At 34.7% G+C, this 144,179-nt stretch overlaps 9 protein-coding genes and 3 pseudogenes across 16 annotated transcripts; 5 read left to right on the plus strand and 7 right to left on the minus strand.

The window, feature by feature from the left end:
* The first annotated feature begins 276 nt into the window (after positions 1-276).
* Positions 277-30,350, plus strand: LOC148543851 (uncharacterized; annotated as a pseudogene). Its single transcript, XR_015899568.1, has 8 exons — positions 277-378; positions 546-828; positions 1,745-1,777; positions 3,794-4,096; positions 23,070-23,200; positions 28,374-28,425; positions 28,534-28,645; positions 29,360-30,350. The product of XR_015899568.1 is annotated as an uncharacterized LOC148543851 (transcript).
* A 3,949-nt stretch (positions 30,351-34,299) lies between these two features.
* LOC107616558 (uncharacterized) lies at positions 34,300-37,316 on the plus strand. Of its 4 annotated transcripts, none has more exons than XM_088500124.1 (11): positions 34,300-34,370; positions 34,887-34,962; positions 35,078-35,123; positions 35,247-35,312; positions 35,397-35,880; positions 35,968-36,054; positions 36,179-36,307; positions 36,398-36,532; positions 36,668-36,780; positions 36,851-36,944; positions 37,030-37,316. In XM_088500124.1, the coding sequence occupies exons 5-7, from the start codon at positions 35,719-35,721 to the stop codon at positions 36,254-36,256; spliced, it is 327 nt and encodes a 108-aa protein (XP_088356250.1). In that variant the 5' UTR covers positions 34,300-34,370; positions 34,887-34,962; positions 35,078-35,123; positions 35,247-35,312; positions 35,397-35,718; the 3' UTR covers positions 36,257-36,307; positions 36,398-36,532; positions 36,668-36,780; positions 36,851-36,944; positions 37,030-37,316. The 4 variants fall into 4 exon arrangements, with proteins under 4 accessions (XP_088356250.1, XP_088356251.1, XP_088356252.1 ...); XM_088500125.1 differs by having other exon boundaries at positions 34,300-34,358; XM_088500126.1 differs by lacking the exon at positions 35,078-35,123.
* A 4,896-nt stretch (positions 37,317-42,212) lies between these two features.
* On the plus strand, positions 42,213-43,101 carry LOC110267192 (uncharacterized). The gene is made up of 3 exons (XM_088498233.1): positions 42,213-42,297; positions 42,474-42,832; positions 42,944-43,101. Coding segments are annotated over exons 1-3 (441 nt in total). The 5' UTR covers positions 42,213-42,216; the 3' UTR covers positions 42,945-43,101.
* Positions 43,102-46,401: 3,300 nt separating this feature from the next.
* LOC107616894 (xyloglucan endotransglucosylase/hydrolase protein 2-like) lies at positions 46,402-52,908 on the minus strand. Its single transcript, XM_016318783.3, has 4 exons — positions 52,676-52,908; positions 48,990-49,090; positions 48,587-48,780; positions 46,402-46,996 (listed from the first exon to the last, which is right to left on the minus strand). Exons 1-4 carry the CDS (start codon positions 52,848-52,850, stop codon positions 46,606-46,608), a joined length of 861 nt encoding a protein of 286 aa, XP_016174269.1. The 5' UTR covers positions 52,851-52,908; the 3' UTR covers positions 46,402-46,605.
* A 9,657-nt stretch (positions 52,909-62,565) lies between these two features.
* Positions 62,566-64,242, minus strand: LOC148543852 (uncharacterized). Its single transcript, XM_088498736.1, has one exon. It carries the CDS (start codon positions 64,240-64,242, stop codon positions 62,566-62,568), a length of 1,677 nt encoding a protein of 558 aa, XP_088354862.1.
* A 12,329-nt stretch (positions 64,243-76,571) lies between these two features.
* LOC107615131 (xyloglucan endotransglucosylase/hydrolase protein 2-like) lies at positions 76,572-79,026 on the minus strand. Its single transcript, XM_016317239.2, has 4 exons — positions 78,846-79,026; positions 78,103-78,200; positions 77,574-77,773; positions 76,572-77,055 (listed from the first exon to the last, which is right to left on the minus strand). The coding sequence occupies exons 1-4, from the start codon at positions 79,024-79,026 to the stop codon at positions 76,665-76,667; spliced, it is 870 nt and encodes a 289-aa protein (XP_016172725.1). The 3' UTR covers positions 76,572-76,664.
* A 3,161-nt stretch (positions 79,027-82,187) lies between these two features.
* Positions 82,188-84,827, minus strand: LOC148543853 (uncharacterized). The gene is made up of 2 exons (XM_088498737.1): positions 83,886-84,827; positions 82,188-83,720 (listed from the first exon to the last, which is right to left on the minus strand). The coding sequence occupies exons 1-2, from the start codon at positions 84,825-84,827 to the stop codon at positions 82,188-82,190; spliced, it is 2,475 nt and encodes an 824-aa protein (XP_088354863.1).
* A 13,883-nt stretch (positions 84,828-98,710) lies between these two features.
* LOC107619218 (uncharacterized) lies at positions 98,711-102,850 on the plus strand. 4 transcript variants are annotated; one of them, XM_016321462.3, is made up of 6 exons: positions 98,711-98,883; positions 99,513-99,701; positions 99,787-99,921; positions 100,274-100,393; positions 100,700-100,804; positions 102,498-102,850. In XM_016321462.3, the coding sequence occupies exons 2-6, from the start codon at positions 99,552-99,554 to the stop codon at positions 102,660-102,662; spliced, it is 675 nt and encodes a 224-aa protein (XP_016176948.1). In that variant the 5' UTR covers positions 98,711-98,883; positions 99,513-99,551; the 3' UTR covers positions 102,663-102,850. The 4 variants fall into 4 exon arrangements, with proteins under 4 accessions (XP_016176948.1, XP_016176949.1, XP_088353947.1 ...); XM_016321463.3 differs by having other exon boundaries at positions 98,731-98,892; XM_088497821.1 differs by having other exon boundaries at positions 98,731-98,892; positions 99,513-99,593.
* A 6,434-nt stretch (positions 102,851-109,284) lies between these two features.
* Positions 109,285-116,884, minus strand: LOC107616749 (acid phosphatase 1). The gene is made up of 4 exons (XM_016318680.3): positions 116,789-116,884; positions 114,538-114,960; positions 110,155-110,367; positions 109,285-109,581 (listed from the first exon to the last, which is right to left on the minus strand). Exons 2-4 carry the CDS (start codon positions 114,933-114,935, stop codon positions 109,404-109,406), a joined length of 789 nt encoding a protein of 262 aa, XP_016174166.1. The 5' UTR covers positions 114,936-114,960; positions 116,789-116,884; the 3' UTR covers positions 109,285-109,403.
* An 8,164-nt stretch (positions 116,885-125,048) lies between these two features.
* LOC107615129 (ethylene-responsive transcription factor ERF112-like) lies at positions 125,049-126,033 on the minus strand (annotated as a pseudogene).
* Positions 126,034-129,495: 3,462 nt separating this feature from the next.
* Positions 129,496-131,137, plus strand: LOC110266758 (uncharacterized). The gene is made up of 3 exons (XM_088498738.1): positions 129,496-129,519; positions 130,362-130,665; positions 131,121-131,137. Exons 1-3 carry the CDS (start codon positions 129,496-129,498, stop codon positions 131,135-131,137), a joined length of 345 nt encoding a protein of 114 aa, XP_088354864.1.
* A 12,160-nt stretch (positions 131,138-143,297) lies between these two features.
* Positions 143,298-144,179, minus strand: part of LOC107606526 (ubiquitin fusion degradation protein 1 C pseudogene) — a 1,275-nt pseudogene continuing 393 nt past the window's right edge.

Consider the following 144,179-nt stretch of genomic DNA (forward strand, 5'->3'; position numbering starts at 1 on the left):
TCATGTGTGTTTTCAGGTAGTTCCTCATCAAGAACAGAATCTAGACAAGGCACACGGAGAAGTCGTCATTGGTCCTAAGAATCTTAACTGGATCACGGCCCCGACTCATTCATTCTAGGTGATGCAGTGGATAAATAGGTATAATCACGTTCTGAGCTTTCCGTGCCTTCACAGGGTACCTTGGATACTTACAAGGACTGGTATCGGGCAAAATTTGGGGACCGTTTGAATTTGTCTAGCCTTGTTGTTTAAGAGAATGATGAGGGTAATTAGGATATGGATGTTGACAATCAAGAGCAGGAGCCACAGTCACCTCCACCATCCCCTCCACTTCCGAATCCACTTTCACAGGAACAACCTATGTCCTCAAGCCAATATGTATGTATCTCAAACACAGTTTATCCAATCGTACCCAATACATCAGTAGCATTGGGGTATGCCACAGTTTGATCCAGGAGGAGGTTCTTTTAGCCAGTTGCTTGGATTCATGGCTGCAGATGCAGGACAATCACAATATGCTCAGCAGCCTGATTACTTTATGGCAGGTGGATATTCATTGGATGCAAGGCATTCGTGTCGCACTTCGTCCGGTGCTTTTTGAGGGTTTGTATCTGTTGACTCTAGTAGGAATGACGGTAGTCGTGGGGATGCTTAATAGTCAAAATTCTAATCGTGTTTCAATGGGTCTTATTGAAGAAAACGATAACACACCTGAACAAGAGACTGATGGGTATCTAGTGGATGAATCGGACGATAAGAACGAGGATGAGGACGACGATGAGGAGGATGAGATAGAGGATTTCGACGAGGATGAAGATAGGAGAGCTCGTTTTATTCAATAAAGTCATACCTTTTATTCATGTATAATACGTGGAGAGCTCGTTTCCTTTAGTGTTTTTGTTCTATTAAGCCCGACGTTGATGATAGGTTAGAATGTTCATTTTGTTTTTAGAAATTGGCTAATTGGATTTGTCTTTTAATTTGGTGCATAGATTAGGTTGCGGAAGCTTTTTCATGATGGAAATAGTTGGCAATAATTGATCATCCAAACAACTGTGATTTCTTTGATTAAAGGTGAGAACTTTTATTTTTAAATATTTCATATCTTGTTTGAAAAATGTGTTATTTAGTTATTATGTATTTTGTTTCTTTGAATAGCATGTGGTTTATCTTAGTATTAATGTCGATCTAATTGAATGATATTTCAGACTTTGATACCTACTACTAGATTTACATGTTAGTTTTAGTTTATTGACAAAATGATTTTGACGTTGTTTTGGTTATTTATTTAGTTGATCGTTGCTGGTTCTTTTATAACTTAACAATTGTATTATGGCTACTTATTTATACTTATTGCAGATTAATTATCTACATTTTTTTGTTAATGTGGATTTGAGTTGTGTTCCTTTTGTCGTCTGTCTTTGGGCTCTTCTGTCTCTATGGTAGCGTTTGTTTGCAGAGATTAGAACTGAGACTGAAAGATAGAGACTCAGTATTATGTTTGTTGAGCTAGAGACTGTTACTTAAATTTTTGTCTCTGTCTTCAAAATTTCAGTATTTCAATACTTCCAAAAAGTAGGGACACTAGAGACAGAAAAATTTAAAGACGGGAACAGAAATTTTAATTATAATTTGTACCTAAATTACCCCATTCTAATTTTATAATTTCAAAATTACCCTTATGTAAACCAGGGCTTCTTGATCAACCCTAGTGATTGATCTTCTCATTCTTCTTCAAAAACAGCCACCGTGTCGCCACTGGCCTCGCCACCGCTAGGTAAGTGATTTGCCGCTTGCGAGTTCATCTTCGTAGCCTCCATCTTCTCATCTCCTCCTTTTCTCCTTCACAAGAAAATCGAAGAACGAAGCTGCCGCCTCTCTCCGATTGCTGTCCACCTCAACCATCAATTCCTCGTTCGAACTGCTCTGAACCAGGTTAGTTTTATACAAATGTTGTTTAATTTACTGATTCCTTTCATCTTTTCCGTCGTGCCCTAATCTTTGGATTTGTTCGTTACCTAGCATTGGGACTTTTCTCTTCTTGTGATAATCAATTTGATCTGTGGATTTAACCATTATTTTTGTAATGCTTAAATCAAATTTGTTTGTATTTGAAAGGTGTATTTGTACTCAGAACCTCTTTGCTTGGTTTGTAATTATTTTTGTTAATGGTGTGAAGTAGTAGCATTGAAGTTAAAGAAATTCTTTGCCCTGTTGTGAATTTGTTCGTGACCTAACATAATCCATTTATTTCAGCTTTATACTTAATGAGTTTATGATGTTTACTTCCTTTTATGTGTCACTAATTGGATCATTACTCAATTCATTAGCCTAACTACATCTATTTATTGATTTCATTCTGGATTATACTTTTTTTTCCAATTTTTTCATGTCTGCGACTACTATTGTTCCATGTCTACACAAAGCTCTCATTAGCCTAACTCAATTGGAAGAGTAATGTATGATTGAATATGTAGTACAAACTTGCAAGCAAACTGTTATTAGTTACCTTGGTTTATTCTATTACACTGCACTTGTGAAAATTTTCATGCATAAAGCTGATTCGTTTCTAGACCTTATTAAGGCTTCTCATAGTTTGCGAATCATAGTCTGATAAAGCAATTGCTGCTTTTTTATGTAAAAATGGCTAACTAAATTCATGTATATATATTTTTATAAAACATAAGTTGTACTTGATAGAGTGCTTAATCAGGTTTAAAGAAGAGGGGAAATCAGTATTTTGAATTTTATTGGGAATCAGTACATATCCTAGACATAAGATTTGCAGTGTTTATTTTGAATGTGTAACTCTGGATACAGTCACCTAAAAATAGGAAAATGTTCTTTTACAACAAGCTTATTTTTAAAGCAAGGGGAAAAATGTATATTTACTATTTCTTTAAAATCTTTTATGCGAGTGTTTACTACTAAGACGTAAAGATAAAATGTTATTTGCTAATCTAGAAGTGTGTATAAGGTAGTAAATTGTAATTCTCCCCAAGTAGGAATATGTACTAGTTAATATATGCTTTAATCATGCAAGTGTGGACACATGTATACTTGAGAACAGAATTTGCTATGAAGGCAGAGTAAGAAGAAGGATTTTGCATCTAGCAATGCAAGTTTGGTATTTTACCTTTTAACAATTAACATATAAACCAAGATTCCCAATTCATGAGTAATATTTGCTATATGGCAATTGAAGTTTCTAATCATATAAACAGTAGGAGAATCATAGTCTCACAAAATTTGAATATATTCTTAACAAATAAACTAGTTTTTTCATTATTTGGAAAAGAGTGTATATTAATCCTCTTTCATATATGTACGAATTTTACATTGAAATGATTAATCTATCTCTTTTTCTCTTAAAATAGTGGAAACAAATTTATCATTTTAAACAGTAAGATTATTTTATGACATGATTAGGAATTTAAAATATATGAAAATGCTAGAAAATGAAATGGGATATAGTAATTTGCGCACAGGATCAAATGCTTTAAAGTGGGAAAAGGAATTAAACGAAGATACTAAAACCCCATTGCAAATAGAGTTAAAGAACCCAAATTGTTTATGTGCTTCATGTTCTTCTCAATTTAAACCCAAATTGTTTATGTACTTCTCATCTCCTCTTTTTTCTCCTTCTTTTTTGCCTTTTGGTAGAGTTTGATGTGCTTAAAGTATCTGAAAAAGTCACTTTCAGTATATGAAACGAGAGAGGAAAACCGATATTATCATATAAGTATTTGGTACCCTTTTAATTACACTAACAAGAAATGGTGATGTTTATAAGATGGAGGGCCAGCAGTGCAAGGACAAGCCTCACATTCTGAAGCTGGTGCAAGTGGAGGAAGCACAAAGCGATATAGGAGGAAGAGAAAGCAAGCTGATGTTTTAGAGAGGATGGCTGATCATATCCAGCAATCTTCCGCTAACCAAAGGAAGAATGCCCAACTACGTGCTGATGCCATTGTTGGTGTGAACGAGAAGTTTAAGGTCGGTGAGAAACTTACACAGCTTGGGTTCGATGATGAAGAGGTGGTGAAGGCAATTTTGAAGTTTGCTGAGAGTCCGAATGTGTATGCACACTTCTGGGGTTTGTCAGATTCACAGAAAATTATCCTTGTGCGTTCCATTATCTGAAGTTGACTGTTGATCGACACTTGTTATATAGATTTGGCTTAAGGTATTAAGTTTTTCACTATAGGGATAGCTTATTTTGAGATGGTTATATTTTACATGATTTAACGTACAAACTTATATTTGGTATACATTTGGCTGTATATTTTGGTATTGTCTTTATCTTGGTCTGTATTGAATAGGTTTTGTTGGCTTAGTACAATATTTTTAGTAGTGTGGTATTGCCTTTATTTTGGTCTGTATCGAGTAAGTTTTGTTGGCTTAGTACAATATTTTTGGTATCCTAACTCCCATGGTCTGTATTTTTGGTGTCATAACTCCCATGGCCATCTAACTAACTTCTCAGAAATGATTTAACTAAACTAGATTAACTATTTCAGCTATCACAACTAACTTTTGCAGAATCTTCAGCAACAGGTCTTTAATTCATTCTAACTTTAGGTCTCCTAATATGGAGAAAACACTTGGTCTTATTACGATCTATAACCCAATTAATTGAACATAGTACTGAGTAAGAAAGGGAAAGCAAAACAGTTAAATGCCAAAGCATGAATAGTAGATAAATTGAGAATACCTTCAAATTTTAAAAGAATATATACTAAGTTACAATTGAGAAGAATGACACATACCCAACCCATTTATGCTTAAATCTCTTTTCATCCCTTTCGAGTAAATGACTTAAACTAAGTGACTCATGTTGCAATATTATCACAACATAAAACAACTTTCTTCAGCAATAAATTGCATCATACATGCGAATTTGACTAAAAATAAGTGTATACACATACTGAAACATGTACTCATTTTATATTTAAAAAAAATTTACACAATGTGTCGCTTGCCTATTCAATTCAAAGGTCACACTACAACTTAAATTGCTGAGTTATCACATCTTTACATTCGAACATTTTACAATTACAATAGTTGCACAATAATTTACATGGAAAAACATTTGAAAAGGGTGACTTGATCTAGTAATACCATTCAATCTGATTTGATACAAAGGTGAGGCCATCAGTACCCTCATCTTCAGCAACAGAGTATCAAACGTGGATGTCACCAATTTTTCCCTCTTCAAGGAACAATGTGGATGTTCAAAGATAATACACATATATGGGATATACAACTGTTTGAGCACAATATTACTAACACTACAAAATGGATCAGAAACTAGGCTTTATATGAAGTGTCTTCAAGCAATGGCTTCCTTTGCTCTCTTCTTATTGAAGATTGATCATCAGCAGGTTCGTTGAAAAGATCAATGCTTCTCAAAAAGATCCATTAGCATTAATTACCATTAACCATAGTCAAGCAAATACTTAGAACATTCTTCAAGGAATTAGTAGTAGTATGCATGATGATGTCAATGGATATATTATTATCCGGTGGCATTAGGAGGTTGGTGTGGTAACAATAACCAAAACAACTTGCACCTTTGATCTCTATAGCGATAACATGCACATCAAGTTTAGGAGAACAAATTTAACACCTCAGGTCAAGTAACAAAGAGTAACTGCAACTTGGTAACTTCTTTTTTTTTTAATGATTTATGGTTCCCTAAATAGAAATGAGGGATTCACAAATCAAAAATAAGGGATTCACAAATCAGAAAATCAGGGATTCAAAAATGCTATACGAAATTATCAATTTTGAACTTCATAAAATTAACAAGTAAATAAGATAAATTGACAAAAGATACCATATCCGCTAAGAGAGAAAGAACGGAGATCAGAAAAACAGCTCCAAAACGGTGGCAACGGTGGCAACGCAAACCACAGGCACGCAAACGGCAGCAAAGTCACAAACTTTGGAGAGCAACTAGTGCCACGAACGTGAACTGATGGAGATGCGCCGTCGTCGTTCGGACCCTTGGAGGTGCTACCGGCGGTGGAAGATTCCTTCACCGGAAAGGAAAGGAGAAAGGGTAGAGGAGAGGATAAAGGAGGTTAGGGTTGCTTGCTGACAAAAAAATGAAATTAGATTTGGGGGTTAGGGCCCTTAATTAAAATAAAGGGCATTTTTGTAATTTTAAAATTTTAGTCTCTATTTTTATTTTAAACCAAACAGGATACTGAGAGATAAATCAGTCTTGTACAATTTTACACCAAACACAATACTAAATTGAATTTCTGTCTCTGTCTCTTGGTATCTGTCTCTCTGTCTCTGTCTCTTGGTCTTTGTCGGCAAACAAACGCTACCTATCTTATTCATTTTTTTCTGTCACCTTTGTCCTCTTTTTACCTCTCTCTTATTTGCCCGTCTCAGTCCTCCCTTTTTGATTTTTTTTTTAAATATCTGAACCAGAAAAATCGACACACTCTTACCTTCTACATTAGATAGAAGTTTTTTAGAATTTTTTTCTGTGTTAGTGACTCATTCACGGGTACAAATTCGGTATGCGGGACACGTTTGTAGCACCGAAACGTCAAAAACTTATTTGGCTCACCAGTTGAAATGAAAATAATAGTTTAGTTAGTTTAGCAAAATATTTTTTTTGTGGCGTTCTATAGTTATATGTCGTGTTATCATCTTAGGCACAGAGTCGTGATTCGATATGTAAGATGGCAACTGCATGGCAACCCTCGTACACGAGACTTGTAATTCTCACCATTTCTAGAAAATTCAATTTGAAATTTAAAAACCAGTTAAGGAGATAGACTTAACCAGTTAAGGAGATAGACTTAAAATTTTAAATTTATGGATAGGAATCTAACAACTGTTCTTTTGAATTTAAAATACCTCAGTTACACCTACTACTAGAAGTATATAAATAAAGGTACACCGATAGGTAGAAGATTGCCCATCTCAAACACTAATCTTTCTCCTTCTTTTTCTACAAAAATATTCTGTGTTCAAACACAAGAGTCAATCTCATAATCAATAAAGAGGAATTAAAAAAAAGTAGGGAATTATGTTTTGTTACTTGTATGCTTGGCATGCGTTATGATCTATTTTATTATTTATCATCTATATTGCTGCTATATAATGCTCTTATACTTTTATCATGATTATGTGTTTTATGGTATTATTCCCCTTTTTTCTTTTTCTTACACGTTTGTATTCATGGGCGGAGCTTAGTTAAGACAAAGAGGGGTCACTTTTGGTAAAAAAATTAGTAATATTTTTTCAAAAAATAAAAAATTAGTTCAACTGTCTCAAATACTTTGCTATGACTTAAAATACCAAAGTTCAATCTTCATCTTTTATTTTTATTGCACAATAATTTTTAGTTTTAAATATTCAAAACATGTCAGATTTGGACTTAACTAAGTGTATTCGTATTTCGCAGTTCTTATCTATTCAATAAGCAACACTTTCTCTACCTTTGAGTTCAAATATAAAATATTAGGTATTTTTTATTTATGTAATTTAGTATTATTTTACATTTTATATTTTACATTTTACTGTTTATCTAATTTAATTTTTTATATCATAAAAAATATTAGAATATTCAATAAGTATTGATATTATTGTATTTGTATAAATTGATTAAAAAAATTCAATAAATATTATAAATTTTAATATTTATCATTCTAACTTTTTTTTACATATTTTACAGGATATATATTCAAATTTTTATATAAAATAATCATGAAAAATCAAAAAATTGATGCATTTTTTAAGAGGAAGGCTAATATTTAAGAAGGAGAACATATAACTTTTACAATATCAACACCTGTAGATAGTTTTTCTATTTTAATAAATCACGAAAAAAGTGAGATACAACCTCCAAAAGTTCAAAGAGTTGCATCTGATGAGTTTGACCTTAATTCTTTGGAACAAGACTCTGGAAAACGGCTTTAAATTTGGCAATATCACCCAAATAAGAGAGATGGGGTTAGACGAGCTTATCTTAAACGGAGTCCATATCAAAAGCATCTTGACAATTATCTTCTATCTGGCTCCCCCCAAAATTTTGTTTCAAGCTCCGCCACTGTTTGTATTATGTTTATCATCCAAGTTTCTCCCATACGCAAATCCATCATTATTTAAGACTTTTTGATCAATAGCGCATGCATATTTTTGTAGTTTCATGATGAATGCTATTTCTATAATTGTTATTATTACCCTACAAGTCATTTAAATCAAGAATACATACCTTTCTATAAACTTTGTTCGATTATTAATATGCTTTATTTTTATTATGTGCATTAAAAATATGATACTATATAATTTTTTTAACTTGTGTCATTATATTATTAATATCTCCTTAATTAGAGAGTACATGTTTATCTTGTGCCATATAATTATAGTATCATTATCATTAATATTGTATCATTATTTCACATGCCCCTATATATATATATATATCTTCTTGCATGATTTTCTTCTTGTGTATACCTAAACAACCATATTTGTAAATTGAGTTTGGTAAAGGAAGGTGATATCCAAAAACAAGATATCGATATAATCCTTCCGTAAAGAAATGTGATCACCAAAATATTTGGAATAAAAACTTTCGGTAAAGGAAGGAGACTCTCATCTTTTATACCAGTTTGAGCTCAATACCTTCCATAAAAGTTAAAAGTTAAGAAAGAAAAAGTATAAAGGAAAAGTTTGTTTGTATTATTAATTCCAAAGTTGCATCCAGCTTAAGTTGTAATTATGTTGAGTGTCCATAAGCTATTATTCCTCTGTTTGGCTTATCTATATTGATTATGTTATTATTTTCTTTTATATATGCATACCATGCTATATTTTTAAAATTCTATAAGTGGGCTAAGGATAGATATAGAAGTGTCACCTAGCACTCTAATCGAGATTTTTTAAGTTCTCATCCATTTTCTTTTCCATACTATTTTTAGAAGAGCATGACACAGCGCACGCATAGAGACGACGCAGCTCCCACGAGGGTGACTTCCAAATATGATCCTAAAAAAGATGCGTGGATAGTTACGATCGCTACTACCGTGCTCCAAACTATCTACTTAGGTCGAGACTTCGTAGGAAAAGGCCTCTAACTGTCTGTTATAACTTTTTTATATGCGAACACTTCAGCACCCAAGAAACGGCCACCAAGGTGGTCTACTTCAAGTTAGATTCTAAGACAGAGGAATAAGATTCCAGCAGCTATAGCATAGAAGAGGATTTAGAGAAAAAAATTGACCTTTCGCAAAAGTCCAAAGGTGGAGTACGTGCCCTGTTTCCTTACTAAAACACCCCGTCAGATCTTAGTTCACCACACATCAGAACCAGATCTTCACCTTGCGAAAGTGTTAGAAGGATCCCAACAAAAAGATAGGATATAATGCAAGGATGAGAATTTCTTCGACGAAATTAGTTAGGATGCGTCGGATTTTTCGTCATACTTATTTTTAGACATTTCTATTTTGATTAGAGACTGTACTCATGGGAATCTTTTTTTTTTTTATTTGTTCGAACTTGCTTATGTGTTTAATTCCGTCCTTTAGTCGCTTATTGAAAATGAAAGATTTATGATGGGCATAATATGTGTTTGATCATTGATTCAAATATAGTGCATGTGGTCGTAGTGATCGTAGTGATGGATTGGGACCTTTTAGATTTATTAGAATTGGGACAAAAGACATTTAAATTGTGTTGTTATAACCAGCTCTTCTATGCCCTTTATTTTATTTTAATGGAAAATACTTAAAAATTGAAGGATGTTAATAACAATCAAGGAATTTTTGGAGAAAAAAAAGGAAGAGAAAAATGGAAAAAGAAAAAAATATTCAAATAATTTATTTGTTTTTGTCTGTGTATTTATTTTAAATTAAATCGGTTATTGGGACATATTTAGTTTTGTATATTTTATATCAAATATAATACAATGATTTAATTTGGTCACTGTCTCTTTGATGTTTGTCTCTGGTCCAAATACAATTTTAGTTATTAGGTGTTATATATCCTCAATTAACTCATTTAACCTATTTCTATATCAACATCTAACTTATATTTATTCAATACTCTTTTTTTTCCCAAATCCTATTAAATGCTATTATTTTGCAAAGATATTCCATAAATATAAAAATTTAGTTATAAAATCAGTCAATACATATTTATATATGATGCTTCAAATAATTTATCCTATATATTAATTAGTACTAAAAATTATCAAATATTTCATAATAGATTAATAAAATTTGTCATAATAGAAATTTTTTTTATAAATATTAAAATATGTATTTCTATACGAAAATTATTTTTCTGTGTTTGTGTAATAGAATTCACTACTCTACTTTATATTGCTATGAAACAATTATTGTTTTAATGATTTTTAAGTCTATTAATTAAAAAAAAGATTTTAAAGTTTTCTATTTTTTTTTCAAATTTTGAATTTTGAGTAAAAAATTACACACGTAATAAAACATAGGATATTTATATTCCAGCTACAAATACGCTACATTAAGCCATTTTTTGGGTGCTTAATTTTTTTATTAGTTATATTTACATATTTTCAAAATTTAATTGAACAAGTTACATGATCCCACAAAAATAGAAAACGATCCAAGAGATGTGTAGTTGAGACACTAGTACTAATACATAATGTTTCTTACTCTTACTATGATAGTGTTTTATAGTATAAGGAAGAATTTTAACTGTTCTTGGAATATTATTATTTGAGCGATTTTAATTGTTGATCTCAATCCATTTAATATATTAAAATTGAGTTTTTTCTCTAATTAATAAAAGTGAGATGTCAATTTTTCATAAACTCTTTTTTCCTCTCAAATGAAAGTACTATTCTCTCTTTTAAATTTATTTAAAAAAAATATTTTTATTATAATTATATTATAATTATATTACAATTAGCATTTAATGAATAATGCATGATTATATTAATTTAGAAAATTATTTTTATTATAATTAAATAAAATTAATATTTAATGCATTATCAACTAATGAAAGTGAGGTTTTAATTTTTTATGAATTATTTTTTCTCCAAAATGAAAGTACTATTATCTCTTCTAAATTTATTTTAGAAATATTTTTATTATAATTATTATATTATAATTAGCATTTAATGAATAATGCATAATTATACTAATTTAGAAAAATATATTTATTAAGTATTGTTTTGATCCTTAAGGTTTAAGGTCAAAATCGAATTCGTCCCTGATGTTTATTTTGGATTTAAAATCGTCTTCAACATTTCATTTGGTATTAAAATCGTTCTTTTTAATAAAATTTTTAATTTTATTACTAAATTATCCCTAATAAAAAAATTATAAAATTAAAAAAAAAAGGAAAGAATGCGGGGGAGAGAAAGGAAGAGGAGGAAGGGGGAAGGAAAAGGAGGAAGGGAAGATGAGGAAAAAGAAGAAGAGGGGGAAGGGGATGCCACCGGTGCCGTGTCGGGAATCAGAACTAGAGGGAGAGAGAACTCACGAGAGAATTGCTATTTTGCGTTTTGCTGTATTACTGTTTTATGTGTTTTTTTTTTTACATGTATTCGAGTGATATGACCACTGTAAGTTAATTATTTATCCTTTTTCTAGTCCATAGTATCTTGCAATTGCATCTATTTGTAGAATGCGGAGTAGCTGACAATAACAAAGTTTCAAATCAGAATAATATAATAGTGTCTTGTAATGTGAACAATAATTCTGACTCTAAGATGGTCACAATCAAATTTTATGCACAAAACACATGTAATGTGGCCCTGTAATGTATCATTTATACTCTGTTCTGAATTTCTAATTTTTGAATAATCATTGATAAGTTGTGTTGTTAAAATTATTGATAAAAATGGTTTTGTTATGTTATTGTTGTTGTTTTTTAATTTCTGAATCTACTATTTTTTAATTTTTGTTGATAGATTTATTGATTTTAGGGTTTAGGGTGATTATTTGTTACTGTTTTTTAACTTTTGTTACTGTTAAACAAATTGCTTAAACTGAATTGTGTGCTTCGAGATCCTTTAAATCCTGGATTTCTTTTTGAATTAAAGGTTTTGACATTGAAAAATTGTCCCTTTTTAAGAACTATTTTTTACAATGGGACTATTCAATATATCTCAGAAATTGAAATTTCATAATTGCTTTAAATTAAAAGAACTTATTCCAGTCACAAAGACCGATGAGGATGTTCTTCCAAAATGAGGTACTACTGCTAGCTAACTTGTCAAGACTCAGATTTGTAACTATAAACATGACATTGAGATGGTCTTCTCTAGAGCAAATAAATATAGGGCAGTGCTACGGTGATGAAAGGAAGAATTTTCTTTTCATGCTGAAATAACGTGGAGTAGATGGGTATTGGACGCGTGTAAAGATGTTTCCCAAGAAACAACAATTCTGAACGAAGCAGAGAGACAATAGGCTTTCAGTTGTAAAAGTGAATAAATAAATTAGGTAGTAAATTATGTTAATTAATGTGGTTAAATGTTTGGGCCATTTTGATTTGAAGCCCAATATTTTTTTTGAAGCCGTGTTATTCCATCAAGAAGAATAGAGTGGGATGCTGTATTCCTCTGTGGGCTTAGTCCCAACAATAATAATAATAATAATATGTGAAAGAAGTATTATAACAGGGTTTTTGCCATGCGGTCTTTATGCTTACTCGGATCGGTTGGTTGACTAGTTTTCCGTTAACCGGATTGAACCGCTCGGTCCAATTCGATTTTCAGCACCATTATCTTATACATCTGGCTACAAAACTACAAAACAAAAATAATAACCGGTTTAAAGTTAACTTTAAAATACATTTTTTTTATAATATTTTGAGAATATCAGACTGCATATTAAATAAAATGGTTGAAGCATAAAATATATTTTGTTATATTTAGGCTGGGATACATATTTTTAATTTCTTTTTATAATGAAATAACTATCATTGTTAAATTTTAATAATTTCTTAATTAGTTTACATCGGTTTCACTATTAAATAGTATAAGTATTTGTTGGAAAATACCACTACTGCGGGTAATGTAATGTAATTATCCACACCGAACAAAATGAGACTATATAACTTCTTACGATGGGTGACCGGAGAATAGTGGGCTCGACTCCTTCTTCATGGGCCAATCGTCTGAACGAGAAAGACCCTTACTAAGTTTGGAGAATATTGCAACTTAGAGATACTTGAGTGGTGTCAGTGTATTCATAGTGGTGATTCAATAAACACCTTTGGAGAAGCTCCACCTTTTAAGGAGGATAACCGTCCCTTTATCTAAGGAAAGTTGAGATATGACTCCTGGAAGTGGGTTGGGAGATTTTAGGGGCAGCTATTTATTTGAATAAGTCTTATTTGCCAGCTAACCTTCGTCTCCAACTTCCTTAGGGTGGACTTTGTGTCGGGTCCAATTTCTTGGAGGGAGGTCGATTACGTGGGGAGCCCAACTTATGGATTCGGAATTTTTTATCCTACTTGGACCTGCGCATAGGTGTCGGGTCAGGATACGAACATAATTATTGTGAAATCAAAATATAATTGTCTTAACAACGACATAATTGATCACTACAAGTAAATACAAATTAGACAGAATGAAACCGTATATTAGAATTGAAGGTTACAAAAAGGTAATTCTTTCACAACACGTCTGACCGAATTAACTGCCGTAACTTCTTTGCACAAAAAATTGTCTGCTCCGTCCAGAAGACCGCCAACAGGTATTTTTCGGATAAGCTCTCTTAGCCGGCCAACCTTCTCAACCTTCAAGTAATTCGTCGGTCGTTCTTGTACTTCGTACACGGAGGTCAGCTGCCCCTTCGACGTGGATTAACAGAACACACTTCTCTGAACCCATCAGCTACTTCCCATGATGGTAGCTTCAGTAGGTCCGCTTAAAGTGTGCCTGTTCGTCCTTCTGCCTCCCATCCTATTCGGACTTCCCTTCTGTAGTTCGTTCAGCCTCTACTCGTCGCTCCAGTACAATCTCTAGCTGCACCAACCATCCCTGCTGTCTGTGCTCAGTTTGACGGCGTCAAGCACGGTGAGGAGCATCAAGCACCATATGCAGTCTCAAGCATAAGTAGGCCGCAAAGGAGAACGGCGGACGTGCGGAGTATATCAATACGCGTCTACTAGATGATGCCGCCAGCTCAGTTTATCACCTGCTGAAATATAAGGGCTACAACACGGTACAAACGGCCTTTGCAAAATATGATCACAAATCACTTGCCAGGTGTGTCTTGTGTTGAGCGTTACATTTTGCTTAATCAAATGCATATCCTAGGGGATTTTTTTTTTAAATGAAAAAAGGGTATTATTTTTCCCAACATGATTTCTGAACTTTAATTCCTTAAATACGATTTTCTTTTTTCCTGGCATTTAAGCAAGTTTGCCGAACTCCCGACAAACTCTATAAAAATTGGCAACTTCGCCTATTCTCCGGCAAACTCTATAAATTTTATATAGTTCCCCTAACCCCGCGGCAAACTCTGCTTTAAGTTTTTTCAATTCCGCTTTTTAATCCATTATCACCATCTCCAGATAATATATAAATATATAAACAGTATATAAGAATACACAAAAATACACGGACAACAACCATAACTTCTTCAAGGATTTTTTAATTATAAATTAAAAAAATATTAACTCATACTTAACAATGGCAACTATTGTTATCGTCTCTAAAAATAGGTAGATACTTTTTTTATCTTTTCTACTTGGTTTAATAAACATCTACTTATATTTTAATTGAAATAATTCTTTCTTTAAATCAAAGTTATCATTTTCTAATTTTTTAAATCCTTAAATCTTATCAACTTTCAAATTATCAAATTTACACTGACTCTGAACAACATTCTAAATTCTAATCATAATTTTCCTGACTAAGTTTTTTTTGTTACATATTTTCTTTTCATTTTTTTTTGGAATTGGCTTATATATTTTCCTTCCTAAATTAACCAATTACTAGCAACTACCATTGTATTTTAGTTTTTTACTTTTATAATTATCAATCATTTTGACCAAAATTTTTCTTTTCTATCCAACTCACAAAAAATTTTACTCATAATTTTAACTACCGAAAAATCGAACCATAAAGCCCATCCCACATCATAACAAAATCCATTTGCTTGGCCTACACCAAAAAACCCAACATCATAATCATCATCATTAGGGATGAATAACTCTAACCACATAAATTCCCTTCTCTAACACGGACTGCATATCCTCTGACTCTACACAGCCTATGTCTCCATTGCTTGGTGGGACGGGATAGCATGTAATATGCTTATATTGTTAGTGATGTGTATTTGGTTATTAAAAAAATATTTACTTTATTAAATTAGTGAATATTAACGTTAAATTGAAAATATTGACTATAAATTAAATTACTTAAAAATAAATACCGTAAAAAAAATTGATTTTGTGATTTAAAAATAAATTAAATTAGATCTTGTTTACTTAAATGAGTGACAATGTTACTATTTGGTTAACTGAAATAAATCATTGTTAACAGATTAATATTTTGAAGAATAAATTATTTAATTTATTTGAATATAATGTTACCACTGATTATTAAACAATAATTTATCAAGTAAGTCGTTTTTTCCCTCTAGAATTTATGAGCTAAGTTTTTTTTTCTTTTTTTCGGCACACAGCTAAGTTATTTATTTTATATAAGAGTATAAGTTAATTTGGATCATTTCCATACAATATCAGCCCAATTCATGTATTTAGCAAAAAAAGCTCAACTTCATAAAAAATTACCAACCCAACTCTTTTCAAAATTAGGTAAATAATTAAGCACTTAATTTAAACAAGCTTTTTCATCTAATTACCTCATAATACTGGACAAATTCCTGTGTGCTATTACTGCCACTCAGTCCCTGTCTCCTTCTATCATATCAACACGAGCACGCATCCTTCATAAGAAGTATCCACCTCATTTCCATACATGTTGAAAAATTTGATGTTCAGCATGGTAGCATTGGCCATAAATATATACAGGTGCCACTTGTTGAAATCTTTACCATTTTGCAAGGATAAAAAAAAAACTTAAGATCCATTAGGGGTGAACAAAGATGGTGGAATGAGTTGAAGTGGAGACACAAAACTCAATACCAAGATATATTTCTACCCTCAAATGAGCTTACATTTTAGCCATATTTCTTCATGGTTTGCATTAATATTTTATGAAGAAATAAAAAGCGAGTTGTGCGTGTGCCTGTTATATTAGGATGTTTATTTGTAATTTATTTATTATTTTATTTTAAAATATTTTTTTTGTTGAATCACAGTTGGACCAATTTAATCAATGAACCAATAAATCAGTAATTAAAACGGTTCAATGATCGGTCCGATTCTCAGAGCCTTGGATTTTTATATAAACGCAACTATATCCTACCCGTAAGTTGAAAATATCCCAACCCTAACTTTATCATTCTTAACCCGCGGGTATCTAACCCTATCCACAGGTACCCGACTCTACCTGCAATTAGGGGTGTGCAAAAAAACTGGTTTCATTGAACTGAATTGAAACTGAACTGAAACTGTTTTAAATAAACCAGTTTTTTTAAATAAAAAACTGAACTGAAACCATAGTTTTTATGAAAACCAGTTTATTAAAAACCAGTTTTTATGGTTCAGTTTAGTTTTAAACCAAATTAAAATTGATTTTATTTAAACTCTAAAATTAATTTTTACATACTCTTTCTCTCTCTCCCTTCACTTTCTCTCTCCCCTTCCTCTCTCTCTCTCCTCTTTCTCCCCCCTCTCTCCCTTCTCTCTCTCTTTTCCATTTCTTCCTTCTCTCCTCTCTCTCTCTCTCTCTCCGTCTCTCTTCCTTTCTCTCTCCTCTCTCTCTCTCCTCTCCCTCCTCTCTCCCCCTCCCATCTCTCTTCGTCTCTCTCTTGCTCCCCCATCTCTCTCCCTCTCTCTCTCCTTTCCGTCTCTCTCTCTCTCTCTCTCTCTCTCTCTCTCTCTCTCTCCCTCTCCTTTTCCGTCTCTCTTCCTCTCTCTCTCTCCTCCTCTTTCTCCCTCTCCTCTCTCTTCCCCTTTCTTTCTCTCTCTCCTCTCCCTCCTCTTTCTCCCCCTCCCATCTCTCTCTCTCTCTCTCTCTCTCTCTCTCTCCTCTCCCTTCTCTCTTCTCTCTCTCCCCCTCCTTTTTCACGCTCTCCCCTTCTCTCTCTCTCTCTCTCCCTCTTTCTTCCTCTCTCTCTCTCCTTATTCTCTTTCTTCCCCTCCTCTCTCTCTTTTTCCTCTCGCTCTCTCCCCCTCTCTTTCCTTTTTCTCCCCTCTCCCTCGCTCCACTCTTTTTCCCCTTTTCTCTCTCTCTCTCTCTCTCTCTCTCTCCGTCCCTTCCCCCTTCTTTCTCTCTCTCTCTCTCTCTCTCTCTCTCTCTCTCTCCTCTCCTTCCTCTCTCTCTCTCTCCCTCCCTTCTCTCTTTCTCTTTCTCTTTCTCTTTCTCTATCTCTCCTTTTTCCCTTTTCTCTCTTTCTCTCTCCCCCTTCCCTTCTTTCTCTCTCCTCTTCTCTCTCTTTCTTCTCCCTCCTCTCTCTCTCTCTCTCTCCTCTTTCTTCCCTTCTTTTCTCTCTTTTCTCTTTCTCTTTCAACCTTCTCTCACTCTATATCCCTCTTCTCTCTCCCCCCCTCTTTTCTATAAAATAAGAGAGAGAATGAGGGAGAGAAAAAAAGAGAAAAAATAGGAGAGGAGAGATAGGAAAAAGAGAGAGAGAGGAGGAGGAGAGAGAGAGAAAGAGAGAGAAGGGAGGGGGAAAAAGAGCGCAAGAGAGAGAGGGAGAGAAAGTGAGAGAGACAGAGAGAAAGAGAGAGGGAGAGAGGGAGGGGAGGGGAAGAGGAAAGGAGAGAAAGTGAGAGAGAAAGAGAGAGGTAGAGAGAGAGAGGAGGGGAAGAGGGAAGGAGAAAGAGGGAGAGAGAGATAGAGAGGAGGAGGGATAGGGGAGAGAGAATGAGAGAAAGGGATAAAGGGAGAAAAGGGAGAGAGAAAGAAAGGGGAGGAGGAGAAAGAGGGGCAGGGGAGAGAGAGAGAGAGAGAGGATGGGAAGAGAGAGGAAGATAAGAAGAGAGGGGGGAGAGAAAGAAAAGGAAAGGGGGAGAAAGAGGCATACAAAGAGAGGGGAAGGGGAGAAAGAGGGAGAGAGAGAGAGAGAGAGAGAGAGAGAGAGAGAGAGAGAAGAGGAAGAGTGAGAGGGGAAGGAGAGAGAGAAAGGTAGAGAAAGAGAGAGGGAGAAAAGAGGAGAGAGAGAGGGGGGAGAGAAGGGAGAGAGAGAAAGAAAGAGAGATAGATAGAGAGGAGGGAGAGAGAGATAAAGAGGAAGGAGAGAGAGGGAGGGAGAGAGAGAGGAGAAGAAAGAGAATGTAAAATCTAATTTTATATATGTTAAGAGAGAGAGAGAGAGAGAGAGAGAGAGAGAGAGAGAAAGAAAGAGAGAGAGGAGGGGGAGAGGAAAGGAGAAGAGGGATAGAGAGAGAGAAAGAGAGAGAAGGGGGAGAGAGAAAAGAAAAAGGGGAAGAGGAGGGAGAGAGAGAAAGGAGGGGGAGAGAGGGAGAGAAGAAGAGAGAGAGAGGAAGAGGGGAAGGAGAGAGAGAGGGAGAGAAGGGGAGAGAGAGGAGGGGGAGAGAGGGAAAGAAGAGAGAGAGAGAGAGAGAGTGAGATAGAAAGGGGGAGAGAGAGGGAGAGAAGAAGAGAGAGAGTGAGAGAGAGAGGGGGAGAGAGAAAATGTAAAAACTAATTTTATATATGTTAAAAGTTAAAACTAGTTTTAGCCTATAAACCAGTTTAAACTGGTTTTTTCAATTAAAACTGGTTTTATTTTTTTGAACTGGTTTAAACTTGATGAGTTTGGAAAACTCTAAACTAAATTGATGATGATCAAACATTATTAACAGCAAAATTATTAGGCTAATCTTGATTGATGTGTTAATTAAATTAATTTTGTTGTGCAGGTTTTATTGGGCCGAAAATAAATGAAATACAGCAAGCCCAAAGAAAGCTTTCCTATGTGTTCAATGCTTGATCCAAAAATTCATCAGGAAAGCAAATGTTACTATTGGGCCAGAATTTAAATAGTATCACAAGTCCAATTTGTTTTGCATGCATGGTCCGAAAGAAAAAAAATGGAATTGGGGCACAATGATGAAAACCCAACTCATTGAATTTTGGTTGTATGCTTCCAACAGACTTCACACATTAACTTATTATGGAATTCAAATTTTATAAAGAAAAGTTAATGCAGTCCTTGGAAATATGAAAGAGAAAAAGTCAAGTAATATGATGGCAATTAATGGTAGCTTACACGCTACTACACAAGCATGGAGAAATGCACCTAAATTAATTTATCTATCATAACACTCATAGCTTTTCTTTTCTCTTTCTTCTTTCTCTATTTGCTTCTCTTCTTTTCGGTCATTGTCCAGGAAACAATGGAAGCTATGTTCATCTACAAAGAAAAAGAAGAAGCTGCATGCATCAAGACCATCAAGCTAATGATGGCAAGAAAACATACTAAAATAAAAATGAGCTGTGGCTAAGATACACACCAAATGAGGTTAGATTTGGTGAGGTTATCTTGAGTTCTTCATGCTCAAAAATGGAAGGTAAAGATTCGGCCAGCAAGGGAGATTCTTGAAGCATGGCTTGTCTTTGATTCTACTCAACCACCACAGGAAGTAGCTAGAGTGGCAAAGTGATGGTTGAGGCAGAGATTGAAGCAGATGAAGTCATCATCATCATGAAGCATCAAGGGCCAGAAATCCATCTTGGAGAGCAAGCCAAGGATGGAGAGCTCGAATTGATGAAGGGTGATGATCAAGAAAGGACTAGAGGTAATTGCATGTTGGGTTTTGCATGGTTATCTCTTCTCTCTCTATGTGGCCGAACCGGTTCTGATAGTTGAAGGAGGAAGAAGTTGGTTCGGTTGTTGGCTTCAATAAGTGGAGGCTTCCCTCTTCTATATTAAGGGTGAACAACCACTGTTTGGAGCAATGAGAAAATTTGAGAGTGCAAGGCACAGTGTTCTCAGAGCTACCTGAGCTAACAGTTTTCTCTTCTCCTTCAATGTATTCTGTTTAGTATTTTTCTGTTTAATTTTGTCATGTCTTGAGTCTCATGGAAAAAGGCAAACAGTGAGGTTTGTATGAAAAAGCCATAGAGCTGAAAAAGGCAGAGAGTGCAAAATTAAAAGAAAAAGCCATAGATGTCTTAGAGTTCCTTTGTTCATCTATGTTGTGTTTCATGATTCTGTGGGAATCCCCTTGTAAGTTGGGTTAGCACTTTACAGTTTGTAATCAAGTTGATTATAGTGAAATTCCATCATTGTTGTGATGGAGACTGGATGTAGGCTGCACTGTACTTAGCAGCTGAACCAGGATATATCTGGGTGTAATCTTTTTTCTCTCCTACTCCATTTCTGTTTTCTACTGCACAGGAGCAAAAACTAAAAATGTCTCGTGCCAAGTGACGAGACAAAACAAAAAGTCTCGTGGCTAGGGACGAGATAAAAGAAAAAGTCTCGTGTCCAGAGACGAGCCAAAACAGAAAAGTCTCCTCTGAGTTCAGCAAGTGTTAGCAACCAGAAAAGGGGGCTAAGATTCAACCCCCCTTTTCTTAGCCACTGAAACCATCAAAACTGGTGCATTGTATTATAAACTGGTTTAAAACCAGTTTCTTATTTGACAAAATAGTTTGGTTCATTTTCTAAACCATTTAAAATGGTTTAGTGCAGTTTCAGTTCAGTTTATGAAAAAACTGAACCATGAACACCCCTACCTGCAATTGACAAAAAAGATGTAATATTATTATATAACTCGATGATAATTTAAAATAAAACTAATTTTTTTATGTAAAAGAAAAGCGTATTAAATTATCAATTAATCATTTTCTTTTAGTGGCTAAGGATATTTTGCATTTAGTGAGAGATCCTTGATTCAACATCCACTTGAAACATATTTTTATATAAGTATATAACATATACATATATAAGGTGCAGGTTGGATGGGTACCTGCGCATAAAGTACATGTTGCCATCCCTACCTCCACTCCTCCAGCTCGGGGTGTGTACATGATCCGGTCCGGTCCGAATCCAAATACTTTAAGAGCTAATTTGGTATGATTTTACGGGGTCTAGGATCGGGTAAGAGTCTCAAAGATAGACTCGGGTATCATTTAAAACCAAGTCCGAATCAAGGCAAATCCAGCTTCATCCAATCCATATGTATCCTAAGGGGATTAAAAATGGTATATATACTTTAAAGTTTAAATTGATTCTAATATTATGTTATATTAATTATAAGTTTATTGTTTTATTTTTAATTACACTTATTGAATTAGAAAATAGATTAAAGAAGTATGAAATTAGAATTTATAAATAAATTTAAATACAAATATGGATATTAACTTCTCGATTATAAGTATATTTTTTTTTATAAGTACAGCAAAATTTGTTTGACGTAAAAATTTATAAGATCCGAACTCCACCGATTTAGATTCGATTTTAGTGCGACCCAAAAATATAATTTTATTATATCTAAGACCAAATAAAAATCTCAAACACCTAATTATTATTTAAGATCTAATCCGAATCAAAGCGAAGCATGCTTCACTGACCATGTACACCCTTACCTTACCTCCAGCTATAAAAGCAACTTAATAAAGACTTTAACAAATCCTAAGACATTCTTGTGAGATCTGCAGCGCCGTTCTGTGTTCTCACATCCATTGCCATATCTTCCATGTAAGTTGTGAGGTTCGTACCGTCCCATTCTACCTTTCCCTTTCTTTCTCTTCGACTCTTACTGTTTTAGTCCATTGATATTGTGTCCTTTGAGTGTGTTTTGTATTTTTAAAAAGAAAAAGAAACTGAATGTCGCACTTTATCTTGTAGATTAGGTTTCACTGTGTTGCCGTACTATGTAATTGTTGTTGTATATATATATATATATATATATATATATATATATATATTTGGCTGTGTATGATGAATATTCCTGTTGTTAAAAAATAAAAAGTGAAGTCATAATTTATAAGTCAAAGAACTTGCTCATCCTTGTAGTAGTAGCCTTCAAGCATTTGATATTATATAAGTTATCAATTAGAATATGAAATTTAGCGTTAGTTTTGTATTTTTTTAGTAAATTTGACAGCGTTAATGATAATTTTTGGGATTTAATTGATTTATCCAGTAAAGTCATACCTTTTTTATTAATGTATAATACGTCGAGAGCCCGTTTCCTGTAGTGTTTGTTGATTTTCCTGACTTTGTTCTATTAAGCCCGACGTTTTTGACTGGTTAGGATGTTCTTTTTGTATTTAGAAATGGTCTAATTGGATTTGTCTTTTAATTTGGTGCATAGATTAGGTTGTGGAAGCTTTTTCATGATGGAAATGATTGTCAATAATTGATCATCCAACAACTGTGATTTCTTTGATTAAGGGTGAGAACTTTTATTTTTAAATATTTCATATTTTATTTGAAAAATGTGTTATTTTGTCAATAATTTATCATATTTTTAAATATTTCATATTTTATTTGAAAAATGTGTTATTTTGTTTCTTTGCATAACATGTTTTTATCTTAGTATAATGTCAATCTAATTAAATGATGTTTCGTACTTTGATACTTACGGTTAGATTTACATGTTAGTTTCAGTTTATTGACAAAATGATTTTGACATTGTTTTTGTCATTTTATTCAGTTTAATATTGACTGTAGAATAATGGATCTATCGAATTATCTTGAAGTCTTAAGGATTGCATTTTGGTTCAAGTGGCACTCTATCCATATTCTCTCGTGGGTCTTCTCGTTCCCTTGATGATGAAATTTTAAAAGATATTAAGAGAGTTATACCTCACATGTCTTCTCGTCATTCAGCGGTAAGGAAAAGCCTTGGTTCTATGGAAAAGAAAGCGAAAAAGAAGGTATTCTTCTGATATATTGAGTTTCCATCCTTTTATGTCACCTCAATGTTAGTCAATTTTACATTATTTGGATAGAATAATTCATAAACCTGTTTTTTTAATATGTGACTGATCCCATTCTTTTTTGAACTTCATTATATAGGAAAAAAGCGGAAAAACGGGCAGAAAAGAACAAACAACTTTGTGTTAAAAAGGTTGAAGTTGTCTCTAGTACAACAGAAACAAAAAACTATCTCTTATTGTCGCTATTTTCTTGTTGGAAGATGCTATGAGGTTTGTTGTGCAACTATTAAATGTTTTTCCCCCTTATACTAGCATAAAGTTGTTTCCACTTTCATTCTTTATTTTTTTTCCATATTTTACTGTCGAACTTCGCATGAGAGCATGAGAAAATTTTATATTTGTGTTTTGATACTATAATTAATTGTGATCCTAGATGGTAATTGAAATATTCATTTCTTATAACACGGTGACTTGCTCGAAGTTCATTTATATTTAGGACTAATGGTAAACACATTACAAGAACATGATAACAAAATCCTATGATGAAATAGATGTTTTGTTATGCAAGATGTAAGACCCAGAACTTTTGAAAAGTCTTATTATGATCAAGTCTCAAAATCATATGGTTATTTATAGCCTTAATTTCAGAAATTATTTTATTAAAGATAATTAAGGCAGATTGTGATTTATTGAATTTGAGACAAGTTATGATTTATTATCCAATTTGATAATTATTGGATTATTTTCTATAATTATATTATAAAGTTGGTAGTTGTGAAATAATAAGGATTTTATATGATTTGGACTAGATAAGTAATATTTTAAATATTAATACTGCTACTTTAGAAAAATAAAGGGGTTTAATTATATTATTTCTAATTATCTTGATTTGGGCATTTTATGAAAAATAATTTATGAAATTGATGAGCAAATTGTATTTCCTATATACAATTAGTGTTGGACTTAATTTGGGTTTCAATTACTATATTATTTCCAATTTTATGTGAAATTACCATAATGCCCTTAACCCTAATTTTCAAGATGAAACCCTAAAACCCTAACCTGACCCGTTTCCCCCCAAGACCCAGCCAAGCACCCACAATGCACCCTCACCAGCAGCAGTAGCACGCGCTGCTTTCCTTTCTTCTTGAACAAAAGAGAAGAAACTGCAGAGGGAAGGGGAGACTGAGTGCGGCAGGGAAGAGAAGAGAAGGGGGAGGGGCGCTGGCACCGGTGGGCTTCTCCACTGCCGTCGCCGCCGAACCGATACACAGAGAGAGAGAGAGGGAGCTTCATCTGCGTCGTCGTCCAGCCGTCCTCCGGCCTGTCATCACTGGTTCCTCACCGTTGTCGCCGTGGAGGCCGAACACGTCGAGTTCCCTGCCACCGCCTTGGAGTCCGCCGTCAGACCCGACTCGAAGGAAGAGAGGTGTGCCGTCAGCGTCGTGCAGAGAGGGACTCGCAGCTGCCGTCGCGTCGCGTCGCCGTCACCTCTACCGCACGTCGCCACCGTACGCGCTGTGGCCTCCAACCGCGCCATCGCCAGTCGCACTTGCTCTGCCGTCCTTGTTGTGGCTGGTGTTGTCGCCGGAGACCCACCATCGTTGGAGAAAGGGAGAGAGTCAGAGAAGGAGAGTCGCGCCAGAGAAGAACCGTCGCGGAGTTGTCCCTGCCGCTGCGCCCAGCAGCTGTCAGGAGCCTTGTCGCCGATCATGGGGGTGTGTCGGAGTTGCTGGAGGTTGCCGCCGCTTTGCCTGGTTGTGTTGAGTCGCGCCGCCGTGCCTGGCCGCCGGAAAACCTCGCTGCCGTCGCCGGAAAACTCTTCCGGTAAGGGTTTTTGAATTCGGTCTTCATTCGTTTAAGATTCTGGAAGCTTTAACGTCTCTGTATGTGGGTTCCAGGCGCCATTGCCGGAGTCTGGTCACCGCTACTACTTGAGGTGGCTGCCGGGCTGCTGCCGAACCGGTTCGGAGACCGCCGCTGTTCCGGTTTAGCCGTTCCTTCTTCGGTTCGGTAAGCGTTTCGATTTGAAAGCCCTTTCGTTACTGTCCTGTAATCTCACGCTGAGGTTTATGGCATTAATTGCTATAAGATTGAGTTTCGGTTGTTGTATGTTGCGATTAGAGTTGTTGAGACTGTTGCGAAAGTGGCTTGGAACAGAGGTTTTGGCTGCCGGAATTTTGATTGTTGATCTCGGGTTAAGGCAGAAAGGACTCTATGAGACTTTTGGGTTATGGATTTGCGTTTCGAGGTAGGGGCGCTTTCCAAAAACTATAGTTTATTATTGGAATTATTACATATGGGTACTGATGTGAGATATTGTGTATTTGGTGATTGTATCTGCCTTATGTATTATTTGATTGACTCGAATGACTATGGATGTTGGTTTGGCCGAATTGTTGTGTGGCTTGTGAAATGTAATGTTTGAAGTTGATTCTTTAAAGATTTGAAATGAGTTTAATCCGTTGGGGATTGGTTTGAATTGAGTCAATTATTTTGATGATGTGGAAGATAGAATACTCTTGAAATTCAGCCTGGGTTGCTTTAATTGATTTGGTTTTGATAAATGATTTATTGCTGAACCGATTCTTTAAAGCTTTAGAAATGAGTTAAATCGGTTGATGTTGAGTTGATTTTTGAAATGGTTTTTCTTGAGATAAGCCACTGAGGCGACTGTTGGATTTAGCTTGCTTTTGAATTGATTTCTGGTTTTGAGCTGTTGAAAAGGAATGAGAAACGGTTTAGTTGGGACCCGAACCGGGTGGCTAAAGTCCAAGTTTTAGGGGAGGTGCTGCCGAAATTTCTATAGAATCCGAGTCCTTATTTGAAATGTTAATTGGGGAATTTTGAGTTTAATGCCTTTCCTATCTATTTTGAGGATTGTGAAATTATGGCTTCTTTATTACCTTTACTTAGAACAATTAAGGAAGCAATGAAGTTATGCTTTGAAAGAATTATTGAAAAGAGAATCATGATTTATCCTTATTTTCCAAGAAGAACAGTATGTCTTTGGGTACAAGTCATTTGAAAGAGAATTTTGCTTTGAGGCTGTTTTAAAGGGTAAAACGGGTTTATGTTTTTCTCTATTAAACACAAAGATTGTCCCTTGGGAGAGTTTTCGTGATTTTAAAAGGAATTGGATTTCGATTGATGAGCCTCATTATTTTGACGTTTTAAATAAGATTCAAAGTATCTTTTGAACTCTAGTTTAACACAACAAAAATGATTCTCTTATCAGTTTGAAACGCTTCAGATTTAATTATGGAATTGAAGCCGGTTTTGTTTAAGTAAAGGAAATGGTTTTGAAAGAAGTAAAAATTACGTGACTCGGTTTGGCTTAGATCCTATTTTTTTACTCAAATCAGAAAGCCAATGTTTTAATGATTTTAAATGAATTTGGTGAAATGAGATATGTTATTCTCCCCTAAAGACTTGGGACTCTGTCGAGAAACTTTGTTATAAAATCCCATTGTTGAATGGATGATTTTGAATGTTTCAAAATAAATCTTTAACTTGCCATGGTTATGGAAGTTTGGAAAGAGGATGCCGAGAGTGGCATTGTTTTCAAAGGGGAATTTACCTTGAGTAAAAGTGGCTTATGAGCCTAAGATGATTTGAGAAATGAGATCTTTAAAGCCAAGGCTGAAAAGAGTTGAAACTCGATTTCAAAGTGAAATGAATTGAGAAAATAATTTATGGCTTAAATGCCGACTTTATGAATTTAATGATGTTGAATGGTGGAAGTGCTGTTTTGTTGTGAGCCGGAATGGCTGTGTATGATTATACATATTGGTTGGTTTTGGATTGAACCGTGAGCCGGAATGGCTGTGTATGATATGAATATTGGCTGGTTCTGGACTGAACCGTGAGCTGGATGGCTGAGATGGATGTTGGTCCATGGATGAGATTGAATGCATGTTTATGCTGAATCATTGATAAATGTGAATGTTGCACTTCCACTATCTGAGATACGAGTTTCCCTGGGTAGTAGCAGTGGCTAGCCACCACGTGCTCCAGGTCGAGACTTGATACTCGGTTGACCCTATGTCGTAAGTGTGGCCGGGCACTGTGAAAGGCCCGGATGAGCTCGCCCCCATAAATATTCACCAGTGATGGTGATGGATAAATATTCACCAGTGAGGGTGATGGATATGGATCATGATTATGATCAAGTTTATGATGAGTATAACTCGAGTTGGGGATGCACGACAGAGGGACAGTCCAATGGTTAGCTACCAGGACTTGTCGGGTTGGCTCTATAACCGACAGATGATATCATCAGCCACTAGGGACAGGCATGCATCATATGCATTTGTGTGACATTGGTTGGGTGTGCATATTATACTTGGTTTGCCTATGTGATTAATTGCTAACTGTTCTACTTGTAATAACTGTTTGTTTGTGCTTGAACTTCCTATCTGTGTTTGCATCTGGGACTCTGTTGGATTGTGGTGATTGGTTGTTGGTTGGATTGTTTGGGCCTAGGGCCGTGGTTGGAATGAGATGAACTGATGGTTGATTTCGGTCTTGTGTTTCTGGTTTGGAATAAAATATGAATGGCTATTTTGGTTTCGCTTAGATAAACCGTTTTGAAAGGCTTTTGAGTTTTTGAGAATTGAACGGTTCTTCTTTCTGAAAGATTTCCGACTTTGCTTTCATTGTAAACCGTTGTTTTTGAAAAGAGGCATAAGACGGTTATGAATCACTGGTGCGATTATCTTCATGTATCCTATTACAGTAATTCCTAAAAACCCTCTACTGAGAACCCTTTCGAGGATGATGTTCTCACCCCCCTACATTTTTCCCCTTTCAGGATATGGGCGTAGAAGCTACGAAGAGCTTATTTAATTGTTGTTGTGATGCTCTGTATTGTTTTAGTTATGGTTTACTGTACCCTCGCCTTTATCTTGATATATTCTGTAAGAGGGATAGGAATTGTATTGGATTATGTTGTAATATTATTTATATATATTTATGTATATATATATGGATGTACTCTTTATGAGTTGTTGTAAGTTGAATGGTATTTATGGATGTACGTTATTGAACGAAAGAATTTTTGGGAGCGGTATTGCGGTTAAAGTTTTAAACAGGCTCATATTTTAGTATTAAATAATGTAAAAGTCGTCGTAATGTCCGAGCTATCAAAGGCGCGCAGCCGGAAGCGTGAGCTTTGGTAGTTAGGGTATTACACAAGATTTCTATATTAGAAAGTTAAGTTAGAAATTCTGTAAAATTTCCTCATTTCCAGTATTTCTTTTATGTGACATGAATTGACATGAATTGACATGAACCCTTGTAAATTTGTGCATTAGCATGCCTATGTCATTATTTTATAAGTAGTATATTTTTGTAATTTATGCAATACATGCTATATTTTTATATTCAAAATTATCATATTATTTTTGCATCCTTTGCTTCATCTGATACAAAAATTTGGCAGGGTGACAATGTGCCATTTTTCACATGATTCAGTGCCTTCTACCAAATCAAAGGTACTTTTCTTATCTATAAGTGTCATCAAGACATTTCAGGATTTGAGAAATATCCTGTGAACTAGACTTTCTAACTGCTGTTGAACCATATTGATTTTGAAATTGCAGCCATGCTCCTTTTTCGCTTGTCACTCCTGCATGAAAGGGGATGACTGCCCTTTTGATCATCAACTCTTCAAGTATCCTTGTGTTAGCTTTGTGTTCGGAGGGAGGTTTTTGTGTTAGAGGTGAATGCATGCTTTTTTTCGCACCAGATACCACATCCACCCTATATCTCTTCCTGTAAAATGCTTGTGATTTCAATCCAAATACAAAGGTTTTTGTTAGCATATATAATTAGGATAATTAGGTTGTGCATTATGTGTTAGCTTTGAGGAAAATTTCCCAAAGGGCAGCAGGTATACAGGCACAAGAAGTTCAGGGACAGTTTTGTAATTAAGCAGAATCAGGAAGTGGGAGAATTGAGTGCCCTGTTTCCCTTTGCTTGTTTCTAGTTCCCCTCTATCTTCTCTTCAACTGTGATCTGAGATTCTAGGCTCATCTGGATGATACTATACTACTTCTATTCTGTGTGTTTGTGGTTTCTTGCATTATTTTTTTTTGGTGACTGAAATAAATTAAACAAAGAAAAACAAAACAAACAAAACAAGGAACGGCCTAAATAGAGGGACAGTCCCGTTTAAGATTACTCTTAAACTCCTCCCAAGGTTCTTGCATTATGTTTTTAGTGAAATTGTATGTTCATATATATTTCATTGTTTAATACTTAGTGTCTATGTAATTTAGCCTCTCCTATGTAGTTGAAAGTTGAAACACGCATTTTAAAAGCCTTTCTCGTTTTTGAATCTCAATAGTTATCAATCGGTATTTTCAGATGCATGTATGTGTATTATTATAATTTTAATTATTCTCACTTAAAATGGGCTTTATTGATCCAGTTACCAGCCAAAAGAAGATTTTGCTACACCTTCAAGGGTTCACAACCTAGGAATGAAATCTCCACACTTTTCAGGAAACACAAATTCCAACATGCCACCTAACATTCATGGCTGTAGTTCTATCCAACAAAACCATTTGATCATTCCTCCAAGAGTTCATTCTGACATCAATTCGGAACATAAAGCAACAAACACGGTACAGAAACAGCTTAAGCTTGCATCTAAAGGAGTTAGCTCCGTCGATGTTGCAAAGCTATTGTTGCCTTCTCCTACTACGCCAAAGGAAGGCACGACCAAAGTTGGTTCATCCTCTTCTGACCAAAGTACATAGTACATCTGGAACAAATCAAACCTTGGTGGAAATTCCAAAGGGAATTAACTTTCTTGCTTTTGGGAAAGATCCTGTGTGCAGTTTTAAGAGTTCTATTAACTCCCTTGTAAATGGGGAAAATAGTATTGATCTGCTCCAGAATATAAGTTTCAGTTTGCTTGATCATACTAGTTCAACCTTAAAAGATGCAACAAAAGGAAGGGTACCACAGACTGATTTAGTCTCCAGTGAGATTTCTGGTAAAAATCAATCCGCGGCAGAAAGTATAAAATTGAGTTTTTACAGGGAAAGCTTCAATGAATGATATGCTTCAACTGGTTTACAAGGTAGCTCTCATGTGGATAACAACGTAAGTAAACCAGTCCAAGAGGCAAGAGGGGCATCTGATTCTTGTCAAATTCCCGCAGCAATATGGTTGCCATTTATGCGTCTGGTTTCTCCTTCATCTTCAGAACAGCTACCATCTAGAAAGGAGCTCTTGTCGACTGTATTGTCATTTGCAGCAGAGCATGAATCAGTTCAACTGCATGATGAAAGATTCTGCTGGCACTTCAACTGCATAATTGGGTGAGAACTGAGAAGGAATACAGTAATAGCAGTTCAAGGTTGTTAGCTTCTTTCATTAAGTGTATTTAGGATATTATTGAATCAGTTAATGATATGATAATTAATTGTATATATAATGTAATTTATATGCATATATTTCATCATGCTTGTATAAACTAATCTTCATCATGTAGTCTAGACTCTTCGTGTTTTTCTTTCTTCTCACATGGCATCGAGAGTCAAGCAAAATTTATCGCTTTGTGGCAGTAGAGTGGAGTTTACCAAAGGTTAGAAATGGATTGGATTTAGGAATAAAATTAGAATTAGAAAAAGGGGTTTAAAAAATTTTGGTAGCTTTTTTGTTAGGATTGTATGGATTTGATTTATGATGAAAGGTGCATTGCAGATACACATAGACTCTTACGTAGCAATTGTTAGTGTTTGTTTTCAGAGGCTCTGATTGGAAGATTTAGAGCCCGTTTGGACAAAAAGTTACTTTTTTCAACTTTTGACTTATAAAAAATTACATTAATATGTTTGGTACAAATTTTTAGATAAACTTTTAACTTTTCAAAAAGTTATTTAAGAGTTTTTGAAAAAGTTAAAAAATATGACTTCTCCTATTTTCAAAAGCTATTTTATCACTTTTATTTAATGTATAATTTTAAAACAATGACTTCCATAATAACTTTCCAAACTCAAAATAACTTATTTAAAAGTTAATATTAATAAAAGTCCTTATATTTTAAACTCTTTTTTCAAAAGAACTTATTTAAGAAGTTTAGTCAAACTGGCCCTTAGACTCATTATTGTGCTTGGTGGTAGAGACTTTTAATATTTTAGAGATACAGGAGACTGAAGTCTTAATAATATTTATTTCCAAAATTATCCTCATTCTCATTCTTCTTCTTTGCTTTTGGTTTTCTTTCCCCTCCAGCCCTCCTCTTCTTCTTTGTTGTCTATTCCTTTTTCCCAGATATTTGGGTGACCTTCATCAACTATGAGAAGCCTTTCATTTTATGACTTCAATAAGATCATTTTATGACTTCAATAAGAACCTACATTGTTTTTTCTTTTTTTTTTCTTTTTTTTTTTTTTTTGCGTGAAAAATTATATCAGCTTGTTATCATAGATTTGGTGAATGCTATATGAAGGGTTGAGAAAGCTATGAACGCCACCAAGAACAACACAAATAGTGGAATATAAGTGGGTATAATATGTGTTTGATCATTGATTCAAGGATTCCATCTGGCGGTAGTGATGGATTGAGACCTTTTAGATATATTAGAATTTGAACAAAAGGCATTTGAATTGTGTTGTCTTAACTATCTCTTCTATGCCTTTTACTTTATTTTAATGGAAAATATTTAAAAACTGAAGGATGTTAATAACAAGTTAACAACCAAGAAATTTTAGGAGAAAAAAATAAAAGAAGAGGAGAAAGGAGAAGGAAAAAAAAGTACTTTAGTAATTTTGTTTATTTTTACAATTGTATTTATCTTAAATTAAACAGGATATTGAGATATAATTTAATTCTGTATATTTTATACCAAACATAATACAAATATTTAATTTAGTTTCTGTCTTTCAGTTTCAATTTCTCTTCCAAACGTAGCTTTAATTATTAGGTGTTATCTATCCTCACCTAACTCATTTAACATATTTTTATGTCAACATCTAACTTATATTTATTCAATACTCTTTTTTTTCCCAAATCCTATTATATGCTATTGTTTTACAAAGATATTCCGTAAATATAAAAATTTAGTTATAAAATCAATCAATATATATATTTATATATAATGCTTCAAATAATTTTTCCTATATATATTAATTAGTAATAAAAATCATCAAATATTTCATAATAGATTAATAAAATTTGTCATAATAGAATAATGATTTTTATAAATATTAAATTTGTATTTCTATACAAAAATTGTTTTTCTGTGTTTGTGTAATAGAATTCACTACTCTAATTTATATTGCTATGAAATAATTATTTTTTTAATCATTTTTAAGTCCATTAATAAAAAAAATTAGATTTTCAAGTTTTTTATTTTTTTTTCCAAATTTTGAATTTTAAGTAAAAAATTACACAAATAATAAATCATAGGATATATTTCAGCTACAAATTCACTACTATTAAGCCATTTTTTGGGTGCTTACTTTTCTTATCAGTTATATTTACATATTTTCAAAATTTAATTTAACAAGTTACATGATCATATAAAAATAGAAAACAATACAAGAGATGTGCAGTTGAGACCCTAGTACTAATACATAATGTTTCTTACTCTTACTATGATAGTGTTATATAGTATAAGAAAGAATTTTAACCGTTTTATTACTACTGTCTATTGTTTTAGTGATTTTAAGTGTTAATCTCAATTATAAAATATATAATATTAATTAAAAATAATAATTAAAATTACTTAAATATTGATATTATAAAAATAATTATTAAAATTTTTTTTATATTATATTGTTATATTGTTATTAGTGTTAACTTTTAGGATAATTATCTAATTTATTAATTTAATAATTATTTTATTAATCTAATTAAATAAGTGTCAAAAATTTAAGAGTATATATTCATTTTGGTCCTCAAAGAATTTCAGACTGGACACTTTAGTCCCTAACTAAAATTAATTACTCGATTGGTCCCTAACAATTAATTCCGTCAGTCACTTAAGTCCTTTACTCCGTTAACTCTAACGGAGGACAAAATAGTCCCCGACAACTTTAACAGGGGACAAAATGGTTCATGATCTCCTCTATTCGAAAACGACACTGTTCTCTCCCAATTTTTATCATATCTCGCATAACACTAGCAGTCTAACACTGTAACTTCAAACTACACAATGCACACTCTATAAATTTAATGTTCACAAGAAAAAAATCCTCAACTTGTTCTCAACTAATTCATACTCAGGAAACTAATGTCTATGTCTCTCAACTAGTTATCGTCTTCGATGGATCCCATGAATCTAGACAGCAAGTCTGATTTGTTAAAACCCGTCGTTGTCGTTGTCATCTCCCTCTTCCTCTGCCCTATCATCTCCATGACCACATTGTCCACCACTTTGATCGCTTCCTTTAGCTTCTTCTCTGAACCAATGTTCAGTAATCGCTTCAGTTTCCATATGAGCGGCAACGACGACTTTGCTCGTTGTACTGATAGCTTGGATGCGAGGTCAAAGCTGTCTGCCAACTTGGACTCTGGAAAAGAATGAATGAAGCACTCAGTGTCTATTTCAAATGAGAATTTGCATATGATGTCGAAGGAGAATCTTCTCATGATGTCCTAATGTCCAACAATCTATATTGCTTGCTGGAGAGTGGAGAAAGGCGTGTTCTTGGAGTAGTTGTGGAACTTGGTCTTGAGGATGTCGTGGACGTGTCGGGGTTGGAGGTGATGTTATCGAAGACGTGGAAGTGGATGCTTTTGGTGGGTGAAGTGCAGAGATTTAGGAAGTGTGTGGTTCATGATATGTTGAAATAGGTGCGATACGTGTGACAATTATACCATAGCTTAATCTTGGAGTTAAAGAGGAGGAAGGAAAAGATGGAAAAAAAGACTGTGAAGATAAAGAAGGAGAGTATGAATGTTAGGATTATGCGAGATATGATAAAAATTGGGGAAGAACAGTGTCGTTTTCGAATAAAGGGGTCAGGGATCATTTTGTCCCTTGTTAGAGTTGTCAGTGACCATTTTGTCCCCTATCAGAGTTGTCAGGGATTATTTTGTTCTCCGTTAGAGTTAACGGAGTAAAGAACCTAAGTGACTGACGGAATTAATTGTTAGGAACCAATCGAGTAATTAATTTTAGTTAGGGACTAAAGTATTCAGTTTGAAATTTTTTGAGAACCAAAATGAGTATATACTCAAAATTTAAATATCATTTTAGGCATGCTATTCAATTAAAAATATCATGGGTAAAAAATGGATAATTTTATTTTTTAATTTTATCTTTTTACAGCATTTTATTATTCCAATTTTATCCTCCACTCCACCAGCTATAAAAGCAACTTAATGAAGACTTTAACAAACCCTAAAACATTCTTGTGAGATCTGCAGCGCCGTTCTGTGTTCTCACATCCATCGCCATATCTTTCATGTAAGTTGTGAGGTTCGTACTGTCCCATTCTACCTTTTTCTTTCTTTCTCTTCGACTCTTACTCTTTCTTAGTCCGTTGATATATATATATATATATATATATATATATATATATATATATATATATATATATATATATATGTGGCTGTGTATGATGAATATTTCTGCTGTTGTTAAAAAAATAAAAAGTGAAGTCATAACTTATAACTATAAAAGTCAAAGAACTTGCTCATCCTTGTACTAGTAGCCTTTAAGCATTTGATACTATATAAGTTATCAATTAGAATATGAAATTTAGCGTTAGTTTTGTATTTTTTTTAGTAAATTTGACAGCGTTAATGATAATTTTTGGGATTTAATTGATTTATCCAATAAAGTCATGCCTTTTTATTCATGTATAATACGGCGAGAGCTCGTTTCCTGTAGTGTTTTTGTTCTATTAAGTCCGACGTTGATGACAGGTTAAATTGTTCTTTTTTTTAGAAATTGTCTAATTGGATTTGTCTTTTAATTTGGTGCATTGATTAGGTTGCGGAAGCTTTTTCATGATGGAAATAGTTGGCAGTAATTGATCATCCAACAACTGTGATTTCTTTGATTAAAGGTGAGAACTTTTATTTTTAAATATTTCATATCTTGTTTGAAAAATGTGTTATTTAGTTATTATGTATTTTGAAAAAGGTGACAGATTTTAAATATTTCATATTTTACTGAGACAGATTTTGAACCAACCCCTATGCTACAGATTGAAGGGACTACAGAAACGTAAGAAATAGTATTAGGTGTATATTTGTTTAGAGTTTGGGTGTATATTTGCTAACAGTTTGGGTGTATATTGTTCATGATTAGTTTTTTTTACGCCATGATTAATTTTTTGTAACTGTGCAGCACTCCTGAAACTCCCAAACAACTTCAAGAGACCACACCCACGATTCCCCCAGCTCCAACTAAAATGTAAGTTCATCAGACTAAAATCAATCTTTGCTTATCATCTGTATATTCTTATTCTTATTCTTATTCTTATACATGATGACGCAGTCATCCAGCCGCAGAAGACGCTGCTGCCCTGTTGATGATGGCACAGACAGCAACCTATGTTCCTAAAACAGATCCAGGGGTGCCATCATTCAGCCTTGGATTGACTGATTCAAGCCAGGAGGGGGCGTCAACGCAGGAGACAAAAAGGGCAAAATCTCTTGAAACTGCAAATTTGCTAGAATAATTGGACGATTTGGTCCAAAAAATAGCAAGCAGTGCGGCGAAGGGAAAAAACAAAAGTCCACAAATTCAGAGGGAGACTGGGGGAGAAAGTTCTGCGAAGTTTGAAACTCCTGGGGCAATAAATTAGATTACGGATGATATGAAACAAAAGTGCTACATCTGGGGGACGAGACTGAAGGAAGACACAGATGGCAATACTAACGAGTATGAGGAGATGTGCACTCTCATTGCCCAAGATGAATACATTTTGATGAGTATGCACCTTGCATCCCTCCAGGCAAAAAGTGATATAGAATCTCAGGTAATATTAGAATAACATTAATGTTTTTACACCAAAGTCAACTGCAATGTTTATTAATGTAAAATTGATTTCGGCATATATTTCTAGATTGTATCTGCCATCTGCCTCATCCTCAACCAGAAAAATGAAAAGAGGTTTCAAGAACAAATATACTGTCTCCTCCCCGATATTGTGGTAAGTGTTACTTCTACGAACTTTGGGTGCATTTTTTGTATTGAATTGGGTGTATTTTTTACGTTCGATTGGGTGTAAGTTGTGTATTTTCAGTATTTCATTTCTTGTTTCGCAATTCTTGCAGAGCATGGCACTTTTGGATCACCCAAATTGGGAATTCATATCACCGAAAACGAATAAGGAATTCAGAGTGGAAGGCTAACCGAGTTTTATTCCCTTCATAGATAGAAAAAAATTAACTTCACATCCATATGTAAGTTTTTGTTTGCTAAATTTGTTAGTACGCTTATTTACTTATATGCCAAATAAAATAACGCACTGTTGAAATGTGGCAATCCTTCAGATTTTTGCACCTGTTTGCCACTCGGGGCATTGGTGGTTATGGCTGATAAATACAACGAAGCGGAAATGTCATATACTTGACCCGCTACACAAAAAAGCTCCAAGCGAAGAGAGAAAGTAGATTAATAAATTCATTGTAAGTTGCCTCTGTCTTCTTTACTTTAATAGATAAGTCTATTTCGTTAGTTGTGTTGGGTGTATGTTGTCCATTCAGTTGGGTGTATCTTGTGCATTCATTCGGGTGTATTACTGATTTGTTTTGGTATTTAAGGGATATGTATTTTCAAGATTGAGAGCATATGCCGGCGGGGAACCTCTGGAGAAAGACGAGAAGGAGAAGGAAATTAAAGCATCATATGTTACAATATCAGGCCAAAAAACAAGGTATAAATTTGTGACTCTGAACATTAAACTTTCCTAAATGAGATTTGTAATCTATTTTCTTCGTTTTCAGCTATTACTGCGCTATCTACGTTATGAAGTGGCTTGAGTTAATTGAGCCGGAAAACATTAAAAAGGAGAAGTATAAATGGGATAATTGGAAACAGGTAACTGTCTTTAGAACTATATAACTCTGTATTACTTTACTGAATTAATATTGCTGTTTAAACAGAATATACTTTTTAATTGTAGGAGGAGGTGGACCACTATAGAGTGGAGTATGCTTCCCGGATACTATTCAGTGAGATGAATAAACAGAGAGATCGGGCAATTAGAGAGAGTAGTGCTATAAGGCTGTCGAAGCCATCCTCTGTATTATTGAGTCCGTTTTGTCAGATAAATTCTGCTGATATAGAAACTGCGTAATCCAACTGCTGGGTAGTTTGTAAATTGAACAAATGATGTAAATATTTGCCATTTATCAACAACTTCTATTGCATGTATATTTTTTTCCATAGTTAAACTATCTGTGCTGTTAAACTGTCTGTGTTGTATTCAAAAGCTGTATTACAGGTGGTAAAATATGAAGGAAAAAATCAAGACATATATAAACGCAAATTGTAAACTGTTACACCCAACGCAGGCCTAATAATACACCCAAGATTGCATAAAATATACACCCAAACTATCTGTGCTGTATTTAAAATGTATGAATTACATGTACTAAAATATGAAGAAAAACATCAAATCAAATATACACCCATAACCTGCGAATTTTTACAGCTTTTGTTCTATATGTATCTATATATATATCTATATGTAAATTGTCAATGAACAAAAATACACCCAAAAGAACAGTTCTTTTACACCCATATTCTCTAAAACTATACACCCAAAGAGTTATCCCCTGCTCCTAGTACCCTGAACTGATAATTCATAACGTGTGCTTGATATTGGCTGGAATTTGAATGCACCGCTGATGCAGCATCAAACAGGTTTATCTGAATATAACACTCACACATTAGCTAAACTATTAACGAGAAAAATAAACTCAATCGCCACAAATTTAAAGAACATTACTTTTACCTCGCTTAAAACTCTCGTCTTCTTCTTCTTTGTGGCATTTGTGATCTGTTTGTCCAACTTTGAACCTAGCCTATTTTTTGGACGTCCTCTTGTTCGAATCCTTGGCGTGCTTTGAAGCTCGTTAACGGATTCCAAGTTGGCGTTTTCGTGGGATAAAGAAGATGTCCCCTTCCTTTTGGCTTTTAAAGATTCCATCTCGGCAATGACGTTATCGTACGCACGGTGCAGAATTGCAGTCAGCTCCTCCGATTCGGATGCAAATTCGCAAATATTTTGCGAACGAAAAACCAATTGGTCGAACCTCTTGCTTCTTGGCTCCATCAGTGGCTCGTCGTGGCTGCTCTTGATGTGTGTATGTCGCCTCTTTACCTTCTTGCTCCATCGTTCCAGTATATATCTAGGGGACACTTGGCTTACTTGTTCGAAGCTTAACACGCTTAGTGCGTGACGGCACAGTATCCCTCTCGACTCGAATAATAAGCATTGGCATTTTACTTTGGCTGCAACTGAGTCGTAAGTAACCACGAACTTGTTGAATATTGAGCTGGAAACTTGTTCTCCGACTTCATATACTGAATAGCCTAGAGCGGAATTCTTTAATCTGGTGATGCAATTCGCCTTTCCTCTGAGTTGCGCTTGGACTTCCCTAAACTTTGCATGAGTGTACGCATCTTGAAACTGAGCTTCAATGGAGGATTTGGTTGCACACGGTATGACCGTATGAAAATCTGCAGCATCTGATTCTCTCTCTGCTTGCTCCCTGCTTCTGAGGCAATTATCGTATTGTTTGACGAACTGAATAAACGAGCTGTTCTGGGTGATATACTTGTTAAAAAATGAATGCATACTCTCGCTCCTTTGTGTGCTTCTCATCCCTGCCCAGAAGTGGTGATCCAGATAGATAGGAACCCATATGTGACGGTGTTCGTACAGATCTGCATAATACACCCAAACATAGACTATAAATACACCCGAGGGGACATGCAATATACACCTCTGCTGCAGATTTTAAAAAGACATTACCTGAAAGCCACTTGTTGTCCGCAAGACCAAAATTCAGCAGAAAATCATTCCAATTCCTATCGAATGAGTCTTTGCTGTGAGAGTTCCAAATAACTTGGCTCATTTCTTGTTCGATATCAGCATGTCCCTTGTACCCGTTTAATTTGCTTGGAATCTTCTTCATGATGTGCCAAATACACCAACGATGAACTGTTGTTGGCATACAGGCCTCTAAAGCCCTTTTCATTGATGCACACTGATCGGTGAGAAACCCTTTCGGAGCGTTTCCTCCCATGCAACGAAGCCAGCATTGAAATAACCATTTGAATGATTCAATTTCTTCGTTCTTCATCAAAGAGCATCCGAGAAGTGTTGACTGACCGTGGTGATTCACCCCGACAAAAGAACCACAGACCAAATTATACCTGAAACAAATTACCATAGTCCAGAATGCAAAATCATTAGGTACACCCCAACAAATGCTTCGTATACACCCAATGAAACAGCCAATATACACCTCTGCTGCGGATTCGTAAAAATAAATTAATTTAGCATCATAAACAGGGGCAGTTTGTTACCTGTTTGTATTATAGGTGGTGTCGAATGAAATGACGTCTCCGAAATACTCAAAGGCAGCTCTGCTTCTTGCATCGGCCCAAAAAGCCAGCTTAATCGATTGATCCTCCTCGAGTTCGAGCTCAAAAAAGAAATTCGGATTCTTCTCTTTCATTCTTAACAAATATTTCCCGAATTCCTTTGCATCTTCTTGTTCAGAAACATTCCGCACTTCCCTGGTAATGTAATTCCTCACGTCCTTTTCGATAAAATTTAACTCGCGGTGGCCCCCGGCAGCCGCAACAAATGATTGGTAGGTTTTGCTTGGTCTGATACCGGCCTCCTCGTTATTCTCTATCGTACGATGAATGGACATGCTTAGTTCCCTGTGCTGTTTGAGCATCTCTGCTTTACTTGGACAACAGGAGTGTGAATGATCCAGCACAACCTTTGAAATGATCCAAGCACCGACATCCTTCAATGTGTGTATATAAATTCTTGCTGGACAGTTTAAACCGGCTATCGGATTGGTCTTCTCGGTCGGAGATATTTTAGATTTCCATTTTCCCTCTCTGCTACATGTAATCAGTTGATTCTTAATCTCGTTTCCCTTCCTATTTGTGCACCGAACTCTTGTAGAGAAACCTGCAGCCTTGGCGTAGTTCCTGTAAAATTTTTCAGCATCTTCAAGGGTGGTAAAGGTCATTCCAACCTTCGGAACAAGCTCGTCATCAACAACTGAGAGAGGCTGCACAATACACCGTGTCAGAACTGTGAATACACCCATAGATATGATTCAAATACACCCAATCATGTCTAATATGATACACCCAAACCGCAACAACTCAACTACAGAATGACCTTTAAAGCCATAAACTGTAAATACACAGGCTGCAGAATACACCATGTCAACAACTAAAAACACACCCAATCATGTCTGATATAATACACATGAACAACAACAACTCAATTAAAATAACAAAAAACCAGTAAAGTGTAAATACACCCACACTTCTAGCAAAAATACACCCAAAAAAGACCTGATCTACACCCGAGCGTCTGCTACAAATTCCAGATAATTAATCACAACTAATACATTGAATCGACAGATTCATGTTAACGTGTTAGTTTCACAGTCAATGTTCAGTAATTTTTCAACTACACAATGCTATACAAATTACTGAAAGAAAATTCATACTAATCCTATGTAAATCAAACCTCAGGAACTTCGTTAGATTCAAATTCATAATCCACTTCGCCTGGATTCAGCTGACAATCTGAGGTTGAATGATCCATTATCTTCAAAACGAGTTCAAACTTTGATTTCAGAAAACAACAAATCAAAATAGAAAACGAAGCTCGAGTTGCAGAGAGAGAAAAAGGTAACGTAAACGAAGAACATACCAGTGAGAAAAGGAGAGGAAAATAACGATGGAGAAGAAGGAGGAAAGACGCGCGAGATGAAGAACAACTAAATCTCAAAATAACGAAAACGAAGAAGGAAACAAATATTTTAAATTTGGTAGTTAGATATACGCGGGATCTTATATAGCGCGTGTAATCAACGTATGTGGAGCAGCGCGCATTTTGGTTTTATTGTTTAATGAACTTGTAAAGCATACAAGCCCTAATGGCTTGTATGCAGAGCTTTTCCGTATATAAATAAGGGTACACCAATAGGTAGAAGATCACCTATCTCAAACACTAATCTTTTCCCTTCTCTTTCTACAAAAATATTCTGTGTCCAAACACAAGAGTCAATCTAATATTCTATTGTAGCCAATATCTTATTACAAATAATTCCGACGACCTCGAGAGGAAAGGAGGCATTTACTTATTACTTACAGAGATGGTGCGATTTGATTATTTTTTTTACCGATCTCAGTCTTATGAGAAAGACACATTATTTTATTTGTAAAAAAAATGGAAAAAATCGACGCTTGTTGAAGGTGAAGTTTACAAATAAAAAAATTCCTTATGTCGTGTATCCCTGATTAATGCAGCCTCATATGCTTCAATTATAAATTTTTAGTATTAAGCGAAAATATCACGTACGGTTCTGGAGCTGAGATTCTTTGAACTGAATGACGACCGTAACGGATGTCGGCGCAATCTGAAGGAAATTATGCAGATGCTTTATAGAATTATTATGAGGCTAAAATTGATCCCTATGATCGAAGTTATATACTTTATTTATAACATAGGCCTTATTCACATAAGTAACGGAGAACATACCAAAGCTTTAGAATATTATTTTCGGGCACTCGAACGAAATCCGTTTTTACCCCCAAGCTTTTAGTAATATGGTCGTGATCTGTCATTACGTGCGACTATCTCCACTATAGAAAAAAAGGCTTTGTACATATATATTGTTCAAAACTACGATTTTATTGGCGGTAGCAAACAAAAAAACTTCAATAAAGACCGAACTATAAGATGACGGATCAGAGTTTATTCTAAAATATTTTCTTTATTTTTAATTATAGGTTGCAACGGTTGAATCACTTGTTTAGACAAGATTATCATCAGTTTTTGAATTGATGAATCTTGCTCTCATTTATCTAATTGCTCATTTTGATTTTGAGAGGTTTATTTAAAGCCAGCAGAATTTTGATCGTTATGAAGTAGACATCGACCTAAGTTGGCTCCTTATATTTCTATTTATAACAAATACGTTATGCTTGCTTTTCTTTGTAACATTAATATTTGTCTATGAATCATTTTTAATGGTTTTTTTAAATTGTTGTTGTGCTAATATTTTTCTAGTAATATTGTTTTCTGTAAAGGTTTGTAAGAATGCCTAGGAAACCACGGTACAGCATTATACAGAAATCTCCGAAAGATGTTGGAATTAATGCCAAAACTGAGGAGACTATGGTAAGTGTTCGTGGTTATCATTTCATTACGTAATCTTATGTTAAAATTATGTAGCCTTCAATTGTATCATTCAGCCATGTTGTAAATTTTTTATTGAAAATTATTAATTTATAAATTCAATTAATATTCAATATTAATGCTTTTTGTTCAATATAATTCTAAATGATTTCATAAAGGTTGGATCCATGACTAGAGGAGCTCAGATATCACATGAGCAACTATGTGATAGAGCTTCTCCATTTTCGTCCTCAGCTAATAGAGCTCCGACATCTCGTATCAATGAACCGTTTTGTCCACCGCGCAACGATAAAAAGTTTGCGCCGTCAAGTACAGTTAATGACCCTCAAACTCCCACAGAACGCACAGAGACTCGGCATTGCGATGAAGTGGTTGATCATCAATTAGAGGATGAGGATTACGACCCGGAGGCGGATGAAGTGCTGTCGTTTGATGACCACATTGATGACTTATTTGCTGTCCAGGAAGCTGAAGGTCAGAACAATGACGATAAACGCAAAGAATGTTACTATCATTGGTATACTTTTTTTTCTTCCTAATTTTTTAAATAGTTATTTTGAAAGTCCTTTACTTCTATTTTTCTTTTGTGCAATGATTAGCTAGTAATTTTTTTTCATGCACTTTTTAGAGGACGGCGTGTGTAAAGGGTCTAAGCTGAGCGTGAAGGAGGCTATAGCACTTCCTCCAATACAAATATAATACTCCCATTTAATAGAGATATACAAGAATTGGTCAGGCAGCTGGTTTATTCAGTGGTTTTGTAGGGAGTTTGGGTGTTGACTATTTCCAGTTTTTCATATGTGAAGAGACCTGGAAGCACGTGAACAAAGTTAAGAAAGAACATGCATACTACATGATTAAGGTACATCTTTTAGCTTAACATTTTAAGCAATTTTAGTATTCAATTTTTTTTTTTTTGCGTAAGAGTTTTTGCATAGGTAAATTATATGACTGGTTAAATTTTCAAATTTTGTTTTCTACATGTTTATTTCAGTACTTCTATCTTATACGTAATTGCGACTCTTTTTATTGGATTTGAGTGTTAAACTTTTTTCAATTTAAAGTAGCCTATAATGGTTGTGGATATTCTTCAAATTACCAATCTTATGCTTGTTAGTTGGTTTTTGGTTAATGACAATGGTAACTGATTGCAGTGAGTCTTTCATTATGAGGATGATGTCGGAGGAAAAATAAAGCGCGAAATTATGTAAAGAATAGGAAAGAACTGGAAAGATACAAGACACAATTTGTATCATAAGTGTTACAAAGAATAGAAAAAAATGAATGAAAACGGTTCCTTGAATATTGCCAGAAGGAAGAAACAAAGGTAAGTCTTGGTAATTTTTATTATTTCCACAAAAAACATAATGTGTATACATACCCCTTATATTTTATATTCAACATTCAATTCTCATTTATATTTGTTCTGTTATTTATTCATAGAAAAAGTGAAAACAAAACACTATAAATTGGGGCAAGCAATTTAACACACATACTGAGAACTCCAAAACATTGGCAAGAAAAAAAGACAAAGTAATAAGTAATTATTTGCATTGAGATTTTGATTAATCTTCCTGAATATGGTGTTGTTATTTACATAATTGTGTTGATATCAATGATATAAAAAAGAACAAGGAAGGTCCGTTAGTAGAGGAGAGTTTATCATCACTCGTAGGAAAAAATGGCTCGTATATCCATTCCGATGCGCGTGTTGTTAGTGTAAGTAATGTCTGAAAATTTTAAACTTAGATTATTGTATATATCGTGCTAATTTTAAATCACGCCTTTCCAATTTCTTGTATACTTGCAGGAAGTAATTGCGAATGTTGAGAGGTAGGATGAATTCTCTAAGCACCTTTCACAAAATGATTCGCTAGCACAAGTTCTTGGAAAAGAGTACCCTGGACGAGTTCGTGCCTTAGGTGCTGGACCATGTTCCACCCAAGTATTTGGTAACGCTGTTGGACAATTGTCGGGTTCTAGTGAGCCAAATCAAGAGTATGAGAGGAGGATTGCAGAATTGACTACTAAGATAGAAGAAAAACAGGCAAAGAGACAGTCGATAGAGAAGGTTTTGGGATATATAATCCAATAGCAAAGAGGCAATTTGCCCACTGACGTTGCTGTAGCGCTGGATTATTTGGGCAGTCATCGACCTCGTTGCACGCAAGGCCATCTTTATTTGGCAAGCATGACTCGCAACAAAAATAATGACTTTCAATCAATGTTATTAGACACTATTGAATTTAAGTTGGTTTAGTGCTTTATGTTTATTTTTTTTAAATTATGAAATTTTTCTTTATATTGAATCATGTATTTATGACAATCTCTTTATGCATATATATAATTTGGTTTGAATTCTTATTTGTTTTAAACATACTGTTTTAAAAGAGGCAAAATAAAAAAAAGCTAAAATTATAATGGAAATTTTGAATTTGGTGGCGGTTTCGAACTGCCGCAATATAAGCATATTGTATGCTTCCCAGCATTTAGCGGCGCTTTTCAGCCGTCGCAAAACGAATGCCGTTATAAATTCCCTGCCATTAAGCGGTCATTTGTAACTGCCGTGACACCATTTTTATTATGCGACAGTTATTCTAGCAGTTAGCTAAAACTGCCGCTAACTGTGCGACCTATTTTCCAGCATTTGGATTAACCGCCACAAAATGCTAATTGTGTTGTAGTGAAACCTCAACAAATTGGACCATTCAACATTTAAAAGGAGTTTGGTAGTTGAAATTATTGTTGATTTTAGCCTTTATGTTAGGATTATGCCATTGAATTTACATGTTATAGAAAATACTAAAACCTCGTTTTGTTTATGATTTTGTAAGATAATAATTGTGTAAAATTTGCTACATATATTATGTTTTGAAATGTAATGTTAGTTTTGGTGGGAAATTTTTTTTTAAAATAGTTAATATTTGATATTTAAATATTTGTATATATATAAACTATTATTTATAAAGGAATAATTTATCTCATTAAAAAAAATCTAATGCTGTTGAAATCGTAATTGTTTTCTGTTATCTTTTTGTAATGGTTTGCAAAATATTGATGTCATCTATTGTCGCTAATAGCAGCGGTTATAAACCGTTGTGAAAAACCGTGAGTTTCTAACGGTGGTTAGCTAAAATTATCAGCGCTGCTTTGCCGATGCTTTATGTAGTCACATTTGTAGAATCGCTATAGATGGCAACTATTGGGATTTGAAACAACCTTCCAAAAAAACTACCTTCAATTTCTGTCTTCTCTGAGTGATATAATTAGTGACAAACCCAAAAATCTTAGTTATGAAAGTAAAAAGATACTAAAATAAATTTTATTAAACTAACATGGTTATATTTATATTTTGAAACTAAAATTATATATAAGTATCCAAAAAATCTAGATCTATAGTATATTAATTTAAAGTAATAAAAAATTAATTGAAATAGTTTCTTCTCTTTATTTTAAATAATTAAATATTATATTTTATATATGTTTTTTAAATTTAATTTTGATATATTGTGAATTTAAAGAATATTAATTAATAGATAAATAACATTGTGTCTTATCTTAAACAATTTTTCAAAAAAAAAATTAATAATTTCACTTATATTTGGAAAATTAAGTTTCAACTTAATAATTAATTACTTGGTTAGTTTTAAAAAATATATTATCAATATTTATTAATGTTAAATTTGTTTATGTATTTATTTATAATTTTGACATTTAAAATAAGATAAATATTATTTCATGTTAAATTTAATAATATAAAATTTCTTTTAACATAAATTTTAATGTGGCAAAGATAATATAAGAAAGTAACATATATTTATCTATATGTACTTGTTAATTTGTTTCCAAATTTTTAGTGGCGGAAGTATCCTCTCTTTCTCGCCAACGAGCTATAGCTCAAAACGGCATAGTCTCTCTATATTCATTTAAAGGTCGCGAGTTCGAGTCTCTTTATCTTTTTGGTAAAAAAAAAAAAGTATCCCGTCTTTCTCACATAGATCCGTCTTAGGATATGATTGCTATTCATTTTTTTCCATGTCGACGAACAATAATTGGCAAATAAGACAAAAAAAATCGGTTTGCCAATTGTTTTTATTCTAAAATATTTCATTGACCTCAATTTCAAAGGTGCAAGAAGAACAAAATACTCAAATTGATGAACTGTTATTACAAGAATATTACAATATGAATAGTTGATAAAATTAAAGAATTGGAAATAAGATAATCATAAAGCAATTATTTCAGCCCTATTTATTAAGAACCGCAAATTGTAAATTTAATTGTAATAATTCAATTTTGACACTCCAAAGGAGGTGTGGGATTCCTCTTCCTATCAGTACAATAGTCATAGATCATGTATCTCGTCTTCACATTTTCATATTGTCTTTGTCTTACAGGGTCTAGCTGCCAAAAGCTTGGCGTATTCCATTGGTACTTATGAGAAGCACAATGTTGAATATCTGACGAATCTTGAAGAACTTCGCAGCCTTTAACATCAAAGCCTTGGAAATATGCTTTGAAAGGTGCACTGTTCCAATTTATTTTGGTTCTGCCTCCATCTGTTGCCCAGCTATCTCCATCCCACAAAGATGCTTGTGTTTGCATTGGCTTTGTTGGGTACCTAACTCCAATATTGCTCATGTTCTTGAATACCCTAATGGGGATATTGTCCACAAAAAATCTACAATATTCCATATATTATTAAATAATGTATATAGAGTGATCGATTAATTTAAAACATCGTCTTTTATGAGTGCTACCATGTAGATGAAAAACATTATCTATATGTATAGATGACTGGATAACACGTGTAGTGATATAATAAAAGTAACGTGTAGTGCATTCAACTAGAGGGTAATAACAACTTTGCAATTACTGGTCCCACTAAAGAATAAGCTTACCATGTGTTATATCACACTTGTAATCATTATTAGAATTGAAAAAAAAAATCATTTTCTTCTAATTTTTCAAAATTAATCTCAATTTTTTAATTGGGAGTGTTCTTCTTATTAAGATTTCTTAATCTAATTTCAAATGTATTTTTTAATTTTTGTTTTTATTCAATAATTTTTTATAAATTATGAAAATTATTTAATAAATACATAATGTAACTGTTCATCTCTAAGGATGGCAATACCACTTGAACCCGCGGGTATCCACCCTATCCCTACCCACTCGGGACAGCTTTATGGGCGGGGCGGATTTAGGTACGACCCACCTCGGTATATATATAATATATAATATGTGTAATATATATATAATAATTAGTAAAATGATTGATAATATTGTATCATATTTAAAATTTTACTTTAATTTATATTATGTATGTGATAATGGTTATATAAATTTTAAAATTTAATTTTATTTATTAGATTTTAATAATTATAGAGGCGAGTAAAAGCGAGCCGGGTTAGGATTCAACCATTTACTACCCGCGAATAGGAGCGAGGCGGGTTTATGCGGGTTATTGTATGATGGAACGAGGTCGGATAGAGCAAAAATCCGCCCCTACCGCCCCGTTGCCACCCCTATTTATCTCATCACACCATTTGACATTCAAGATGAGATTAATTGGACGTTGGACAACAATTTTGAGGATCTTACCGTTCACATCTTATGGTCAAGGATCGACAAAAAGGCGTGAGTTTTTTTTATCTGAATACTAAACTTTACTTCTCAAACAATCTATATCCATGTTATTTCACGAGAATTAAATAAATAAAAGAAATAAAAGATAAATTTGAAGAAAAAATTTTGGTCAAGAAGGATGAAGAAGAATGTACCGAATTTATCGTTTAGGGATAGTACGAAAAAAGAATTGAAAAAAAATATTTTTACAAAATGGTTATTTGATCTATTCAATCCAATTTTTTTTCAAAAAAATCACTTATATAAAATAAACCGAATATTTTTTATTAAACTAAATAATAACACATGTCAGCAATTTAAAAACAGTTCTATGTGAAATTAACTGTAGATAAGTTTCTGTTAAAAACATATGATGTCGTATTATTTTTTAAAATAAAAAATTATACATTAAAAAATAAAAAAAATGTTTTTCAAACCTTTTTACTTCAAAAAAATTTTTAAATTCACATATAGCACGGATGACATGATAAAAACTTATATGCAGTTATTTTTTTGTGAAGTTTATATTTAAAAATTATTAGATAATTTAATAAATTTAATTAAATTATTATTTAATTATTCTTAACTATCAACTTTACATAAACATATGAGTTTCATATACATTAAGAGAGTTATATCTTACACAATTTGATGTTGGTTCCAAAGAATTCTGTAATGGTGGAAATCTTGTGTGGGGTCAAACCAAAGGCGTAACCTTTGCTCTCTGTTCCCTTCGCCTTCTGAAAATACATTGGTTTGTAATATGTACGGCTTCCCCTTTTTATTACCCAAGAATTCAAAGTCTAACTCGTCATGCCTGCTTCCTTGCGAAGTCATCTGCATATCAACTCGTAAGTGTAGTAATATATCCTTAAAATTATTAGCACTTAGTCAAAGCAAAGATAATATGTAGAATATTGTTTTTGAATTGGTAAAATTTATTTAAATATTAGTAAGATATTACACTTTTTTTGTTAATTGCTCAAATCATAGAATTTTAATTCCCATAAAGAATGATATTATGAAAATATAATTACAGAACTTACATAATAGGCTGTGACAACTCCTGCAGAATCGCCTCCTGGTACTTTGATCCTTAGATGAAAGAATCCAGAGCCATAGTTCTTCTTGGATCCAAAGCCAGATCCTTCATGTTTGATAAATTAAATTGAAATCAGCCAAAAAAGTTTACTAGTACATGCCTCTCTTAATGCTATATGTTCATAAGGAGGAAAATGTTGTATATCATAAAATACAAAAATATTATGTACATATTAAAAATTGACTATTAAATTAATTATCTCACACACACACATATATATATATATATATTTTGTTAATTTATTTGTGATGTATATTTTATATTTTAATATATATTTTATATATACATAATTGTATAAAATATTGAACATATTAGAGTTACATTTTGCAACAGACAGATTAAGTGTAGTATCATTTATTTTAAATTTTAGAAAAAAAAAAGAGTAATGTTAGAAGATAAAAAAAATTAATATTTTTAGTCATCAGTTTAAGATTTTTAGGAATAATACTAGAAAATTAGTAATTTTTTTTTGCCAACATTTTTATCTATTAAGTTCAAAATTTATAGTCTAATAGTTTAATAATAATATATTTTTAGTCAACACTTTTAAATATTGTTAACCATAAATAATAAATTTTGATGATCCTCTATCATTATTAAAAAAAAATAGTTTGTAATTTAGTTTGTATCATCTAAACTTTTGAGAAAATCAATGTACTTTTTAACCTATTTTCTAGTTATATATATCATTGGTAATGGTATCTTACCATGCAAGTATATAATTGCTTTGTATATATCCCTAAATAATGGCAAGGCAGTTGAGTAATGAATAATTACTATGGTTTGGTAAATAACAAAAAAAAAAAGAAAAAGAAAAAGAGAAGGTATAGTTAAAGTTCTAGCTTATGAGTCTATAATCTATGAAAGTTCTAGCTTGTGGGTCTATAATCTATGGGATCATAATTTATTGACTTGGACGTACTAATAAAGACAATTTTCATTATGAACTCTTGCTTAATAATCAGTTCAATGAACAAGTACTACCAACACATAAAGAGCAATTGAGTTTTGCAATTATCAATTGATGGATTATATATATATATATATATTTGGTAATAAGATGTTTTTTTTTTTTTTGATAATTTTATCCTCACTAAGGTCCCACAGGAGGTGAGGTTACAAGTCAAGCCACCACACAACAGGTAGCCCACAAACACAACTACACAAGACAAACAACAAGGCAAAGGAAACATAAAGTTAACTGTGAGCATGAGTGGGTTGATCAGGCGTGCGACCTTCTGGGGTGCAAGCAAGTTGTGTTACCGGTTAGATACTTTGGAATCTCTCTAGGTGCAAATCCGAGACTAGTGAAGATTTGGAAATCAGTCATAGATAAGGTGGAAGAAAAGCTGAGCCTGTGGAAAGTGAAGGTACTGAATAAAGCAGGCAAGCTGATCCTCATTAAGTCGGTACTGAATAGCCTACCAATATATTACTTAAGTCTGTACAAGATGTCGAAGGCAGTTGCGGACAAGCTGGTTGCATTGCAAAGGAGGTTTATGTGGGGTAAGGAGGATGGAAAGGATGGTATCCCATTAGTTAAGTGGGAATTGGTTCAGGCTCCAAAGAAGGCCGGGGGTTTGGGGGTTGGGGATGCAGTGCTTCGGAACACAGCACTCTTGTTTAAGTGGTGGTGGCGGTTTTCAAAGGAGGATTGCCCCTTATGGAAGAAAATTGTATGCTCCTGTAACAACTTGAGCCCTGATGGCATGTTGGTAAATCAGAAGATATCGGCGAAAGGCGGGCCTTGGAAGGACATATGCCAGTTAAACATACAGGAGCAGCGGATAAGGGATAAATTGGTTACTGGCCTGGCTATGGAAGTAGGGAATGGAAGGAGTACCCTGTTTTGGGAAGATAATTGGGTGCAAGGTGGGCCGCTGAAAGTGGCGTTTCCAAGACTCTTCTCTGTGTCCAACCAACAAGGAGTTGTTGTAGGGGATTGTGGTTTTTGGGATGGATTGGAGTGGATATGGAATTTCCAATGGAGGAGAGAACTGTTCCAATGGGAGCTGGAACTTGTCCACCAGCTGCATGAGAGGTTACGGCCAGTAAAGCTGTCACAGGGTATGGAGGATAATGTGGTCTGGAAGTTTGATAGTAAGGGTGTGTTTTCTACTAATTCTTTTGTGCGGGTACTTCAATCGGAGAATCTGCCGGCAGCGATCACAAGCTATAGTTTCACAAGTTCATTGTGGAAAGGAGTGGTGCCTCCAAGGATTGAGCTTTTTGGCTGGTTTGTACTTGTTGGTAGAGTTAACACCAAAGACAGGTTGAGTAAGTTAGGCATTATTCATCACAGTGATAATATTTGTGTGCTTTGTGCTAAGGAGATAGAATCTGTCCAGCATCTCTTTCTTACGTGTGATATAGCATGGCAAGTGTGGTGCTGTTGGTTGCAGTCAGTTGGTAGGAAGTGGGCTATTCCGGGTACCATAAGAGGGCTGTTTGAGAGCTGGACTGGCTTGCACACGAGTAAACAAGAACAGAAGCGGTGGTTGACTGGGTTCTTTGCAGTGATTTGGAACATCTGGTTGGAACGAAATGGTAGAATTTTCAACAATACGGTGGCAAGTGTTGACCTCATACAACAGAGAACGCTTCTGAGCTACAAAGAATGGACTGACAGTAATCCTAGTGGGTGTTGAGAGCAGTGCAGGCGATGACAAGCTTTATGGTCTTGTTTTCTTTATTTCTTTATGTAGCACATGACTTTGCTCCACTGTATGGTGTTGAGCTTTTGTTGGTTCAAAAAAAAAAAACAACACTTCCTAATAAAAGCCACAACCAGATCCCAACAAAACAACAGCAACAACACCTCCACGAAAAGAAAATTAAAATAGAAAGACCAATTCAGCCAAGCTAGCTAACAATCAAAAGGCGCCAAAGGAAGAGACCAACAGTTAACACACACTTCTACTTCATTGATGACTGATTCCAAAGAAAGCAACTCCCCATTAAAAATAAGATGTTGATATCTATCATCAGCTAAATCATAATTTGTAGCTTGGAAAGTTAAATTCCAATTATACTTTCAATGAGGAGTGGAACTTAATCAGTATAGCACTCTCCATAATTGAAATTGAAGTATATAAGAAAATTGATACAATTAGTGCAATTAACACCTAGATGCAAAAATACTTCAGTTAGTGCAATTAACATCAACAATTTTTTTAATTAAATAATTTGTCAGCATGCAGTATTTTAAATTGCAGTTTATAATAGTAATTGTCGCCCTAATAAATTCGTTAGTTAAAGAAACCAGATAAGTAATAGCAAGTTTCATATATATTACCCTTTGTGAGAAGAAATAATAAGCAACAAGAACGAAGTTAGAGTATTAGACCTGTTCGATGAAGAGGCCAAAATTAATAGTTAATTTTATGTAAGGAATTTATTAATACCTTTATGTAGTTTTTATTTATCTAAAATTCAATGCAAATCACATTATATATGTAAAAAAGAATATTTTACGATTAAAATCACAATATATTATTAATTTTATATATGTTTTGTAGGTACTGGATTATATAAATAAATGTAAATAATAATAAATCTAAACTAAAAAATGATGCATATGCAACTAAAGCATAGGAAAATGCATGATTTATTATTAGTATAATAACTAACCTGAAGAGTTATCCATTAAGAGCTGAATTTCTGTCCCTTGGTTTAAGGACACAACATGATTATCACCCCATATCACCTTGTAATTTTGATCAAAGCTTACTTCCCTACTTCTTCTAGCAAGGACACCATCAATAAAGTAGAGAATAATAAGAAAAACAAATATTAAAGAACTCATATCTAAGGAATTGCCTTAGCTAGGGTTTAATTTGGACCCTAAACTCTCAAGATATAGATGTTTAGTTAGTTATGAATATATATTAATATATTGGCCTTTCCTAGTTCCTCTGTATATATATATAAAAGCATAAGAGGCCATGAATCCCATAATTGCCCTCTTAATAAGCTATTGACTTATCAATAATATTCTCCATAACAAACCACATCATTATGATGGCTTAGCTTGCTTTGGAAGGAACGCTGGTAGAGACTTCAAGTGCCTTCACATAGTCATTAATTTTCTGTTAAATTCTTGATTAAAATGCAAGTGATGATCAAATTAAAGCATCTAAATCCTGATAATGTATAAGGTTGATAATATTAATTTTTTATAAATTTATACAAAAAGTCAAGTCAATCATTATACTACTACATATAAATATATTTTTGGGTCATATATATGGCGGCACTTCAAAAACAATAATTTTAGTTTGTTAGGAAAACAATGTATTTCAAAAGAATAATACATTGAATATCAAAATATGTCTATATATTGTGGAAGCTTATTATACAGAATTTGGGCTTAGTCTTATGAAAATATCATGCCACATTTAGACCCTCAAGTTTTTCATATACTGCCCAATATAAGTGCATAGTCAATAATTTCCAATTACTATGAGGAATAGCCGCAAGAAATGTCTAAATTTGAGCCTATGTATGTATGTGTACCAAATAGGTAGTTCAAAAATAAAGTTGGGTTAGATTAGTAGTTAGTTCATTACTTTGTGTTGGAGGTTGGAATCCTGTCTTGTACATGCAGCAATTCATTGGCTAGCGGCAAACTCTTAAATAGAGTTTAGTTTTGCGGCGGATTAGTTCTTGACCTACCGGGTTGAGAGATACAGTAGAATATATATATATATATATATATATATAGGTCGTTCAACAATAAAAGTAAGATACTTTAGTTAGTTCTCAACAAGTTTTAGTTAAAAAATCAATTTCAAATATTTTATTTTGTTAAAGAAATCAATCTCACATAAAATTTGTTAACAATTTTAGACAAATTAATCTCAATTACATATTTTAATTAGTTCTCATATCAAGTTAATGTATTACTTAAAGAAATTTATGAGGAAACACCGAAAAAGAAATAAATGAATATAATATTTTACGATATCCATTTAATTAAGTGTTCACTTTTGAAATTTCATTTTTCTATAAATAATGGCCTATTTATTTAAGGTGACATTAATTTTATCTTTTTGGTCACATCTCTAAGTTAACATTTGAGAGGAAATAAATTAACAAAATAATTATTGCTATCAAATTAAGTTTATAAGATTCTTTTAAATTGTATAACCAAACCAATTTCAGTCGTCATCTTTTTCCCAACTTAATTGAAAATGTACACTACATGCTATTAAAGTATTAAACATTACAAAACGGGTTAAATCTTCTAAAGATTAATTTTAGAAATAAATAAATCTTAGTTTAGATACACAAATTTTGTTGGGCAATTAGGGAGAATCCACCGGAGGGATGACATTGATTATATTAGCTATCATGGGTTGTGTTAAATTTTTTTTTAAATAATACTCATAGATACTCGCAAATATCTATCATTTTTACTAAAACAATTAAACGAAAATCTATGATAGAAACGTGAGACATTTTTATAAACAGTCTCGTTATATATTTAAGTCTTTTTCGTAATCAAATCTAACTAAATTTATCTAAATTTAACAAAAATCATTTTCATTACACACTTCACTAACGTAAATAAAACACCTGCTTCACAGACGTTTCGCGTGCCGCGCTAAAAAAATACGAAAAATGGTTCATATATATCTTGGCACCAGATTCGATAGTCCCAAAACATTTGGACTATTAAATGGTCCCATAACAAAACATGTTTTTTAAGTTTTTTAATAACTGCTAAATAGTCTTTTTCTAATTTTAATTACAAATTAACCCTATATATTTTATTTAATTATAAAAATTATTTTTTATTTTATAACTTATTATTTTATCATTCATCTATTATGTTTATTAACAATTAAAAACAAAAATAATAACGAATTAGATCTTCCATTGATCGTAATAACTTTTTGGCAATCCCAATCGATTAAAAGTTTATTTTTGATCCGTTACTTCCATCGAGGGTTGTGAAATCGTGTTTCTTAGAAAATCAATCAATTGGATTAACAAAACAATCGATTGAATTTCAGGTTTCCCATAACTCAATCGATTGGACTTTAGGTTATCACAAAACAATCGATTGAAAGTTGCAAAGCAGTATGGTTTGCCCAAAAATCAATCGATTGGTCATATTACCCAATCGATTGAACTCATCAAAGCAATCCGAGTTTAATTAATTCAATCGATTGGTTATGTTTTGAAGTTTGTACGTGAGTAATGGCATATTCCAATTCAATCAATTGGTATAAGAATTCAATCGATTGAAATGTGATGTAAATAAGTTTTTATCTGCATCCAATCGATTGGTATGATAATCCAATCGATTGAAATTTGAAACGCGCTATATATTAATCCTGGTAACTATGCGTATTCAGCCTCCCTTCCTTTTTAAACATAAGAACACCATTTCTGCTGACCTCTTTTCTCTCTCTAAATTCAAAAAACTTCTCTCTTCTTCTTCTCCAATCTCACCAACATCCAATCCAAACTACATACATATTATCAATGATAAAGTTGAGCAAGAACTGCTTTCTGAAGCTGAGACTGCATGGACACAGCATGAATGGTCAATACATGTGCTTTTTCCTTCCATGAAACTCTTTCTAAAACCACCTATCTCTGGCTACAGATGGAACCTTTGTTCGGGTAATGTACATGCTTTTTTTATTTAATAATTCAATAAATGATATCTATTATCATCGTTAGCATTTACGCCATGCAAATTTCATCCTCCATAGGTCACTACCACAAGAAGTATTTTCTTTTTTTCATTTTAAAGAGCCACACAATGATATTTTTTATTAACTGAACAACATATTTATTTAGTGTTAATAATTTTGTTTTGTATTTTTAATGATAAATTCATGTTTTAGAATTGAAAATATAACGTTATAATTGTTGTTGTGTGGCCTAATTTTCCTATCGGTTGAATGAGCCAAGAACTAATTATTGATAGATGATCTTTGTGATGTGAAGAAACGTACAATTCAATTTTAGAAAAGAAATTTGACTACTGTCATTATCTATTTCGTTTATTGATATTTTGTGTCTTTAAACTTTATTAAGGTAGTTTCATTAGAGAAATTGTATAAGATTTTTGAAAGATGCTAAGCAACCATATCGATTGTTACTCTCTGCGATATCCTCTTTAATATTGTGCTCTTGTGAATATGTAACTATAGTATTCAGGGAGCTCGTCTCAAAGATTTCCTTGGTCTGGTGATTCTGAATCATGTTTATTGTAAAGTACTTTCGAATATAAAAAGCATTTTGAGAACAATTGAATTGGATGTGTTCTTGTGTATTACTTTCGTGTCATTGTAGCCAACCAATCACGAACGAACGATTCTGATATCCTGCTTTGTGGCCATTCTTCGAGCAGCCAATCCTAATATTGGATAAATACTTCCGGTTTTGTTATGCAGCTAACGTTTACCATTAAATTTTGTTGATATATATAAGGATTGACCAAGGATTCCTTTGTTTGAAATAAGGAACTTTCTTAGAATGTAAAATGTAAATATAATATCCCATCACACACCGTGTAATGTATAAAAATCGATTGCCTTTGCTGAATGTGTCTCATATTAATATACTCAGATTTTTAGATTATTCTCAAATCCCGATCAGTAACTTACTTCTATCAAGTATCGTGGATCAACAATATAATAGGTTGTAACCTGAAAGTAATAAGACCAATCGATTGGGTCGATTGATTTTTGGGCAAACTATACTGCCTTGCAACTTTCAAATAACATGAAGTATAATCGATTGAGTTTTGGGAAACCCGAAATTCAATCGATTGTTTTGTTAATCCAATCGATTGATTTTCTAAGAAACATGATTTCACAACCCTTGACGAATGTAACGGATCAAAGATAAACTTTTAATCGATTGGGATTGCCAAAAAGTTATTATGATCAATGGAAGATCTAATTTGTTATTGTTTTTATTTTTTATTATTAATAAACATAATAGATGAATGGTAAAATAATAATTTATAAAATAAAAAATAATTTTTATAATTAAATAAAATATATAGGGTTAATTTGTAATTAAAATTAGAAAAAGACTATTTAATAATTATTAAAAAACTTAAAAAATATGTTTTGTTATAGGACCATTTAATGATCCAAACGTTCTGGGACTATCTAATCCTTTGCCATATATCTTCGTGTGTCTCTTCCTTTTTCTTCTATTAGTGCTACTGTTATGTTGTTGTACTTTGTTTTTTTTTCTTCTTCTCTTTTTCTTTTTCATTTTATTGCCGTCACTTATTCTTTCTTTTTTATTTTTTTATTGGTTTTATTTCTCTTAAAAAAGTAAAACAAAAAAATTATGAAAAAATGAAAAAAGAAGGAAAAGATGAAGAAAAAAAATATGAAAATAAAGAAAAAATGAAGCACAAGATGAGGAGGAAGAGGAAGAGAAAGAAGAAGAATTTTGAATTGTGTAGAATTTATCAGAAAGATAACATCGAAATTTTTTAACAGTAACACATAAATATCATAGTTTTTGCACCGAAATTTTGTTACAAAAGGACAAAAATATCTTCTTTAATGTGCATTTTTTTTCTTCTTTTTATTCTTCCTTCTTGTTTTTCTTTTTTTTCTTTTTTTTGTTACTCTTACTTCTTTTTTTAGTAGCATTGCTTCTCATATAGTCATATTAGACTTGAATGAATATATTTGTACTGTATTGTAATTTTATTTAATTGAATGAATGTAGGTTCACATTTATTGTATTGAATTTTTAGCAAAAATGGACCGAAATTTATTCTTTTTTCTTGGTTTTATTCTTCTCAATAAAGTAAAACAAGAATAATTATAAAAAAATAAAATAAAAAGGAGAAGATGAAGGAAAAAAAAGATGAAAAAAGAGAAGATGAAGCAGAAGATAAGAAAGAGGAGGAAGAAGAGATTTAAATTATGTGCACATTATTTAAATTCAAAATGCACCGAAATTCCTTAATGATAAAGAGTAAAGACACATAAATAAACTCAATTTAAAACCAGCTCGAACTAGAATGTACCGATATTAAATCCAAAATACACCGAAATTACAATACACAAACATACTCGGTTCAAAACAAGCACAGACTAAGTGCATCTTATTTAAATTCAAAATATACCAAAATTATTTAACGATAATGACACAAACAAACTCAATTCAAAACAAACACATACCAAGTACACTTTTGTTTAAATCCAGAATGCACCAAAATTAATTAATAATAACTAGGCACAAGCAAATTCCTCCTCCTCATTCTTCTTCATCATTATCATCTTCTTCTTTTCTTGTTTATTTTTTTTGTTTTATCTTCTCATGATTTTTTTTTTGTTTTATTCTCTTAACAAGAATAGAAAAAAATCAAATAAAAAGAAGAAGAAACACTGCAAAATCACTAGGAAGAGGAGAAGAAAAAATGCAGCAACAATAGCTGCAATAAAAGAACGACGATGAAGAGAAAACATGATAACTATAATAACGATGATGATGGTGATGGAGGAGGAGGAGGAGGAGGAGATAGTAGTGATGACGATAACAAAAGAGAAAAATGACGAAAAAGGAGAAGGAAGAAAACGTGCATGATAGGGGTGAATCTGAGAAAATTTGAAAAAAAAATGAAATTCACATAGAAAAAGCAGAGTGCCGCATGAAGTTGAATTAAGGTATAGCAACTTAATTGGATTTGATTGGTTAAAAAACTTCTATATAAAATTGTACAAGATGTCTCTGGTACGGGTTAAGGGATGGATCGGGAACTTGTGGGTTGAGGCGGATACCGGATCGCTTGATTGGAGCAATGGGGGGAGGTACCTGCAAAGACACTCTGACGCTCAAGTCAGAATGGATCTGAGAGGTATAAGGTCTGAGAAATCAGTGAATACCTGGGGGGACTTGCGTCCCTTATTTATAGGTGATGGTAGTTGTCTTATCTTATCTTGTTTGACTAAGATAAGGGAGATGTTTGAATTCGAAAGTCGGTTGGAAATTCTAGAGAGCCGGCTTCGGGCCCTCTGGAAGAGCGAGGCGGGTAGGACCCGAGTAACCGGGTTTGGTTTAATCCCGTGTCATGGATCCGTGGGCCAGATCCGTAACAGTTGCTCCCGCAGCAGGAGAACGAGCAGGGTCGGTCTGTCGCTGGGAGGTGTGGTTTTGACCATGAGCTGGGTCTTTTAGTTCTTCTCCGGTAGCCGTTTGGCTTTTTAGAGGGGAAGTCGGTGTCTCGGACCCGGCTTTGATCGTCGTGCCAAAGTTTTGTCCGTTCTGGTTCGACGCGATCCTTCCGTGTTCGAAGCGTCTGTTGCGTTCTTCGAGGCTTACTTTTATTGTTTCCTTTTTCCCAAGGGAGCATTTAATGCGAGGGGGTTTTTTCCTTTATTGCCCCTACGCGCCTTTATTATTTAGGGCTATTTGTGTCTTTTGCTGCCCCTTTTGAAAACCGTTTTGGCTTTCTTCCTTGTTTCATTTTGCTTCACTTTCGCTCTCTCTTTTGAAGAAAATTTTCTTTTCTCTGTGGCGTTTTTTGGTCTCTTTGGGGTTGAGCTTCAGTTTTCTTTCCAGGCTTCTACTGTTTCTGCATTATCAGGTTGGTATTCTTATTTTCTTCCTGCTCTCTGTCTGTTTTTTGTTTTGCTTTCCTTTGCATTAGACGTTTTTTGTTCCTGTTTAGCGTAGATTGGAATTGTCTCTGTATGATGGTTTTGTTTGGTGGCAACGTTTTCCTGGGGTAGTGGGTTTTATAAGGGGATGAGCGCCACTGTGTCGTTGGTAGGGTGTAGTGGTGTCTATTTAGTTTCCTCCACCATTTTCTGCCGCGAGGTTTGGCTGACGGTGGTGCTCATCGCTGTTTTAGGTATGGCTCGTCGAAGAACTGAGGGTGTGAGGGCTCCGGTGGCCCCTGCGGGGGTGTCCCCGATCTTTTTTCTTGGGTTACTAGTGATGTATGGGGGACGCCATCGCGAATGATGGAGGCGGACCTCCAGTGGCTCCGTGATCAGGGGGCTGTTTGTGGGGGTGACGACGCCGAACGCCACTACGAGCTTTCACTCTCTGGGGTTGACGAGAGGGTTTGCTATACCAACCTCGACTCCTTGACCGTTCCAGACTGGATGTGGGTGTACGAGGCGATGTTTACCCGACTCGGTGTTAGGCTCCCCTTTTCCCCGTTCGCTCAACAGTTGTTGAGCCGGTGTTCCGTGGCGCCGTCCCAACTGCATCCGAATAGCTGGGCAGCGATACGGTCTTTTGAGCTTGTTTGCGAATTTCTGGAGCTTCCTGCCTCGGTGAACGCTTTTCTTTTCTTTTTTTTGTGTACCCTTCCGACTAAGGAGGGAAAGCACAAGGAGGGGTATATGTCTTTTAGGGCTCAGCCTCATCGCCGGGTTTTCGGGTTGTATGAAGATTCTTTCCACGGGTTTAAGAGTGGATATTTTAAAGTTCGTCTTGCGAGGGGCATCATCCGTTCTGGTTGACTTTGGAGGGTGAGAGGCGGTTCCCCACGTACTGGAATTTTAGGGCGGGGCCGTCTGTTCTTACTCGGGTGTCGCAGGAGTTTTTGTCTGCGGAAGAGCGGGATGTTGCCCTCGTGTTGTGGCAGTTGTTTGGGGAGCGCCCTCTGAACCCTAGAGATATGATGGGGGACCCGGTTGCTTGTCGGGCTTTTGTTGGTGTGTGATTTTTTTTTTGGAGGTTCCGAGTTTGGTACTTATGCTTCTTATTATTTCGTAGTTGAGATGGCTGGAGGTTTGACGACTCTTGCCCATTTGAAGGCTCAATTGTCTCAAGGCACTTCTTCTGGTGGTACTCCTTCCACTCCGAGCTCGCGACCTACTGATGGTACGAGAACCGTTTCTGAGGATCTCGTGTTGACTGAAGGTGGTACCGAGGGGTCGGGTCGGGTGTGGAGGCTGATGATGATGTTGTTGTGGTGTCGCTAGAGGGTGCGTCTCGGAAACAGAAGAGGTCGGAGGATGTTGAGAGCGAGAATCTGGTGGAGGGGGAGGGCGCGGTTCCGTCAGTGATGGATCACCGTTTTGATGCTCCTGCCTTTATCGACGAGTTCCTCATGCCGGGCAAGGAAGATTTCTTTCGTGAGTGTGATGTGACTTTTCAGGCTAAGTCCCTTTATCGGTCTCTTCTTCGCTCCGCCGTGATTGTTCGGAGGGCCGAGCCTGTGATGGCTCAGGTGGGCCTTTTGGATAAGAAATTTCGTCAATCTCAGGCCGAGGTGGCGAGGTTGAAGTTGTTACTTGTTGATGCCGAGTCAGCGAGGGAGCGGGCAGTGAAGTTATCCGAGGAGTCTGGCACCGAGATCCTTTGCCTTTCCGAGGTTGAGACTTCTCTTTTGTCTCAACTTGGAGAAGAGCAGAGGAAGGCTTCGGATGCTGAGTCTCGGGTGGCCGTGCTCTTGGCTGATGTCGGTACATTGAAGGATGAGGTGGTCGGCTTGAAAGCGGAGGCCGTGGTTTTAAAAGAGGAAAAAGCTGTGTTGCTTGCCGATGTGAATGAAGTTGTTGCTGCTACCGAGGAGATGATGAGGGCTCAAGCGTCGATGCTGGCTCCGGGTGTGGATGTGTCCGTGATGGGAGCTTTCAAGTCCGTTCATGATGGCCAGATTGTTGATCTTGAATAGCTTAATTGTAACTTGCTATTTTAGTTTGTTTTAAACTATTTTATTTTGGATGTTTGGTTGGCCATGGGCCGTGTAACCGTGGATTCGTAGTTTTTTGGACTTCGGTGAATGACTTTTGGGCCGTTCGGGCCTCTTTTTGTGTATTCCATTTTAAGCTGTTCTGTTTTTGTTTATATGTTCCCTTTGTTTGGGATGAGGGGACTGTCGTGAGGTCGGTTTTTCGTGGATATCCGTATTTTGGGCCCGGGGGGTGATCGGTCCCTCGTTTGCGATCGTGTACGTGTTCCGTATTTGGGACATAAGAAGAAGATAGAAAATAGTTTAATGGAATTTTATTGATGGTTAGGCCTCGTTAAAACCCTCCGTCTATGGCGGAAAAGAGTACCCGAAATTGACACTTAAAGCGAATTTTAAAATTTAAAATCTAAAAATTGTAAGGGGGAAGGTAGGTAAAGGAAAGACATAAAATAAGAGAAATATGGGGAGACCTAGGGAGGTCGGTCTAAGTGTAGTAGCGCCGCAAGTTGGCGGCGTTCCACGTCCTCGGGATTTCATCGCCGTTGAGTCGCTCGAGCTTGTATACTCCCTTTCCGATTGTGGCTTTGATTCGGTATGGTCCTTCCCAATTGGGGGTGAGTTTCCCTTCCCCTGGGGTCGGGGCTCCGATGTCATTTCATCGTAGGACGAGGTCGTCGGGTGCGAATTCTCGTTTGATGACGCCATGGTTGTATCTTAAGCTGATTCTTTGTTTTAGGGCTAGCTCTCTGACATGAGCTGTGCTTCTTTCTTCGTTGATGAGGTCTCGTTCTGCTTCCTCGTCGTTGCTTCCGACCGTTTTTCTGGGGCTTGGGTCTCCGATCTCCACTGGGATGACGGCCTCCACGCCGTATGTTAATCAGAAAGGTGTTTCTCCTGTGGTCGTTTGGGGTGTTATTCGGTATGACCATAGGACCGATCCGAGTTCGTCGGCCCATAGACCTTTGGCTTCGTCGAGCCATTTCTTGAGTCCTTTGACGATTACTTTGTTTGCGGATTCTACCTGTCCGTTTGTCTGGAGGTGTTCTACCGAGCTGAAGCGGTGGGATATGCGTAGTCCTTTTAGGAATTCTCTAAACTTTTTGTCAGCAAATTGGGTTCCGTTGTCCGAGATGACGATCTCGGGGATCCCGAACCGGGTGATGATCTGTCGCCAGAGAAATTTTCGGCATTGGGTTGCCGTGATGGAAGCCAGGGGTTCGGCCTTGATCCACTTGGTGTAGTAATCGATGGCGACGATGAGGTATCGGAGTTGTCTGGGTGCCGTAGGGAAGGGTCCGACAAGGTCGATCCCCCAGGTGCCGAACGGCCGCTCTGCCGATATGATGCTGAGCTGGTGTGGGGCGGCTTGGTGGATGTTGGCGTGCCTTTGGCATTTATCGCAGTTTTTTACTAACTGCGTGGAGTCCCGGATAACCGTGGGCCAGAAGTATCCGGCTCGGATGACTTTTTGGGCAAGGGTTTTTCCTCCGATATGGTGGTTGCAACAACCTTCGTGGATTTCGTGGAGCATGTACTTCGTATTCCCGGGTTCGACGCATTTGAGCAGGAGTTGTGAGAATCCGCGTTTGTATAGTTGTCCTGCGACGACCGTGTAGTTGGCGGCTTCCCTCTTTGTCCGTTTTTCCTCTTTGGGGTCTTCAGGTAGTGTTCCGTCGAGGAGGTATTGTAGGATAGGGTAGGTCCATGATCCTTGGTTGGAGAGTGTCAGGTGAGTGTTAGCCGTTGTTGATATGGACGGTGTTTTAATGACTTCCTGAATTAGCGATTTGTTGTCGTGTCCTGGTTTGGTGCTGGCTAGCTTGGAGAGGAGGTCTGCTCTGGCATTTCGTTCTTTGGGAACGTGCCGTATGGTGATTTGATTGAATTCTTCCTTTAGTTTGTTCACCTTGGCAAGGTATTGTTGGAGCAGGGGGTCTCGCGTTTGGTAGTCTCCGTTGATTTGGGAACTGACTACTAGCGAATCGGTATTTATTTCTATGGTCTTTGCTCTGACTTCTTTGGCCAGGGCTAGGCCTGCCAGGAGGGCCTCATATTCCGCTTGATTATTTAAAACTGGAAATTCGTATCGTACTGACTGTTCGATTACGACCCCGTTCTGACTCTCGAGAATGACTCCGGCACCTCCGGAGGTGACGTTCGATGAGCCGTCAACATGTAGTTTCCATGATTCGGGGGTGGAGTTTCCTGGGGTCATCTCAGCGATAAAGTCGGCCATGGCCTGTGCTTTGATTGCGTACCAGGGTTCGAACTTGATTTGGAACTGAGATAGTTCGATGGACGATGCTAGCATTCTTCCCGCTAGGTCGGGTTTCTGTAGCACCTGTTTGACCGCTTGGTCGGTTCGAACAGTTATGGGGTGGGCCTGAAAGTATTGCTGCAAACGTCGGAAGGCCGTGAGGAGTGTGAAGGCTAGCTTTTCCAGGCGGGAGTAGCGAGTTTCCGTGTCTTGTAGGACTTTGCTTATGAAGTAGATAGGTTCTTGTTCCTTTCTCTCGTTTTCGCGGATGAGCGCCGCTGCGAGCGCTTCTTCCATTTTGGAGAGGTATAGGTACAGGGTTTCTCCTGTCTGGGGTTTAGCGAGGACCGGTGGTTCTGCTAGGACTCTTTTGAAGTGTTAGAATGCTTCTTTGCATTTTGCTTCCCAGTTGAAAGGGGCCCCCTTTTTCATTAACTTAAAGAAGGGGATTGCTTTTTGTGCCGATGCTCCGAGAAAGCGGGATAACGCTGTGAGCCGTCCGGTGAGCTTTTGGATGTCGTTAAGGTTTTTAGGGTTTGTCATTTCGTGGATGGCACGACATTTTTCCGGGTTGGCTTCGACTCCGCGTTGTGTGATCATAAAGCCGAGGAACTTTCCCGCCTCCATTCCGAAGGCACATTTTGTTGGATTGAGTCGCATCTGGTGTTTCCGTAGGGTGTTCATTATGAGGTTAAGGTCGCTGACGAGCTGTTCGCCTGACTCAGTCTTGGCGAGCATGTCATCTATGTAGACTTCTAGTTTGCTTCCGGACAGATTCTGGAATATCTTGTTGACGAGTCTTTGGTAAGTGGCTCCGGCATTACCGTGTAACAATATGTCCCTTCTAGGGTGATGAATGCTGTTTTTTCTTCGTCAGGTCGGTGCATCGATATCTGGTTGTAGACGGAGTATGCGTCCATGAAACTGAGGTATCGATGGCCGGATGCGGCATCTACTAATCCGTCGATGTTTGGTAGGGGAAAGGCGTCTTTTGGACAGGCTTTATTGAGGTCCGTGTAGTCGACGCACATTCGCCATTTCCCGTTAGATTTTTTCACCAGTATGACGTTGGCTAGCCAGGTCGTGTAGGGGAGTTCCCTGATGAAGTTGGCTTCGAATAGGGCTTTGACTTGCTTCTTGACCTCAGCGGCTCGGTCTGGTGACATTTTTCGTCTCCTTTGTGCTACGGGTTTAGCTTTGGGGTCCACGGCTAACCGGTGGGACATTAGGTCGGGCTTTATTCCCGGCATGACGGCTGGTGTGAATGCGAATAGGTCTCTATTTTGCTTCAGGAGTTGGGAAAAATCCTCTTTAAGATCATATGGGAGGTTCCTGTTGATGAAGGTGTATTCCTCTTTGGTTGGCCCTATTTGTAGTTTTTCCATGTCGCCTTCTGGCTCTGGCCTAGGTTGGCCGTCTTGTCGGGCGTCCAGGTCGACTAGGAATATTCCGGTCGCATCTCGGGATTTCTTCCGTAGGGCTAGGCTGGTGTTGTCGCACTCTGCTGCGACCTCTCTGTCTCCGTGGATAGTGCCGATGGAGCCGTCGTCGGTTGTGAACTTCATGAGGAGGTATTTGGTAAAGATGACGGCGGAAAAGTCATTGATTGTTTTTCTTCCGAGAATGACGTTGTAGGCTGTGGAGTCTTTGAGGACCACGAATTCGGATAGGATTGTCTTCCTTTGGTTGCCAGTCCCTATGGTGATGGGGAGGGTGATCGAGCCGTCTGGTTTAAGGAAGTTATCTCCGAGTCCCGTGACACCGTTGCGGTGTGTTTGGAGGTTGTCGTTATGGAGTCCGAGCTTGTCGAAGGCTCCTCGGAAAAGGATATTTGAGTCTGCACCGGTGTCCACCAGTATCCTTCGTACTAGTCCTGTTCCGATCCTTGCTGAGATGACGAAAGGGGCGTCTTCAGCTGAGGTGCCATGCTGACAATCCTCGGGTAGGATGGTTATCGTATTGTCGGCCAGGGTGGTAGGGGTTTGGTTTCTGACAGCCATGACTTTGAGATCTTTTCTTAGTGTTGATTTTGACTTGCCCGATATGTCTTTGCCTGTGATAACGTTTACTATGATGGTTAGGTCTTCCTCTGAGCTTTCCCTAGGGGGTTGTTTTTGCGCTCTTGGGTTGCGCCCTTCTCTTTCCGGCGACCTGTCTCTTTCTGCACGTTTTGGTTCTCTGATGATTTTGGCGAACTCTGGGAGCTTGCCGTCTCTTATGGCTTGTTCGAGGGCATCTTTAAGGTCGAAACAGTCTTGTGTTCTGTGCCCGTAACCTCGGTGGTAGTCGCAGTAAATGATTTTGTTGCTGCCCGTTCTTTCTTTGAGTTGTCAGGCTTTCGGGATGATGCCTCGATCCGCAATCTGGTGGTATATCTCGGTAATTGGTGCTGTCAGGGGCGTGTAATTAGAGAATTTGCTGATTCTTGGTGATCGGTTTGTGTTTGTTAGTTTGGGGTGGTCCCTTTGATTTCTCTTGGTGGTGGGTTATGTCGTGGTGTCGGGTTGCCGTATTGGGTGGGGATGTGTTGCCGCTTATTGGCAGCAATGACCTGGCTGACCTCTTCGTCATTTATGTATTCTTTTGCGACGTTTTGGATCTCGTGCATGGTCCACACGAGTTTGGTAGTGAGGTGTTTGTGAAAGTCTTCGTTCATGAGCCCGTTGGTTAAGCAGAGGCTTGCGACCGAATCCGTGAGCCCGTCGACCGTTAGGCATTCGTCGATGAAGCGATCGAGGTATTTCCTTGTAGATTCGTCCTGTTTTTGTGTGACCCCTAGCAAGCTGATGGGGTGTTTAGCTTTAGCGATTCTGGTTGTGAATTGGGCCATGAATTTTCGTGTGATGTCATGAAAACCAGCTATGGATCCGTTTGGGAGGGCGTTGAACCATTTGATTGCTGGCCCGGCTAGGGTTACCGGGAAGGCCCTGCATCAGACTGCGTCGACCGCTCCTTCTAGGTTCATCCTAGCCTCAAAGGCCGTTAGATGTTCTTGGGGGTCTTTAGTTCCGTCGTACTTCATGTCAGTGGGTTTATCGAAACCTTTGGGGAGCTTTGCTCTCAAAATCCTTTCCGTGAAAGGTGTGGCTCCCATTATTGTGTGGTCGTTTCTTGTGCGCTTGGTTTCTCGGAGTCGCCGATCTTCGTCCGAGTCGTGCTGATGACTCAGATCTCGGGAAGCGCTGCGGTTGTGCCTTTTGCTGTATCGCCGTTCTGGCGATTTTTCTCACCTGTGGTTGCGCGAGGTACTGTGATCGTCTCTCCTATCGTGTCGCCAGGTTGACGATCTGCCGTGGCGAGATTTTGATCTGGAAGTTGCATGGCTTTCGTGTTCATTATTGTATTTTCCTTTGGCGGCCAATCTGCCTTCGAGTTCCTGGACTCGGAGGCAGAGATCTTGGATGATTTGTGCCGCTTTGTCCCCCGTTTTCTCGGGGTGTCGCGTTTCTGTCACGACGTGATCATTTTCCTTATCCTGTGCATGGTGGACGGTACTTGCTATCCTTCCTTGATTTGCGACCTCCTGGTGTTCTGAGGTCGGATTCTTTGTTCGTGAGTCGTCCCAGCTTGAGGAGTCTTCTTCGAGTATGTCCCCCATTCCGGTTTGGTCGGCGCAAGTATCCCCACAGACGGCACCAATGTACAAGATGTCTCTGGTACGGGTTAAGGGATGGATCGGGAACTTGCGGGTTGAGGCGGATACCGGATCGCTTGACTGGAGCAATGGGGGGAGGTACCTGCAAAGACACTCCGACGCTCAAGTCAGAATGGATCTGAGAGGTATAAGGTCTGAGGAATCAGTGAATACCTGGGGGGACTTGGGTCCCTTATTTATAGGTGATGGTAGTTGTCTTATCTTATCTTGTTTGACTAAGATAAGGGAGATGTTTGAATTCGAAAGTCGGTTGGGAATTCTAGAGAGCCGGCTTCGGGCCCTCTAGAAGAGCGAGGCGGGTAGGACCCGGGTAACCGGATTTGGTTTAATCCCGGGTCATGGATCCGTGGGCCAGATCCGTAACAAAAACTTTATTGTTTTATAAATAGGAATGGAGTGAAACAAGAGTACCCGCACCCGATACCGACTGTCGCCATCCCTAGATAAATTATGTACCAAGTCATTTTGGTACGAGGTATATGAGTGCAATTAGCCACTCAACCGTATTGCAATGGAGGCTTTAGGTAGCATTTGTTTTGAGGTACTGGGACAGAGTTTGGTAGACTGAAACACAGTATCATATTTGTTGGTTTAGAGACTGGTACTAAAATTTCTGTCTCTGTCCCTAAAATTTCAGTATTTCAGTACTTTCAAAAAGTAGGGACACATGGTACTGAAATTTTTAGAGATGGAGACTGAAATTTTAATAACATTTTATACTTAAAATACCCTCATTTCAATTAATTAATTTTAATTTTATCCTTTGTGCAAATTAAATTAGAGTTTTATTCTTATTTCAATTTCTGTCTCTCACTTTACACCAAACAGAATACTGAAATTTATTTCGGTCTCTGTCTTTTATTCTCTATCTCTCAGTTTCAGTCTTTCAGTCTTTGTCTCTCTACCAAACGCTACCTTAATGATGTAACCAGTGTAAAGGCATTTAAGTTTGCAAATCATTTATCTCTATTGATGAATCCTATTTGTACAACTAATATAGAAGGACTTTGTTGATGAACCCATCTTGCCAATTGTATTTGCAAAAAAGGAGAGAGAGACAAAAGAAAAGAAATCCTTAATAATTTTTAAAAGGCACAAGTGAAGTGATAATGGAAGTGGATGGAAACCACGAGAGTTCATCATGTATACTTGAAAAAACAAAAAACTCATCAATGTAGCATACTTCAAGTTTAGATACACAGGGAAATTTCCTACGGTCAACCGACTTAGGGATCTGTTTGCAAATACATTTAAAATCCAATAGAAATTTAAAATTGAACTGTATTAAAATAAATTTAAATTGATACAATATAAATTATAATTAATTTAATAAAATTAAATTAGATTGTAAAATAAAAATAATATTAATATTTTTTAAATTGGTTTTTATTTTCTAAATTTATCTAAATATACTGTAAAATCTGATTTTATCTCATTGGACATTGGTAATACAAACAAAATAATTATGAAGCATCTCATTTGAATTTGAATGATAAAATATGTTTTAAAAAAGGGTCCATCTAGTGTACAGATGTGTTTTGGTACAGATTTACAGATTTTTTGTTTTTATTTGGTTGTTTATTGATTTAAAAGCGTATCACTAAAAGTGTTGCTTAAAGAGAAAGTGTTACCCTTAATCGTTAACTTGGCTCTGATACCAATTTTACTCTTCATATTTTACTTCGAATAAGTTTATAATTTATATAGATTTGAAATAATTTGCAAATTATAAAAAATGTTGACCATTTCTACTATTACTATAATTCTGATTTCATAGTTTTTCAATCTTGTTTTAGTTTATAATATTCTTTTTTGCATGGATTATTGTATATAAAATCTTTTATCTGTTTGTCTTTTTCTTTAATATAATTTCTCAAATCTTCAAAAACTTCTTTTATTTCTACACTTTCTGTTGTTTTTAAATATCTTTTTAATTTTTCAACCTCATTCTCCATTTTTTCTTTCAACAGCTTTAATTCTTTTAAGTCATAATATGGTTTTCCAAGCATTTATAAATTTTTTAAGTTTAACTCCAACTTGTTTATATTTATTCTTATTTCTATCCTTTTTATTATAAGGTCATTAATTTCCATCTGAAGATTATTTAATTCCCTTTTATACTCCTTTATTTTACTTTTTAATTTTTTCGCTCTTTTTCTCTTTTTCTTTTTATTTTATTTTCTGGTCTTTCAATCTTTGTATGCTTCATTATTTATTTTAGAATTTCTGCAAATTCTATCATCGCTTCATCACTATTTTCTAGAGATTCTATTAATTTTTCTAGCTCTTCAACTTCTCTTTTTAACTTGTCATAGATTATTTTTAGAGCTTCAAATGCTCTTTGATTTATTTCAGAAAATTGCAAATAATTCAAACGATTTTCTCTTTCAAAGAGCTCTTGTTTCTTATCTTGATAAGTTACATATATTTCTTCTTTATTTATTGTCATAATTTAGTATTTAGGGTTTCATTTAATTTTTCGACCTTTTTTGTTAATTCTTTTATTTCAAAATTTTCTTCTTTAATCTTTAACTTAAATAAACTTAAAGGGCTATTAATTTTAGATTCTCTTATTTGAAAATTTGATGAAACCAATTTTCCTGATGGTTCTTTTAATAATAGAACTGAGTTTTCAATAGCTTTATATTTTGGTATTTCTGTTTTTACAATTTTCTGAAATAATTCATCGACATAAATTCTTTCTCTATTTTTAAATATTATACTATGATGGCTATTTGTTAAAGCATAATTTATTGCATATGTAATTGAAAATGGTTCATCATCTTGTTCCATTAGATTCTTTCTATGAAATTTATAAGCCAAACTTATAGATCTTCCAAGATTTTCAGTTGATAAAGGTATAGCATATCCAAGATGGGCATTAAATTTAACATTTACATTTGCCAAATTTCCATGAACAATTCCAATTATTTGATCTATTGGGTCATCAGTAATTCTTTTGTCACAGATTGCTAAATTTATTGGTGAATTAATTCCTTTCATATATGTAGATTTGATTAAGACTTGTATAGTACTAATATGAATCCATCCAATTTTAGATCTTTTTTGTTGATCCTTAATTTTCTCAATCTGTTAGCTATTTCAAGTTCTCCATTGGCAGATTTTATCTTTATAGGAGCTTCAAGTTGAATTTTTCCATAGTATATTATATTTTTTCTATTAAAAACTTCTTTTAAAAGATTTTGTTTATTAAAATTTTCATTTGATTTGAGATTTAATTATGTTTTTAGAATAGCCTGCTTTTCATTATCTAATAAAGCAGTTAATCTATAATAATCAGATTCTTCTGTTAATTCTAAATTTTCTAAATAATTCATAATTGAAAGACTAGAATGAAGATGTACCTTTCTGGAGAACAACTTCCTTTATTTAGTATATTTTACATAAGGGGTTTTTATCTCCAGAGGGGAGATTATAGATACTAACTCCAGAGGGGAGTTTAGAACTATTTTTCCCTAAGGGAATTCTTCCTCAGACTATAGAATCGCCTCGGCAGCTTCCTCCTTACTCTCCTAGCATATGAGTACTCTTAGCCTCCTGCTTCCTATTGTCTGATGCTTTCTACAATTGCCTAAGCAAACTATTTATAATAGTTGGGTTTGATGGACAATTTCCATCCTTACCCTTCTTATGACGTCATTGCTTACGTCATTGTTTGTTCTCTTGCACCAGCTACATTGTTGGTGCTCTATGACCTAAGTGCTTACGTCACTATGCAATAATGTTGAGAGATGCTTCAGATGCACTGTCTTCCTCTTTTATCATGTGACCCTCAGATGCATTGTCTTCTTCCTTCATCATGTGAGTTGATTCCGTTTCATTATTGCTTTCTTCAGATATCTCTGAGGCACATAGCTGGCACTTGTGGTCTTCTCTGTCTTTTATCAAATAGCAGAGATTCTTCTTTATCCCTTCAGGGAGCTTTTCTAAAAGTCCAAATAAGTTGTAGAATGCTGATTCAAGAGTCTCATCTCTCTTTCTTCAATTTCATTTCTTTTACTGGACACAAGCAGAGTATTTCTACTTTTATAATTAATCCTTGTGTGAGATTCCTTCGTTATTTTTTGAGTTCTTTCAAAGACCCTTGCTAATGTGCTGACTAGCCTTCCTTCATGACTGTAAATTGTTAAATCTTGAATCTGATCAATTGGTTGAAAATTTCCTGGGAAGACGGACATGAATATTACTTGGTGTGCTGGAACCAAGCATTCTTCTTCTTCATTAAAAATAGGTTGACTGTTTGTAAATTTTAGGGATATATCCCTTGGATTTACATTGTCAATCATATTTTTAAATCTCTTCACTGCATCAACGAATCCTGCAGGAAACTCACTAATAATTTTTAGGTCATTAAAAATTAAAATTGTATCAATTAATCCATACTGAAAAAACTGATAGGTGTCAGATGGGGAAGCATTTGGAAATATAACCAGCTTTATTAGCTGTTCCTTGGCAATAGGATAATATCCCAAAATTGCCCTTTTTTCTTCAGTCCAATACAGGACTATGTTAAGGGTTTCTCTGAGATTTGATCTACATACCATTTTCTTTTCCTTGATTTCAGCCCTTGTAGGAATGTTTCTTATTATCCCTGTTCTCTGGGTTTGAATTGGAGCTTTATCTGCTCTTTTTAGAGTTTGCTCTGGATGAAGAGCTTCATATTCCCTGAAGGATTCCTTTGTCTCTTCCAGTGTTAAAAACCCTCCTTTATGAATTATCCTTGATTGATGTGTGAATGGTGCTGCTTTTTCCCAGGCATCATATACTCCTTTCATGGGGCCATTATAAATTACATAATATTTTTTATCTTGGGTGGATTTTTTAATAATTTCAGCAATTGTTTTATTTTCTGAAATTTTTTCTTTACCTGATTTGTCCACCATGCTTAGCTGGCTGAACTCTGATGGTTTGCTCGTTGTGTTGATTTCATTGTTTCAATGGCCTTCTTGAGGGATTGGATCTGTGTCCTTATTTGCTGACAATGCTTGTATTTTTCGAGTTCTTGCTCATATTTTTGAATTTCTTGATCTAATGCGTTGTAGACGAACTCCATTCTCTTGTTAATGTATCTGCAATAACATTTTTGTCACCCTTAATATATTCAATTTTTATTGGATATTGTAACAAAAATAATTGCCATCTTACTAATCGTCCATGATTATAGTCAACTTTTAAATTATATCGTATGAAACCTGTTAGGTAACTTGAATCTGTCCTTAATGTAAATTCTCTGGGTAGTAAATCAATTTTCCATTTCTTAAGAGATTTAATTGCTGCTAGAGTTTCCTTTTCATGAGTGGTATATCTCTGTTCTGTTGGAGTAAAAGTCCCTAAAATATACCTGCAAAGTAATTCCTTTGGGGAATATTTAGAATCTAGTGATTCTTTTTCTTATTCCAAACTTTTTATAGCTTTCTTAGCTTTTAGACATCCTGAGCAGGTTATGTCTGAAGCATCTGTTTCTACTATTAAGTAGTCGTTTTCTTCTGAAATATAAAGTTCTGGAAGTTTTTCACATAATTCTTTAAAAATCCTTGATCAGAAATATAATTTATACACCCTAAAAATCTTTGTAATTGTTTTCTATCTTCTATTTTATTAGGAAATAAATTTACCTTTTCTAGAACATTAGGTTGAAGTTTTAGCTTTCCTTGAGTAGATAGAATTAATGCAAGAAACTCTATTTCTTGTTTTGCTATTCTTGCTTTCTTTTTGCTAAGAACTAATCCTTTTTCTTTACATCTTTCTAAAACTATTAATAATTTTTGAAGATGATCTTCTTTATCCTGTTTTGTAAAAATTAGTATATCATCAATGTACACTAAAACAAATTCATTTAACTCTTTTAGATTTTCTTCCATAAATCTTTGATAAATAACTGGGGCTTGTTTTAATCCGAATGGTAATTCATTCCATTCATAGAGCAACACACTTGTTGATTCTTTTGTTGGGCAAGTAAAAGCAGTTAATTTCTTTGTTTCTTCGTCTAAACGAAGTTGCCAATATCCTGATTTTGCATCAAGAGATGAAAACCAAGTTGCTCCTTTGATTTTTTCTAAAATAGAATCTTTTCTTGGAAGTTTATGAGCATCACCAATAGTTGCTTCATTCATCTTCTTATAGTTAATAACCATTCTTCGTTTTTCCCTTTTAATTTCATTATTGTTTTCGACATAAAAGGCTGGAGCCGCATGAGGACTTCTACTTAATCTTATAATTCCTTTTTCCAAAAGATCTCTACATTCTAATGAGAACTCTTCTCTATCTTTTGCGAAATAAGGAATTTTATTTGGAACATTTATCTCTTTTGTAGGATCTTTTAATTTAATGCTTACTAATTCATTATTTGTATTTTTAATATCTAAAGGATTTTCAGCACAAATTTCATCCAAAAGTTCTTCTATCTTTATTTCAAGATTATTTTTTGAAATATTTATCTGAAAGTATAAATTTAAATAACATGTTTCTAATATAGAAAATATTTTAAATTTTAAGATCTTATCTATAGTAGTAGTTGGTATTTTTATACGTCTTGATTTTTGATTTATTGAAGAATCGTGTGGGGCTTTTAAAACTATATATGTTAATTCTTGAATGAATGGATGATATAGCTTTAAAAAGTTATTTCCTATGATAAAATCCATTTCAAAATCTAACATATATATAGATGGAACAATGAACCTATAATTTTGAATAAAAATTTCAGCCATCTCTACTTTTTGGTCAATTTTATGTATTGATTTGTCAGCTATTCTAACTCTTAATGGTTTCTTTAATTTTTTCCAATCAAGTTTTATATTTGTACTAGCAAAGCATTGTGTTGCTCCAGTATCTATGAAAGCATTTATAAACTTTTCTGTTATTTTTATAGTAATAAATGTGGCATTATTACTCAGTCTCTGAGTCTGTTTCTGAGACATATTCAAAAATATAGTCTAAGTTATCATCAGATTCTTCTAATGGTTCCATGAAACAAGACTTAGCAATTTCTATTTGTTTAGTACGATCCTTTTTATCCTTCTTTTTTGGACATTCATTTGTATATTGTCCTTCTTCTTGGCAATACCAACACTTACAATTTTCTTTTTTATTTGGGCAATAGTCATTTTTTTGTCTTTTGTTTTTATTGTTATTTCTCTTCCTAAAATACCTCTTTTTTCTCCAGTTTGGATAGTATTTTATTTTTCTAAATTGATATTTTCTTTTTCTTTGAAAATTTTTATTAAGACCATATTTTTGAGGTATCTCTTCATTATCCTGACAGCAAATTCTAATTATATTTGTAAATCTTTTTTGAGTTGCTTCTTGCATACAACGTTCTTTTATTTCCTCTCTTATTGCAGAGGTTGCTCCACCAAAATTATTTTCAATTGTCCCTCTATTTATTTCTCTTATAAATCTTCCCATTATAAATTCATTAGCAGGATATGGAAGTTTTGTTATATACATACTAAAATAATGATTTTTATCTTCTTCTTTTAATTTGTAATAATGTATTCTATATTCACATATATAAGACTCCACATTACATAAATCATATATCTGAATATTAGCTAAATGATTTTTTGCTTCTTGATATTCTTTATTATAGACTTCTTGTCTATGATCTATAATATTTTTTCCAAAAAATTCTTTATATAGAATCATCATTATATATAATATATTATCATAAGCTGTTGTTTTTGTTGCTAATTCTTCTATTATTTGGTTTTCTATTGATGTCATATAATCTCTTATAGTTCCTTTAGTATGAAACCCTATGTAATTCCAAATGTCTCTTCCAGACAATTCACTAAATTTTGGATTAGTAAAGGCTTCTAATAAGAAGAAATTCAACCAGTTTGTGAAAATTTCTTTTTCATTCTTTTTACAGTCTAAATCGAGCATTCTTTCTCCTTCCATTTCCTGGATTTTATGAACGTATTTTGATGGTATTTTTGTATATTTTGAATCTTTATTTATAAATTCTTTTTTAAAAGCATAATTATCAAAACCTGTTTCCCATTTAAATTGAGATTGATTATCCTTAGATGTTCCAGCTTCATTTTTTACTTGTATTGGAATTGCTGGTTCTTCGTCACTTGAATAATCTAGGATGTGTTCTTCATTTTCTATATTTTCAGAATTTACTAATTCTTCTTCTATTTGAAAACTCTGTTCCATAATATTATTTTCTTGAGCCATTTTTAATTGTTTAAAAAGCATTGTAACTTCTTCTAATTTTTTCTCAATATTCATAATTTTAGTGGTGGTTTTACTTTTAAATCTGTTATGTTGATTATATTTTGAAATTTTTCTTCTTTGGAATTCTCTTTTTCCTTATTTTTTTGAAATTTTATGGATACTAATATTTCTTCAAGCATATCTACTATAGAATTTAATTGTGGGTTAAAAGTATGATAAAGATGTGGGAAATCATTTCCATGGTAACATTTTTTAGAAATTCTGTGTGAAAAATAAGTTTTTTCAGGTTTTTAAAGTCCTTCAATAAAACTTATAGTAAAATAAAGATTTTGAGAAAAATCATTTTGTATTGATTTTAAGAATTCGGTGTCATTACAGTTAACATTAGTTAAAATCATTAATTTTTTATCTATTAATTTTGATAACTTAATTATTTCTTCTCTTAAATCTTCTAATTTACTTTTTTCCATTAGGTGACGCTTTTCTTTGTGAAGAGCTATAATTTTAAGTGAAAAGTGTGGCTTTAGAAAGTGTAGTTCAGTAAGCAAATCTTTAAATCTGTATGACTTTTACTCTGAATCCTATAATTCACTTTTAAAAAATACAAATTTTTTCTGAAACAAATAATATATGTATAAAATCTTTTGTTACTCATTGAGATACACTCATAATTATATTATTTTCTGTGCCAATAAAATAACTAATAAAAAAACGTAATTTTCTGTAAATACTGAGTACAATATATATCTGTAAATATTATTTTTATTTTACTTATTTAAATAAAAAATCCATTATTTCAGCCCTATTTATTAAGAACAAGAACCGCAACAATAATAATTGAAAATTTAATGGTAATAATTCAATGTTGGCACTCCAAAGGAGGTGTGGGATTCCTCTTCCTATCAGTACAATAGTCATAGATCATGTATCTCGTCTTCACATCTTCATATTGTCTTTGTCTTACAGGGTCCAGTTGCCAAAAGCTTGGGGTATTCCATTGGTACTTATCAGAATCACAATGTTGAATATCTGATGAGTTTTGAAGAACTTCACAGCCTTTAACATCAAAGCCTTGGAAATATGCTTTGAAAGGTGCACTGCTCCAATTTATTTTGGTTCTGCCTCCATCTGTTGCCCAACTATCTCCATCCCACAAAGATGCATGTATTTGCATTGGCTTTGTTGGATAGCTAACGCCAATATTACTCATGTTCTTGAATACCCTAATGGGGATATTGTCCACAAAAAAGCTACAATATGCAAGATTTTTTTATTATTGGCAAATAGTATAATCATATATATGGCTAAGTTTTTTTCTCAAATTAGAATACTTTATTCAAATATTTTTCAAAAAAAAAAAATCTATACAACTTGTTGAACTAACAATAATAGCTAGTCTGAGCCTAAAAATGAAGGTATATAAATAAATAAATAAATTAGTTTGTATAATCCACGTACTTAGATAGTCCGATGACCTATTTTGACAATTCTATATTTGATAACAAATAATTTACATAAAATATTTGTAAAATTTGTATTAAAATGATTGTTATCAATTAATTATATATTTAAATTATTTTTTAATTAACAACAAAAAATCTTAGTTATTAAAAATATATTAATATCAAAATAATATCTATTAAAAAAAATATCATATCCATGTTATTTTCTAAAATAAAAAATTGTAAAACAAGATATTAAAAAAATATTTAACATATTTTTTACTTAAAACAAATTTCAAATTCGCATAGCATAGGTTATATCTTACACAATGTGATGTTGGTTCCAAAGGATTTGGTAGTCGTGGAAATCTTGTCTAGGATCAAACCAAAGCTTTAACTTTTGCTCTCTATTTCCTCCGTCATCTGCAAATACATTGGTTTGTAATATGTACGGCTTCTCTTCTCTGTTACCCAATAATTCGAAGTCTAGCTCGTCGTGCCTGCTTGAACTTCCTTGTGAACTCATCTGCACATTAAGTCGCAAGTAAACTACGATAACGCTGGATAACCAATATTTTTTTATTGTAAAAAAGACAAAATTGGTTAATATTAATTCAAATATATTGTGGCCACAATACTAATAATGTACTATTATAAGGTGGTTTTTACCATAAAGTAGTATATATTTTTATACTTTATGAAAGATATATAAATAAATAAAAATGTGATTGTTTTTAAATTGATAAAATTTATTTGATTATTACTAACTAAAATATCACTTTTTTTTTATTGGTCAAATCATAGAATTTTAATTACTATAAAAAAAACATATGAAAATATAATTACAAAACTTACATAATAGGCCGTGACAACTCCCGCAGAATCGTTTCCTGGTACTTTGATCCTTAGATGAAAGAATCCGGAGCCATAGTCCATCTTGGATCCAATCCCAGCTCCTTCATGTTTAATAAATTAAATTGAAACCAGCAACAAAAACAAAATGCAAGATAGTAATTTTTAGTATTTTTTGTTATTATTTGACTAATATAAATATTAAATTATTTTTAACAAATAAATTTATTAATTTATACGTATAAATTCTAAAAAATGTATATATAAACTGCATTAATTTATGTGTATAAAATCTCTATAAATATGAATGTAAATTATTACTGATTATATAATAATATAGCTACAAAAATAATAAAAATGCAATATAAATTCCATCGATAATTTGTAATTGAAGGGATGTACTCTATCTATTTAGGGCATGGAAAAGGGACAAGAATACTAATAAATAAATACGAAAGTCAAAGTATCCAACCGGTTTAAATATTTGATAGGAGAAGTTAAAATTAGTCGTTAATTTTATGTAATATTACATGTTGATGGTGTAGCTTTTATTTGTCTAAAATGCAAATACAAATCACATTACATATAAAAAAAATATAAATATATGTACTGTATATATATATATATATATATATAAAAGAGGCTTAGAAAGCATCTTTGAAAAAATAAATTTTAAAACAATATATTTTTAAACTAAATAATTAAAGAAAATATGCATGATTTATTAGTATAATTAAGTAATTAACCTCCTGAAGAATTATCCATTAAGAGCTGAATTTCTGTCCCTTGATTTAAAGACACAGCATGATTATCACCCCATATCACCTTGTAATTTTGATCAAAGTTTATTTCGCTATTTCCTCCTCTAACAAGAACACCATCATCAGTAAAAAGGACAATAAGAAAAACAAATATTAGAGAACTCATATCTAAGAAATTGTCAGCTAGGGTTTAATTTGTTATAAATGTTATTAGCCTTACCTAGTTCATCTATATATATACATGCAATTTGACTACGTAAACATATTCCATTTAATTCACCATAAAACTAACGCGTGTAAAATGGAGTTATAGGAGTGATGTAAGGTGGAAAAGCTAATCATGACAAAGGACAAGAGTGATCAGTGATTAATAATATATTAATTTTTAATTAAGCAAGGCATGTTATTACTATTTAATGCTTTAATATTTGTTTACTGAGACACAGAATGTAAATGAGTACGGGAGTACACAGAAATACATAATATATATATATATATATATATATATATTCTGTATCTCTAAATTTATGACACATGAGACATAATTTATGAGGCATAAATTTTTATTTTTTTTTTATCTTTTTAAAATTTTAACTTTATCCCCAACCTAAACTTAATCCCTCTTATTCTCTTTCCTTTCCCTTTTTTCTGTTCTTTTTATTTTCACACTCAGCTGTGTTTGTTCCTCTAAACATTGCTGTTATGGATTTCCTCTTCTGTGTACCTTGTCATCTTGTGTTCTAGTGTGTATCTATGTATCTATTTTCATCACGTATTGTCTCCCTCTATCTTTTCATTTGTTTTACAGATTATATTTGTAAGCCGAACCTTCACCGCCTTTTTCTCACTAATTCAATTTCTTCGATTTTTATTTTTTTCTTTTAAAAAAATTGATTAATTAATTATTGATTTTAGTTTTTTTCAATTAATTGTTGAATTGATAATTGAATTAGAGTGGTTGATAATAGTATTTTGGGTTGAGATTGAAAATTAATTATGATAATGGTGGAAAGAAATGAAAGTGCTGGTGAACTGGGGATGATGGTGGTGAAGTAGTGATTATAATTTGAAAGGTAAAATTGATATTTTATTTAGACTATAGTGTCTTATGTAACCTTACTAAATACAATAAAAAAAATTTGTATATCTTTGTATGAGTATAATTATGTATTTATATATGTGTATTTATGTCTAAAAGATATTAACCAAACACTATCTTAAATACATGAAAATAATGTTAAAAGAGTAAAGTATTATTTTTGCCTGAAACGTTTGGGATAAGTTCTAAAGTTGTCTCTAGCATTTCAATCGTCCTATTTAAATCCATAATATTTCAAAATTGGCTTAATGTTGTCCTGCCGTAAGGGATCGAATTGATGGCGGGACAAAATTGAGACGATTTTGAAACGTTAGGAACTTAAATAAAACGAAAATGTTGGGGACAAAAACGATACATAAAAATAAATTTTAATTTTATCCTTCAATAATATCAATTTTTTACTATATATAATATTCAATTATTTTTTAATCACATCTAAGTAAATTACACTTAATCACACTACTTTAATTCTAAATAATTTTTTTTATATTTTTATATTAACTTATATTATATACAATAAAAAGTGATATTATTGAAGGATAAAATTAAAATTTATTTTTATGTATTATTTTTGTCCCCAACATTTTCGTTCTATTTAAGTTCCTAACGTTCTCAATTTTGTCCCGCCGTCAATTCTACGTTAGGGACTTAAATAGGATGATTGAAACGTTATGAATAACTTTGAGACTTTTTTTTTTACCAAAGATATGAGACTCGAACCCGTAACCTCTAATTGAGTATGGGGAGACTATGCCATTTGAGCTATTACTCATTGGCTGGATAACTTTGAGACTTATACCAAACGTTGGAGACAAAAACGATACTTTACTCATCATTTGAAAAAGGATAACTCTTAGAATGAGTTATTTTTATCATGTTTATAGTAAACAATTATTTTGGTTTTAATTCGGATCCTTTCTTTTTTGCTATGGGCCAAGTCAACAAGCTGATCCGACTCAGAAACACCCAGCCCCGCCACCCGATACGACATCTTCAGTTGAATCTCTGGAGCGGTGCTCCATGGATGTTAGCTAATGGACCCTTGTCGTGCTTGAGGCTTCGCCGTCTTCCGCCGTTGTCTCTGGAGTTCGACGTTGATTTTCAAAATTGACTTCCCTCTAAAGCCATCAACACTACCCTGTTCTTCTGATCCGTGTCCTTCATCCCTTAGTCATTGTACAAGATGTCTCTGGTACGGGTTGAGAGATGGATCGAGAACTTGCGGGTTGAGGCAGATGCCGGATCACTTGACTGGAGCACTGGGGGGAGGTACCTGCAAAGACACTCCGACGCTCAAGTCAGAATGGATCTAAGAGGTATAGGGTGTGAGGAATGAATAAATACCTGGAGGGACTTGGGTCCTCTATTTATAGATGATGGGTATTCTTATCTTATCTTATCTGGTTAAGATAAGATGGACGTATGAATTCAAAAGTCGGTTAGGAGCTCTAGAGGGCCGGTTTTTGGGCCTTCTGAGCGAGGTGCGGGTCGGACCCGAGAAGCCGGGGTTGGGTACAGTCTCGGGTCCTGGATCCGTGGCTCGGATCCGTAACAGTTGCCCCCGCAGCGGGAGAGCGAGCGAGGTCGGTCTGTCGCTGGGAGATGCTATTTTCACCGTGGGCTTAGGCCTTTAGTTTTTCTCGAGTGGTCGTTTGGTTCTTTCGAGATGAGGCCGGTGTCTCGGTTTCGTCTCGTGGAAGATTCGTCTGACCGCTTAGGTCTGACGTGACTCTTCCGTATCCGCTGCGCCCGTTGCGTTTTTCGAGGCGTGATTTATTAGTTACTTTTTCCAAGGGGGCATTTATTGCGAGGGGGTGTTTCCCTCTTTAGCCCTCACGTTTGCTTTGCTTTCCAGGGGTATTTGCGTTATTTTATTTTTTCAAAACCGTTTTGGTTTTCCTTCTTCAGTTCCCTCGTTTGCTTCATTTCTCTACTGCTTTCTTCTTCCAAAAGAGCATTTTCTACTTTCCTTTTGCACTCTGTGGTTTTGGTTTGATCTTCTGTCGTAGCATCTTCTCCTTGGGTTTATTTCCTTCGCATTATCAGGTTGGTGTTCTTCTGCTTCTTTCTGTTTCCTTTTATCTTCCTTCGTGTTTTGTTTTGTCTCTGCTTAGTGTAGATTAGAATTTGTTTTCTGGTGTATGATGGCATTTGAGCAGGGGTTGCGAGAATCCGCGTTTGTATAACTGTCCTGTGACAACGATATAGTTGGCGGCTTCCCGTTTTATTCATTTTCCCTCTTTGGGATCCGGTGGCAGTGTTCCGTCAAGGAGGTACTGTAGGATAGGGTAGGTCCAAGATCCTTGGTTCGAGAGTGTCAGATGAGCGTTGGTTGTCGTTGACACGGAGGGTGACTTGACGACTTCCTGGATTAGTGATTTGTTACCGTGTCCTGGTTTGGTACTGGCTAGTTTGGAAAGTAGGTCTGCCCTGGCGTTTCGTTCTCTAGGGACATGTTGTATGGTAACTCGCTCGAATCCTTCTTTTAATTTGTTTACCTTGGCGAGGTACTGTTGGAGTAGGGGGTCTCGTGTCTGGTAGTCTCCGTTGATTTGGGAGCTGACTACCTGTGAGTCGGTGTTTACCTCTAGGACCTTTGCTCCGACCTCCCGAGTTAGGGCTAGGCCTGCCAGGAGGGCCTTGTATTCTGCCTGGTTGTTTGAGACTGGGAATTCGTATTGTACTGATTGTTCGATTACGACTCCGTTCTGACTTTCGAGAATGACTCCGGCACCTCCAGAGGTGACGTTCGATGAGCCGTCAACATGTAGTTTCCACGATTCGGGGGTGGAGTTTCCTGGGGTCATCTCGGCGATAAAGTCGGCCATGGCCTGTGCTTTGATCGCGTACCGGGGTTCGAACTTGATTTGGAATTGAGATAGTTCGATGGACCACGCTAACATTCTTCCCGCAAGGTCGGGTTTTTGTAGTACTTGTTTGACCGCTTGGTCGGTTCGGACCGTCAAGGGGTGGGCCTGGAAGTATTGTCGCAGGCGCCGGGAGGCCGTGAGGAGTGTAAAAGCTAATTTTTCTAGTCGTGAGTAGCGAGTTTCCGCTTCTTGCAAGACTTTGCTTATGAAGTAGATAGGTTCTTGTTCCTTTTTCATGTTTTCACGGATGAGTGCTGCTGCGAGTGCCTCTTCCGTAATGGAGAGGTACAGGTAGAGTGTTTCCCCTGTTTGGGGTTTGGCGAGGATTGGTGGTTCCGCTAGGACTTTCTTGAAATGCTGGAATGCTTCTTCACACTCCGTCTCCCATTTAAAAGGGGCTCCTTTTTTCATTAGTTTGAAGAAAGGGATCGCTTTTTGAGCCGATGCCCCGAGAAAGCGTGATAACGCCGTCAATCGGCCGGTGAGCTTTTGGATGTCCTTGAGGTTTTTTGGGCTCGTCATTTCGAGGACGGCGCGACATTTCTTCGGGTTTGCTTCAACTCCGCGTTGCGTGATCATAAAGTCGAGGAACTTCCCCGCCTCCATCCCGAATGCACATTTTGCCGGGTTGAGTCGCATTTGGTGCTTTCGTAGGGTGTTCATTATGACCTTGAGGTCGTCGGTGAGTTGTTCATCGGATTCAGTCTTAGCGAGCATGTCGTCTATGTAGACTTCTAGTTTGCTTCCGGACAGGTTTTGAAATATCTTGTTGACGAGTCTTTGATAGGTGGCTCCAGCGTTTTTCAGGCCGAAGGGCATCACTGTGTAGCAGTATGTCCCGTCTGGGGTGATGAACGCTGTTTTTTCTTCGTCTGGTTGGTGCATCGAAATCTGGTTGTAGCCAAAATATACATCCATGAAGCTGAGGTATCGGTGGCCGGATGCGGCATCTACTAATCCATCGATGTTTGGTAGGGGAAAGGCATCCTTCGGGCAGGCTTTGTTGAGGTCCGTGTAGTCGACGCACATTCGCCATTTCCCGTTAGATTTTTTCACTAGCACGACGTTTGCTAACCAGGTCGTGTAGGGGAGTTCCCTGATGAAGTTGGCTTCGAGTAGGGCTTTGACTTGCTTCTTGACCTCGGCGGCTCGGTCTGGTGATATTTTTCGCCTCCTTTGTGCCACTGGTTTAGCTTTGGGGTCCACGGCTAGCCGGTGGGACATTAGGTCGGGGTTTATTCCCAGCATGTCGGCTGGTGTAAATGCGAACAAATCTCTGTTTTGCTTCAAGAGTTGGGAGAGTTCTTCTTTGAGATCATATGGGAGGTTCCTATTAATGAAGGTGTATTCCTCTTTGCTTGGCCCTATTTGTAGCTTTTCCATGTCTCCTTCTGGCTCTGGCTTGGGTTGGCCGTCTTGCCGAGCATCTAGGTCGGCTAGGAATACCCCGGCCGCGTCTCGGGATTTCTTCCTTAGGGCTAGGCTGGTGTTGTCACATTCGACTGCGACTTCTCGGTCCCCGTGGATGGTACCGACGGAGCCGTCGTCGGTTCTAAACTTCATGAGGAGGTATTTGGTAAAGATGACTGCGGAGAAGTCGTTGATTGTTTTTCTTCCGAGAATCACGTTATAGGCTGTGGAGTCTTTTAGGACTACGAATTCGGACAAGATTGTCTTCTTTTGGTTGCTTGTTCCTATGGTGATGGGAAGGGTGATTGAGCCATCTGGTTTGAGAAAGTTGTCTCCGAGTCCCGTGACACCGTTGCGGTGTGTTTGGAGGTTGTCGTTGTGGAGCCCGAGCTTATCGAAGGCTCCTCGGAAGAGGATATTCGAGTCTGCCCCGGTGTCTACCAGTATCCTTCGTACTAGTCCTGTTCCGATTCTAGCCGAGATGACGAAGGGGGCGTCTTCGGCCGAGGTGCCGTGCTGGCAATCCTCTGGTAAGAAGGTTATCGTGTTGTCGGCCGCGATGGTTGGAGTCTGGTTTCTCACCGCCATTACTTTGAGATCTTTTTTATTGTTAGTTTCGACTTGCTCGATATGTCCTTACCCGTAATGACGTTTACGATGATGGTCGGGTCGTCTTCTGGGCTTTCCCTGGGCGGTTGCTTTTGGGTTCTCGGGTTACGCCCGTCTTTTTCTGGCAACCTGTCTCTTTCCGCGCGTCTTGGTTCTCTGATGATTTTGGCAAATTCTGGGAGTTTGCCGTCTCGTATGGCCTGTTCGAGGGCGTCTTTAAGGTCGAAACAATCTTGTGTTTTGTGACCGTAACCTCGGTGATAGTCGCAGTAGAGGGTTTTGTTGCCTCCCGTCCTTTCTGTGAGTTTTCGGGCTTTCGGAATGATGCCTCGATCTGCTATTTGGTGGTATATTTCAGTAATCGGTGCTGTCAGGGGCGTGTAATTAGAGAATTTGCCAATTCTTGGTGGTCGGTTTGTATTTGTCGGTCTGGGGTGGTCCCTTTGATTCTCTCTGGGTGGGGATTTTGGCGAGAAGCCGAGTTGCCGTGTTGGGTGTTGCCGTGCTGCCGTTTGTTGGCGGCGACAACCTGGCTGACTTCTTCGTCATTGATGTAATCTTTGGCGACATTCTGGATCTCGTGCATGGTCCATACTGGTTTGGTGGTGAGGTGTTTGCGAAAATCTTCGTTCATGAGTCCATTGGTTAAGCAAAGGCTCGCGATGGAATTCGTGAGTCCGTCGACCGTCAGGCATTCATCGTTGAAGCGGTCGAGGTATTTCCTTGTGGATTCTTCTTGTTTTTGCGTAACCCCTAGCAAGCTGATGAGGTGTTTGGCTTTGGTGATTCTAGTTGTGAACTGGGCCATGAACTTTCGTGTTATATCGTGGAAACTGGCTATGGATCCGTTTGGGAGGGCGTTGAACCATTTGATTGCCGGCCCTGCAAGGGTTACCGGGAAGGCTCTGTATCGGACCGCGTCAGCCGCTCCTTCTAGGTTCATCCTGGCCTCGAAGGCCGTTAGATGTTTTTGGGGGTCCTTGGTCCCATCGTACTTCATGTCGGTAGGTTTGTTGAAACCTTTAGGGAGTTTCGCTCTTAAGATTCTTTCTATGAAGGGTGTAGCTCCCATTATTGTGTAGTCGTTTCTTGTGCGCTTGGTATTTCGGTACCTCCGATCTTCGTCTGAGTCGTGTTGACGACTTAGATCTTGGGAAGCGCTGCGGTTGTGCTTCTTGTTGTATCGCCGTTCCGACGATTTCTCGTGACCGTGGTCGCTTGAGGTGCTGCAACTGTCTCTCCTATCATGTCGTCGGGTTGGTGACCTGCCGTGGTGAGATCTTGATCTGGAAGTTGCCTGGCTTCCGCGTTCGTTGTTGTGTTTTTCTCTATTAGTCAGTTTGCCTTCGAGCTCCTGGACCCGGAGGCAGAGATCCTGGATGATCTGTGCCGCTTTGTCCCTAGCTTTCTCAGGATATCGTTGGTCCGTGACGACGTAGTTGTTCGTGTGATGGACAGTACTTGCTATTCTTGCTTGGTTTGTGACTCCCGGTGTTCTGGGGTTGGGTTAAGCGGTCGAGAGTCATCCTGGCTTGAGGGGGTTTCCTCCAGGACGTCCCCCATCCGGCTCGGCTGGCGCAAGTTCCCATAGACGGCGCCAATGTACAAGATGTCTCTGGTACGGGTTGAGAGATGGATCAAGAACTTGCGGGTTGAGGCAGATGCCGGATCACTTGACTGGAGCAATGGGGGGAGGTACCTGCAAAGACACTCCGACGCTCAAGTCAGAATGGATCTAAGAGGTATAGGGTGTGAGGAATGAATGAATACCTGGAGGGACTTGGGTCCTCTATTTATAGATGATAGGTATTCTTATCTTATCTTATCTGGTTAAGATAAGATGGACGTGTGAATTCAAAAGTCGGTTAGGAGCTCTAGAGGGCCGGTTTTTGGGCCTTCTGAGCGAGGTGCGGGTCGGACCCGAGAAGCCGGGATTGGATACAGTCTCGGGTCCTGGATCCGTGGCTCGGATCCGTAACAGTCATTAAATGAGTTCCAGTGATACCCATTCACTGTTTTTACCACCATTGCTCATTAAGCAGCCCAAGCAATTGTGTGATACTATCATTTGGGTATGTCTAAAATGCATAAATTAATTTAATAATGGAGTAAAAGATAGAATAATTTAAATATATTATTGTATGATGTATTATGTACTGATATGGACCTACAAGTGCATATACTTGCAAAACGTAGGTTACAATTGGCTTTGAAGGAAGAAAAAAAGAAAATGGTTGCTTGCGTTTTGTAAGGAGGGACAACTAAATATTAAAACATCTCCTCTATCTCCTGCATATAGACTAAAGTTGCAATTTGATCATATTGGGAGATACTAAACATGACCTGAGTTTGACAGAAAAATAGCTTGCATGTGTGACACGTGTAAGGAAAAGGGTGATGGGAGTCTTTATAACGTGTGTTGCATTTGCTTAGAAGGCATGTAAGCACAATTTAGCCTTGTATCATTTCTACGTTTTGATTTTAAAAAAGAAGACGACCCAGGAAGAGGAAGAATGTTGAGTGAGTGAGGAGTAAAATTAGGAGTTAAGTTTTAAATTAGTCTATGAAATTGCACTCGAATTTGAAAGTAGTCCCTGAAATTAATAGTTACTCAATTTTATCCTCGAACTTGCACTCCGAGACTCATACTACTCCCTAATGCGCTTTCTATTTATCGGAACACTGAAAATGATGCCGTTTTATATTTATATAAAAAAAGAAAACCCAACTCTCTCCTTCCCCAACCCGAGCCCCTTCCCCTTCCCCTTTTCCTTCCCCTTTCTCTTTGTTATTGCTTTTCACCGGCCTCCGTCACGATGCTGCGCTGCGCCTTGCCGCACGCCCCCTTCCCCAACCTAGTCTTTTACACTCTTGTCTCCTCTCTATCTCTCTCTGCCTCTCCTTCTTCTCTTGTCTCCTATTAGTATCCCTGATCTCAAAATTAATTCCTCAATTACCTTATTCTATTTTTCTTCATACACAATCAACTATCAATTTTCATAGATGAATTAACTAAACATTCTCATTACTCATCAATACACACCATTTCAACAAACTCAATTCAAAGTCATCTTCCACTTAAACTACAAATCCATTTATCAAGTTTAAAATTTTATGCAACCAGTAACAAAATAAACTCCATTGCAGTAAAAAAATTAAAAAAAAGAACCCATACAAGAGAAAAGGTAGAGAGGAGAGACTAGGTTGAAAAAGGGGGTAACGCCATAACGGAAGCCGGCAAGAAGCGGTGGCAGTTGCCTCGGGTTAGAGAAGGGAAAGGGAAGGAGAAGGGCCTCAGGTTGGGAAAGAAGAAGGGAAAGGGGAAGAAAAAGGGCCTCAGATTAGAGAAAGAGAAGGAAAAAGGAAAGGGAAACCGGGGAAGGGTTGGGAAAGGAGAAGGGGAGTGCGTTTTTCTTTTTCTTTTTTTAATAAATACAAAGTGACATCGTTTTTAGTATTCCGATGAACGGAATGCACCTTAGAGACTAGTATGAGTCTCGGAGTGTAAGTTCGAGAATAAAATTGAGTAACTATTAATTTCAATGACCATTTTGAGGCTCAAGTGTAACTTTAAGAACCGCTTTAAAGCTTAAATAATAGTTTGTAATTTTTTATTATCTCAAAAATATATTATTAAATATTTGGATCATTTTTAATGGATATGTCTAAAATAAGTATTTTTTGTATTTTAATTATGAATAAATTTATTTATTTGTGTTGTTATTAGAGTTATTAGTAAATTTTTGGTATACAAGTTAATTGTTAGTTTGATTATTATTATTATTAAGATTAAAATTATTTAGTAAAATGTTATTGTTAGTATAAGTAACCGGAACATACAGTTATTATTACCGTTATTATTGTTATTATTCTTAACATATTATTAACTACTACTATTATTATTAGGTTTAATTATTCTGTCAATTCTATACTTTTATTAAATTTTTAATTAAGTCTTTCTATTTTTTTTTAATTGGGTCTCTATATCACATCAGATTTTGTAACTAAATTTCTATCATAACAAAAACGTTTAAATTAACAGAATATTCTGTTAAACTATATAAAATATTAAGTCAAGTATTAGACATATTCGTTTTGTTTAACGGAATATTTCGTTAATTCCAACGTTTTTGTCACGGCAGATACTTAATTACAAAATCTGATATGGTATAGGGACTCAATCGGAGAAAAAAAAAGTATAAAAACCTAATTAAAAATTCAGTAAAACTATAGGACCGATAGAATAATTAAAATTTATTATTATTATTATTATTATTATTATTATTATTATTATTATTATTATTATTATTATTAGGGATAAATATTGTTTTGGTCCCTCACGTTGAGGATCGGAATCGAAATCGTCCCCAACGTAATTTCTGATTTAGAATCATACTTAACGTTTTTTTTCGTATTAAAATCGTCCTTTTAATTTTTTTGGACAAAAATACCCTCACCACTACCAACACAATTACCTCCTCTACCAGCACCACCACCAACACCACCACCACCACCACAACCACCACCATCACCACTAACACCAACACCAACACCAACACCAACACCAACAACCACAACCACAACCACAATCACAACCACCACCAACCACCAACCATCACCACCACCACCAAGACCACCACCAAGAAAGTAGGAAACAACACCACAACCACAACCACAACCACCACCACCAAGACTACCACTAAAAAAGCAGGAAACAACACCAAACAAAAACAGAAACAACACCAAACAGAAACAAAAAGCATGAAAGCAGAAATAAGGCGTGAGGCAGAGGCAGAGGCAGCAGAAGCGAGGCGGAGGCGGCGACGCGGAGGCGGCGAGGCGTGAGGCGGCAGAAGCGAGGCGGACTCCAACGGCAGTGGCTCGCCGTCCCCCTCCCCCCTCCTCCTCCCCCTCTCCCCTTCCCCCCACCCCCGGCCCCACCCAGCGTCCTTTCCCCCTTCCCCCTTCGCGCCGCCGTCCCCCTTCCCCCTCCTTCTCCCTCTCTCCCCTTCCCGCCACCCCCAGCCCCACCCAGCGTCCTTTCCCCCTTCCCCCTTCGCGCCGCCGTCCCCCTCCCCCCTTTCCCCTTCCCCCTCCTCCTCCCCCTCTCCCCTTCCCCCCACCCCCACCCCCACCCCCACCCCGTGTCCTTTCCCCCTTCCCCCTTCGCGTCGCCGTCCCCTCCCCCTTCCCCCTTCCTCTTCTTCTCCGGCTTCTTCCACTTTCCCTCCTCCCTCTCTTCGCCGCCGGCGCCGTCCCCCCATCCCCCTTCCCCTTCCCCCTTTCCCTCCCCTCCCCCTTCGTACCCTTTTCTTCCCCCGACTCCCACCAACGAGTTTCTTTTTTTTTAATTTTATAATTTTTTTAATTATAGGGATAGTTTAGGAATAAATTAAAAAATTTTATTAGAAATGACGATTTTAAATTCGAATACGACTTTAAAGATGATTTTAAATAAAAATATACATCAGGGACGGGTTCGATTCCGACCTTCAACGTGAGGGACCAAAACAATACTTATCCCGTATTATTACTATTACTATTACTATTACTATTACTATTACTATTACTATTACTATTACTATTATTATTATTATTATTATTATTATTATTATTATTATTATTATTATTATTATTATTATTATTATTATTATTATTATTATTGTAATATACTATTAGAAGTTCCAAAATATGCGATGGAAAACTTTTATATCATTCACCTCCTCATTCTCACGATAAATAAGAACTTTTATTTGAGTACGAGATCTTGGTATCTTCATAACTTGCTTTCAACTATATTGGTAGAGTCGGGTAAAAAATTTCTCAATCACCGAAAATTTTTGTGACTGATTTCTACTGCTAACCAAGCCTTGCGATAACTTACAGTGTAGTTGAACCTGAATTGAACTTTTGCAACAATAGACTTTACCTTTATCGATGGGTCTGCTTCAATGGACTCATACACAATGTAATCAACTCCTCTAGAGATAGTATACCAAATTCTATTACGACAATAAATTTATCATTTTTCGCCGCAACATTGCCTTCACCTACGACATGCAAACTACCGCTAGTCGGTCAAACCTAAATAAAGAAATGGTAGTGGTAATTTTAATTAATAAACATAACATACCCATATTCGCATACTCAGAAAATTTTCGAGCATGCATGGCTACGAGATCCAAAGTTCGCATAAACGATGGAATACCAAAGGGGTGTTGGTTTACAAGTGCATCTGCTTCATTTTGCACTGCCAGATTGCCTGCCTCGTCTCCGTCATCGTGTTCGTCATCGACTTCGTAGTTGGCTTCAAACTCCTTGACGATTGGATTTTTTATGGTATAGAAATTCACTAATAAAATCTCGTTGTAAAGTATAGTTTCTAAACCAAGCAATAATCCTTTCATACAAAAATTTGTTTGTCACAAGTAACAAACCCCTAAATTCTATAAACCGAAGTATTTAAACCTCGGGTCGTTCTCCCTAGGAATTACAATGAAGTGTCTTGTTATTGGTTATGGATTGTATTTTGGGGTTTTGGGATAAGAGACATGAAATGTAAATGACAATGAAAATAAACTAACAACTAAAAAGCACTTGGCAAGGTTGTGAGAATTAGAAGTCCTATCCTAGTTATCCTCCTCAATTGTGACCACAATTGTCCATTGCTACCACTTAGTTAACCTCTAATAATGGAGGAAAGTCAAGTGGATGAATCAACTTGATTCCACAAGTCCTAGCCAACTCCCAAGGGAAAGACTAGCTTTAGTGGTATCTAAATCAATTAGCAATTTCTAATTATCAATCAACAAAGACATTAGATAACTCAAGCGTCACTAATTACTCTACCATAGCCAAGAGGAACAAAATCTATACTAAAATCCAACCAAGCATTTCATCAAACACTTGGAAGGCATAAAAGAAAAGCAAAGTAAATTGATAACAAAAATAGAATCTAACAACAATTATGGCAAGGAATTAACAACAACAATCAAAAGGAACACAACTATTATGAATTACCTCTAATTGAATTGAAAGAAAATAGAAGGAGCAAAAGTAGATCTACAACAAAACATAAGAACAACATAAAGGAAATTGCAATAAAAGAATGGAAGAAGAATGAATGTAACAACAAGGAATTGAAAGGTAGAGGAGATGAAAGCATGAATTAAAATCTAGATCTAAGGTTATTGAACTAAACCTAATCCTAATTCTAGAGAGAAGTGAGAGCTTCTCTCTCTAGAAACTAACTCTCACTACTAAACTAAGCTAAAAACTAAACTAATGATAACTAACTTCTAAAGTATGAAAAGTATGAAAGTATGTTGATTCCCCTTCAATCTTTGGCTTAAATAGCATTAGAAAATGAGTTGGATTGGGCCCACAAAGCTTCTAAAATCGCTGGCCACGTTTGCATTAAGTGGGTCATGTGCCACCATCGGCGCGTCCGCGTACCGTGCGCGTGCGCGCCCCTATGCGTGATGCAACTATGGCAAATCTTATATCGTTTCGAAGCCCCGGATGTTAGCTTTCCAACCCAACTGGAACCGCATCAATTGGACCTCTGTAGCTCAAGTTATGGTCGTTTAAGTGCAAGAAGGTCGGCTTGACAGCTTTCCGGTTCTTTCATTTCTTCATGAGTTCTCCAACTTTTCATGCTTTCTTTCTTCATTCCCTTGATCCAATCTTTGCCTCCTAAACCTTAAATCACTTAACAAACATATCAAGGCATCTAATAGAATCAAGGTGAATTAAATTTAGCTATTTTGAGTCCTAAAAAGCATGTTTTCACATTCAAGCACAATTAAAGGAGAATATACAAAACCATGCTATTTCTTGAATAAATATGGGTAAAAGGTGATAAAATCCCCAAAAATCAATACAAGATAAACCCTACAAATGGGGTTTGTCACTCCTCTTCACTATCGTTGTTATCTTCTTCCCAATCTATATTTCCAAGCTCATCCATATTCACCTCCTCACCAACCACGTCCAGCTAGGGGTGGCAAACGGGCCTTAATCTGCCGGGCCGGCCCGCGTAACCCGCCAAAATAGGCGGGTTGGGCTGGAAATTTGGGACCGCCGAAAGACAAAAGCCCGCCTAACCCAAACCGTTTAAACCGTGGGCTTTGGCGGGCTTTGGCGGGGCGGGGCGGGCTTCCCCGGCGGGCTGAAGTTTTTTTTTTTTTGGGCTGAACCCATTTACCCATTTCCACCCCAGACCCAGAACCCATGAACCCACCCACCCGGCCAACCCCCTACCCGACCCGACCCCTACCGGCAATCCCCAACCCCAAACCCCAATTCCCCATTCGGCCATTCCTCATTTTTTCCCCAGCCAAACGGCCGAAACCCTAATGGCCTAATTTCGCCCTAACCTAATGAATCCCCAACGCTGAACGCCCCCAACCCCAAGAGCCAATTCCAAATTTGCAGCTTCCTCACTCAGTCACTCCTCAGTCCTCAGTTCGTCGTCGACTCGTCGGCAATACTCAGTCGTCTCCAGTCTCCTCGACGGCTCTCAGCTCGGTTCCTGCGTTCCTGCGTCTCCAGTCTTCTCACTCGGTTCCTGCGTTCCTCACTCGCTTACCTCTCAGCTCGAACTTCAGAGTTGCGTCCTCGCCCCTGACGGTCGCTGAGTCGGATTCAGTTTCCTCACCGTCGATCTTCGGTCGTCGTGGCCACCGCTGCTTCTCCGTCTGGCCGTCGTCGCTGCTGCCTGCTGGTCTCGGTCCTGGGCTCCTGGGTGGCTGGGTCTTGTCCTCTGACTCTGCTGGTCTCGCTATCCGTCACGGCTGCTCCTCGCCTCCTCTGTGGCTCTGTCCTGGTCGGTGGTCCTCGCCTCCTCTGGTAAGTTTTCTGGCTTAGGGTTTGAGATTCATCAATTTAGGGTTGTTTGTTGTGTTTTGTGACTGCTGTTTGATATAGGTAAATTAGGGTTGATATTTAGTTGAGTTTTGAACTTTTGATGATGGTTGATAATGGTTGAGTTTTGCCTATTTGGTTAAATCTGATGCAGATTCAGAAATTGTTTCTTATATTTTGTGTTGTTTGATAATGGCTGAGTTTTGAATATGGTACATAATGGTTGATATTTTGTTTCCTGTTTTTTTGTGTTGTTTCATAATGGTTGTGTTTTGATTATGGTTGATATTTGGTTAAATTTGATTATGGTTGAGTTTTGACTTTTGATGATGGTTGATAATGGCTGAGTTTTGCCTATTTGGTTAAATCTGATGCGGATTCAGAAATTGTTTCCTGTTTTTTGTGTTGTTTGATAATGGTTGACTTTTGATTATGGTTGATATTTGGTTAAATCTGATTATGGTTGAGTTTTGATGATGGTTGATAATGGCTGAGTTTTGCCTATTTGGTTAAATCTGATGTAGATTCAGAAATTGTTTCCTGTTTTTTGTGTTGTTTGATAATGGTTGACTTTTGATTATGGTTGATATTTGGTTTAAATCTGATTATGGTTGAAATCTGATTATGGTTAAATCTGATTATGGTTTTTGTATGGTTAAATCTGATTATGGTTGAAATCTGGTTAAATCTGATTATGGTTAAATCTGATTATGGTTTTTTTATGGTTTGCTAATGGTTGAAAATCCTAGTTCATATAAACAATTTTCATTTACTTTTATTTCAGGAAATATGAATTCTGAAACTGTGAGTAACCTTGTTACTACTAGAGTTGGTTCTGAGGCTGCTCCGGTCGAGGTTGATGAACCTAGTTCGAAAAGGCTGAGACCAGCAACCTCTGATGTTTGGAAATTTTTCAAAAAGCTCGGTCCAGATAAGGATGGAGTAGAACGTGCTGAGTGTAAAGGATGCAAGAAAGTGTTTAAAGCTGGAGGTAAGCGATATGGCACTTCTACTATAAAACGTCATCTTGATAGTTGTACTCAAATTAAGCATGAAGATATTGGTCAAACTATAGCAGAATTGCAACTTAAAATGGGTTCACTTAAGATTGATTCAGGAGTGGCTAGAGATATGTTTGCTGGGTATGTAGTTGCTGGGGATAAGCCTTTTAATATGGTTGATGATAGGAGATTTAGAAATTGGGTGAAGTATATTAGTCCAACTTTGAAACTTCCTTCTAGGAACACGGTTAAGGCTGACATAGTGAAAGTCCACAAGAGAGAAGCTGCGAAACTTAAAAAAATTTTAGTTTCCATTCCAAATAGAATTTGCTTAACATCTGATCTTTGGACTTCAAGTACCAATGAGGGGTTTATATGTTTGACTGCACATTTTGTTGATGAGAACTGGAAATTACAGAGTAAAATTCTCAATTTTTGTCATATGCCTCCTCCTCACACAGGATATGAATTGTCTTCTAAAATCTTTACGCTTTTGACTGAGTGGAAAGTTGATAAAAAGATTTTTTCCATTACTTTGGATAATGCTTCTTCTAATGATACTTGTGTTGAACACTTGAAAAGTACTTTGGATGTGCATGGTTCATTGTTGTGTGGTGGTGAATTCTTTCATGTTCGTTGCTCTGCTCATATTTTAAATCTTATTGTCCAAGATGGAATGAAAATATGTGGTGATGCAGTGTGTAAGATTAGAGAGGGTATTAAGTTTCTGAGAAAATCTGAAAGTAGAATGGTTAAGTTTAAAGAATGTTTTGAAGATATTGAGGGACTTGAGTATACGACTGCATTATGTTTAGATGTTCCTACTAGGTGGAATTCACTTTATGCAATGCTTGCAAGTGCTATTCCTTATAAGAAAGCTTTTGAATTGTATAAAGTAAAAGAAGCTGGGTTTAGGGAGTATTGTCCTTCATCAGATGAGTGGAGAAGAACTGAAAAGATATGTGATTTCTTGTTACCATTTTACGAAACTACCAAGTTGATGTCTGGAACTTCTTACCCAACATCCAACTTGTATTTTTTACAAGTTTGGCAAATCCAGCTGATTTTAATGAATAGTTTAAAGAATGATGAAGTGCTTATAAGGAACATGGGAGAAAAAATGATGATTAAGTTCAAGAAATATTGGGAAGAATACAGTGTTGTTCTTGCATTTGGGGCAGTTCTTGATCCTAGATTTAAACTCAACACTTTGGTTCATTGCTATAATGAGATTGATCCTATTAGTGCTAAAGACAAAGTGGAGCATGTGAAGAGTAAGTTATACAAGCTTTTTGAGGTTTATGACCAAAATTCCTCTACAACTGTGGAGAGTTCTTCCCAACTTTCAAGTAATTTTTCTCAGGCAACATCTTCTGCAATTGGAACTCAGCTTATTAAAATTGTTGGTGTAAGTATTTTTATCTACTTGATTATATGTATTTTTAATTTTTCATGCTTTTTGATTCATATATTGTTTGTAATTCAAAGGATTTGATGTCCCGTAATCAAGAAGCTGAAGTGAAAAGTGGAAAGAACCAACTGGATATTTATTTGAGTGAGGCAACATTATTTTGCAATGATGCAATCATTGATGTTTTGCAATGGTGGAAAGACAATCATCATCGTTTTCCAACACTATCACTAATGGCACGAGATTTGTTGAGCATTCCTATTACTACCGTGGCTTCAGAATCTGCATTTAGCATGGGTTCTCATGTTTTGAATAAGTATAGAAGTCGTTTGTTGTCAGATAATGTTGAAGCGGTGATTTGCACCAGAAATTGGATACGTGGATATGATGATTTTGGTATATTATATTTATGACATACATACTTGAGTGATTTTGACCATTATTATGTACTATTTTGCTAATATATTTATTTACTTTTTTCTAGAGGAAGATAAAGATCAGGAAGATATTGCAAAAGGAGAAGGCTATTCTTCAGGAGTTGGTTCCAATGATGTTATTGACTTATATGAAGATGAAGATGAAAATTAAGTGTATTGAATTAAGTTTAATTTGCTTTGAAGACTATTTATAATTATGTTTTTGGACTTTGGATTATATATTTATTTTGTCTATGGGACTATTTATAACTATGACTTGAGTATTTTGGATAATTGGATTATGTTTATTTACTTTGAAGACTATTTATATACTTTGAAGACTATTTATATTTAATATTTGTATTTATATTGATTTAAATTGAAGATATTAGATATGTTCTTATAAAAAAAATTAATTAGGTGGGTTTAGCCCGATTTATATTGATTTAAATAAAAGATATTAGATATGTTCTTATTAAAAAAAAAAAAAAAAAACTAATTAGGCGGGCTTAGCCCGCCAGCCCGCCATTAGGCGGGGCGGGCTAGGATTTTGGGACCGCCAGAATAGGCGGGGCGGGGCGGGCCAGCCCGCCAGAGGGCGGGCTTCCGGCGGGGCGGGGCGGGGCGGGGCGGGCTTGCCCGCCTGACACCCCTACGTCCAGCCCCATATGCTGTTCAAACTCAACGTATAACTCTATCGTTGGCACGTGAAATCAGTTTTATTGATAAATATAAAACATCTGCTGGATGTATGCGTCGTCAGTGATGGACATTATTTGAAACTAAATTAGCCCACCAAATATTTGTACATGATTTGTATATAAAATTTTGCTCACTCTCTTTGAAACGTGACTTTGTATGTTCTCACAAAGATCATTTTGCAACTCTACAAAACTCATGGTGCATGGAATAGCAAAGGAAAATAGACTTTCACAAACAAAAGTCACTCCTTCGTGTATGTTTGGTATAATCTCACCGTTATAATACATCCACAAATTTGTAATACATTTCATAACTTTAACTTCACCTAACCTAACTTTTTTGACACTATTAATTGTCAAAAAACACACAAATACAAAAGAAAGAGGAATGGAGGTTTGGTATGAAATACGGATAAAAATATTTATAGGCTAGACTCTAGACTAAAATATTTTTTTCTATACAAAATGCATGCTGCGTTTTGTAACTTTAAAAAAAAAATAAATTAAGAAATATAAAACATAACCTACGTTTTGTTGTTAAAAAAATGAATAAAATGCAACCTGTGTTTTGCAAATTGTTCGTTTAAAAAAAAAAATAAAAACACCAAATGTAACCTGCGTTTGCAGGCTCTTAATTTAAAAAATTGAAGAAAGCAAATAGTTACCTACGTTTTGTACTGGCATTATATCAATGTAATTATTTTATATAGATCTATTTTAACATTAAATTCTAATTTTTTTATATAAAAAAATTAGCCTCTAAAATAAGAACAATAATTATATGTTTATTAATGTATTGTATTTTTATAAATTATTGAATTTTATTAAATATAAATCAAAAACTAGTGTAAAAAAAATATTAATAGACCACAATATTCATTTTAATAAATGAATATGACGTAATACAAATATTCATTCCATTTAAAATATAAAAAAAAGTTTTGACTTTTTAATTGAAAAATAAATAAATTTTTAACTAATTAAAAATATAAAAATATTTTTTAATTTTTAAAATACGAAACATTTAAATTTTTGTAAAAAATTATTTATTTTTATATATTTTAAATGAAAAATTAAATATTTCATATTTTAAAAAATAAAAAATATTTTTATATTTTTAATTAATTAAAATTTTATTTATTTTTGAATTAAAAATTTAAAATGACATTTTCTCTAAAATTAAACGTTCATTTTTGAAATTTTATTTTTCTGTAAATAATTGCCTATTTAGTTAAGGTGACATCAATTTTATCTTTTTAGACATGATTAAATTTATCAACTATCTTGTTCAATTAAGGAGAGTGCTAATCCATCTCGTATCTGCTATATTAATATAAAAAATAATTATTTTTTATGGATATTATGTAAAATTAGATGTAAATTAGATTTACATGTAAAATAATTTTATAGTCGTTATAATTGAATACATGAAATTTAATTTATATATTTAAAATTAAAAGTAAATCCCAACATGGATTTGGTGAGAAATAGGAGGCAAATAGCTAACCGAAGTAGAATTCCGAAAATATCCCTACCCTAACACCAAACGCCAATAGCAGCGGTGTGCTTCCAGCACTTCAGCCTCGTTCATCTGCGTATCCCCTCCGGCGCCGGCATCCTTATCGTCTCCGTTGTTTCCAGGTGAGCTTGGTAATTTTCTTTTAATATCTGATTTTTTTTTTCATTTCGTTTTATGTTTGAGGTAATTTTATTGTGTATGTAAAGATCACGTTCATGCATCTGGGAACCAAGTTCATTAATTGTAGACAATTTGAAAGAAATGAAGTATTTAGCCATATTTTTTTTGAATTAGAGAAACATTATAACTAGAATTCATGTCATGTAATACGAATGATTTTTGTGTTTTTGATACTTTCAATTGACTAGTTTTAAGACTTCATGGAAGAGGGCTTCTTATGGATAATCAATATAAGTTACAAACATTTTACATATTTTAAGTGGTCACTATGTTTTCTTCTTTTGGTATACAGTAATTTGGGATTGAGATTTGTATCTTACTTTAATTTGTGATTAGGATACTGTATTTTGGGGTTGAGATATGTATTGCACTCTAATGTAATTTGTGATTGATATTTGTATTATTATATTTAAGTTTGATTTTAGGACTGTGTTATTTTAATAGAAACTTTTGTTATTTCATAAATGGAATTTGATTTCTTTTTAGTCTACAGAAAAGCAAACAAACTTGTTTTGAAGAAATGGACTTTATTGAAACAATACTAATAGCTATTTGTTCTGGGTTTTGACAGAGAGAAAGACGGTGATTGTGAATTTCAGTCTTAAGCTAAATGGGTTGTTATCTTAGATATGGCAGACATGGAGTTAAGCAGGTACTTAGATTTAGAGATGCTAGTTATGATAGTACTGCCGTAAATCCAATCTGGTATGCTTCTCAAGGACTTCGATACATGAGGAAGCTCCAAGTCATCCTCACCTCTGTAATTGTCTCTTTCTTAGGTCTGATGTTTGTTTTCTTGATGGATTCAATTCGATTTACTGACATTTCCAATTTCCTATTTAAAGGACGTAGATAAGCTGGGAAAGGCTGGTGATACTGTCAAAGTCGCCCCAGGATATTTTCGCAACCACCTAATGCCAAAGCTCCTTGCTGTCCCTAATATTGACAAGTTTGCTCATCTCATAAGCGAGCAGCGCAAGGTTTATTTTAGGCTTTTACCCGGTTTCACTTTGACCTCAGTTTTGCTTTATTCAACTATGTAATTACTTGGTCAATGCCATTTATCATCGTGTTTATTTTTTCCTATTTTTTCAATTCTGTGCATTGCTATCTACTCGAATAGCATGACAATAATATTGTCAGATGGCATTGTTAAAATATCAGCATCCTTTCCCTTTCCATCTGTGTTTATGTAAATGCATGTCTTGTGTACATTGTCAACGATTTATGCTTCTGACCTTGGCACGTAAACAATTGCATATTCATATTGCCAACTCTTTTGAACTTTCTCTACCATCAACAGTCATTAGTGCTGCATTTTCCATTCTTCAGATCTGTCAGCCAATTGAAGGAGAAGAAGAACAAAAGGATGTTACAGTAATTAAAGAGTCAAAGAAAGATATGATGAAAGAGTATGAAAGGGCTGCGCTTCGTCTTGATAAAGCTAAGCTGGTTTGTAGTTTACTCTTAAAAGCTTTTTACTGCTGTTTGGAACCAAATGCACAATTCTTTTTAAGGTTATCCTTTAGCTTTTCTAGTTATTTGATTTTAGCTTAACTGATTACAAAGGAATTATTTTGAGAATTTTCTTTTTATGTGCTACTGGTTCAAACTTCAAATTATAGTAGGTATTGTGATGATACTCCCAAGTACATAGTTCGTAAAGGTTGTAAATTAGAAACATTTACTTCTATCATGTTAAATCTTTCATGTAGATAGATATATGGCATTTTGATATGGATTTGCGTGTATTGATAGGTCTTGCGGAGATTAATTGATGTTCAAAAAGCAAAGGTCCGTGCATCAAAAGATGATCCTTTGGAGTTACGTTCACCTATGACAAAAGATGCTCTTGTGGCTGAGGTAATGCTTTCTCTGCACTAGTCAAATGTTGATAGCAACATGAAAATAAGAAACATGAATATAGCATGTTAACAAAAAAATCCAGTTATTTTATCCCCAAAAACAAAATACAGTTAGTATTGATGGTTTACTTTATTTTATTTTGGATATTTTATACGTTTCCTACCATTATGATTTGCAACTTGGTCTGTTCAATGGTTCACTTTAGTTTCCCGTGTCTTTGGTAAGAACTACAATGGCTGCAGAATTCCTGTGTACCTAATCATCTTGATGTGATATTAAAACCATTATGTACTCCCAAGTCGTTAGGTATGTTAAATCCTGTCGTTTTCAATTGAGAACAAAATAGGTAGACCTCGTTGTGCTATCATGGTGGTGGTGTGATTAAAGTTGAGATAAAATAGAGTCTATCTCTATACTATGGCAGGAATCCCTATTCATTTCATTGAAAAATTGGAAAAGATTGAAATCTTAAAGAGGTCTGAGAGTTTGTTCATTCTTACCAATCTGATCACTTATCTTTGTTTCTTACGATTTTTTCCCTTCTTCTGCCTCCTTGCCACACACGCAAGTTTTGACGTCCAATTCCTTCCTTTGCTCCGTTGTCCTTTATTACCTATGACCTATTATATTTCGTTTACTCTAGTAAATTGTGGACACTTGGTAATAAATAGTTTCTATGAAAGAAGTCCATGCTTGCTTGGATAGATTACCACTTCTATCTGTCCATCTGTTTGAGAATGGTATACTAAACTATATATACGCCAGCAATATAGATACCTATTAAAACCTCGTCACTTCCATCTTTTCCTATGCAACACTAATCACATAAGCTCAGGCTTGTGCTCTCTCTCATTCTCAGTCTCTGCACATTCTAATTTAATAATTGAAAGAACTCTCTTAGTTTTAGTTTTTAGTGTTTCTGCTGCAAGACATGACTGATAAAAAAGTTAGTTTCTTATGAAAGAAAATTAGGATCTGCATAAGTTATGGGGTTATTGTATTACTTTCAACTTGATGAATAAAAAGCTCTACATCCATATTTAATTATTTATGCTTTGAGATTATAAACATGTATATATGTCAAAGTTTAATTTCAAGTAAAGATTCAATTTGGTCCCTGAAATTTGTGGATCGATTAAATTTTTTCCCTAAATTTTTGGTGACCAATTTAATCCCTGAAATTAAATAATGTGACTCAATTTGATTCCTCAATCATTATTCCTTTGAGGAAGTGATGATGTGGTGTTATTGACTAAAGGCCAAAATGACATCATTTTGTGTCTTCCTCTCCTTTTCACTTTATCTTTGTACACATTCTCTCTCTTTCTCACCACCACCTTGACCACCATAACCACTACCTTGTTCTAACCATTCACCTCAGACCCTCAGGACCCCATCTTGGTGTCATTTGGTGATTGGGGTTGAAGAGTAGGAGGAGGAGGTGGTGTTGGCAGTGAAGAGGAGGAGGCGGTGGTGGTGTAGGTTTATGAGGGAACAACGTTACGAAATAGTAATCGAGGGACCAAATTTAGTTACAAGTTTAATTATGTGAACTAAATTGGGTCATCGAAAATTTGGGAGATCAGTTTCAGCTGAACCCCAAATTTTAGGGACCAAATTTGAGTCTTCATCCTTTAATTTCATTTTTTTCCCCTCTACTTCTGACTCTTAAGTGCTATGGTAATTTTAGGTGGCAAGACAACTATGTGTGAACATTGCACCTGAAAACCTACATCTCCAAGTGCCTTTAGCAACACTCGGAGAATATGAGGTGCCGCTGCGTTTACCAAGGTCCATTCCTTTGCCGGAGGGCAAGCTTAATTGGACTTTGAAGGTTAAAATTAGGAGTAAGTAGATAAGTTACTAGGCTTGTTGAATCTGAGTAATAAACCTTGACAGTTTTGGTGTATGATGATGGATTAAACATCCTGGGAGCATGTATTGAGATTAATTCATCATTTATATCGAGCATCACATGGTTATGTTCATAACCAATTTGAGAGGATGACAAATCTTTTATTGAAACTGCAGATACTTTTTCAACCATCTTCCTATTCCGTTACCACCAATTTATGAGAAAGGTTTAATTACTCTGTTGGTCCCTATAATTTCGTAAAATTTTCAATTAGGTCCCTATACTTTTTTTCCTTTTAATTGGGTCCATGTACCAAATTTTTTTTTCAATTAGGTCTCTCTTGGTAGTAATTGGCTTAATTGTATAGGGACCCAACTAAAAAAAATAGGTGCAGGGACTCAAATAAAAGAAAAAAAATAAAGGAACTCAATTGAAAAAAATTTTTGGTGCAAGGACCTAATTAAAAAGAAAAAAAGTATAGAGACCTAATTGAAAATTTTGTTAAACTATAGGGACCAACAGAGTAATTGAGAAATGCCTAATTTTTATAGAGGATATTTAATGTGTATTCAAGCTACAAGTTTAATGATTAGTGAATCAAAAGACAATACAAATTAACTTTTATGTTTGAGAAAAATTAGGGAATCAAAATCCCAATCCAAAGCTTTTGTACCTACTATTTTTGCAAATGGTAATGAGTTTGAGCAGTGGCATAACAATTTAGTTAGGTCACCCTCCACAAAGATTGTTGATATTAGCTTGTACTCACTAAATATTTCATATTAGAATATGTTTCATCTTCTTTGTGTGATTCATGCTCTAATTCAAACACATCAATTGTAATATCAACTTTCTACACACAAATTTCAGTCTGAGACATTGAACTCATAGTATAGAAATTTGAGAACAATCTTCATCCCTTTATTTGGTAGAATTTTTCTAGGCGTAAATTTTATGAGTAAAGTACCATTTGTATCTATGGAAGTTGAAAACGTTGACAAATGTACCCACGAGAGAAGAAAACTACCAAATGTAACCATCAATTGTGACATCCGTGGGACGAAACTAACCAAGCCTTATTCCGGCGTTGACTCCGTTAATAACGCATCCTCCGTGGCACTTCTCGGCGTGACATGGATTGGGGGGCTTCACACGTGGATTGCTTAGCTGTGTGACCGTTATAATGTATCATCAACCCCAAAATTTTCCAAATTCAAATCTTGTTCCATCCCAAACAAGAACCCTAACCCTAGATTCACAAAAATCTTCGAAATTATATCAATGTCGAGGCTAAGACTGTTTATTCCAACTTCGAATGGTAGTGGTAGTGTGTCTGAAAGCTCAATTTCAAGAAGGGTGCATGATAGGAAGTTCAATGGGAGATGTTTCTGTGGGTTGGGGGTGACGCTGTTACAGTCAGGGACGGCGATGAATCCTGGGAGATGGTTCGTACGTTGTCCCAATTGGAAGGTAACCCGTTTTACACCCTGTTCTGTGTGAGTTGAATCGGTATTTGATTTTAGTTTTTCTGCCATGGATAGAACTCGGACTGCAACTTCTTTGCCTGGGTAGATGAAATCGAAGGGCAATGGGAGGGTTGGAGGAGAGCACTGTCAGAAAGAAAGATGCAGGAAGACGTTAATGAGGATGAGGCTGAACTGAAGATGCTGATGATGTTAGGGAGGTGTGAAGCTGAAGTTAGTAAACTTAGGTTTTGGCTTGTGATTATGTCAATGGTGGTGGTATGTAACCTTGTCTGCACTATGTATCTGATTCTCAGGGGGTTTTGAGCACAAGTAGTTTTCAGTGTTAGGAAAGGACAAAAATACCCATATTCGATTCTGTATTTGTCATTTGTAGACGTCTGGAATACAGAAAATGTCAAATAGAGTCTTATAAGAGTTGTAAATTTGCAAAAGTTATCTATTACTAATTTCAAGTCATTTTTACTTTCTGCTCCAAAGTAACATGAAAGACAGGCAAAATAAGCTCATAAGTACGTAGAAATTGAGCTACTGAAGTGTTCAAGTTATAGGTATGAGTTTTCAACTACGACCATGCACCAATACCGAAAACCAAAACATAAGCAATTGTAGGTATAGTATGTGACATATCCAACAATTGTAAGATAAACTGCCATGGTACAGTACCAAAAAAAAAGCATAATATAAAGACTCTTGCTTCATGGAATTGGAGTCGAGTTGCTGCTGCCGCTTGACCCTTCCTTCAAGTATGCAGTTGTTGACCTCTTTCTTGGTGGTGGACGGAAGGCTGGCTGAGGCCACCTACTTGAGCTTGATCCTCTCCTTGTGGGAGTAGGCATGAATTCCATGAATCTGGAAGTAGTGCCCTGGGAGGCGGCTTGCATGGTTTGAGGTGTCACAGTGGGTGGCACATCAGAGGCCGGGGGTGATGGAGTAGTAGTAGTTGGTGTTGCTGGAGCAGACTGTGGTTGGTGAGTAGTTGGTGGTGGTCTTCGCAGATTCTTCTTCTTCCTTGGTGGCTTTTTTGTAGTTGGTGGCCTAGTTGAAGAAGACCTCACTGGATTAGGCATGGGTTGAGGAACTGGGGTGATCTCCTACAACAGTAGACACATATGAGTGATTTGATTAAGAACTTTTAAAATGAAGTTGTAAAATACATCATTAGACTTACATGTGGTGGCTGAGATGCTGCTGCTTCAGCTGCTTCAACAGCTTCCAGAGTCTCCTCCCGTCTTGCAGCCTCATCCTCAGCAGCTGGGTGTTGATTGGAACTTTGTCCCCCAGCACTCCCAGCCATTGCCTCCTTCTTCTTGGAACAGCTACGATGTCCGGTCTGCAATACATGTATCATGAACTTTCAAATTGTGGACATTGAAAGCACAAGTAATGGGAGCTCTATGAATTATGGTTTACCTTTAGGCAGTACTTGCAGGTGATGGGGCCATACTTTCTGGGGTGGGTTCTTTTGGGGCGTCGTTCTTTTTGTCTCTTTTCAACTTTGGCCTCCCAATCTGCTTCTTGTATACTGGGGGCAATATAGGAGGTAGATCAACATGCTGCCAGTATTCTTGACTAGGGACAGGCTGGATGACGAACTGGTATGTGCTATAATATGCCTCCATAGAAAGCCAGTTATGTGCATGTTCTTCTGGCCTCCTATTCTGGTATGCCAGGGCAGCACATGCATGCCTGCACGGCAAGCCAGTCAGTTGCCAAAACCTACAGGAACAAGTCCTCTTTCCTATATCCACCATAACCTTATGAGGCAGGCACTGTACTTCATACACATTTCCAGGATCATCTCCGGTGGGAAACGGCCGCCACTTGTTGCTCTCCCTTTTCTCTTTTTCAAGCCTACTCTGTTGCACAGGAGTGATTACTCCGTTATAACCCACCAACGCCTTCTTGTTTCTTGTAATGATACTCATCATATAACACCGCACCTCTTCCAGCATAGTTATAATAGGCTTCCCTCTCATTTTCTTGATCCTAAAATTGAATGATTCGCAGTTGTTGTTCGTGTAATTGTCAGACTTTGGGTACTCACTAAAACCACTCCTACTCCATTGATTTGGAGGGATCCTATTCAGATACTCCCAAGCATGAGGATTAACCCTTTTGATCCTATCCAGTACATCATTGAACTCTTGAGGGGTTGTGGCCTTGGCACATTTCCACATTGCCATTTTCAACTCTGTGTCACCCCACTGCTTTCTAAAATTCTGCCATATGTGCATAGCACAAAATCTATGATGTGCTCCTGGATTCACCTCACGCATAGCAGGGATGAGGCCCTGGTTTACATAAGTAAAGCGACTAAATCATTATACTCTATTATGGACAATAACTACTAGAGCAGTAGGTAAGCAGAATACATTATAACATACTAAAATAACAATGAAGACATACACAGAGGATAGGAATTCAGGGATTACCTTCTGCATGTCTGACATGAAGTTGACACCATTGATTGCAACGTCACCTAAGTCTTCTTGGAGGAGTTCTAGAAACCACTTCCAGCTATCTTTGCATTCGCACTCCACAACAGCGTACGATATCGGATAGATGTGGTTATTGGCATCATGGCCGATTGCAGTCAACAACTGCCCAGGGTAGTATCCCTTTAGAAAAGTTCCATCTAACCCTATAAAAGGCCTACAGCTAACAGAAAAATCCTTTTTACACCCTTCCAAGCATATATATATCCTTTTGAATTTATGTCCAGTCCCTTCAACATAATCAGTACTAATCCTCACAGTGGAGCCATGGTTGGTCCTCATAATTTCATTAGCATAGTCCCTAAGAACTGCATACTGAGCTATTTCACTCCCTTCCATTAGTTGTTTCGCCTTCACCATAGCCCTGTATATCTTCCTCTCGTTCACAATCACGTCATACTCCTTCTTGAAAAAATCTTGTGCCTGCCTTTGAGTCATGTCTGGATGATCACGGATCTTGTCCTCAAGCTCCTCTACAACCCGTTTACCATCTGCAGATTTATTATTGTTAACTCTGCTGCAGGTATGTTCATTCACAAACGTCTTCACCTGAAAGCTTAATGGAAACGACCATTTTGCACAGTATATCTGCCACGGACAACTCTCATCATAACATATGGCCTTGCACCTAGTTGAATCCACCCTTGGAAAGAATATGCTTCTCCCTATGTTGATGTTGAACTTCCTAACTGCCTTCTTGAAATGGTCCAGATTTTCAAAGTCCATGCCAAGCTCCAACTTTACTTCCCTTACTGGAGCATCTGGATTCGCTTGAGGAAATGATGCATGCTCACTGTCTTCATCATCACTTGCAATAGAATCAAGCTCCTCCGACTCGTAACAATGCATCCCTGCACTTGCCTCTGACATATCTTCACAATCCACAGGTATAAAAATTGAAGGATGCTTGTTTGGATCCTGGTTAGGTATGAATGTTTGCCCTGAAGGTGGAGGCCTGACTGTTGATTGTCTCTTGGACTTCTGTTGACTGCCACCACCCACATCTGGATTTATGTCTGGTTCGGGCTGTGAACTGCTGGGTTGACTACCACTACCGAGTTCTTGACAAGGCTGTGGGATGTACTGTGTGAAAATCTCGACAGATTCGGCAGGCCCTGTATTCACATTGGGAGCCACTGACTCCGCAGAAACTGGAATTTGGTTTCTAGTTTCTTCACTTGCAGCTGACACATTTGGTTGTTCAAGGTGTGGATGAGTCTTCTCCAGTGGTTGATATGGCGGTAAGTTGGGTTCAGTGGGTGGATTTGGTAGCTGAATGATCCTTGGTGCCTCATCGAAGGTTACATTTGGTGAATGGTTGGGTATATTTAGTTGATCGTTGCTTAAATCTGGTTGTTGTATGTTTCTTCGGGTATGATAGACTTCTTTGTCTACCACAGCATCCTCTGTTTGAGCATCCGGTCCAGGCACACCTCCTACAGTCTCACTCAATTTGACCACTCTCTTTCTCTTCTTCTTTGGGGTTGGCTGTCTCCTAACACACAGTTTGGTTCTGTGCTTCACTGGGGTCCTATTAACAGTTAATATCTCAAGCTCTGGTTCGGGTTCATTGTTTTCTTCTACGAACTCAGGAAGGTCAACTGGATGCTCAGTGAACACCTTAACTCTCCTCTCATTAGCAATGGCTGCTTCATACAAACTCACCACATTCATGTCTAGTCTAAGCAACCTCAACCCACCATCCAACTCCTTTCCAGGTTCAAGCCAGTAAAGCTCGCTCACATCATTGTACCCTATGTCCTTTACTAAGTCATTCATGAAGAACTTATTAAGCGTGTCCACATTCACTCGTTCAATCTCTGTTTTCTCACCCCAACATACGCCAGTTTCCTATCATCACCCTTTTCAAATTTTTCTCTGTGACTAATGACTAGCGTAATGTGGATAGTTGCCATCTGCAAACACACATGTATACAGAAGAGAAAACCAATTCGCAACCACATCATAGCCACTAAAAAGACACCCTAATAAAAACATCATGCCCACAAACATGCACCAAAAATCCAGAAAACCATGACAGAGAAATCGAAGGTTAGTACTTACCTATGGATGAGACCACGCAATTCCAACGGCTAACACGATCCACACCAACAAGCACCCTCTCTTGAACACAGAGATTATTGTCGGCACCAGAGATTTTCTCTGAGTGGAGAAGATGAACAGTTTACTCTTAGGGCTCTACCCTCTGTTCTGTGAAACGCGCGAAGAGGTGTACCTTTGATAACTGTTCAATTCTAATTTCCCTTTTTTTTTTAAAAAAAATTATAATTTTGAAATCCAATTATATTTTTAGGTAATTGTATTTATAATTTCCACGTAAGAAGCCCCCAAGCCATGTCACGCCGGAAAGTGCCACAGAGAATGCGTTACTAACGGAGTCAACGCCGAAATAAGGCTTGGTTAGTTTCGTTCCACTGATGTCATGATTGATGGTTACATTTGGTAGTTTTCTTCTCTCGTAGGTATATTTGTCAGCGTTTTCAACTTCCATGGATACAAATGGTACTTTACTCAAATTTTATAAATTTAATTGGTATGCACTAACATTATAATTAAAAAAAAAAAGTCAAATTCAATGACTTAAATGACTTCAAATAATTGATGAATTATATAATTAGATGACTTATGGTATGTTATTTCGAAGAACAAGAGAAGGGAACAGCCTTATGAATTGTTAGCTGAATATAACATAGCTGAACATTTGCTTATAATAATATTAACCGTGCATTAACAAAACATTAAGGAACAAAATACATGGGATTAGGGAGCTTAAATGTGCGGTTTCCAGGAGAATTTCCTTGAAGATCACTCCATTGATCACCCACATTCCCCCATATCCGGTAACCTTCATCTTCTAATTGCTTCCGTACCTCTGATTTATACTTTACTGCACTTTGCCCTTTATTTGCGGCGGTCCTGAAAAGGGTCAAAATGTACATGTATAATATGAATCGATCCATTTAAGAGAAAATTTCACTCTCACCCATTGATTATTATTATTATTATTATTATTATTATTATTATTATTATTATTATTATTATTATTATTTTGTTGTCGTCGTTGTAAAATATTTTGCAAATTTAAGTTTCTAACATATTTATTAATTTATTTTTGATATATTGTCAGTATAAAACAGTGTTACACATGCATCTAATTTCACGTAAAAAAAAATAATTTTTTTATTGGTTTTATAATGATTATCCAAAAAAATAGATTGATTGAAAGACTTATACTGTTAGTGTATCAAAATTAAATTCTATATTTATTATATCTTTATTAAAATAAAAAAAATTAAGAACTTTTTTCTATAATTACTATAAATCTACCTTGTCTACCTGCAATGGACATTTTTTACAAATGTTACAAACAAAAGTCCATACTTTTATATTTATCATTCCTTCAACTTAGTATTAAATTCATTTTAATAGAAGAAAATAAAGATTCCTTCAATTTTGAACTTCTATTCAGCTAAACAGTATTATTATTACCTCATGACGAGTCTTTGATAGCCAATGAAGCCTTGATTATGCAAGTTGTCCCTAGTGACTTGACCAAGAGTCTCTTGGTCTCTTCCGGTGAGCATAATCACTTTGAATCCTTTATCTATTAACTTGTTGAACATCCCTAACACTGATGGAATTGCAGTGCACCATCCTTTCATTGCCCATGCCCTGAACCCTGATGGATCATATGGGTCACACCTGTATATATATATTTTTTCAAATTTGATAAATCACCCATAATCTAACTACTTTTACTTTTGTTCCAACAGAAGATATAAGAAATCTATTATTATTATTATTATTATTATTATTATTATTATTATTATTATTATTAATAAAACTACGTAATCAATTCTCTTTTGCCCCGATGGCTATGTGATATGTCGAAGGAGCAATGAGGTTGCTTCATATAATAACGAGATCATGATACTGAGGGTTAGATTTAAACTTAGTAAGTTCTTATTTTTCTTAACATGCTTTAAGTGTTGTTATATTTGTACCCTTAATACTCCTTTCCGCAGAGGGTCGAGCTTTAAACAAATTATATTAAAAAAATGGCCTATTTAATTTTTTGAATTTATTAAGAATTAATACATTTAAACACATTAATTAACTTTTGATTTTTAAATGAATAAAGGGGAAAAAAAGATAATGTGAAGAGTGATGACGTGATGTGAGTCAACACCAATAAAGTAAAGAAATGAAGTCATTGTTTAAAGGATAACCTATAATTTTTGTCTTTAATGTTTATAATTTTTTTTAAATATTTATGACATTTAATTTTATTTTTAATATTTTTTATTTATATCAAAATTACTTTTAAATATTAGTTTTATCTAAAATATTAGAAATAAAATAAATATTAAAAATATTTTAAAAAAATTACAAACATCAGAAAAAAAAACATACTTTTACTATTATTTAATTCAATGCCGACAGAGCATGTGTGATTTGTGAATGCAGGCCTCACAGGAATCTAATAGGACAACCGCAGCCCAACAACTTTACCATTTTTTATGGTAAAATAATTTCGTATTTTATTAGAAAATTCCATTCTTTATTACTGCTATTAGTCCAGGGCTGGTAATTCATACTCTACTTGCGGGTATCAAATCCGGTCCAACCCATTCGAGTAGGGTAGGCTACTCAATTCGCTGCGGGTAGGATAGGGTACGGTCTGAGTATTATTGTGGATAATGACGGATCCAAAAAATTTTGATAGTGGGGGTAAAATATATATATATATATATATATATATATATATATATATATATATATATATATATATAACATAATAATAATTTTTATAATAAAAATATTATGTATACATAAAAATCAGTTATCAAATTATTCATTAATTATTACATATTTATATATAAATACATATATTATTTAATTTATTTTTAATGTATATTTTTTATTTCAATATATATATATATATAGGTGATTATTTTCTATGTACATATAATATGATTAGTTTTTAAAATATTTAATTTATAAATTAAAACACTAAAATAGTAATTTAAATAATAACATATAATTTAGAATTTTATTATTTAGGTTTTATATTTTAAAAAAATTAAGTAATTTTTTTTCTTAACAATAACAATCGAAATATCTTTCTTTTTATATAAAATAATGCAACACATTTATATTTTTTTGTTAACCAAATTCAATCAAGTTAGTTTAAGATAACAAAAATCAGTTATGACTAACATTATTCTAAGTCTTGTTGTTTAACTTGGTTAGACTTAGTTCATAAAAAGACTTGGATGTGTAATATTATTCTTATATATATACAAGTAAATACTTATTTAAAAATTTATTTATCATAAAATTAGAAACCAATTCTTATTGAGATTCATAGTAAAAGTTCTTTCAATTAACGCAGTTGTTACAAAAAAAAAAAACTAATATAGAAAAAAAGATAAATAATATTCTTTCGAGTCTATTTCTAAAAAAAAACACAAATTTAATTTAAATTGAGAATTGATCATTCTAATAACATCTAATATGAAATTCTTAAATTGATTATGAAGTACCAAAAATTGAATAAAAAATTATTGTGGGGTCAAATTCAATAATTTAGTGGAGGCAAATAAATATAATTATCATATACTACTCAAAAAAATTTCAAATTGTAGTGGGGGCGCTTGCCCCTACAATCACACACATACATCCGTCAATGATTGCGGGTTGGGTAGGGTACGTGTTTAGGGTGTACCCTACCCTACCCTATCCGCACTTCATATATAACACATATTTTTTAAAAATTAGGTATATAGTGAAGGAAGTGAGAGTGGAACAACCACTAAATTAATTAGTTAATTTAGTAATTTAGAGTATTAGTTTTTTATTTTTTATATTATTAATATGTATAAAATTCGAAATGATTGAATTTTATATTTAGTTTAAAAAAATTTGATATTTCTGCGAGCAGGGTAAGATAGGATAGGATAGGATAGGATAGGATTTAGAGTTTTAGGGTGCGGGTAGGGTTAGGACTAAGAGATTCTCAACCCGATAAGATAGAGTTTTAATAAAATTTTCAACTCGTAGGACCCTACCTATTGCCAGCCCTATATTGCCCTCATGGCTATCTCTGTTTTGATCATAATTTTTAATGAAAATGTTTTTGATAAAAAAAGAAAACTTTTTCCTACGAAAATAATTAAGGAGGATGTTTTTATAAAGATGCGTAAAACGTCTTTTTGTAAAGACATTTATGTGTCGCATTATTATTGAACATATTAATGAATCGATTATTTTTTAATTTCTTAACAAACTAGAATAAAACTATTTTTTTTTATAACAATAACAATAAATCTAATTGTTATCTGATCCGGTCGAATCGACTAATTTACATAACCTACTGGATCATGATTTTTTTTTATTTTTTTAAAACAAAAATCAGGGATATATTTGTCTTTTTATAAAAAAATTTAAATATAATTCGGTTTAAATTGTGTAAATCGATCAGATCAAATCGGGTTTAATAATTATAGTGCGAATAATTGGATTTATTATTATTGCTATAATAAACCGATTTTGTTCTGGTTTATTAACAAATAAATTATTAACCGGTTTAATAAAAGATGTCCAATAATATCATGGCATATGTAAACGTCTTTAAAAAAAAAAAAAAGACATTTTTAGTGTCTTTATCGAAGTGGTCTCTAATAATTAAAGTTCTCGTAAATACAATAAATTACCTACTATTAGTGTATTACCACATGTCGGACACATTTCGGATATGACACTTATCGACACTCATCCGACAGCTATGTCCAACCATATCTTAATAAAAAATAAAAAAATTCTTCTCCAAACACGTTTAGACACACTTAAATACCATCACATATCAGCGTGTTCAGTCTTGTTCTTAACATATATTCTTGAAATAAATTTAAATATAGTATATATTATTATTTATTAAAACAAAAAATATTTTAAATACTTGATATAATTAAAATAAGACATTTAAAAAAATAATTTATATTTTAATATCAATAAAATATCAAAATATCATTACGATTTATCTAAAAAATACTTTATATTTTATATGCATGCGTGTCTCCGTATTTTATACAATTTTAAAATTCGCGTGTATGTGTGCGTGTCCTATGTTGTGTTGTTTTCGTATTCATATCCGTATCCGTGCATAGATGTACTTTTATATATTTATTCCTATTTTGACTACAAACACAAATCTATTTTAATTGTATTATTTTTGAAATTTGATTATATATATTATTAATTTGATTAAATTTTTATAGAATTTGATTATAAATATGAATACAGAATTATTCTATTCTATACGAATTACTGATAGGTGATGACTTCTGGTTTTCATGTAGTATACTCGTAAGTTATTATTAGTTAATATTATAATATTACGAGTATTAATATAAGTATTAAATGATGTTTGTACTATCCTTTATTTTCTCTTATCACTTTTTATTAGTTACTTTTAATACCAAAAGTAAATTTTTTTAAAAAAAATACAAATAATATAAGTAAAAAGTTTAATTTTTCTATATCTTTATAATTTTATCAAATTTTTAATTAGGTTCTTATATTTTTTAATTAGATTTTTATATTATTTTTAATTTTATAATTAAATATTTTTTAGTATAAAAAATATATAAATTGAAGATATTTATAAATAAAAATCTAATTAGATCTTTAATCACGTATTTTTTAAAAAAATTATTCTGTTAATTTTAATATTTTTGATATAAAAAAAATTTAATTATAAAATTAAAAATAATATAATAAAAACTAATTAAAAATAATTATAAAAATTTAATTACAAATTTAATAAAATTATAAAGAACAAGCGAGTAATTATACTTAAGTAAAACGTACCCATATTTCTTGCTTTTGTAATAAAATAAGTTGGAGATGCATGTGTCATCAACATCCAAAATCCAAGCATCTTTGGAATCACCAGCAAGTGTTATGGTGCTCACAAAGCTCATAGCTTGTTCCATGATCAAATCCAAGTCTTGCTCATATTGGCCATGGATCATGTAATTCTCCACATATTGCAAGCACTCTGTTGGGACTGTTGGCCACGGCAGCACATTGTTCGTCTCCACTCCTAATCTCCAACTCAAGCAAAAGCTTCCATTAATAGAAGAGCTTGAAGGAGAAGAAGAAGAACCATTATTGTTATTGGTACTTTTGTGGTGTCTTATGCACATTGCCCTTGAGAACATCATTGCCAACAGGAAAAGCACCAAAAACCTATATCCTTGCTCCATCTTTAATCCTTATTATACTTTATGTCTAAAGAAGAGAAAATTAAATTATATAGTGAATTATATGGGATAGTGGATTTTATATGAAATAGGATAAAAAAGAAATAAAGTCTTTTAGTGCTTCCTTAGCTTGAAAGAATTAATGGCTTGTAACTTGTAGGAGATAAGTAATCTATAAGCTATATATAGTAGTTCACTCACTTTATTATTTTTATCAAAAGAAGATAAATAAATAAACAAATAAATAAAGCTAAGAAAAACATGATTTCTTTTGCTGAAAACCAAAAGTGCATGTAATAAAGGTCAATATGAAAAGTATGTTGGATGTATGTATGTTTTTCATTTTTAATTTTATGATGAAAAACTTGAGAAATAATAAGTAGTTATCTTATTCATAAATCCTATGAAATATTTTTTATTGGTAATGATTTTTCAAGATTTTACATATTTAAAAATATTTACTTGTTACTTTATTTACTCGTAATAGTTAAAAGGGTGTGTATATTTAGAAACCTCAATTTAACTAGGGAATATTTTTTTTTCGACAAACAAAAAATTCAAACAATTTTTATTTTCTTTTAGCAAGAGAGCGATAAAGAAAGACGGAGGAGAAATTAAAGTTGGTTAAATATATTGCTTGAGAAAAATTGGTCCAAACGTTTTATATATTTAAAATATATTCAGATATGTGATAAACCACCCCTTTTTTTTAGACAATATCAATGAGCTAGCAAATGATCGTGAATTCTCAAGTGCTATTATTCTAACCCTCGATAATAATATTTTCTACACAAAAGAGTGAAATACTAGTAAAAAAAAGAAACCAAAGAGGACATTGAATGCAATATCTAAAACAAAAAAGTTTTATTTGAATCCGGCCCTTGAATGTATTATATTTTGATCGATATATGTATAATTGGCGTGATGCATAATCTGAATTATTGAAATAAATTGATCATTTCTACTAATAAAGAGAAGTAAAATTATAATTGGGGATAATATAATTTTCGTAGGTATATTTCCACCACTCAAATTAGTAATTATATTAAAAGTATTATTTTAAAGATTAAGTTATTTTTGTTAAATTCTATATATAATTTTATTAAATTTATAATTAAGTCTTTATATATATATATTTTAATTAGGCTCCTAAACCAATTTTAAATTTTATACTTAAGTTCCTACTAACGATAAACATTTTTTTTTATAAAGTGTTCACTTATTATTATACCCATTCTTTGCGGTGGTTACGATGGGAAAAAAAAAACATAGAATACAAAACGAGTGATGGAATTGAGTTTCTCCCATGATATAAAACAACGTAGAAAAAGGAGGGAGAAAAGAATTTTTGGCTGAAGTATGACAAGGAAAAAAGAGGACTATTTTGTCATTTTAGAAAAAGAGTTAGGTCACGTTTAGAAATTTAATAAATATTTATAATATCTTTAAATTTGAAAATGAAATATTTCGTTAACCTAAATATTTTTGTTATGATGGTAAGAATCTAATTATAAAATTTAAAATAATTTAAAAATTAAAAAATACAAAGACTTAATTAGTGAAATTATAGAGATTAATAAAATAATTAAATTTATTTTAAATGAAGTATGTAATAACCACATAATAATAAATAAATTAATATATATGTATAACGTATGATGCTAATAATGGATAGACGAACAATTATGTTTATATTATATTCTTCATATAGAGGGAATCTTAATTAGAATCAGCACATATATTGAAAGTAATTTAAGAACAAAACACGTATTTGATTCAATATGTCATCTGTATTATTAAACTGCAAGATCCAACTTGCCTAAACTGTAGGAGAAAAATGTTAGAAATGCACTTACACTATTATGAGAAGCTAAGAAAATTGTGTCCAAGCACCATGTAAATCAATGAAGTTGCTAAGCTATTTATAGTGAAGTAGAGTCAGTAGGTAGAGGCCATAGGATAAGAAAAATAAATAAATAAATAAAAGGGTGGAAAATTAAAAACATAAGGTTATGGAAGGAAGGCACTAGTTCTCTTTCATAGAAGACACTAATGTGAGCATATTCAAGAAAATGGGTGGGCTTGGCGTCAGAGAGCAAAATTGCTTCATAAGGTGGATACCCCAAAATAATATATGATAGAAATTAAAGCAAAAAAAATAAATAACATGTTTGGTCCCCATGACCCACCACCATGAAAAGGGTTCAACCGCCAAGGTTATTGGGAAGAATTTTGGCCTCAAAGCTTAAGTGGAAATAAGGTCAGAATCCACATGGCAACAGTTACTAGTGGGTGCAACATTCCACTATACGTCGACTTTTTTCGAGTTAGACTCTAAAAGAGGTAAATATTAAATTGGTATCTGACCAATTTTAACGTTGATAAAATGGTGTTTGACTTTTATTATTAACAAAATAGATCCTAAATGATTTTAAAATTTAACAAACGTATTTCTAAACTCACCTTAAATGTTATGTGTGCCTGTTTTTATGTTCGACCACAAAAAGAAAAGCAAACTAACGCAAAGCACGACAGTGAAGGTGTAGAAATGATGGAGAGTGGGTTTAGGCAAGATGACAGCGGTAAAAGCGCACAGACGACGCAATACCGACGGAGGAGACAGATGACACTGGCGGACGCAGAAGACCCGACGACGAGATGGCGACCGTGCGGTGTCGGTGACACTGGCTCTGTAAGACTGAGAAGGTTGAACTCCACTGCTGTTTTGGAGGAGAGTGAGTTGAGAGTGTGAGACAATGCGTTAGGAAGGAGGGATTAGAGTTCAAAGGGATAAGGGAAGGGGATTAAAGTTCAGAAAGGGAGGATTTTGGATTGGGGAGGGGGGGAAGTGCGTTGGGGAGGGGGGGATTAGGGTTAGGGACGGGGAGAGAGGGAAAATGGTTGGGGAGGGGGGAGAGTGCATTCAGGAAGGGGAAGGGGAGAGTGTGTTGGGAAAGGGGAAGGGAAAGTGCGTTGGAGGGGAAGGATTAGGGTTGGGGAGGGTTTTGCCATGTCATCAAAACGTAGTGGTCATGTCAGCATTGTGCTTGCTAGAAATTTGCTCCGTCGGGCTTGAAGACACGCTTGTCAAATTTTAAAATCTTTTAGAGACCATTTTGTCATAACAAAAGTCAAGTACTATTTTATCAGCGTCAAAATCTTTCGAGTACCGATTTGGTATTTACTTCAACTCCAAAATAGAATTACTTTGGATAGAATTAGTACTTAGTTTATTAGTGTGTTTAATTAATTATTAAAAATTTAAATTTTGTCTTGTATGTATAATAATTCATTAACCAGCAATAAACTTAAATAAAATTTAGAAGTGATAAATTCTCTTAACTTATGAAATAAGAGGATACTATGAAAAAATATTTCAAAATAATTTTTTATATTTATTGTACATACTAAAATAGTTTTAAATATGTATTTGAAATTAGAAAAATGCACCATGTTAATTTTTAGTTATTTTTCATCAAGTAATTCATTATGCCGTTAAAAATTTGTCAATTTTAGAGACTTAATTAGTATAATTAGAATCACGAAAATAATTTTATTGCATGCTACCAATTTCAAATGTCATTTTGGACTTTAACTCACTTTTATCGTAAACTACTAAATATTTACATCCATCAATAATATAAAAATGTATCGAAAATAAATTTTCTTATTTTTATATAGTTTGATATAGACTCGACTCCAAAAGTTAAAAAAAAAAAACAAAAAGAAACATGTGCGATTAAAATATTTTTTTCGACATTGTCATCAAAATATAATAACCCTCTAAAAACACTTAACAAAACATAACAAAACTAATACAATTATCAACAACTCAGAGCTTATTATTACCTATTACAAAAACAAATACTAATTCATCACTTATAATAATTCAATATACTTTCCATTTAATAAATTTTTTAGTTAATTATATTTTTTAATGATATATTTTTTTAATTTTCAATTTTACTTGCAATTCATCCTTCTAAATCTACACTTATTTTAATACACCTAATCAAGCTATCTTTTTTTTCTCTCAAAACTTTTAATAAAATCATCACCATATTTTGTCCTTCTTCCTCTACTCTCCTCTTGTTATTACGGTCACTCTCCCTTTGACCTTCACTCATATTTCTTTTTTTTTGCTCTCGCCTCTCCTTTTATCTTTGTCACTACGTTCTACCTGTAATAAAGAAGTTAAAATCAATTTTAATTTTTTTAAAAATAAATGTGCACAAGTTTAACAAATATTAAATTGAAGAATATAATAAAATCATCATGAACCAAATTACAATTTATAAGTATCTAGTTACAAGTATCATATTATAATATAGTTAAAAATATTAACTAATTTTTATATTAGGATCAATATGACAACTTGTTTGCAAATAGTTTGGTTGAATATTTTTTTTTTTTACTTTCACAAGAATAGTATAAATAGGTAGTTTAATCTTAAGTTTATGCATATCATTTTGCTAAGAGTTATGAGTCATAATTAATAAATGCTAGAGAGAAAATTATTGGATTTTTCTTTGTGTATTGTGTAACACCCTAAGTTTTATCCTATCTAGAAGGTCTTTAAGATAAGGTGCCACACTCGATAAAACAAAAGAATGACTTAATCGTTACGCAAGAAAGAAGAAAGTGCGTGCATAGAGGAAAAATGAGTAGCACTAAAACGTTGGATTTGAATAAATGTGAAATAATATTTTAACCATGAGTACGATTCTAAAATACTTAGAGGAAATTATAACAAGAAAAGAAACTAATTATGTCCTAACTAATCTCGTCGAAGAGGCTCCCATACTTGTATCCTATCCTATCCTTGATAAGGACCCTTCAGTTATTCACGAATCGAGGTACCAGGGGTCTTTCTCCAACACCTTTTCGCGCAGTGAAGATCCGGTTCCGTTGTGTGGGATGAACCAAAACTCGACGGGGTGCTAAAGTGGGGGAATAGGGCACGTATTCCACCTTTGGACTTCCGCAAGGGTTCAACTCCTCCTCTGGATCCTCCTTCATGGTGTCTTCCTCCTGGCCAGGGTTGTCGGATTCTTCTTCCTCGTCTCTGACTCGAGGTGTATCACCTTAGATGACCACTTCCTAGATGCTGAAGCGTTCCTATTTAGGAAAGTTACGACAGGCAGCTGGGGTTCTTCTCCCACGAATTTTCGGCCTAAGTAGATAGTTTGGAGCACGGTAGTAGTGATCGCAACTACCCACGCGTGCTTCGAGGGGTCATACTCAGAAGTTACCTTGGGGGGCACTGTGTCGTCTCTATCCGCTGTGCCATGTTCCTCTGGAGACAGTATGGGAAAAGAAAAGGAATGAGAACCTAACGTCTCAGTAGGAGTCCTATGCAACACCTCCATATCCGTCTCCAGCCCACGTGCGAGATTTTTAAAAAAGGGCGTATGATATGGCATGTAATATGAACCTCTCGTAAAGCGTAAAACATATAGGTAAAAAGGAAAGAACATAGAAAGAAAATAGAAGGATAACATCTTAAGTAACATCAACATAATCATAAATAAATCTTAAAAAACATAAAAATCAAACTTTCATTCATGCTTTCTCCTTTCTTAACTTATAACTTTTATGGAAGGTATTGAGCTCAAACCGGTATAAAATGAGAGTCCCCTTCCCTTACCGAAGGTTCTTATCTCGAATGTCTTGGCGATCACCTTCCCTTATCGAAGGATCATCTCGATCGATCACCCTCCCTTACCGAGGGATCATCTCGATATCTTGTCTTTGGGGGTCACCTTCCCTTACCGAAGGATCATTCCCTCAGTTCAATTTACAATCAAGGTTATTTTAAGCATACATAAAAAGAGGGTCATACAAGAAGCATTCATGAAGATGGATAAAATTAGGATATACTAAATAATTAAATGTAACATGGTAAAAAGTATGTACTCTCAACATTAAAGGAACATAAATGATATAATGATATGAAAAGTCATGTAAATGCACAGGATAAAATTAGGATATACTAAATAATTAAATAAAACATGGTAGAAAGGTATGTACTCTCAACATTAAAGAAACATTAATGATATAATGATATGAAAAGTCATGTAAATGCATCGGATAAAATTAGGATATACTAAATAATTAAATAAAACATGGTAGAAAGGTATGTACTCTCAACATTAAAGAAACATTGATGATATAATGATATGAAAAGTCATGTAAATGCATCGGATAAAATTAAGATATACTAAATAATTAAATAAAACATGGTAGAAAAGTATGTACTCATGAATCAGGAGATTATGAATGACAAAAATAGATGGACATGGTCAATATGGATAAGGGATGAGAAAAATATACTTAATGCCATGAGACACATGAAAGATAGTAATCATGCATGGATGGAAGAAAAATAACTAGAGCATACTACATGCCAACATAAAGTGAGAAATGCATAATTTCCTACTGTTTTTCCTAACGCTTCTTCGAGCTTGCCTATTGTGTTTGCACACAGAATATTATTTCTTTGTAGAGAGAGAAGGGAGAGGATTAGTATTTGAGAGGAGTGATTTTCTACCTATGGGTGCTCCCCTATTTATATACATTTGGGGATAGGGTGGTTGGGATATTTTAAACTTCAAACGGAGGGTGGTTACTAGGTTCCTATCCATAAATTCAAAATTCTAAGCTTATCTCCTAACTGATTTTCAAATTTCGAATTTAATTTTGTTTCTAGAAGGGGTGGTTGTTACATATTGTGTCTCCACATTTGTTTTAAATACCATGTCATTAGTCAATCTTTTGGTTAGAAAAGATTAGTTTTGTTCTTTTAGTATCTTCTCTTTATATTTAGGTTGAATGTTTACATCATTTGCTTTGGTATTTTGAGTGTAATTGGGACATAGTCTTGGGTGGAGTGTCCCAAATTACTACCTTATATCTGTGTATCAGAGATTTAGTTAAAGGAGAATGGTTACCCAATTTTGTAACTTTGTTATATATCATATATATTTTTTTAGTAAAATATTTGATATTAATATATGTCAATTGTGTAAATTTTGCACTTTTGTTTGCATGTTCCATCTTCTAACAGTGGTATCAGAGTTTGAGGTTGAATTCTGGGCCAATTGTTCAAAGATGTCTTCCATGAAATTCGAGATTCAACAGTTTAATGATCGTATCAATTTTGGAATGTAAAAAATTCGTATAATAGCAATGCTTACACAATAAGGTGTTAGAGTAGCATTTCATGGCAAAGAAAATAAACTTAACATTATAAAAAATGATGTAGAACGAGAAAGAATTCGATAAAAATCTCTCTTAACCATTCTTTTATGCATTACAGATAATGCATTGTGTAAACTCTGAGGAATAAATAAATAATTAACTAATAAATTAATTATTATTTAAAAAAACTAAAAAATTAAATTTTATAGTTTTGAATGGAATAAATAATTAAAATACGAATTTCGACACTAATTTTAAAGGTTTTGGCCCAAAATTAGGTCGAATGGACCGAGTTGGTTGAACTAGACCTATAACAGGCCCAAGACCCAACCCAACTCACAAACACATGAGAGCTATTCTTCTTTCCCAAATCAAAGGGAAACACGCGGGGAACATTTGGGGAAGGAAGGGGGCATGAAGAACACCTAAACCTTCACTCAAATTTCTATTCCACATAACTTTTAATCCGGAGTTCTGATTGACGAGCCGTCAGTGGCCACGCATTTGTCTCGGAATTCTCTACAAAATTCACTAAATAATTTGGTATGAAAATCATATTTTCTCATCCAGTTCTCCCCTTTTCAGTTCGTGATTTGGGTTTTGATAATTGTGAGATTTTGTGATTTTGATGGTTTAGAGATAAAAAATGATTTTTTATGAAAAAGTTATGCTCGTCGGAAGTTTGGTGTGTAAAAGTGAATTTTGCAGAATTTAATTGTTTTTTAATAATTTTGGAGGACTTGCGTACATGAGTACACACGCGATACGACCAATTGCCTTTATCCAGGGGAGCTCGGGTACGCGGACAAAGCTCGCGTACGCGAGCGGGGCAAATTGTACCCTCGCATACGTGAGATCATCCATGCGTACGCAATACCCCTGTTTTTGAAAAAAATACAATTTTTGTGATTTTAATTCAATTTCTAACTTTCAAACCTTTATAGTTACTTTCTAAAGTCTCTAATTTAGTTTTTAATCTTAGGGAGGGGGAAAACCTAGAGATTTAGTTAACTTAATGGTGAGGTTTAGAAATAATGATTTGTGGTTGAAGAAGTGTTGAATGCCGAGATTATATTAATGAAGATAATGAAATGGGGTATCAAGTAATGAGGATAATGACAATGAATGATTTTGCATGAAGTAAAATACTATATGATGATGAGAATGAACTTGATTTGGAATTATTTTTGTAGGGATCGTAGTTGTTTACCGCCCACCAGATTTGATATAAAATTATTTTGTGAAAATCGTAGTTATTTACCGCCCACGTGTGTGCTATTTTTCAATTGAAAATGTCTGTGGGGATCGAGATAGTTTACCGCCCGCAGATGGCGGGAATTGAGGTGGTTTACCGCTTACCAGTTTTCAAGAGGATGATGTCTGGGTTAGCTACCGGACATGTCGTGTTGGCTATATAACCGACAGATGAGACTCATCAGCCATAGGGTAGGCATACATCATATGCATATGTGTGTTTTGTTTGATTGTGCATTAATTGGACTTGGCTATGTGATTATTATGCTTACCTGCTATATTTGTTGCCTACTGTATCTGTATCCTACTTGTGTTTATTTTGTCTGTATTGCTTGTCTGTGCACCGAGATTTTGGAGGATTGGAGGAAGGTGAGACGCTAAGGGAATAAGTAGAATTGAGTTAGACTTAGGAACCTTAGATAGCTCACCTTATATTATGGTTTAAAACTTTAATTCTAAGCTTTATATCTGAGTGTCTGAGTTTTAGGATCGCCTATAGCTTTCTCGGGACCTTATATCTTATGTACGTGGGCACCTTTACTATGCTGAGAACCTCCAATTTTCATTCCATACATATATTGTTGTTTTCAGATGTAGGTCGGGAGGCATCGCAATGAGCATTCTAGAGACCTTATGGGGGTGAAGAGCTATATTTTGGATTTAGCATTATGTTCTGCTTGTATATATACTTACATAGCTGTTCTCTACTCCTTGTATTATGTACTTAGTCCCTCCTAGAAGTTGACTTGGAGAAACAAGAGTTTATTTTATAGTTCGGAATTGTATTTTATGTTATATATATATATATATATATATACTCTTGCCGGCTTTAGCTTCGCAGGTCGAGTCGGAGCTTGTTATCTGTATTTTGGAATTCTGATCTATATGTATATATTTCAAACATTCCTTTCGAACTTGTTTATCCATCTATGCGTAACTTTCGTAAGGAATGCAATTTCTGTTCCGTTTTTTATTAACTTCTCTTTCAAGACTCCTAGTTACAACTTCCTTCAATTATATACATTAGTATTTTTATTTTCAGAGGTCGTAGCGCCTCGCCACCTCTGATTTACATCTTAGTCATAAAGCTCGGTGTGGTAGGGTGTTACATATTACAAGAAGTTCGTTTAGAAAAAACAACCACTACTCTATGAACCAAGTTGGAGACATTATACATGACCAAGACAATAGCCAACCGTCTCGGTATTTTACAATGTCTTTATATGCTTTGTATGACAAAAGGAACTTTAGTGAAATTGCATATTGCTGAGTTTACATTTTTGGTGATAGAGTTGGGTGAATCTTTTTTTTGGAGAACAACAAGCTATAATATTACTTTGTTCACTACCTCACTCACAAGCATTTTCGTAAAATAATACCCATCCATAAACGTAACATGTAAATATTGATGAGATTAAATCATTGCTTCTAAGTCATGAAAATGGATCATGATAGGAGTGACCATCATGAATTCATGATTCAGCAATTGCTTTGGTTAGTAGAGATAACTGAAAAGATACAACAACAAAAAAAAAGTATAGATTTGGGTTTAAATCTCAAGATGAAAGATGTAGAAATGTCAACAACAATACCATTGGAAGAGATATTGTCCTATACTAAAAAAAAATATGAGATAAATACCAAATCGGTACTCGAAAGATTCTAGCGCTGATAAAATGGTACTTGATCTTTGTTATTGACAAAATGATCCCCGAAAGATTTTAAAATTTGACAAAAACGACCAACCGTCAATTGAGTTATCTGGAGTTAAGGTTTAAAGGTGACGTGTCAGTTAACAATTACAATAATTACAAAATTTTTAATCACTTTTTATTTTTATAATTTTAAAAACACTCCCAATTTCAATTTTTTAAAAACCCTAATCCCCTTTCTTCTGAAACTCTCATTTCTTCCCTTTCCTCATCATCATCCACCAATTTTTTTTCCCAATTAAATCCTCTTCATTTTCATTCATTGCTGCCTCTACCTTCCTCTTTCTTCTTATTCTTCTAACCAAAGATGCTTCTCTGATACTCAACCCCTTCTTCTCAAGACTGAACCCCTTTTCATTTCTCATTTTTTTCTCATATGCTATTAGCTCCTCCAAAAGTTTCTCCACCTCGTAGCTCTTCTTCTCTTCTTGATGTTGTTGATCACCACTTGACCCACCTATCACCTCCGATGCCAAACCAGAACTAGACCCATACTCAGAATTATCATCAACACAACTCACAAATGAGTATGCGTTGATGGCACCACCAACATCAATAGCTCCTCCATAATTCATATCGTAACTAAACTCTAAGTTGAGGTTCAGAATCCTTGCCTGGTTGTTCATGTTGTTGTTGTTGTTGGCATCACCATATTGATACAGAGGAAGATGATTACTTGATCTTCAAATGGGAGGAGGAGGAAGGTTTGGAATAATGTTACGAGATTGTTGAATGGAGTGTTCGTCATCCTCGTTGGAGAAGTTCACTTTAGCTTTCTTTCCGCGAATCTTACGAGCTTCTCTGTCATAAGCCCTGGTGGCTTCTTTGATGGTGTTGAAGGTTCTAAGCCAAACGCGAACATATTTTCTTGGATCATAAATCTCCGTTGCTCATTTTCCCTCTTCACACGTCTTTCCAATCGCAAACTGAACCATTGTCTCAAGAACACAGGTCTTCCATGTGATGCCTCTGCAGAAGATCTCACCCCCTCTGTCGCTATCACCACCACCACCACAACTACAACCAGAGCCTCGTTAATCACTATCTGATTCCCAAAAATAGCATCATTAAGAGAAAAAAGAAGAAGAAAAAAAAGGAGATTAGGGTTTTAGAAAATGATGATGATTTAGAAAAAGAGATGAGAGTTTTAGAGAAAAAAAAAAGAGGATTAGGGTCTTTTAAAAAATTGAAATTGGAGTTTTTTTAAATTATAAAAATTAAAATTGGGTAAATTTTGTATATTAACTGAGACGTCATCCCTAAATTTTAAATTCAGGTAACTCAATTGGCAGTTGATCATTTTTGTCAAATTTTAAAATTTTTTGGAGATCATTTTGTCAATAACAAAGATCAGGTACTATTTTGTTAATGTCAAAATCTTTCGAATACTAATTTGGTATTTATCTCAAAAAAATATAATTCAAATGCTTCAACAAATATTATTGAAGATGATAGAGATGCTCTTTAGATATCGACCTCATTGGTTGATTCTTTGTGGAGACTCTATTTTGATGTTTTATATTAACTAAATTTATATGTTAATATTTTATTTCAGGTGGAGTTTTTGAAGATATTATCAAAATTGATTTTGAGGTGGAGATTGTAAAGAAGTCAAAATCAATTTTAATTTGTCAATGTATTAAAAATAAATGTCCACAAGTCGAACAAATATTAAAATCAAATTGCACAAATATTAAGTTAAAAAATATAGTAGAATTATCATGAACCAAGTTACAAGTGTCATATTATAATATAGTTAAAAATGTTGACTAATCTTTATATTATGATCATTATGACAACTTGTTTGCAAGTTGTTTGGTTGGATTTTTTGTTTTTGTTTTGCTTCTACAAGAATATTATAAATAAGTAGTTTGGTTTTTAATTTTATGCATGCATGCATACCATTTTTTAAGAGTTATGATTCATAATTAGTAAATGCTAAAGAGAAAATTATTAGGTTTTTCTTTGTATATTATGTTTTCACATGTTTTGAGTATTAAGTTATTAGTTACTCTTTGTTTAGAGAAGATTTGTCTTGTATTATTTTGATATTTTTACTTTGTATTTGAGTTGAGCATTTACACCATTTAATTTGACATTTTAGATATAATTAGAACTTAATCTTGAGTGGAATATCATAAATTACCATTTTATATTTCTGTGTCAGAAATTTGGTTAGGATAAAGTAATTATTCGATTTGATAACTTTGTTATATCATATTTTTTTGGTTTAATTATTTTGTTGTTCCTTATAGTTTCGTAAAATTTTCAATTAGGTTTTTATACTTTTTTTTCTTTTAATTAGGTCCTTGCACCAAATTCTTTTTTCAATTAGGTCTCTCTTGGTAGTAATTGACTTAATTGTATAGAGATCCAACTAAAAGAAGAAAATTAATGCAGGGACTCAAATAAAAAGAAAAAAATATAGGGAATCAATTAAAAAAAATTAGTGTAAGGACCCAATTAAAGAAAAAAAATATAAGGACCTAATTAAAAATTTTACAAAACTATAAGAATCAACAGAGTAATTAAATCAATAATAATAAAATATTGAGTATATATCCATTTTGGTCCTCAAAGAATTTCAGACTGGACACTTTAGTCCCCAACTAAAATTAATTATTCCATTGGTCCCTAACAATTAACTCCGTCAGTCACTTAGGTCCTTTACTCCGTTAATTCTAACGGAGGACAAAATAGTTCCTGACAACTCTAACAGGAGACAAAATGGTCACTGATCTCCTCTGTTCGAAAACGACATTGTTCTCTCCCAATTTTCATCATATCTCGCATAACACTAACTGTCTAACACTGTAACTTCAAACTACACAATGCACACTTTATAAATTTAATATTCACAGAAAAAAAAATCCTCAACTTGTTCTCAACCAATTCATACTTAAGAAACTAATGCCTATGTTAGAGTTTTCAGAGACCATTTTGTCTTCCATTAGAATTGACGGAGCCAAGAACCTAAATGACTGACAGAATTAATTGTTAAAGACCAATCGAGTAATTAATTTTAGTTAAGGACTAAAATGTCTGATTTAAAATTCTTTGAGAACTAAAATGGGTATATATACTCTAAAATATTTAGTATTCATTTGCGTCAATTATATAAATTTTGCTCTTCTGATCGCATGTTTCATTTTCTAACAGTACCTTATATCTCTCCTTGGCCTCCGCTCCCATCTCCTCTCTTTGTTCTCACCGCATCTTCTCTTGTTGTTGCACTTGCACCATCTATCTGTTATCGCTCCTTATCTCAATCTTCACTTGCATTTTCTGTCTTAACTCTCGTTGTTAATGCTATATTGCACCATGTATCTTCTCTTAACCACAACTCACATTTTAAATTTTAAACCCTTTAAGAAAATAAAAATTAACAAAATATTATAATAAAAGATCAACTAATATTTTCTGAGTAAAAATTGATTCTCTATTTTAATGGATAAATCACTTCGACTCTTGAATGACTATGGAAAAGGGTGCTCAAATATGAACAATTGATGGATGTTATTGGCTTAATAGTGGAACAGTGACAAAGCCTTTCATTTTGTTTCTATTGGATGATAAAAGATTTAGGCGTGTTTAATATGGGTCAATCAATTCAATATAAATACACACACACATAGGGGTGTTCAAAATCGATCCGGACCGAATTAAATCGATGGACCGAACCGAAAAAATCAAAAACCGAAATAACCGAAAATCGAAAAAACCGAAAAAAGTGATGTTTTGCGGTTTTTTTACTGTTCGGTTCAGTTTTCGGTTCTTGCCACCAAAACCCTAATCGAATCGAACCGAACCAGTTCTTAACAAAACCCTAAAATTAAAACTACCCTAACCCAGTAACCCCACCCCCCCCCCCCCAAACGCGTTACCTTGCTGCGCGAGTCCCTCCCCGCTCCCCCTCCCCCCATGGAAACCTAACCCCGCCGCCCAAACTCCAGATCGGAGCCACCACATCTCGCCCACTCACCCAGACGGCCAGACCCCCCACGGAGCCAGCCTGAGCCACCCACCACCTTGATACTCGAAGGCCGAAGCCTTCCTCTTCCTCCAAATCTCACCTTCTTCACTCCTTGTCCTTGATACTCGAAGTCGAAGCCAGCTCCTCAAAGGAAGACGAAGACGAAGACGAAGACCCAGTCACCCACCCACCCACAGGACCTCCGACCTCACCACCTCCGACGTCACCGCCTCCACCCAGAAAGCCTCCACCCAGCAGCGTTTCTGGGTTCTGTAGGGTCACCTCACCACCTCCGACCTCGCCGCCTCCACCCAGAAAGCCTCCACCCAGCAGCGTTTCTGGGTTCTGTAGGGTCACCTCACCACCTCCGACCTCGCCTCCTCCACCCAGAAAGTCTCCCACCCAGCCACCGATTCAAGTGCATATGGAGCCCGAGCAATCTATTCAGGTAAACCTTACTGATGCATTGTTCCCTTGTTGGTATTGCTGCTTGCTGGTTATTGTTCAATGTTCAGTTTGTTCAGGTTAGGGTTATTGTTGCCTCGGATCCCATGTTTTGAATCTCGACAATAGATTCTTTCAAAATTTTATACTTTAGTTTAATCATCTTTTTTTGTACGTTAGGATCTAGGAGTTCAATTTTAATATAAAGATTGATAGAATTGAATAGATTTAACCTGAAAAATGATGTTAGGGATCTAGTTCAATTTTAATATAATCAATTAATCATTAACATAATTTAACCTGAAAAATAGTTTATAAGTAATGTTTACCATTTCATGTATGTTTCATATTGTTTTTGCCAAGTCAGAGTGTTCAATTTGTTGGTATAATGGTATTGCTGTTTAGTGTTTAATTTGCCAAGTTCAATTTGTTCATTGCTTGTTCACATTATGAAGTTTTGTTCTGTTTGGTTTATTGCTGGTTTATTGCTGGTTCATTGCTTGTTTATTGTTTGGTTTATTGCTGTTTATTGCCAAGTTCAATTTGTTGGTATAATGGTTTATTGCTTGTTCATTGCTTGTTTGGTTCATTGCTGGTTTAATTTGAGATTATCAAGTTTTGTTCTGTTTAGTGTTTAATTTGCCAAGTTCAATTTGTTCGTTGCTTGTTCACATTATTAAGTTTTGTTCTGTTTTGTTTATTGCTGGTTATTACTTGAATATTGCTGGTTATTGCTTGTTTATTGCTGGTTTAATTGTTCATTGCTTGTTCAGATTATCAAGTTTTGTTCTGTTTTTGTTTATTTCTTGTTTATTGCTGGTTAATGGTTATTGCTTGTTTATGTAGTTTGACGTCAGTTCAAGTGAGAATATGGGCGACACTGGATTGCCTCCAGTTCCTATTCCAAATGAATCAACAAGCATCAGATCTCCGACTGCTTTGCCTCCTGTGCCAGCTCCTCAACGAAACACAAGGAAGCTTGTTAGTAGAGGCCGAGCGAAAAGGCGGGCTGTTGAAGAAGCTCCCGTTGATGACTCTGCTGAAACTGAGACCGACGAAGGTAAGAGAAAACCTTTTAGACCTAGGTCTTGGACATGGGATCACTTTACTAAAGATGAAACTAGTAATCCACAGTATCCTAGAGCTAAATGTAATTGGTGTGGGGCTAGTTATGCATGTGATACACATAAAAATGGCACTAGTAACATGAAAAATCACTTGTTGTCGCAATGCAAAAAATCATCGAGGAATTGGAGAAGTTAGAATTAGGTATGGTTAAGTTTCTACTTATAATTTTCTTTATTTTAATCTAGTTTTTATTAATATATATTATTTGTTATGATTGTTTCTTGTTTTATATATTTTGTAGAAGTTGCACCCACTCGTGATCCCAATGAAGAAGATTCTGGTGTTGAGTCTGATTAAAGTACATCTTGTTAAGTTTTATGGTATGAATTGTTCTCCTTGTATTATTATTATTATTATTATTATTATTGTTGTTGTTGTTGTTGTTGTTGTTGTTGTTGTTGTTGTTGTTGTTGTTGTTGTTGTTGTTGTTGTTGTTGTTGTTGTTGTTATTATGTAACTGTTTTTTTTTTATTTCAGGTTGGTTTGCATTATGAAGTTTTAGCTATTTTGTTGGAGAAGACACCATAACTTTGCTATCAGTTTAATGACAATTTATTTTTATTTTCAGATGTGTTGACTGTTGAGCTATTAAACTTCTTTAATTGTCGTATTTGAATTCTATTGTCGTTATATTTCATTAGATCAAGACTTTGTTAGCTATTGTGTATTTTGGCTTGTTGATTTCAATTTTATGACATTGCATAATAGTATGGTAGAAAATTTTTTTATTTAATTGAAAAACCGAACAAACCGAACCGAACCAAACCAAACCGATTTTAATTGGTTTGGTTTGGTTCGGTTCGGATGACCTTGAAAAAAACTGAACCAAACCGAACCGCAGCTTAATTAAACGATTGGATCGGATGGCTTTTCCTTCAAAAACCGAACCAAACCGCACCGCGAACACCCCTACACACATATATATTTAACATTTATAATTATTTTAAAAAGTATTTAAAATATTTAATTTTTTTTAATTTTATTTTTAATATTTTTTATTTATGTTAAAATTATTTTTAAATATTTAAAACATTAAAAACAAAATTAATAGCATTTAAAAATAGTTTTGACACAAATAAAATATACACAAAATAAAATTAAATAAATTTAAAATATTAAAAATAAAACTGAATCAAATTAAACATTAAAAATATTTAAAAAAAAAACATAAACATTAGAGATAAAAAATATATTACATTATCCCATATATATATATATATATATATAAATCATCTAGCAAAATTTTCATAGCTTACAACAAGATTGATCCACATTTTTATAAGATACCTTATAAATTTTTTATGCTTGCATTGTGACGATCTTTAAAGAGCATTTTATTTGATTTTATAATTACATCACTTAGACCAATCACACATTAATGGCACCATGATCGCTCATCCGACCCACTTAATTATAATGTCAATCATTATAATTTATTTTTGACTCTTTGCACTCTTTTGCATGCTTACACCCTTCCCAATTTTAAAGGAGTGGCACTTTCTTAGAAACTAATTATGCCCACAACGTAGATATGGCCAATGTTTTATTCACCAATCACCATCATCCAAGTCAAAACGTTTTCTACATGAAGGTGTCTCCAAAACTATGAATTGAGCTTTTTACACAAATCTGGTTACACGATCTTAAAATATATTTAATAATATTTAGAAATATTTATAATTATTTATTTCTAAATTTTATTACAAATAATACTAATAGTCTAATACGTTTAAAAAAAAAGCAATATAGCACTCATTGTATTTTAAAATTTAAATTTTAAATTTTAAATCTTAAATTCTGAATTTTAATTATAAATTCTAAATTTTAAAATTTTAAATTCTAAATAAATTTTAAATTTTAAATTTTAAATTATGAATTTTAAATTCTAAATCAAAATTATTAATATAAAATATAATAAATAAAGAATTAATATTTGTTTAATTAAAAAATACAGCATTTGTTTAGTTAATAAAAAATATTTAATGATGAGCCTATAATATTATAACTAAAGTATTAAATATTTGTTATCAGCATGCACCAATCTTTCCTTGTCCAATAGGCTTGTGAATCTCCACCACTTTATAAGCATATCCCCATTGTTAAGGATAGGTAGAAATTCGGTATTGAAAATATATTAGGTTCAGTTGGTCGTTAGAGAGAATCTAAGGATGAAAAGGACGGCTTTGTTGGCGCATATTATTGAATTTTATAATAAATAGTCTTGTAGTGATGATAAAACCTCTTAATAATTTTTTTTTTCTTCTACATTTTTAAATAAAACAAAAATTTAACAATATATATATATATATATATATATATATATATATATATCAAATCAATCACTATATAAATACAATACAAAATCAACTACTAATGACTAAACAAATGTGTCACCTACCAAATATAACAACCCAAACACCTCTATCCCATTTCACTCTACAAAGTAGGTAACAACACTCACGCAACATTCATGTAAATCTCAATGAAAACCCCATAGATATTCTCATTCCATTATCTTCTCTATCATCACATTTTGCTTTCTTCAGTTAGATATCAGTCGTTATTATATTCTTTTTTTTTTGTGACTAGTCGTTATTATATTCTTTAATTTAATTTAGAATTTTCAATTCTTAAATCATCAAGTCAGATAAAATCAAATTGTGTTTATTTATTGTGATGATTAGAATTAAAAATTCAAATTTTATAAATTTTCATGAACAATAATTTTTTTTATAAAAGAATAAATCAATTACCAATAAAATTAATTAATAATTACAATACTACTTAAACTAATTTTTATATTAATAAATTAGACTACAAACAAAATAAAAATTCTAACATCTTTTAATTAACTGTGTAATTTTTTTATCAATCCACTCGAGTTGTTTTATTTTGATTATCATGCATCTTCTTATGAATGCATGAATTTTTTTTCTAAGATTTTGATTTTTTTTAAGTTTAATTACTCTATTAGTCTCTATAATTTTACAAAATTTTTAATTAAATCTCTATATTTTTTTTTTAATTAATCTTTGCATTAATTTTTTTTAATTGAGTCCTTATATTTTTTTTAAGTGTATTTTATCGCCAAAATTTAAAAAAAAATTCATTCCACTAACAATCAAAATGTTTCATTGGATGTAATAGAAGATTACTTGGGAATCATAATAGATCATTTCCTTTTTCTCCTCTGTCTATATTCCTTCACTGAAACACATTCATGCCTAAAACACTCAAGATCAAGATTATTGCCAAAGAGTTGAATTGCATTAAAAATTAACATTAATGATTATATCTTTGATATTAACATTAAGACCAATGCTACCGTATAAATTGCCTAAAATTTCTCTGTATATATATTTGAGGTGTTAAAATGAGATTAAATTTTGTCTATAATAATGAGATCTATATTGATAAAAAAATTATTATTGATGAGCCCACTTGCAGCAAAAACACAGGATGCACGTGGAAAATATTTGATACCTGATCAAGAAGTTATTTTTGTCATCTTAGAGTTAAGGGGAGAAATTATAATCTTGTCCTATTCAAAGATCGGAGTACTAGAAGAATTATGCTATGACAGTCTTACATCAAGAAGATAAGAGTTCGTCTCAATAACAGTGGTGACGAAAGGACAACGATTCATAAGGCCCATTGAGCTAAGGCAGGACAACAAGAAACTCAATAAAACTTTTCAAATTCAATGGGAGACATAATTTTTATTAATTTTCGAATTTTTAGTAATTTATTTTTAATGTGTTTTGCTGTTAGGATTTGTTGGAAGATTTGAATTACTTCTGATTTGCTTAGTAGTATTTTTAAGGATTTTAAATCAAATCTGATCTAATCTAATAAGATCAAATCTGATTTAAATTAGTTATCATCTCTTTAGAATTTTAAAATTTAAATAAAATTTGATCTAATCCAATAAGATCACATCTAATTTAAATTAGTTATCTTATCTCATCTTTTAGTTAGTTTGTTAGGAGTCTATTTAAACACCTTTAGTGAGACAATTTACCTAACTTTTGATGAATAAAATTTTTCTAAGTGCTTTATGCACATTTTTAGTGTAATTAAGTGAGGTGAGTAATTTACTTCGCATATTGTATAAAGAAGATTGAGTGATTCAATTTTTATCGCTCTAATGTAAGTTGTCAAGGATAGGTTCCTTTTGGTATGACTGAATAATTCTTATCTATTATAATAAAACCTCTAACTCCCAATATATTGATTTAATCATTTTACTGTTTTTACCTCCTTTAAATTAGATAAATGAATTTGATTAGTGTTAATAAATTTTTTTTATGTTAGGTCATAACATTAGTTAAATTCTAGACTTCAGCTTGAGGTCATACATTTTGTATCAATATAAAACTTTTCTTTGTTTAAAAATTATTATTTGTATTGGTTTTGTTAAATAAAATTTTATTATATAATATTTCTACTATTCTTATTTTATATTGTAATTATGAATATTTACAAAATATTATTACCTTAAAAAAAGGTTCTGAACAAAATTTTCTAATTATATATAATAAAATTAGATTGATTTATTAAAGATATTTTTTTATGATTTTAAATAAAATAAATTTAATTTATCCTGAGTGACAAAAATTAAAATGAGAATCATTTTACATTTTTTTAAATAATAGTACAAATATACTATCGCTTTAAAATATTTTTTGTTACGTAAAAATTTAATGTGATAGTAAAAAAAATTAAAAGATAGTGAAAATAGTCATAAAATAATATTTATGGTCTCTTTTACATGACTTATTACAATTTTTTTTCAAAGACATTAAGATGGTATATTGCAAATTAAAAGAAAATTACAACTTGTCCTACTTAGTAATGCATAAAGATGTAAAAGGTAATAAAATTAGAGGTCTCCCAAACTGACTTATATGGAGAAAAAAGAAAACAAATAAAAAAAAGAGAATAGAATTAGACAGGATCCCTAATTCATCTTATCTTCGTTCTGCATAAGTGTTGTGCCTTCCATGGTGAAAATACTCTTCTTCATATATGTAAGTGCTTGGAACAGAATATCTCCAACCTCAATCCTCTTTCCTTCAAAAATCAACGAATTTCTCGCTAGCCATACGCACCAGAGTAAGTATGCTATTTGTGCCATTCTTTTCTTTGCTTCTCCAATTTTACTGCCATTCTCAATTAAAGTGAACCACCACTGCCATGGTTCCAGATTCTGTTGTCTTGGGATTACACTTGCTATCGGCGACTTATTCCACACCTCCTGGATTTCTGGGTAAAAGAGCAACGTGTGGAGGGTAGTTTTTGTCGTGACATAGCATTTAGGGCAGAGTTCGCTGACTTGGAAAAGGCGTTGGTAAAGTCTTTCTTTGACTGCTAATTCCTGATGTATCATCTTCCAAATAAAAGTTCTGATCTTTGGTGCACATCTTAATCCCCAAATGTGTTTTCATAGTCCTTTTTTTTAATCTCGGGTGCATCTGTGTTAGTGGTTCGTGAAAAAATTGATAGGCTATAGAATAATCGAATTTCACAATATAATAGCCTGAGATGTATTTGGTCCATATAATAGAGTCTGTTCAATATCCATTTTCTTAATCTGTTAAGCTATTGCAGAGCAGAAATTAACATCCAGAGCTTGTTGATTCCATCCTCCAGAGGCATCAAAAAGTTTCTTAGCCACACAATATTCCCATCTTCGCATTCCGACTTGCCCAGATGAAAAGGTGGATGTGAACCAAACTAAGGATCTTCTTTGATCCTGACTAGTCCTTGAGATGAGACCTTCCATTTTGCCCCCACCTCCAGTATCCTTCTACCCTCCAATAGACTTTGCTATGCCCATGAAGGATTATGGCATGGTTTTGCATCTAGAAAGGAGGTTAGTCTAAAATATTCATTTTTAAATATTTTATGAAATAAAAAATGCGATTTGCTAATTAGTCTCCATCCCTGTTTTGCAAGCATAGCCATATTAAAAGCCCTTATGTTTTTAAATCCCATTCCACCATCAGCCTTTTCTCTACTCATAGTGTCCCAACTAATCCATTGCATCTTCTTCTCGTTGTTTCTTTGTCCCCACCAGGATTGAATCATTAACTTGTGTAATTCATTTAGCAAACTCTCAGGCAGCTTAAAACAGCTGAGAGTATAGATTGGAATAGCTGTTCTAACTGCCTTAATTAAAATTTCTCTTCCACTAGTAGAAAGTAAAGATCTTTTCCAATGATTCAGCTTCTTTGTCACTTTATCTTTTACATAGGCAAAAGTTTCTCGCTTCGATATATTAATTATAGATGGCAATCTCAAGTATCAATCCTGTGCTCTGACATTAGGTACACTAATTGATCCTGCTAGTTCTGTCTTAATGTGTTGAGGAGTGTTTTTGCTGAAAAATACTGCTGACTTACGAAGATTAATGGCCTGGCCACTGATTGAACCGTATTCCTGAAGTATTTCGAGTAGGTTAGAACAATTTTGTGGAGTAGCTTTGTAGAACAACAATGAATCGTCTGCAAATAATAGATGATGAATGGTAGGACACCTACTATTCAACCGAAGTCCCTGAAATAGGTTATTCTGTTCTCCCTTGTGGAGCAGATAGGATAGACCTTCTGCACATAGAAGGAAAAGATAATGAGAGAGGGGATCTCCTTGATAGAGCCCTTTACTAGGTTTAAAGAAACCTATTGGTGTATTATCCACAATAACAGAATAAGTGATCGTAGTGACACATTCCTTCATCCACTCTATCCACCTTTCTCAAAAGCCAAGTTTTTCCATCATGCTCCATACAAATCTCCATTCCACCCGATCATAAGCTTTACTCATGTCTATTTTCAATGTCATATCACATCCTCCATAAGCCTTATTTTTTAAAAAATGCATGCACGCATGAGCTACTAAAATGTTATCACTAATGAGTCTACCATGAATGAAGGCACTTTGATTTTCACTAATAATTCTATTCATTAAAGACTGAAGTCTGTGAACCAATACCTTAGATATGATTTTGTAAAAAACTGTGCTAAGACTGATTGGTATGATCTGGTTCATGTTGTCAGCATTTGGAATTTTAGGGATTAGACAAATTTGAGTATGGTTGAAGCTCTTTAATATTCTGTTGCCACCAAAGAAACTTTTTACTGCTCTACAAACATTTGATCTGATTATATCCCAATAGTAGTGGAAAAACTTTGCTATGAAGCCATCATCCCCCGGGGCTGCCGCTGGATTAATAGAAAATACAGCTCGCTTAATCTCTTCTTCACTAACCGGTTTTGTATGGTTCCGATTATTTTCAGATGAAATCTTCCTCCGAACACCTTCTAGAACCTCCGTTGGATCCTGCTGGGCACCTGTGGTGAATAAATTTTTAAAAAACCGTTCAGCCTTCTCTCATATAGCTGTGGGAGTTGTGCATCATTATCCATTTTCATCTTCCATCCTCCAAATCTTATTCCTCCTATTTTTGGCCTGATTTTTTTACGTGGAAAAATATGGTATTTTGATCCCTCCATTTCAACCAATTAACTCTAGATTTTTTCTTCCAAAAGCGTTCTTCCATTAAATAGGCATTGGTCAGCTCATCTTCTAACTGTAGCATCTCCACCTTACATGCTTCTTCTGGGTTCTTCTTTAGGATTGCCAACCTACCTTTAATTTGTTCATTAGCTTTTCTAGAATTTCTATCACCCGCTGCCTACCATCTGACAATTTCTATTCTACAGAGCTTCAATTTTTGAAACAAACGAAATATTGGGGAGCCATTAATCACGGTATTCCAAGTTTCAACCACAATTTGATCCACCCTTTCTTCTCCACACCACCTCTCTTGAAATCAGAACCTCCTTTTGCTCTTTGTAGTAGTGGCATTGTCACAAAAAAGCAAAGGTCTATGGTCGGATCCAGTGTCTTCCAAATGTTGAATCACTACCATCGGGTATTCAACTCTTAAAGTTGTAGAGAGGAAAGCTCGATCTAATCTTTCCCGTATTGCACAATCTTGACAATTGCGATTCCACCATGTAAATTTTTCTCCTCTATATCCCATATCAATCAGTCTCCCCCTACTTACAAAGTCTTGAAAATTCTGCATTGATTGGGGCAATTTCTCTCGTCCTCCTTGTTTCTCATGTGATGCTAAAATAGCATTGAAATCTCCTATAACCATGTGTCTCTCTCCCAGATGATTTATTTTGCCAAACAGCACCTCATACTGTTGTTCCCGAGTTGCTTCCACATTGTGCAAATGAGTTCCTACCACCTCCCATATGATTTGACGCTGCTGGTCTTCCATAGAAAAAATCACATAAAAATTAGCACTCTTCTTAATCTTCACATCCACTCCTTCCCTCCAGGCCACAGCAAGGCCTCCCGCTGTGCCTATTGGATCGACACAAAAACAGTTATTAAACCCGCACTGCTGTAATTGATTAGAGATGAACGAGGATTAATGTTTGGTCTCACACAAGAACACCACCTCGGGGGAATGGAATTTTCTAATCCCTTTTATCTTGTGAATTTTCAGGAGTTTTTCCAAACCCTGACAATTTCACATCATCATCTTCATATTTTTGTGGGTGCCATAATTGGGTTGGCACCTTCACCCCAGTACTCTGCCATCACTTTATCTCCCTCATATTCTTCCACCTCAGGTTCTTCTTCTAGCTCGACCGTAATCCTTTTGGCTCTAAGAATTTTACAATTATTTTCATTCAACCATACTTTTTTAGCCAAGTGCTTCAATTTCTGTCGTTTGTTACTGCTCCCTTTACCTCCAGTATTTCCCATTTGAAACACAATTAAGCTTTTTCCAGCATCCGACTCCTTCCTCCCTTCTATAGGTGCAATATTAATTAGGTTTAGGTGATTGGGTTCAGGTTTAGGGATTTCTAGCATAATAGTTGGTTGTCTTTTTGTGCTGTAATTTTGTGGTAATAGGGTTTGGCTTAGTGTGTTATAGTTTTGCAGGGGTAGGTGTTGAAGTTGTGTATTCTGGTTTTCTTGATTGTAGGTACTTGGGTTTTTTGTTTGTGTAGTTTGTGTTTGTATCTTGCCTTCCTTTATCAGGGTTAACATTCTCCTTTGATCCCTCCACTCTCCATCCTAAATGATCCGCTTTCAACTCTCTACTCTACCTTTCCTCCTTTCCTTGAGTATCCAAATTCTGTTCTAGAAAAATATTGCAATTTTTTAGTTCATGACCGATGTAACCACAGTAACAGCAATAAGTTCCTAGTTTTTCATATTTCAATTGGATCTCAAAGACTGTCTTGTCGGGGCTGGCTATTTTAATGGATTGCTTAAGGATTTTGGTGACATTTAGGTTAACTCTTACCTTCATTATGTGATGAGCCACTATTTTATAGTTTATTTTGTACTGAATTGAGTGGATTTTGTCAACTATTCTCACACTTATCCATATAAATTGCATGTTTTTATGTTTTCTTCCTAATTTTGTGCTATGATTGAAAACATGTTTCTTTGACCTTAAATTTGCTAATTTTAATCCTCTCTTATTACCATTTGATACTGTGATATGTTTGTTAAGTGTTTTCAGAGTTTATAGGGCAGGAATGGCTTAGAGGATGGAAAGGAAGCATGCAAAAGTGGAAGGAACACAAGAAATTGAAGTTTTGAGAAGCTGGCCTTGACGCACAGCGTGGACTACGCGTACGCGTGACTGGTGCAGCAGACAAATGACGTGCACGCATGGCTGACGCCTACGCGTGGCCGATGCCTACACGTGGCCAGTGAAAAATCCAGCAACGCATACGCGTGGCTGACGCATACGCGTGACAAGTGTCACGTGCCTCAGTTATGAAAAAACGCTGGGGGCGATTTCTGGGCTGTTTTTGGCCCAAATTCAAGCCCAAAATGAAGATTAGAGGCTGCAGAGTGGAAGGAATCGGGTTATCATTCATTCACTTTTCATTCATTCACATTTTAGGTTTTAGATGTAGGTTTCTAGAGAGAGAGGCTCTCTCATCTCTCTAGGCTTTAGGGTTTCTTTTATTTTTATTTCCTCTCAAATTCAGATTTTCACCTTGCTTTAATTTAGTTTCTCTTCTACATTCTATTATTCTAGCATCTTAGTTTATCTTCTCTTGTTGATTTCTTTATTTTCCGAATTTAGTTTATGAACTCTTCATGTTAGATTCAATTTTCTTTTAATGCAATTTGAAGTATTTCATGTTTATTGCTTCTTTCTTCATTTGTTATTATTGATTCCTTGCAATTGTTAGTCTTAGATTTTACATTCTCTTATTACTTTTCTATGCTTTTATTTTGTGCCTTCCAAGTGTTTGATAAAATGCTTGGGTAGATTTTAATTTAGATTTTTATGTTCTTGACTTGAATTGATTATTTAGAGACTCGAGTTATCAATAGTCTTTTGTTGATTGGTGATTGAAGATTGCCGGTTAGCTTGAACTTTACCAAAGCTAGTCTCCCACTATAAGTTGACTAGGACTTGTGAACTTAAGTTGATTGTATGCACTTGACTTTCTTTCATTGGTTAGAGGTTAACTAAGTGAAGGCAATTCACATTTACCATCACAATTGATGATGATAATGATGATAAGACTTCTAATTCTCTTTCCTTGCTAAGAGCTTTCTTAGTTCTTAATTTATTTTCTCGTCATTCTACTTTCTTGTCTCTTATTACAAAACCAAAAAATATGCTTTTTCATAACCAATAATAAACTACACTTTCCTGCAATTCATTGAGAGACGACCCAAGGTTTAAATAATTCGGTTAATTTTATTGGGTTTGCTTAAGTGACAAACAATCTAAACGTTGATTGAGGTTTAACTGTCGGTTTAGAACTATACTTACAACGCGATATTTTTGTGAAATTCTTTACCGACATTTTTCCTCCGTCATTATGCAATCCTCTCTGCATCTCATGCTAAAGGTGTCAACCTCCAATATTTCTCCCAGTCTTCCTCCAATTTTCCTGGCTGCCTCCATTGTTTTACAATATTCTGGCATCCCCCACATTTGGATCCAAGTCGGTATTAACGAATAATCCTCTTCTTCAATAAGCATCTCTGGTGTCCATCTTTTAAGATGAATCATGTATTGCTTAAACAACTATGGAGAACCTCTTTCTACCCTTATAACATCCGCTTCTTTAGCAAAGAAGAACTGATATATGTTTTCTCCGTGTGCTTTAATTCTTAATCCTTCCGGATGATTCCATATTGCCTTGAACGTCGCCTCTACCGTACCAATGCCGAAACTCCTATCAGCCATTAATCTCCCAATCACACTCCTAGCACATCCCTTTATTCCCTTTCTCACGTCCTCATCTTCCAGGAAGACAGTTTTTTCTTCCTCTCCTTCATTATGATTTGGTTCTTCCGTCTCTCTAGTAGCACTTATTGTTGTCAGGATGCAATCAAGTGATTGAATGCCCTAGTTACAATCAATATCACAATTAGAATTTGAAATCTCACACAGTCACTTTTGTGAAAACTAACCCTAGTAGAGCACAAATAAACCCTAGCAGGTCACAAAACTTAAGAGTTTTCTTATTACAGTTTTTCTTAATTAAGTGCTAATATATATTTTTATATCAAAGGAACTATGATTATCATTTTTTAATTTTTTTTCTCCACTATTACATTAAATTTATGCACGAAGAAAAAAAAAATAATTTTATTAAAAAAATTTACCAAACAAGATTTTAAAGCAATAGTATTTTTTGTTACACAAGATAAATTAAATTTATATTATTCAAATTGATAAAACAAAATTTCTAACAAATTAATATAATTTTATTAATTAATAATAATTTTTAAACATAAAATTTTTTTTATCACGGTAACAAAAAATTGAACTAACGTAGAAGGTTAGTCTCCAAGTGGCCAACTCCAATCCAAAAATTTCAGTAACCGGCCTAACACAAAAAATTTATTAAATATTAATTAAAACTATTAAACTAATTTAAATGAGACACACAAATTTGAAATTTGTAGTGTTTTTTTCTGCAATAATTCAGATGGTAAATTATGAAGGTAAAACTATATATATATATAGAGGATTGGCCTATAAAAGATAAAAGTAAATAAAGATAAAATAAGAACAAATAAATATAAGATAAAGATAAGATAAGATAAAATAATAAAGACTAAAATTGTAATGTATTATGTTTAGGCTGAGTTTGTGGGCCACGAAATTTCTTTATTGTTATCATGAACTATGGTGGAAGAGTAGTTTAATATGCGCACAAGCTGGCGGATGGAAGAAGTCAATCATCTACAGATTGGATAAGTTCTGATAATTCCATGAAATTATTGAGGAAGACGCGTTCTAACGTGGTGACGCAGAAGGAGATGCGTGCGGTAGAGCCGACGACAAAAATATAAAAGGAGATATATCCATTGTAAAATGAACATCCGATATATCCATTGTTCACATTGTTTAGTATTTTTATTGTTTACTTAATACTTTTCCAAAAAAAATCATTGGACTACACGGTAAATTAAAATTAATATTAGAATAATCATCCGCACATCTAATAAAATGAACATCCAATATATCCAATATTCACATTATTTAGTATTTTATTATTTACCTATACTTTGTAAAAAAAAATCATTGGACTACACAGTAAATTAAAATTAAACTCAAAAAAGACAAAGAAAAAAGGCCTAATTTCTTAGTAAATACTTTTTTCCTGTGAAAGCTTGGAATTTTGGTTCTTGTGGCTTCTGGGTTGTTTCTGCCTTGTGGTGTGACTCTTGATTAGTGGATTTCTGAGAGGCCTTATGTAGTCTTGACCCAAAGAAAAGCTTCCCAGAAGTTGTAGATGAAACATTATTCGATGAAGACTTGGAATCAGAACTCTTATCTTCATTGTCGTCACCTTGCTGTTTTGCCATACAAGAGGAAGAAGAAGCTTGTTTATCTGATGGTGTGGATGGCTTACTATCTAAACGCCTTGCAGAATCAGAGAATGGTACAAACTCTCCAATCTTTGTTAGAATGTCAGTGTCATTAGCTTCTTGCTATTGTTTTTTGCCAGATGAAGTAGATGGCAACTGTTTCTTAAATTCTTTTTTATAATCAAGAGGTAGGGACAAAATCAACTTTACAGTCTGTTTCCATGAGACTGATAGCATGAAATGGCTTAGTTTCAATCACAACAATGTAGTACTCTTTGTTGTTGTATGGAATCATTATTGTGTCACCAGTTGTTACACATGAGAAGCCCCTCAGATTAATCTCCATTAGCATTGTTTTTATATTTGAGAGATCCATGAAATCCTTTGTGTGAGGCTGCAACTTGAAGTATGTTCCTTTTGCACGTGTGATGCTTTTCAGAAGCACAAGATCTCCATCTTTCAGAGCTGTATATTTTTTATCATCCAACTCGGTACAAAAATTTTCCCCTCTTCAGCTGTGAATTCTAGGACCCCGCAGTAAAAAAAAGTTTCCATTAAAAAGATGTCTCATTTCAATTAACATAAGTATTCCGCTCCAGCATACAAAAGTTTATTAAGTGCTGAAGGGGGCATGATAATCTTATTGCC

This window comes from Arachis ipaensis, chromosome B9 (assembly GCF_059453495.1).
Source record: "Arachis ipaensis isolate K30076 ecotype BB chromosome B9, ASM5945349v1, whole genome shotgun sequence".
Classification (NCBI taxonomy): domain Eukaryota; kingdom Viridiplantae; phylum Streptophyta; class Magnoliopsida; order Fabales; family Fabaceae; genus Arachis; species Arachis ipaensis.

Excerpts from the sequence above, each read along its gene's own strand:
- LOC107616558 (XM_088500124.1), top strand. The coding sequence starts at position 35,719 with ATGAAACAAAAGTGCTACATCTGGGGGACGAGACTGAAGGAAGACACA. Across the intron at positions 35,881-35,967 it reads AAAGTGATATAGAATCTCAG|ATTGTATCTGCCATCTGCCT; the intron begins GTAATATTAGAA and ends ATATATTTCTAG. Across the intron at positions 36,055-36,178 it reads GTCTCCTCCCCGATATTGTG|AGCATGGCACTTTTGGATCA; the intron begins GTAAGTGTTACT and ends CAATTCTTGCAG.
- LOC110267192 (XM_088498233.1), top strand. The coding sequence starts at position 42,217 with ATGCCTAGGAAACCACGGTACAGCATTATACAGAAATCTCCGAAAGAT. Across the intron at positions 42,298-42,473 it reads CCAAAACTGAGGAGACTATG|GTTGGATCCATGACTAGAGG; the intron begins GTAAGTGTTCGT and ends GATTTCATAAAG.
- LOC107616894 (XM_016318783.3), bottom strand. The coding sequence starts at position 52,850 with ATGAGTTCTTTAATATTTGTTTTTCTTATTATTCTCTACTTTATTGAT. Across the intron at positions 49,091-52,675 it reads CTTAATGGATAACTCTTCAG|GATCTGGCTTTGGATCCAAG; the intron begins GTTAGTTATTAT and ends TCAAACATGAAG. Across the intron at positions 46,997-48,586 it reads TGGAACCAACATCAAATTGT|ATTTTTTGTGGACAATATCC; the intron begins GTAAGATATAAC and ends GGAATATTGTAG.
- LOC148543852 (XM_088498736.1), bottom strand. The coding sequence starts at position 64,242 with ATGGAAGAAGCGCTCGCAGCGGCGCTCATCCGCGAAAACGAGAGAAAG.
- LOC107615131 (XM_016317239.2), bottom strand. The coding sequence starts at position 79,026 with ATGAGTTCTCTAATATTTGTTTTTCTTATTGTCCTTTTTACTGATGAT. Across the intron at positions 78,201-78,845 it reads AATGGATAATTCTTCAGGAG|CTGGGATTGGATCCAAGATG; the intron begins GTTAATTACTTA and ends AACATGAAGGAG. Across the intron at positions 77,056-77,573 it reads TGGAACCAACATCACATTGT|CTTTTTTGTGGACAATATCC; the intron begins GTAAGATATAAC and ends TGCATATTGTAG.
- LOC148543853 (XM_088498737.1), bottom strand. The coding sequence starts at position 84,827 with ATGGCGGTGAGAAACCAGACTCCAACCATCGCGGCCGACAACACGATA. Across the intron at positions 83,721-83,885 it reads GGTTAGCAAACGTCGTGCTA|ATTTCGATGCACCAACCAGA; the intron begins GTGAAAAAATCT and ends GGCTACAACCAG.
- LOC107619218 (XM_016321462.3), top strand. The coding sequence starts at position 99,552 with ATGGGTTGTTATCTTAGATATGGCAGACATGGAGTTAAGCAGGTACTT. Across the intron at positions 99,922-100,273 it reads TCATAAGCGAGCAGCGCAAG|ATCTGTCAGCCAATTGAAGG; the intron begins GTTTATTTTAGG and ends TCCATTCTTCAG. Across the intron at positions 100,805-102,497 it reads AAGATGCTCTTGTGGCTGAG|GTGGCAAGACAACTATGTGT; the intron begins GTAATGCTTTCT and ends TGGTAATTTTAG.
- LOC107616749 (XM_016318680.3), bottom strand. The coding sequence starts at position 114,935 with ATGGAGCAAGGATATAGGTTTTTGGTGCTTTTCCTGTTGGCAATGATG. Across the intron at positions 110,368-114,537 it reads TACAAAAGCAAGAAATATGG|GTGTGACCCATATGATCCAT; the intron begins GTACGTTTTACT and ends ATATATATACAG. Across the intron at positions 109,582-110,154 it reads TATCAAAGACTCGTCATGAG|GACCGCCGCAAATAAAGGGC; the intron begins GTAATAATAATA and ends GACCCTTTTCAG.
- LOC110266758 (XM_088498738.1), top strand. The coding sequence starts at position 129,496 with ATGGAGCCCGAGCAATCTATTCAG. Across the intron at positions 129,520-130,361 it reads AGCCCGAGCAATCTATTCAG|TTTGACGTCAGTTCAAGTGA; the intron begins GTAAACCTTACT and ends TTGTTTATGTAG.